Here is a 144,179-nt window from a genome sequence, read left to right on the forward strand (position 1 = left end):
CCGGAGACCCTCTCTGAAAAAGAACACCAGTATCCCGAAGCTGGTAGAGTTTTGCCCAGCCTAATAAACACTGACTGAGATCAACTCAAGCATTCCACCCATCACTTTTTTGTTGCTCTCTGTGTGATGCCCTAGGTGTGACAGGAATTCACAGAGATGGGTCCGCAGCGTACTGTACCTAAAAAGTCAAGCAGCACCTGCCCGGTAATGCCCAGCAATTATAAAAATGTGTCTGCGATTGCTTACTATACCCTTCAGCAGGCAGGAGGTGTTTCACTTCAGAGCAAGACCAAAAGTGAATTGCTATTATTGTTTCCTGTCTGAAGTGGGCACTAAATGATTGACTGGATTGTGGCCTGGAGTAATTACCAATGGCTGCGATTGAAGCAATCCACCCATCACCTTTTTTGTTTCGCTCATGGTAATGTTTTTGATGCGACAGGTAAGACCAAGTATCACACCTATAGCTTATTTCATCAAATGATTTAACAACACCTTACAGATGACAACCCAACATGCTGAAGACGAGCTGGTGGTGATTGTGTTTTTGTTTAAAGGGGACGTGACGTAGAAATTCTAACGTAACAGGGTCAAAACTGATATACTTATGGTTGTCCCTGTCTGAGGCGACAAAAAAAGTCATACTGCCCATCCCATTAATAAGTGACTGGTAATTAAAGTATTCCACACATCGCTAGTTTCTGTATTAAAAACAAAAAAACACAAAATGAAATCCTTTCAAAGACACCATTGTTTGCTTTCCTCTATATTACCCAAAACATTATTATAGTTCACACCTCTAAGAAATTAAAATGACATTTAAAAAAAAGACATGTTCGGGCATAAATTCTCCGTTTTCCCAGGGCAGAAAGCCCCATTGGGCAGGGACGCTGTGCAAACATTGCCTCTCTGTTTCATAACCCCAAACATTCCCGTAATGTCATCCCCCCCCCCCACCCACCCACCTTACCTGAGTAAGAGTAATGCCAGGCGCCAACCTGCAGCACCCACTACTGAAACAAAATCAAATTCTGCGCACTACGGAAGCCGAGCGGGGACAGGTGTCAGAGGCTCAGAGAACGCGAAATCAAAAGCCGGGTATGACGCCACGACATGGAAATTAAAGTAGGACTACAGCTTCTGAAAAGAGATCTCAGAAAGAACTTTTGCGTGAAGTAGAGACAAATAGGAGCCATGTTAGAGCGTGTTTTTGGATTCCTCCTCCTCCCCCCGCCGAGTTTTATATAGCGCGAAGTAGACCCCAAGTTATCAGAGCGCTTTACATAAACAGCAGTTTCGTTAGAGATGGACACCTTCATTTTTGTCAGGCACGGGGGGGATTAACTGATTTGCCCAGAATCACAGGATGTTGAGCGTCGTAGCCGAGTCTCGAACCTGGTTCGCCCTTTGCGATCGACCGCTCTAGCGGGTAGGCTACATCCTCCACCGGTTTTGGGAGATAATACGCTTAAAGTAAGATTAAAGGAAATCCATAACCATTAAAGTACGATTGTACTTTAATGGTTATGGATTTGTATTACAATTGTCTGGGACACATGCATTGCTCTTACATTATGCATAGCTGTTAAGTTTCCAAGTTCCATTCGTTATTTTTTCGACCAGTCCTGGTTTTTCATAGAATTCTGGAAATTGCAGTCTTATTTAACTCACGGTAAAACCAGTACAAGTTCCAGAATTCTAAGGGGAAAAAAAGCATTGGCATAGCCAATAGGTCTCGCTTTTGGGACCTTATAAGCAGGGCTTTAATGGGGGCGATCTGTGGGGGTCTGAGCGCCCCTAGTTTTTTTTGGGGGGGGGGGCTCGAAATGGTTCTCTAGGGGGCTCTATTTTCGGGCCTCAAAGTTCAAAGGTAGGGTGACCAGACATCCTGGTTTTTGTTGGTGTTTCAGGTGAGCATGCTGCGCGCGTACTGCTTAAGCAAATCAAGCTAATGCGCTCCCAGTACCTATGGCATCCCCACACAAGCTTGATCAGAGGCGCAACTAGAGTGCCCACAACTCCTTGGTAGTGTGCTTTTATTGCACCATTGTGTTGATCAATGGTAACTCAAGTGGGATAATTTAGCAGCTTAAACCACTTTGTATGAGAAACTGCCTACATTTTGATAACACTGCTTTACTTCTGATCATTGAAAACTTGCTTGTAAAAGTCCAGTCAAACAAAAGTTAGACGTGAAATAATACAACGTGTTTGCACGGAAGGATATTTTGTGACTGCATCACAACGAAGATGTGACAGCCCTATTTTGCAAGTGTGAGAACAGTAGGCTGATTTTGTGCGCTGCGACGCTGGCCTGCAGCATCACCCAGTTGTTTGGAACACCACAAGCCTCTCGTCGTGTTTACTCCCAGTGTTAACGTCACAGAGGGGCCTATTCAGTGTCCTGACGACAAGCACCCACTGGCATACCCACAGGGAGACAAAGGGGAGGAGGGAGCATTTGCACTGTTGAACAAAACGCCCGTGGGCACAGTAGTAGGAAGTGTGGAGATGCAGGGACTCTAAGAAGGGACCTGTCTCAGCCTGGGCTGCCACACAGAGGGGGCGGTGGGGGCTCTGAGGAGTGCTAGAGCTGATGGCTTGTCAGAACAGGGGGTACTGCTACACTAGTTATCTTTATTTAGATCACGCCCCTACTTAGACAGGCCACACCCCTTCAAGGTTTGCCCCACTCCTTTTAGAGCACCCCCAGTTTTTTCCCCACTTAAAGCCCTTCGTATATGTATTTAGTTATGCCGCACAATATCCTTGGTGCAACAACATCAGCTGTTGCATGGCTAAACACTTATAAGGTACAAGGTTTAGCCATGCAACAGCTTATGTTGTTGCACCAAGGATATTGTGCTGCAAAACTAAATACTTATAAGGTCCCAAAAGCGACACCTATTGGCTATGCCAATGCTTGTTTATAGTGTGCCCGGGCCGATTTTTAATCCCAATTCAAACCTGATCCAGGGGTAGAAGTTTATTTGGGGGGTGTGGCTTACTGGGTGGAAGTTTGGGCTTGAGTGCAGGGAGGGACCTGTCAGGTCTCTCAGTGGGCACTTTGTAGCTGGCTGCATGCCCAATGGATGATAATAGAAGAGACAGCAGCCTGTTTTCCCCTGCCAAATCAGTTTTTCTGTCCCTCAGAGATGATTTGATGGGACGGAGTCTGTAGTTTTACTTAAACTCACTGCTGACTCCATACCGAAACACAGACACATATTTCACACAAGCAAAATGTGTGTGCCAGTTATGAAACTGCTCGTTGCAAAATGTTATTCTTCTTGCATTCTATAAAGTCAGGGGTAGCAATCCTGCGACTACAACTTGGAGCGTCTGAGGGGCGAGAATGGGGCTGGTTAGATAAAAGCGGCAGTGGGCGGTGCGAGCGACGCAGCGTCGAGGCGCCGTCGGGCAGTGACATTGAGCACCAATAACAGATGGAGAGGGAGGGGGCAGTCCTGTTGGTAGGGGGAAATAGGGGCACCCAAGGAGAGTTGTTGTGATCAGTCACTGAAAACAAATTATTTGTTGTGGGATAGCTTCCTCGTGAGGTGCAGTTACAGGATTTTTACATTTTTACTGCACTATTACACATACATGATCTGGAAAACTGCAGGTTGTTGTAATAGGTAAACAACGTTTACCACAAGTCTTTCTCCCCGCAGGAAATCAAAACGCAGTCGTTACAACTACCACGTTGTGATTCCGCATACCATTACTCCACAAGTCGGAACAATGATTTGCGGATAGTGGGGAAGGTTCCCTATTGTCCGCACAGACTGGAGTTGGAATAGTAAATTATACTATTCCAACATCCAGCGCCCCCCCTCCGCAAATCGTTGTTCCAACTTGCGGAGTAATGGTATTCGGAATCACCACGTGGTCGCTGTAACAACCGCATTGTGATTCCCTGCGGGGAGAAATACAGCGCGATAGCATCATACATTCGTTGTAATATCGCTACGGACATTTCCGGAGCTGTTGTGTTTTGTCAGATGTGAATATCCAACCACAAAAGTAGTAGAGCACAATGCCTAAAGTATAAAAAAAAGATATAACAAGCATTGGCCGCGCTGCCGTGAAAGTAACGCTCCGTGAAAGCGAAAGTTATTGCAGGGACGCACTCTGTGTTGGGGAGGGGCAGAGCGACACGCTGGCTCAGACGAAACCTAAAAACGGGACTGAATTGAAAAGTCAAGCAGGGAAACTTGGCAGCTATCATACACGCCAACGTTCTGAGATTAGAAATAAGGAGATTTTGGGAGGAAAAAATCAGGGGACTGTATTTTCCACATGGACTTTCTTAGCAGCAGAGGCAATTTTAGACAAAACTCCAAAAATAAAGACGTTTTTGGCTTAAAAAATCGAGAGTCTATCCCCTGAATTATATCTTCGGTATGTATAAGCTAACTATGATTAAAAAAAAACAAAACCACATAACCTATTGCTATGTGTGACATTTTCATAATTTTAGTGTAGTTATGAGTGACATTTCAACAACTATGAGTGACACTTTCTTGGGAGCAAAATCAAGCAGTGAAGACGAGGGAAACATATGAATATCAGAAATTACTTCCATTTGAGCAAAGAGAAACTCTAAGAACACCTTAAAACTGCTGAAAGCACCAGAAATGGAAGCTCAACAGTCAACTGACTTGCAGATTCGATAGCCGGCCCACTGCAGACAACACAGCATTGGGCAATTACATGCACGGGTGGGTGGCGTCAGACATCTCAGCAGACCCTGAGTAAAAACTAGAAGGCAATGCATTTCAAAGACACAAAGGTGAAGGATTGTATCCCAGATGGAATCACTGCAAAGAAACTTAATGATAACTACTGTTTAGAGGTTGTCAGCAGCTCCCCCCTTTATTACAACCATCACTCCCTGTTATACTCAAGTCTGGGAACGAAGGATAAGCAGATTAGTGAGTGATGTGTGTTGCTGCTGATGTATGTTTCTCCTTTATTTGTGATTTTTGTATTTCTTATATATTTCATATATGTACGCATCTGCCAAAGCGATCAAATGCAAAATTCACAAAAATAATTAAAACAACCCCCAATCTGTATTGCTATACTGGATGCCTTCCATTAGTCACCATCTCAATCTACCTTTGGCTGCTTTTCACATTAATCTAAACACTCCTGGATCACTTCCGGGTCATCCATCCAAGTCTTTATATAGATTTCACACTCTACGATCCCTCATGATATCAATGACATAAAATGTAACACAATGGGGACCCAGGGGGACCTTGGCGCGAGCCGGTGTTCCCCTGGGGTGATTCGCGTGGTGGAACAATCCACCCTAGCCCGATAGGTCCGAGACAGGAGAGGGGGCAGGATTAGTGGGAGGCTATTTGGGGAGGCGCTTGAGCGGGAACGCTTCACTCTGAGGAGATTTGTGGTGGCCAACGTTTTGATTGACCCACCCACCCACCCACCCTTCATTTATTTATTTATTTTATTTTTTTATTTTATACATAATTTTTTTTTTAAATCACGTCACGTTAGGACAGGTAACAGTTTTATCCTTTCGCTAGTTGTTCTTCATTTAGGCGCTTTTTGGGGGGTCTGGATAGTCTGGAGCGGGCTTATCCTTTCCCTTTGGGGTGGAGGGAGAGTAGACGGAAAGCTTGTTATGAAAATATAAAGAGGGAAAAAAGAAATGATGGGATTGTACAGTATGTGGGGTAATTTTTATGAAGTATTGTTGAGAATGTTTTGAATCTATTTATGATAAAATGTTTGAAAATATTGACAATGTGGAATTTTCTATCATAACGAAATTTTTGTTTTAAGAAGGATTTTATCTGTTTGCCTGTCTTAATAAAGTGACCTTTTTTGCTAAGTTTATAAGGTGTTGATTGTTGTTGTTGCGCGACATAGTACTTATCTTATAATTGATTCTTGGCATGTTTGTCATTGGTTAATTTCTACAATAACACATTTGTAAACGTAAATACAATATGGAAATCAGTTTTCATGTAAATGCCCTTTCATTATCGTGCGGCGAATTAAGCAATGTGTTCCACAGGCAACCTGTCAAGACAAGAATGAAATAAATAAGTAACGGATTGGAATAATACTTGCATTGCTATGAAATACTACCCCCTTGGGGGAAATGAAGAAATTGTAATTGGCAAAATCCCAGAAGCAGATAAACTTTATGGCACACAATGAAAACATCCACAACATAAATGACCGTTCACTGCTGTGAAGCCTTTTCTGGGCATCCTAAATATATTAGCTGACTAGACAGCTCAGAGAGACCAGCCCCCAAGAAGTCTGTCGAGCAGCACGCACTTGTGCTGCCTGCCTGCGCTACTAATGTTATTATATGAATTCATTTATTTATAGGTTTTATATAGCGCAAGTTAGATGGTATCAGAGCGCTTTACATAATGTGAAAAACACAATACAATCAAGTCGTTGAGCATATGATGCAAGACACATTAGCTTCTAGTACAAACAAATATATACAAAGAAAACTGTTAGGCAATGAGGGTGGTTACCGTATGCGGGCAATTAGAACAGTATGAGTTAAGGGAGAGAAAGACCTAATAGACAGTAGAAGCAAACAAACAACTGACTGTCACAGAGGGCTAGTCCTAGAAACAGAGATATTTGAACAGATATAATTGTAATAACAGCCAGTAGCGCTCGTGCCACAACACTTAACAGGCTTAGGCACCTATAAATAAGGATCCCTGTTTTCCGTTTTTACCGCTTTTTACAGATAAATACAGACAGAAAACATTTATTTTTTTGTCGTTTTTATTTTTAAATGTGGATAAAAACGGAATTTGTTTGCTTTTTGAGTAATTCTAAATACTTTCTGCCATGACTGCCAGGCCAATAGATGTGTGGATTGATAGATAAGGGGGTTAAAAAAGAAAGGAACTTTAGTATAGAGGTTTTAACAAGTTCAAGTTCAAGAATTTATATAGCGCGCTACTCACCCAGAGGGTCTCAAGGCGCTTGAGGGAGAGAGGGTGTATTACTTATCGAAAAGCCAGGTTTTTAGCTGCTTTCTGAAGGAAAGGTGGTTCTGTGTAAGGCGGAGGTGAGAGGGGAGAGAATTCCAGGTTTTGGCCGCTAGGTAGGAGAAGGATCTTCCTCCCATGGTGGATCTGTGGATGCGTGGAATTGTGGCGAGGGCTTGATTGGGTGATCGTAGTTGGTGGGTGGGTGTGTAGAAGGACAGTCTTGTGTTGAGGCATTCGGGTCCTAAGTCGTAGAAGGCCTTGTGTGCGTGGGTGAGGAGACGGAACGTTATTCTCTTGTTGACGGGGTGCCAGTGGAGGTCTTTCAGGTGACCGGAAATGTGAGCTTGACGAGGGATGTCCAGTATGAGTCTGGCTGAGGCGTTTTGGTTGCGTTGGAGTTTTTTCTGTAGTTTGTCAGTGGTTCCGGCGTAAAGCGTATTTCCATAATCCAGTCGGCTTGTGACCAGTGCGTGGGTGACTGTCTTTCTTGTTTCGGCAGGGATCCAACGGAAGATTTTTTTTGAGCATGCGTAGGATGTTGAAGCATGAAGATGAGACGGCGTTGACTTGTCTGGTCATCGAGAGGGAGGAGTCCAGGATGAAGCCCAGGTTACGTGCCTGATCTGTAGGTATGGGTGCTGTACCCAGGGCTGGTGGCCACCATGAGTCGTCCCAGGATGAGGGGGACGATCCTAAGATGAGGACTTCAGCTTTGTCTGAGTTTAGTTTTAAACGGCTGTTCTTCATCCATTCGGCTACTTCTTTCATTCCATCGTGTAGATTGGTTTTGGCGGTGTTTGGGTCTTTGGTGAGGGAGAGGATCAACTGGGTGTCGTCTGCGTAGGAGATGATGTTGAGGTTGTGTTGTCGCGCGATGGATGCGAGGGGACTCATGTAAACGTTGAAGAGGGTGGGACTGAGTGATGATCCTTGTGGTACACCGCAGATGACTTCGGTGGCCTCTGATTTGAATGGGGGGAGGCGAACTCTCTGGGTTCTTCCGGCGAGGAACGAGATGATCCAGTCCAAAGCTTTTTCTTGTATTATGACATTGCTGAGGCGTTGTATGAGGGTGCTATGACAGACTGTGTCGAAGGCGGCGGAGAGGTCGAGTAGGATGAGGGCGACTGTTTCTCCGTTGTCCAGTAGCGTTTGGATGTCGTCTGTAGCTGCGATGAGGGCGGTTTCGGTGCTGTGTTTGGCTCGAAAGCCGGACTGTGATGGGTTGAGGGAATTGTTGGATTCAAGGAAGGCGGCGATCTGACTATTGACGGCTTTCTCAATGACTTTGGCAGGGAATGGGAAGAGTGAGATGGGGCGGTAGTTCTTAAGTTCAGAGGGGTCTGCTGTGGGTTTCTTCAGAAGGGCGCTGAGTTCGGCATGTTTCCAGCATTCCGGGAAGGTAGCGGAGTTAAAGGAACAGTTGATGACATCGCGGAGATAGGGTGCTATGATGGAGTCTGCTTTGTTGAAAATGTGGTGGGGACATGGGTCGGTTGGTGAACCTGAATGGATGGAGTTCATCAGGCGTATGGTGTTTTTAGTGGTGATGGGGTTCCAGGCACAAAGGTTGTGAGAGAGCTGTTTTGGTTCGGAGGTGGGTGGCGTGGACTTTTCTTCGGATTGGATAAAGAGTCACAGAGGTCTTGAGAGGGAGTGATGTCGTTGGTGCCGGCGGTGGGGTTGGTAAATTCTTTGACGATGTTGAATAGTTCCTTGCTGTTGTGGGCGTTGTTGTCGAGTCGATCCTTGAATGCTGATTTCTTGGTGGATCGGATTAATTGGTGGTGTTTGCGGGTGGCGTCCTTGAAGGTGGTCAGGTTGTCGGTGGTTGGGTTTTTTCTCCAGGTTTTCTCGAGAGTACGACATAACTTCTTGGATTTCTTAAGGTCATCGTTGAACCAGGGGGCCTTTTTGTTGCGTAATTTGATCTGGTGGTTTTTCAAGGGTGCTAATTCGTCAGCGTTTTGGGTGATCCATTGTGTGAGGTTGGTGGCAGCATGGTTTGGGTTGGATGATAATGCAGGAGGGTTTTGGTTAAGCGATGTGAAGAGTTGGTCGGTGGTGATTTTGTTCCAGTTTCTTCGTGGAAGAGGATGTGGGGGGTTGTGGGTCGTGGTCTTTTTGTAGCTGAAGTGAACGCAGCTGTGGTCTGTCCAATGGAGAGCTGTGGTGTGATCGAAGGAGATGTGTTTGCTGGAGGAGAAGATAGGGTCGAGCGTGTGTCTGGCCAGGTGGGTGGGTGTGTCAACAAGTTGTTTGAGTCCGAGATTGGCCAGGTTGTCCAGAAGGGTGGTGGTGTTGCTGTCGTTTTTCTTTTCCAGGTGGAAGTTGAGGTCACCCAGTAGAATGTAGTTCTCGGAGGTGAGGGCATGTGGGCTGATGAAGTCAGTGATGTCTTCGTTGAATTGTGTGCGGGTTCCTGGTGGTCTGTAGATGAGGGTGCCTCTAAGTGTGGTCCTGGGTTCGGTGTGGATCTGGAAGTGAAGGTGTTCGGCGGTTGTGAGGTTATCGTCGGAGCTGGTCGTGATTCGGATGGTGTTCTTATGGACGATGGCGATGCCTCCTCCTGTTTGGTTGGTGCGGTCTTTTCGGATGATCTTGTAAGCGTCCGGGATGGCTATGGCGATGTCGGGGGCTGATGATGCGTTCATCCAGGTTTCTGTAAGGAATGTGACGTCCGGCGATGCAGTGTCGAGTAGGTCCCAGAGTTCAGTGGCGTGTCTGTGGACCGAGCGGATATTCAGCAGGATGCATTTCAGGTGGTTAGAGTGGGAGCTGTGTTTGGAGGTAGTGGATTTGGTGTGGTTCTTGATGCAGGCGAATTTGCAGGATTGGCAGGCAAAGGGTCCATGGGTGTGTCCTAGGGCGGCTTCGCAGCATTGTGGTGTGCGTCCAGAGTTAAGGGCAAGGAGGGTAGCGGCGTCATATGAAATGCGGGTGGAGTGGGTTTTGCGAGGACCAGTAGATATGCACAAGGTTGCTACTGAAATGTGCATATTTTCATATAAGTGCATTGATTTATCTTCTGCGGGTGTTCATATCACTGAAATCTGGCAGGCATTTAAGCATGTCTGCATATTTATTGGTTAAATAAACGTGGAAATATACTAAGTTCAGCTTCATTTTTCCACAAAACCCAAAATAAATATGGATAAATACAGATAAAATTAGCAAACAATAAATATGGATAAATACAGATGGAAATGTCAAAATAATAAATACCATGAAACCGGGAGTCCTATCTATAATGTGTTACGTCGCATTTCAGTGCGGTAATGCGGACCACCACTCTGAAATGCATTAGTCTAATGCCTGATGCTTAGTACTTGGTAGGGCTAACTGGGACTTCTTCATACACAGCTCACGGCTGTTTCATAATGCAAGCCATTAAAAGTTGCTGGTAGCCGGTTGCAATGGTACGATAGCATGAGGGCAGTAGGACCCTGTACGTGAAAGGAATCCATGCAAGGGGTGGTAAAAAGAAATCAGAAAGGGAGGAGTTGGGCAGATAGATGCAGGGAGGAACAGTGAATGTTGGATCAGCGCTTCCTCCTATGAATGTGATACAATAAAAGAAGTTACAGCACATTAGAGTGTCCTCCATCATTTGAAACTGTCACAACAGTACAACTGGCGATGAGAGTAAATGAAACACCCTGCTGCAGGTTGCATCCTTGTACCCAGAGGCCTTTACTGACTGAAGCATGAAATCGGGGCCCCACTCACGCTCAAGACATTCAGTACAGCACGCAATCTAAAGCCCAACATGGTCGAGCGGACCAACTGTGTATCTACTTCCACTGCAAATTCCATCACAACGCGCATTCAGGAGCCTACCTGGGTCGAGCGCACCAACTGTGCACCTGCTTCCACTGCAAAAATCCAGCACAACTTGCATTCAAGAGCCCACCCCGATTGGGAACCAATTCTCTGCGACATAGCCTGGTCCTGCTCTACCACAATAATTCTATCTGGGGTAAGCTGGACATTTTCTTGCCAGATGCTTCCATCTAAATCTCCTGCGCCGACTATCTGCATCCAGCGAGATTTCTGCTCCTCTCCGTGGCCATCTTTACATCAGGCGGCTCACCCAATAAATCTTGAGAAATTTGTGGCAGCCATATTGGAGTCAGGCACCACTGTAATTCTGCATTTCCCACAGCTGGTGTGGCTGCTGTCACTGTCCTCTGCGGTCTTGCTTCTCTCACAGCTCGTGTGGCTACAATCACTTTCATACCCTGCTACATAGTATTTTTTTTTTAAAGGAAAAGACATACACTTCTACCTGTGCACCTGAACTGCAGTCCTCATTAGCTCCTATTAATTTAATTAAATACTGCGCATCCTAGTTCGCCTCCGCTCTTCAACTTTACGAGGACACTTTTACTAATCTTGCACCCTGATACTACAGCGAAGACACTCTTTCCAGTCAGGAACATGTCAACATCATCAAACTCTGAGCAAAAACACCATGTCCCGAATGGCCATGCATGGAGTATTGTTTCTAAGCCCGCCAGAACCACTGGCCCTCACGTCTGACAGTGGTATGGGATTTCGCTGGCAAGAATGGCTGGAAGATTTTGAAGCCTTCATGAAGAGGTTACTGTTCACTGACCCATGCAAAAATAACAATCGATGGACAGAATGCATAATAATGTCATACATTCACACCAGTACAGAGATCTGGGCCTAAATCCGTTGTTTTTTTGCTAACTATGCCATTTCAGTTTGGACCCAGCAATATGCAAATCAGTCTTGACCCTGTGTCCAATGGGAACAGTCCAGCCCGAACTGCCAGGCCGGGTCCTCCCTGGACATGAAACAAGCATCCTAGGACCGTTTTGGGGCTTTCAGCCTTCATCAGCCATGATTGTTTGACTCCAGTGGCATGGAGAGCACAGGGTCTGGGCATACCCGTCCCACTCGGCGTGACAAACGCAAAAAGAACAATTGATGGACATAACGCAGAATAATGTCATACATTCACCCCATTACAGAGATCTGGGCCTAAATCCCTCGTTTTTTGGCTCACCATGCCATTCCAGTTTGGACCCAGCCATATGCAAATCAGTCTTGACCCTGCACCCAATGGGAACAGTCCAGCCAGGCCAGGTCCTCCCTGGACTGGAAACAAGCATCCTAGGACTGGTTTCTGGCTTTAGGCCCTCATCAACCAGGATAGCTTGACTCCAGTGGCATGGAGATCACGGGACCCACGCCTGGGCATACCCGCCCCACTTGGAGTGACAAATGCAAAAAGAACAATTGATGGACAGAATCCAGAACAATGTCGTACATTCACCTCAGTACAGAGATCTGGTCCCTTACTCACTTTTCCACTGGATTCAAGCTAGCCTGGCTGATGAAGGGTGTTACCCAGAAACCAGTCCCAGGACGCTTGTTTCCGGTTCTGGGAAGAACTGGCTTGGCAGTTCGGGCTGGACTGTTCCCATGAGGCGCAGGGTCAAGACTGATTTGCATATAGCTGTGTCTGAACTGAGGTGGTGAAGTGAGCTCAAGAATGATGATGGATTTAACCAGATCTGTGACTGGGGGTGAGTGTCTGAAAAGTTTCAGCGCTCCTTCCATCATCTTGTGTTTGCACAGTTCACTGACCTTGTGCAACTTAATAGGCAAAAATGTTGGACAAATCGCCATGGAACATCCGACAGATGCAATGACATCTTATCAAGACGTACCTAAGTATCAACAGAAAATTCCTCCACAAAATAAACATTGGCTATGAACAATACACCTTCAATCTAGCATCCCTGAAAAAGGACGAATCCAAGAGGGAGTTTATCACGTGTCTCAAACGACTAGCATTCTACTCTACTTTTGACACCTTCACGACTAAATATACTCTTTGTCTTCGGATCATAGAGTAAAGCCAATCAGAGTCCCTGCGTCACCGTCTCCTAAAGAAAAGCTATTCTCTGGATGAAACAGAACAAATAACCAGTGTTAACAATCAAGCTGAAGAACATGCAAAGAAAATGGAGGCGGGAAAGTCAGAAAAACAAGAACAGGCTTTCCACCTTCAAACTCATCACAATGAACATCGTCTGCCTGAACGCCGGCAGGCACTCAAATCAACAGATCGTCCCCAATTTATAGATCATCGTCGCAGTCCCAAACAGCTCAAAAACAGAGTGCAATCTCTGTGGACAAAAATACCCACACGCAGATTCATACCCTACCATGGGTAAATGATGTTGATGTTGCGGGAAGAATAATCACTTTGAGAAAGCGTCCTGGGCATCCCAAAAGGACATACAAAGAAATTCAGGGGAATCCAGATCTCACCACCATGCGTTACATACAGATCTCAATGTCCCGTGAGTCAAGCTCTCTCAAGCCAATTTTCCAAGAAAGCGAGGAATATGTCTGCATGGTCATCGATCATGATAGACTAAAGAAATACCCGAGACTGAACATCCAAATGGGATGCAAAAATTGCGTTAGATAGTGGGGCGTTACTCAATTACATCTGTGTCACAGAGTATAACAAAAGGAATCCTAACCCTAAATTGCACAAAGCTGCAGTGTGAGTATACACCTGGATGTCTAAAGAACCACTACCATGCCTAGGACAATTTCAAATGTCCCTCACCTACAAGAACAGAACTGTACAAGCTCAAATTTACATTGTTGATGGGCCTGAAGCAGCAGATTGTCTCCATAGTTTGCCCACTGCGGAATGCCTGGAATTAGTGCAAATACTTTATCGGGTAGATGGCGAACAAGACATTCTAAACAAGTTTCCGAAACTGTTCATGGAATGTGGAAAAATGCCAAAATTTCAAGTTTGCCTATACATCAAGTAACACCTGTGGCTCAACATCACTGGAAAGTGCCATTTCAACTCCAAAAGGCAGTGGAGAATGAATTATGGGATCTACTCAGGGTGGCTATCATTGAGAAATCATCCAGATCTACTCCGTGGGTGTTCCCAGTGGTTGTAGTGCCCATACAAGGATGAGAAGGAAAAATGCGTCTATGTGTGGGCATCAGAACTCAAAATACCGCCATTGAACTAAAGAGGCACCTGGACCCCAAATCAGTGGTGTGATCATGCTGTTAGATGGGGCGAAAATCTTTGGGCCTTAACAAGGGCTATCACCTGCTTGAATTCCATGAGTGTTCATGTTATATCACCACATTCTCAACACATCAAGGCCTATTCAGATATAAACGTCTCAGCTTTGGCATTTCATCAGTAGCTGAGATCTTCCAAGAAGCAATAAGAAAAGTCATTCGCCACATTCCCAACACCCTCAACTACAGTGATGACATCCTCTTGTTTGGTGCCACTGTAAAGAACACAACACAGCATTGGATTGTGTGTGCCATGTGCTCCTGGAAGCAACCCTGACTCTTAATAAAGGCAAGTGTGAATTTTAAAGTTTTATGGACACATCTTTTTGGGTGTAGGGATGAGGCCTGACCCTGAAAAGGTCACCACACTGAGCGACACTCCCTGCCCACAAAATGCCGGCGACATTCAGTCTTTCCGCAGAATGGCCAACTACTGTGCCTGATATATCAAGGACTATGCCGCCATTAGTTATCCTCTTCATGAGCTAACAAAGCAAGTCCAACCATTTATATGGTCCTTGAGGTGTGATCAAGCATGTAACATAATCAAACCCACTGTGGAGACAGCCATCAATCACTGTGGATGCCAGTCCTGTGGGACTTGGAGCCATATTAGCTCAATATGACAAAGAAGGTGATCAACGACACATAGTGGCATACGCTAGCCGCAGCCTGACTGACACTGAAAGGGCATACTCAGAGCCAGAGAAGGAAAGCCTGACGGATGTCTGGGTCTGTGAGATCTTTTAAATCTTTATCTGTGGGGAACACTTCACACTCATTAAATTTGGATTTCACCAGTCTCTCGTGACCTCAAGTATGCTTTTGACCGCTAGTGACTTCTAAGCACTGTTTCTGCATTTAATCTGTAAAAATGTATATCTCAACTTCTACTGATTGGAGTTTTGTCTATTCGGTCTTGTTTTCAATCAGTAGAAGTTGAGATATTATTTTTTTTTATATAGAGTTCTCTATTTTTCTAAACATGTGTGGAGGTTTTTTGTGGTGTATTCATTGTGTTACTGTGTGTGGCACAAATACTTTACACATTGCCTCTTTATAAGGGCTTGACTGCTCTGTGCCAAGCTACCAGATCATGGGCACAGGTTTTATTTTAGTGTTTATCTATCAGGCTTTACTAACCATGGGCCATACCTTCATTTTGTGAGTCGCAAATTGGCCAAATCTGATTTGCGAATGCAAAATGAACTGTACGCTATTTACGGCAGGTATTCGCAAATCAGAAATAATAATTGTGTCTGGATTTTGTGAGTCTCAAATAGCAGGTCGCAAAACAGCATATACAAACATGTCACAATTTGCGAGTAGTTGCAAAGTAGCCCAATTTCTCATTCAATTTACCCAAATGGCCCAACCTATAAAAACAGGTCCAGAAGGCATCAGAGACCTTTCAACAATGGCTGGCCTGTAGGCGATAGCATGGAGGATGCAGATCTTGGCTGCCTATCTGAGGAGGTGGAGTAAGGAGAGGATTTTCACAGCCAGATGAGCATGTTTGAAAAGACAGAGGAATAAATTTATGAGCAATACAGACTGAGTAGCAATGTGATCCTGGAGCAAAAAGACACCTTAAAGCCACACTTGAGAGCAGTACAGTACTCAGCAATGCAATCCCCATCCATGTCCAGGTGTTGTGCTTCCTCCACCCAATGGCCAGTGGTAGCTACCGAAATGTCATTGCAGAGGTCAGATGGGTGTCTCGGAGTACGCTATTGCGTTTTTTCCATAACTTTCTAGACGCCAACATTCACCACATACACCAACACATCTACCTGCCCAGGTATGATGTTGAAATCCAAAATACAATAATTTTACCAGATAGCCAGATTTCTACAGGTAATTGGGTGCATAGACGAGACCCATGTGCCCATATTTCCCCCATCCTACCTAGAATACACCAGCAAAAAGACCCATTTCCTAAATATTCAGGTTGTCTGCAATGCAGACATCGTCATCACGGCTAAGTTTCCAGGGAGCACCTATAACTCTTACATCTTTCAGCACAGTGGATTCACCAGCAACTAGAAAGGGGAGACTTTGATGAAGGATAGCTACTTGGAACACCCTCATATGTGTCTCACCAAGTGACAGTGCATATGCCCTGCAGCCATGGATCCTCACACCCTACCTGTCTCCCAACAATCCACAGGAAAGGCGTTACAGCACATAGACGCACCAGGACTGCAATAGAGCTCACATTTGGCATCCTGAAATCATTCATACAGTGCCTTCATAAAAGTGGCAGAGCATTACTGCATGACCCTGTGACTGCGTGCACAATCATGGCAACATGTGCAATACTTCACAACATTGCCTGCTCGAGGGGCTTACCCATGGAGGTGTCTGATTCTCACTCAAAGGATGAGGACCCAGGCCCACCTGCCCGGCACCCACCTGAGCAAAGCAGAGCAGCAGAGGGGAGAAGGTTCAGGGACCACATAGCCAGACAATTCTTTTCACAGTAAGATGCATCCATTTACGCAATACCCTCCACAAATGACAAGACTAGTAGTAGATTTCACAAATTGGTAAACCCTTTAATGTCAGGGTACTAAAAATCCTTGCAGGAGAACGTGTCCATCATGGGCAACATCACAAATATGTGAGAACAAATGGTGGTTACTCCACCGCCAACAATGGTAACATGGGGGCAACTGCATGTTTCTCTGTCAATGTAAGTCACTTCCTGCCTCTAAATGCAGCAAGGGAGGATATTCCCTGTGGCGATGTGGGGTGAGTGCTGCTCCTCCTGGGCAGCATGTGTGTGTCCACTCATGATGCTGTAGGTTTGTATTGCCTCAACAGCAGCAGTAATCTGCTGCTGGCCTCTGGACACGTCCCTACTGTAGTGGCCCATTTTGGCCTGCAGGGGCAGTGTACAACATGAGTGGAGGGTGGTTGCCTCGGCCAACCTGCCAATCTACCAGGTCATTACCCTATCATGTTTGCCCTGATTCGTTCATTGAGCCTCTGCTGACTTCTCTCCTCCATCAGCTCTGTGCAGAGTTGGCCAATTGCCCCAGTTAGACTATCAGATTTGGCCTCCAGCCACGCCTGGTTGTCTGCCAATTGGAGAGATAGGTTGGTGAAGCCCTAGGCCAGCTTGGTATTTATTACCCTCAATTGTCCTTGTTGCAGACGCTGAATTTGCAGTATGACCTGTTCTATGCCAATAAACTCTGCCTGGTTGACCGTGCTTGCCTGTGAGTGGGTGTAAGGCCTTGCACATTGCTGCCTCAGTGAGTACTGCATTAGACACAGCTGCCGAACCCTGGTGGCAGGTCTGTGTGTCGCTGTGGCTGGCTGCTGGAATGCGGTGGACTGGACATCAGATTGACTTGGCTGCAACTCTGCCTGCACATCCTGCCCCTACTCCATCGGCTCAAGGTCCTGGTCTTCCCTGGCATCCTCTTGTGTCTCCTGGCCTCCCACAATTGTATCTATGTGGCATATGGGGAGATAAATAAAATGCACGTCTGAGACACTATCTTATCTGTCGTACCTCATTATTCTGCACATGTCAGACAGTTACTCCACTGTTTATGTACCTGACTACATATCCCATAATGCACCACCTTTGACTTTTGGTGCTTGTGAACGGAGCTTCTAGGGTTATCTGTGTTGCATGCTTGTGGACTGCAGGGTTCTGGTAGGTATGTTGGAATAGTATGAATATTGTACTTAATGGGATATAGAGAGGTGTGGAGGTCCTGAGGCGTGTGCTGGCTCTGTGTCCAGTCTCAGCTCCTGCAGTGGTTCTGCAGATGTTAGGGGGACATCAGATGGTCCGGCTCCAGAACCAGGGGAGTTTCACAGACATGCAGCAATCCTCTCCTTGTCACGAGAGCGCAGGTCGTTCCATCCTCAATGGACCTGTCTGTAAGACCCAGGGGATTTATTTGTTGCTGCATTTCCTTCCATATTTTACGCTTCTCAGACTCTGGAACGGTCTGGGAAGCATGCCCGAAAAGCTGCTCTTGGTTTTTGCAGCAACTATCGGTGTGAATTTCTAGTTCCATTTCTGAGAACTTGATCTTATGCCTGCGCTCACTTCCATTCCGAGCACCCATCAGAATTTATCAGCATTCTGATGGGTCTTCCTGGGCAGGGAGGAATGGGAGGGGCTGACACTTACACTTCAATAGGTAGTGACCTGTCCACACCCAAAGCACTGATTTACCCCCCAAGGTTGGCCTGGCAGACAGAACTGGGCTGGAAGGGATTGTGTGCACTTCCGAGATCAGCTTTTGATGTCACCTCCACTTCAAAGGCACTTTTGGGTATAAGTACTGGGTCTCTGACCCCCTAAAATCAGACACTTCTGGATCTTGAACTGAACCTCTGTCAGAAGGACTGCTGTGCTGCTTAAAGGACTCAACTGGACTGCTTTTCTGAAAGGACTGCATTTCTGTGTTTGCCCTGCTGCTCCCTGACTCTGCTGGAAGGAGAGCTGGACTCTGCCTTCCCTCCAAGTGATCTCCAGGGGCTTTCTGGCTTGCCTCCTGTTTTCTGAAGTCTCAGGGAAACAAACGACTTCCTACAATTCTGCTGTTGCTGCTGGACTCTGCTGTCTGTGAGTCGTGCCCTTGCCTGAGGTGCCCTCTCCAAGTTCTGCAAAAAGTACATCATTTGTTGCCCAGTACATTTCGCCCTGACTGGGATGGGTATACCCAGACGTGACTACCCTGCTTGCTGTGCCACTAGATTTAAGGTAGCCTGGCTGATGAGGGTCCCAGGATGCTTGTTTCCAGTCCAGGGAGGACCAGGCTTGACAGCTCAGGTTGGACTGTTCCCATGAGGAACAGGGTCAAGACTGATTTGCATATGGCTGGGTCCAGACTCGGATGGCATATTGAGCAAAAGAACAACAGATTTAACCCAGATCTCTTGATTGGGGGTAAATGTCTGATTCAGCATTCCATCCATCATTTGTTGCTGCAGCACTCTCCAAGTTCTGGACTTCAGAAGTGGGTCCTGCAGCTGTTTTGTAAAGAAACAGACGCATCTTCACCACTGGGCCAATCTGTACCTTCACATGCAGAGGCTGGTCGATGACAGCGGTTCTAAAGTCTGCGTGGCCTGATGATGACACTCTGCGCGACTCAACTACGAAGCATTGCCTTCACTTCAGCGAAGCTCAATGACGATGCAGCATCCTGACTGCTTGGAAAAGATCGACATATCAAGCCCTCATCGACGCATTGCTCCATCCAAGGTACTTTTTTGAGGGGCTCTGCATGGATCCTGTAGCCGGCCTGCACTCCATCAAGGCCATCCAAGGTACTTTTTCGGTGGGCTTTGCGTGGGTCCTGTAGTCGGCCTACACTCCATTAAGGTCGGCCTGAAATTTGGATTTCACCAGTCTCTCGTGACCTCAAGTATGCTTTTGACCGCTAGTGACTTCTAAGCACTGTTTTTGCATTTAACCTGTAAAAATGTATATCTCAACTTCTACTGATTGGAGTTTTGTCTATTCGGTCTTGTTTTCAATCAGTAGAAGTTGAGATATTATTATTTTTTTTATATAGAGTTCTCTATTTTTCTAAACATGTGTGGAGGCTTTTTGTGGTGTATTCATTGTGTTACTGTGTGTGGCACAAATACTTTACACATTGCCTCTTTATAAGGGCTTGACTGCTCTGTGCCAAGCTACCAGATCATGGGCACAGGTTTTATTTTAGTGTGTATCTAGCTGGCCCTGACTACAGCGGTGGTTCCTGCGTGGCCTGCGTGCATACCTCAGCCAACCAGGGATCCCATTTCAACATTCCCATTTCTAACAAATGCCAAAATTGAAAGCCTTGCCCACCACAGTTGGGCACCAAAGATAGCCTGGCATTCCCAGCATTCCTTCTGTTTCTTTTCTATCTCTAAAACTAGAGGAGGAACTTAAGTACATATAAGCAGCTTCTTCTGGGCTTGGCCTCCGACCTTTGCCGCCTTTGTGCCAGGCTTGGGTGTAATTGGTCACACGCAGGGTCGAATTGGGACAGATAATAGACCAGTGCACCAAACTAATAGTGGCTCCCCATTAACGAATCAAATAGCTAAAAAAGCAGTCTACATTTGCACATCAGGGTAGTTTTGAACTTGTTTTTTGCAAGATATGGGCAACTGCATGCATTTGTATGTGGTTCAAGACAATGTTTGTGGTAATATAAGGGAAGAAAATGGCCACTAGACTAATAAACAGACAGATAAATAGCTAAAAACAACAGTCCACATACTGACCTGTCAGATGAGCCCTTTGGACACTGCCAGATTGCCCTATTGGCCAGTCTGTCCCTGGTCGCATTCAGTGAGTGTTACTGGTCTCTGAGCGTGGATTTGATTGATCTATGTCTACACGGTGGTTGATGGTGGAAATGTTTCAGTGCTGGGGGCTCTGAACTGGACAATGATTCTTTTTCTGGTGTCCCTTTGGTGCAGGGTTTACATCCCACTTTGTGGTTTTTGACTTTTTCGCTATATGAGGCTGCAGTCTTTTAGCTTCATTCTGCAGATTTTGCCCTTTCATTCTGCTCTCTGTCTAGGGCCTGTCAGTGAGAACAGACTTGCTTAAGGTGGAATTTCTCTGTGATGTTATGTGTGATTAGGGTTCCTGCAAGCGGTGTCTTGCCTGTAGTTGTTGGCCCCTGATCTTGAGGTGTTTTCAGGTGAGGCTGCTTCTGACGAAATCAGGTTGTATAACATGGAGTGTGTTTCTTGGGGTATAAGCTACTTTGGATTTGTTGCACTCCGCTTCAGGTTTACTTTTCCTTTGCCTGAAACATGTTCTTTACTCCATAACAAAAGGCACACACATTCAAAGTAAGTAGAACTATTTTAAGCTAAAACTTGTAATTAAAAATAAAATTGGAAATTAGCAAATAATTAACGAAACACTCTTCAACTTCTATCTCCTGACATGTACTTACTAAAAGAAAATACTACAACCTCGAGAACGTTATAAAACTGAGAAGAACAACACTAATCATGAACCAGGAAAAAAGCTATAAAAGGTAAATATATGTAAGTGAAACAGATGCTTCTTTTTCGTCCAACAGAAAAGAAAGCAGCTGCTCCACATTACAACAACCCCAACGGTTTACTCCAAAACAGTGTGAAACATTGAAGAAGAACATACATGAAAATATAAATAATACAAATATTAACTTAATCGTATATGTGAATAGCAAATGTATAAAAGTGCAACAGGTACCTCATGGTACCTGCCACACAGTGCAGGGATCTGCAGGGGGGCACTTTAGGTGCCCCCCAATCCCCCTACTGGAGGTCCTAGGGGCCCCAAAAGGCACTTTCCAACAGCAAATCCATGTGTGAAAGGCCGACATGTATTTGCCTTGGAAAGTGCCATCATAATCCCGAAGGGGAAACGCCCTCCTCACGGGAATATGCGGCACTTCCGACTGGTCGACGGGCTCCTAGAGTCAGTCGGAAGTCAGTCGTAGTGACCAGCCAGTTTGAATTCCGACCGCCATAATTGTAATACGGCAGTCAGAAGTCAAACCAGGGATGTCGGTTGGGAAGCCTCCGACCACTGGTGTTTCTCCAAAACAATTGATTCATCCGGCTTTGAAATGTAGCAGGGGCACAACGGTAAGTAAAAGGCAGGACTGTAAATTGATGTACCCAGTAGGAGTGTAAAAAGTTGTTTTTTTTTATCTCTGGAATTTAGAGGATTTGCCAATACCCCTTAGTGAAGGCTAATGTGGTATTATATCTTGCTTCCCCTCCTTCTTCTATTCATTTGTCAATACGAAGACAGCACTTGCTGCCCATGGCCAAAGGCTATGCACAGTGAAAGTAGGCTCTCAGGTGGGTGTTGGGTAGACGGCCTGGTCACAGACTAGGTCCTGGGTGTAGGAAGGTGGATATCTGACTATGGTTGCCCCCAACTTTTTGCCTGGTGTTTAGCTGGTTTTTCGACTTAGTTGACCTGGGGCCCTGCTATTCAGGACCTCAGGCCCACTGCTCTCTCTGTAAAATGGATTCCATGTACCTTAGGTGCATTTACCAATTGATATTGGGTCACTCTTGTAAGTCCTTGGACAGTGTACCATAGGTACCCAGGGCATTAGTGAACCCAAGGCCTACCAGGGGCTGCAGCATGTATTATGCCACCCCTGGCTGGCCATCCAAATCTGACACAACTGGCTGATCAATCAGCTGGGGCAAGGTGGTGTAATCACCCTTTGCTTTAGATATAGTATACCTATATCTAAACCTAAAATGGACACATATACTCCTATAAGTCACTCCTATGGCAGGCATTAACAATCCTGGAGGCAGAGTGCTTGGAATTATGTGAGATAGTGCTCTGGCATGAGCTGAGCCTGTCTACAGCTTTCGTAACCAAGTCCTTTAGCTGTTTCCATGATAACGCTATAGCATATACTCTTAAGTGCATTATAATCCTCGCGGTTATTGCTAACTTTGGCATAGCATTATCAAAACATGTCGAGTAAGGTGTCATACGAATTGAAATACTACCCCCTCACCAATTCTGGCGACGGGGGTAGCATTCCACCCTTCTAGAGGGACACGACATGTACCTAACTGTGAACCCCGGTTAAAGTTAACCCGAGCCTCAGCATCACAAAATGGATGCTGCCACCACAGACACAAGTCTGCCCTCCTGCTGCTGGGAGTCCTTCCAGCGAAGGAGGCTTGGACAAAGGGTTTCCTGCCTTGGGAGGTGCTAGCACCACCCTAGACAGGATTTTGTGTATTGGGTAGGACAGGGCTGAAAGGAATGAGACATGCCTGGGGCACACAAGGTGTCCCCGTGCATACACCGGTCTAAACCAGTTCCTGGGGCTCTCCAGCCCCAGCTCTGGCGCAAGACCGGACAAAGGATAGGGGGTGTAACCACCCCCCTTCCTGGTCCCACCCATAGGAGGGACCTAGTCGTAGTACAGCCCCCTTTAGCAGGATAAAGGTAGGAGCTGGTCCCATTCCGAGTTAGATTAATCCTGAACTGAAACTCTACAAGAAGAAACTCTGGACTTCGACTTTCTGCCAAGAAGACTGAAGAAATCTCCCTTGTGGGCAATGAGTGTCCACCCTGCACCAGCAGGCACCATCAGCGCCCAGCGGCTTCCCTTTGTCGTCTTCCCTCGAGGATCCAGACTTCAGAGCCCGACGAGACCCGGATTCCCAGACCTCCCTGACCTCTACCTACATCTGCAGCACAGCTGAGATCCGTGGGTGCGACGAGACACGTGGGACCGGCCATCTTGGAAGAAGCAGCACTTCGCTCCAGCACGACTTCTGAGGTAACCTCGACCAAGTGCTTTGGGGACTGAGAAGCCCCGACCCTGAGCAGCTCCTGCACCGAAGACCAGCCCTCCAGCATCCACGAGATCTCCATGGGGCCCTTCTGCCTGTTTGCTGCTTGACGCGTTGTCTGGTCACTTGCCGGCTGGCTAGTGGCCTCCTAGACGACGAACCTTGAAATACGATCTGCTGGTCTGGTTGCTCCAGACTGGCCCCTGCTTCCCTGCGAAGGAGAAGCATCCCAGACCCTCCTGGTCCACTCCAGACGCCGTTTCCACTCACCGCGTGGGTTGCCTTTGCCAAGGCCTGTTGACTCCAAATCCGGATCCGACACCGCCGACAGCGAGAGCCTGCGTGGGACAGCTCGTGCCTCCATCCTGGTTGTCGAAGACACTACCTGGTCCACGTGGCTGCAGAGACAAGCGTCCACTCTTCACCTGATCGCGACAACGACATCTGGTTCCACTCCTAGTTCCACTCCAGTCACTGGCTAGTGACTTTGAACATTGTCCCCTCTGCTTTCAGGTTCTCCTCTTCACTGATCCCCCCTTGGATCACACCGGACATCTTCCTCCTGGCCGCCTGCAGCATCTTTTCATCCAGGCTCCATAGACTTCAACGCCGGAACCCGACACGACTTCGCACCTATGCACCCGCAGCCTGTGGGTGAGGTAACAAGAGCATTTCGGTGCTCAAGGGTAGATTGACTCTCCTAGTGTCCAGTTCCACAGTCGTTTTAGTCCTAACTAGTCAGGATTGTTCGTACTCAACTTTTACTTGAACTGTACTGTCCATAGACGTTGTTACGCATCTCGCGTGTGAGTTCACACTCTGCACACGCGTTCCGTGGGCCTCCTATTACTTACCTAAGGTTAGGGTAGTGTAGTCCCAGCGATCCTACAGCCTCTGGACAGCTCCATTCCTTCTATCGACTTTCACATTCCACTTACTTAGTATATGGTTTGTTGTGCCCCTAGGGCAACATTGTAACTGTGCAACATATTTTTTTTAAGAGTCTTGTCATGTGCTTAGCCCTCTGATCTCATAAACAGTTCAGAAGTGTTTGTTAGTTAATAAATATCTTGTTTATTTTCATAACTACCTGTGTGGTGTCCTTTCATTTGGTATTCAAGGGGTTATATGTGGTAAAACAGCTGGCTTCACATGCCAAAAGAGTTTAGCCTAAGACTGCTTTGTCCATGCTACCATTAGGATAGCTGGTCTATAAGGTTGACTTACAACCAATCACCATAAGGGTTGTTTGGACTGATACAAGGTGATCACTAGAACTAGTGAGCATCATATATCAGGCCAACGTCTCACACTGGGCCCAAGCCTCGCTGCAGGTTTGGCTGAGGGCACGGGCTTGGGTGCTGGTTCTGCTTACCATCTGCACTATACACTTCTAAATACTATACTCAGAAGGGAAAACCAATGTAATATAAAAACCCAAAGGAATTCCTTGAAAAACACACAGTAAAAAAGTGAGTTATGAAAAACCATTGAAATTCTTCAGTTATGCTCTACAACGCATACAACACACACACAGCTTTACGACACTTCCCATGCACAAAACAGTTGTTTGCAAATGGCAATGGAGAGAAGGTAATCAAGCAAGTGTTACACATAATAAGCATCATGAGTAGGATTTCCAGTGCTCATTGAGGGCCTATCTCATCATGAGTGTGATCTAAAGAGCTTCTCAGTAGTCTGCTGTAAATCCATGGCATATGAATGAAAAAACGGAGTCTGGTCCTGGGACGGGGGGCAGCTGGACCCAAATTATCAGTGAACACAAAAGATTGCTGGCCCTCCCACTTGTTTAGTCTCTATGCTTATGAGACAACAAACAAAAACAAGTCAATTTGTTTGTATGGGTAATTTTATTTAACCCTTTTACTCATTATTTTTGGTAGGATTTATCTTTTTCATGGGCAAGGAGAACACTTTATATACACCTATGTACAATACAAAAACATTTATACATATTTACAACTACTGTACAAATAACACATAAACAATGAATCAAACAGTAATCCAGGGGCGTGGCCAAGATGGCGGGGTGAGCGGACGCTTCCTCCCGTAGCTCCTCCGGCCCGGCTCAGCTCGAGCACCGATTTCTGCGCTTCTCTCCCCCCGCGGACGCACTGCGGGCGAGGGAGCTGTGCCGGAGTTCTTGGGGCACGTTTTGACGCCACTTTGACTTCTGTTGCCCCGGGGGAAGTCCCTGAAAATTCTGTTCAACGATCGACCCGAGGAGAGGAGCCTGGGTCGCCCCGAGGAGAAGGGCCTGGAGGCGGAGCGTACTGCGGCGCTGTCCGCGCGCCTCAGCGGAGTCGAGTGCTGAAAGCTGGAGATCCCGGGGGACGGCCTAGACGGACTCCGCGGAGTGTGGGAGCTTCCCGGCCGGCGCCCTGGTGGCCGGGACCATCACTGGACGACAGACCCCTGCTCTGCGACGACGATCTACCCCCCTGTCACGGGGGTCGGAGTGTGACGCCTTGCGGACCCCGAGCCTGGCGGAGTGGATCGGTGGAGCCTGACGGTGCCCGGACCGGGCGTATTGGCCGATAGTACTGGGACACACTGGGTCCGCACTTCCCCGACCCGTTGCCATTTGGGGGTCGCCCATAGACTAGCTGGCCTGGGCTGGCATCCTGGGTTCCGCCCTCCCGCCATCTTGTCTTTGCGGAACTGATGCTGGTGACCCTCGCCCGCACCCTGGTTATGCGAGCGCCTCGGTTTCTCCTGGTGCCTATACATCTGCTGCCCTCCCTGGGAGCACACAGCTGAAAGCCTCCGACATTGCTGACCGCCCTGCCTGGCCCGGTGGTCGTCTCGCCCTGACCCGGGCCGCCATTTTGCCGCCGGTGACGCACTATCCTTGTCCTCGCCGAGGACTTCACACCTGGTGCCCACGAGCGGCTGGACGCGTCTGCAACGGCCGGCTCTAGGCTTCGACCACCGTGGAGACCAGGATGGCCGGAAGACGAGGCGCCGCCCGGGGAGATCGCACTTTGCCGGACATGCTCGGCAGGGCCCAGCAGCTGCGCGACAGGGCGCAACCATCCCCGGGGTCCTCCCGGGCCTCAACGGACGCAACCGGGGGCGAACCACCTGTCACGAGGTCCTTCATGGAGGACTTATTCAGCTCCCTCAAGGAGGAATTTCAGACTCTCAAGACCGAGGTGGCGGGTGAGGTCCGTGAGGTGCGAAGAGAAATCGAAGGCCTGGGCGAGCAAGTCGACTCTGTGGAAACGGCGGCCCAGCGCCGCGACGAGGAGATAGCTCATCTCCAGCAGGACGTCCTCCGCCTACGGGAGCAATGTGTCGAGCTCCAGGCCCACTCGGAGGACCTTGAGAACAGATCCAGGCGGAATAATATCCGGGTGCGGGGAGTTCCGTCCGCGGATGAGGGCACGGACCTAGTGGCCTATTTGCAGGACCTGTTCCGCGACATCTTGGGAGAAGGAGCGGACTTCCCGATCCGCATAGACAGAGCACACAGGGTGGGCCGACAGCGCCAATCTTCGACACCCCCGCCTGATATCCTGGCGTTCTTGCCGGATTTCCCCCTAAAGGAGCGCATTATGACAGAGGCCCGCAGGAAACAGCCGCTGTCCTTTAGAGAACGTCCCGTGGCGCTCTATCAGGACTTGTCCGCCATCACGCTGCAGAAACGCAGGTCTTTCCGCATCGCCACGGACTTCCTGAGAGAGCATGAGACGGCCTACTCCTGGGGTCACCCCTTCCGTCTTATTTTTCGATGGAATGGGGTGTTGCATCAGCTGCGCTCCTTACAAGATGTCTGCGGGGTGCTGGGACTCACGGCTACGGAGGAAGAAGGAGCCACACCCGCATGGCGGCGCCCCGAGCGGCGGGGCCGACGGAGATCGAGGAGGCGCCAATCGTCGGCGGCGGCGAGTCGCCCTGACTCCCCTACCATCAGGGCGGATATGGCGGAAGCCCTGAGGACTGCGGCACAAAACTTGCCCGATCCCAATGGCGTGGCTCAGACGGCCTAACTTTACTCCGGGGGGAGAACTCTTAGCTTCTTCGATGCTGGGTTGGGGCTGGGGGTTGGGGGGAAGTGGTTGGAGGTGTGTGGCTGGACGTCCACTTGACTGTTTCTGCAGACTCGCCCATCTGGGCTAGACTGAGACTATGGGGTGTTTTTTCTTGTTTTTGGTTTTGGCTGGTTGCCATGGGTTGGTTTTGGGGGGGTTTCACAGTTGGTTTGATGTTGGGGGGGTCCCGTCCGATGCTGTCCGAACATGTGCGGAGCCGATTCTGGCCTTCCCTGCACCCCTGCCCCGCGCGCCCCTTCCACTGATCCCGAGCTTGCTGCGCGGCGCTTTGCTTCCCTGGGAATGATGCCGCCCCTGAAAGTGGTGACCCTTAATGTTAAGGGTCTGAACAACCCTGTGAAGCGTAGGGCGATTCTTTCCCTGCTAGAAGGGTCGCAGGCGGATATCTGCCTCCTGCAGGAAACCTATCTACTTTCTAAAGATTGCCATAGGCTGCGCTCTGCCAAATTCCCCACGCAACTTTTTTCCTCGGCTACGACTAAGACTGCAGGGGTAGCCATTCTTCTAGCCAGCACCTTCCGAGGTGAGGTGCTGTATAAACATGCCGAGCAGAAGGGGAGACTCCTAGTGTATCGCATGCGCCTAGGGGGAGTAGCCTTTACGGTTGGTTCCGTATACAGCCCAAATGACCACCAGGATCGCTTCCTGGAATCTGTGTTGGTCGACGTTACTGCCTCGCCCGACCGCCACGTCATCTTGGGGGGAGACCTGAACGTGGTCTTCGACTCCACCTTGGATAGGTCGGCCCAGCGCTTTCCGCAGACGGGGGAGCTTTCTAGAGCGGTACAGGACCGGATCGCAGAGATGGATCTACATGACCTCTGGCGCATAATGCACCCCGCCGATAGGGACTACTCATACTTCTCCCACGCACACCGCACTTACTCGCGGCTGGATTACCTCTTGGTGAGTGGACCGCTCCGTGCAGCCGCCACGGCGGCTGACATCGGAGTTTTGTCCCTGTCCGATCATGCGCCGGTTTCCGGAGTTTTTGCTTGGCCGGTGGCCCCCCCCTCCAGAGGGATGTGGCGGCTTCGGGACACTCTTCTCCATAAAAAGTCGGTGGTGAAGCGAGTGGAGGAGGTCATTCAGGAGTACCTGACTTACAATAGCAACCCCGATACGTCCCTGGCAACGCAATGGGCAGCTTTGAAAGCGGTCATCAGAGGGGAGTTTATCTCCATCTCCTCGGCGGAGAACAAGGAGCGTCAACGCAAAAGGGAGGAATTAACGGCGCAGGTCAGGGAACTTGAGCAGGTTCACCGCCGGACAGGGGCGCCTCGTGTTTGGAGGCAGCTGAAGGCGGCGCGGAAACTTCTCTCTGCGTTGGACCTGGACCGGGCGGAGTATGCGGCGTTGCGCCTGAAACATGCCTTTTACACCGGCGGGGATAGATGCGGTAAGCTCCTGGCCCACCGGCTCAGGGCTGCGCAGCAACGCAACGTCGTAAAGGAGCTAGTGGGAGCAGATGGAGTCCCGGTTTCCGGTGACGCGGAGGTGGCGGACTCCTTCCGTGCCTTTTACGAGGCGCTGTACGCGGCAGAGCCCTCCCCATCGGGAGAGGCTGAGGCCTATCTGGAATCAGTAACCCTCCCGGCCTTGGACCCCGCCCAGGCGGCCCACCTGGAGAGGGACATACACGTGGAGGAAGTCATCTCCGCTATTGCACGGCTGAAACACGGCAAGGCCCCGGGCCCAGATGGCTATACGGCCTTGTTTTACAAGACCTTCTGTCCCACTGTCGCGCCTCTCCTGGCTCGCTTATTCAATTCCTTCTCCGAGCCGGGAGCTATCCCGCCGGACCTTCTTTCGGCGACCGTGTCGGTTATCCCGAAACCGGGAAAGGACCGGACTCAGTGCGGCTCGTATCGGCCCATCTCGCTTCTGAATGTGGACCTCAAGCTGTACACGGGGATCTTGGCGGCCAGACTGGGTCTACATCTGCCAGGTTTGGTGGAGGCGGATCAGGCCGGCTTTGTACCCGGTAGGCAGACGGTCGACAACACCAAGAGGGTGACACACGTGCTAGAAAAGGCCTCACGCGTCCCCGGGGAGCGGATGCTGCTATCGGTAGACGCGGAAAAGGCCTTTGATAGGGTTCATTGGCCGTACCTCGAGCTGGTTCTTGGGAAACTGGGGATCGGCGAGAGGTTCCGCACTATGATCTTTAATTGCTATAAGAGGCCGTCAGCATCGGTGCGTGTCAACGGACACAGCTCTGGCAGCTTTGCCATTGAGCGCGGCACGAGACAGGGTTGCCCCCTTTCACCGCTCCTGTTTGCCCTCTATATGGAGCCGTTTGCCCAGAGGATCCGTGATAACCCGGACGCCATCGGAGTGAAGATGGGGCAATACACGCATACTGTTAGCTTGTATGCGGACGATGTCTTGCTGACCCTGGATGACCCTAGGCGGTCGCTCCCTGCCTGCGTCCGGGAACTGAATACCTTTGCCCGCGTGGCAGGCTTCAAGATGAATATGTCTAAGTCGGCCGCCCTGGACGTGTCCCTCTCTGTTGACACCAGGCGGGACCTCCAGCGTCTTTTTCCTATGCAATGGTCCTCCTCCACGGTGCCTTACCTGGGGATCTTGCTTGCGCCTTCCCTGCCTGCAATGGTCGCTGCTAACTATTCCTCTCTGGGCAAAAAGATCAAAGAGGAACTCGGCCGATGGAACAAGGGCCTGCTCTCGTGGCTGGACCGTATCGCAGCGGTGAAGATGACCATCCTGCCTCAGATCCTGTATCTTTTTCGCGCCCTACCTCTCCAGCCCCCTGTAGGTTGGATACGACAGGCGCAGGCAGACATCTCCCGCTTTGTGTGGCAGGGCCGTAAACCTCGGATGAAGCGGGTCCTTTCCATGCTCGCCCCGGAGGCGGGGGGTCTCGGGGTCCCGGACCTCCGGAAGTACTTCCAGGCGGCACAACTTCGGTATCTGGTGGAGTGGAGCCGGTGGGAATCAGACAAGCACTGGCTCTTTCAAGACCAGGCAGTTGCGGGCCGTACACTCCAGGAAGTCCCGTTCCTGCGGCGCGCTCACCGCCCGCCGAACCTCTACGCCTCTTTTATCACCCGGGTTCCGCTGAGAGTGTGGGACGCGGTGTGCGAGCTTCGCGAGCTCACCACTTTTCCATCGCCGTTCACTCCCATTGCTGGCAATCCAGACTTCACTCCGGGCCTGGAACCGGGGGCCTTTTCCCACTGGGTTAGCGCCGGCTGCAGGGCGCTTTTCCAGATCTACGGACCGGAGGGCGTACTCCCCTTCCAGCAGCTCCGACAGGAGTTTGGCCTGACGGAGGGGGACAGACTGCGTTATATGCAAGTCCGCCACTGGGCTCTTCAACCCCCGGTGCGCGACGTCGCTGCCCGTCCGATTACGCCCTATGAGCGATGGCTGGTAACCCGGACCTCGGATGCCAAGCTTATCACCGACTTGTACAAGTTTCTCCAGCCCCCGCCGTTCCATTACCATAACCCAGGGAGGGAGCGCTGGCACAGGGAATTGGGCAGGACCTTGAGTCACAAAGAGTGGGACAGGATTGCGTATCGGGCGAGGCACTCTGCGTACCACACTGGGCTAACGGAGACCTTTACTAAGGTGTCCACCTATTGGTATTACACCCCGGAACGGCTCTACGAGATGCGCAAAATCGGCGATAAAGGTTGCTGGCGCGGCTGCGGACAGGAGGGTACCCTCACGCATATTCTCTGGGAGTGCCCGGTGCTGTCGGCCTATTGGAAAGAGGTCTTGGATGAGGTGGACAGGCATTTTGAGATTGAGCTCCCGCGCTTCCCTGCGTATGTCTTGCTAGGCCTCCCCAATGACCTGATGTACCCGCTGAAGTCCCGCAGGGGTAGGCAGATTGCGATTGCGCTGGGCTCCGCAGTTCAAAACGTCCTGGTGCTTTGGCGTACCCCCACTGCCCCCTCTATCACTGGGTGGTTACACAGGCTCTGGCAGGTACTGGGTATGGAAAAGATGTCGCTGACGGTGGCTGGGAATGTTGACCAGTTTGAAGAACTCTGGCATCCCTTTTTGGCACTGCTATCCACGGAATTTCGCGAGCTCACATGCCCACGGTACCTGCGACTTCTTAGGCTGACGCCGCCGGCAGCTCCAACGGAATGAATGTGCGGGATTAGGGGTTTGGGGCTGGGGGCGGGGGGCGGGGTTATATGCTTCTAAGGCTGACCTTCGGACGGGGATGTTGGGGTATTGTTTTCCTCCTTTTCTTTCTTTGCTTCTCTTTCTCCTAACTTTCCGGGGTTGGGGGGCTGGAGGGATGGGGTGTTTTTTGCTGTGTTGCGGGACGCTATTTCAGCTCGGCCTTGCTGAGGGAGTGGGGGTCTACTGGGGGTCATTCACAATGCCTTATTGCCTTAAGACTTATGCCTTGTTACCCTCTGGGGCTTCCTGTCTCCCTAATTTCTTTCTGAACCGCTGCAAACCTCGCTTATTGTACTGTATGTTCGTTTGACCTCCTATCCCCTTCCCCATGTTTTTTATACCTTAATAAAATACTTTAAACCAAACAGTAATCCACAAACTTCTTTTCTGAAAAATATGTATAGCAATTCTATATCCACAAATAATTGATCTTTGCGAGATAATCAAACCACTATTAGACCCATAAGGTGAGAAAAAAGGGCGACAGAAATCAAATTTAATTCACAATCAATTCCAACGAAATAAATGCACCCATCAAGGGCAGATATTTTGTAGTGTCTGTCTGCCGTTTGCCGACGCGTTTCGAATCTGTTACGAATCACAGATTCTCCTCAGGGCTCTTTTATTGTGTTCAATCTATACAAGATAAAAAACGAAGTTTGTTTTAGTGCTTGAGACTTAAGATGTTTAAACCCCCTAGGGTGGCTGAACTAAGCTGGACTAGTTACCTTTGTAAAGAATGCGGTGGGCTCTCGTGGTCCAATTAAACACGAGGGGCTGGACGCCGCAGAAAGTCAGTAAAACAGAAGATTTATTCTGAAAAAAACAATTTATATGCTTACTATGCCATCAGAGGAAGTACCGTGTGACTACTGACAGACCTGAAAGTGCAGAATCATACCTCTGTCGAGTGTGGCAGTGGATGCTGTGTTAGTTCCTCTAGTTTCTCAATCAAACATTTCCATGCGACCTGCAAAGCATAAGGGTCGCGCTCAGTATTGATATTAATTTAGACGTTATTTTTGGCACAAAACCTCGTGGAGTATTGCGGAAAATTATGATACCTATCGTTCTGATAAAGGGCGCGAGGCGCCGGTCATCATGCCGTTTGCTCCTAATCTTAGTCAGAACCCAGATTCAATCGGTGCCGGGGACTCGAGTTCTTCCCCGATGTTTGCAGTCGCGCAGTTCACTCGCGCTGTAAAGCAGGAAAGGAAACCCTTAGTTACTGACTGGAAACAATTCCGGTGCGCTAAAGTATGACGCGTTCGGAGCATCGCAGTCACTCACCTCTCTACTCAGTTGGCAAACCAGGAAATGCAAAACGTTTGGACAGCCGAGTGGCTGTAAAGGGCTCCTACATCACAGTGAGCCTGGAGCTGGGCATTGTGGATGTTGTAGTTTGTCGGTGGGGAATGCGTCTACTCATTGCAGGCGTGAAATTTCTGAAAGTGTGTTCAACCCAGTTTGGGTGCTGTTGAACTTGAGTATTAGATAAGCTTCCCTTTTCAATAGAATCTGTTCAATGTTGATGCCTGTTTTTGGTTGGTTAATGCTAAATAGCACGGTCCATTTAAAATCATTTTCTCTGTGTTGTTTGTCAGAGAAATGTTGGACTAAGGGCGCAGTTAAAACTTTATTTTTAATATGCGACCTGTGTTGTGTCATGCGCGTGTTGACCTGCTGATTGGTCTTACCAATATAAACTTTGCAGCAGGGACAAATAATGGCATAGACAACATTTTTCGTTCTGCAGTTGGTGAAACTTGTGTGAGACCATGTTGTGTTAGAATGTTGAAAGATGGTACCCTCAATGGTTGTGTCGCACGCGATACAATTCCCACACCTATGGTGCCCCTCGATGGGTTTGAGGCCCCATTTCGACAACAAGTCGCTTTTAGGTTTGGTTGTTTTTATGTCCGCACGGACTATTTGTTGGCCAATATTCTGATTTCTTTTGAAAGCGAATATTGGGCGGGGAATAGGTGTTTCCAATTGTTCCAGTAAATGCCAGTGTTTTAGTACCATTTGGCGTATGTTGTGAGTTTCAGCGCAGAATGTCGTCACACAGACTAGTTTTTCAAGGTCACGTTTAACTTTTGTTTCAAGGAGACACTCCCTTGGTGTACATCGTGCTCTCTTAAAAGAATGTTTGAGTAGCTTTTTGGGGTAACCCCGTTGCGTTAGTTCTTCACAAAAATTGTGCCCATGTTGGTCAAATTGTGCCAGCTCCGAACAATTTCTCCTGATTCGCAGGAGTTGTCCATATGGCAAGTTTGCCCTCAGGTTTCTAGGATGCGAGCTCCCGTAGTGGAGTATAGTATTCCTATCAGTAGCTTTCTTAAAAAGTGAGGACTTCAAGGAACCGTCAACGTCTCTTAGCTCCACATCAAGGAATGTCATTTTGACATTGCTCGAGTCAACCGAGAATTTTATGTCATTATGTCTGTTGTTGAGCCACCGGTGAAAGTCACTCAACTCTGTGTGGCTCCCCTGCCACAGGAGCCACACGTCGTCGATGTAACGATACCAGTGTACAATGTGGTGTGTGTAAGGGTTATTTTCCTCCACATATTTTTTCTCATATTCGGCCATGTATAAAACGGCCATTTCTGGGGCATAAGGGCACCCCATGGCGGTGCCCTTGATTTGCATGAAAAAGTCGTTGTTAAAGCGGAAGTAGTTCCTTTTGAGGGTTATTTCGGCCAGTCGCAAAATGAAGGATGTTGGGACTCTATGTGGTCTTTCCCTTAAATCTAGATAGAGTTCCAAGACCTCCAGTGCTTCGTCTTGTGGTATCTGGGTGTAAAGGGACGTCCCGTCCATGGTTACCATGAGTTGTGACGTCTGGTCGAACGGGGTACAAAGGTAACTAGTCCAGCTTAGTTCAGCCACCCTAGGGGGTTTAAACATCTTAAGTCTCAAGCACTAAAACAAACTTCGTTTTTTATCTTGTATAGATTGAACACAATAAAAGAGCCCTGAGGAGAATCTGTGATTCGTAACAGATTCGAAACGCGTCGGCAAACGGCAGACAGACACTACAAAATATCTGCCCTTGATGGGTGCATTTATTTTGTTGGAATTGATTGTGAATTAAATTTGATTTCTGTCGCCCTTTTTTCTCACCTTATGGGTCTAATAGTGGTTTGATTATCTCGCAAAGATCAATTATTTGTGGATATAGAATTGCTATACATATTTTTCAGAAAAGAAGTTTGTGGATTACTGTTTGATTCATTGTTTATGTGTTATTTGTACAGTAGTTGTAAATATGTATAAATGTTTTTGTATTGTACATAGGTGTATATAAAGTGTTCTCCTTGCCCATGAAAAAGATAAATCCTACCAAAAATAATGAGTAAAAGGGTTAAATAAAATTACCCATACAAACAAATTGACTTGTTTTTGTTTGTTGTCTCATAAGCATAGAGAGACTAAACAAGTGGGAGGGCCAGCAATCTTTTCTGTTCACTGGTAAATCCATGGCATGCCACCTGCCTAGTGGTCACTCAATTGTGTCCCTTTTAAATAATTAAGCCAATCATAAAAATATATGAAAGCAGCAAAGGATCAAGAGAAAGTCCTATTCTGTTGATCATTAAAGAGTTCTTGAGTTTTAATATTTATCCCCATAGTTGTTACTGTGCATGCTTGGTTATTTCAATTTCATATTTTTATGAAGTTTCAGTGGAGTTATAAAGTGGCTGTTGTGTCTTACCTCATGTCATGTATTTAAGGAGTCGAAGAAACCCACATATGGGTCTGGGATACTCTTATTCTGATATTGGGTCATTTTGTATTGCTCCAAAGGGCATGATTACTGGTATACACTACTCAGGGAATAATTAACAATTGTCTTTTTGTTTATTGCAGCACTTGGCTCCTCAGGCGGAGGATGTTCATGATGATTGTGCAATTGCCCTCATTAATGGCAAATGTTGGTGTGCTCCAGTGTAGTTAACATAAATCTGTCCCTAGGAATGTTGTTGAGAGCTGAGAATTTCCAGGTGCTGTAAATTTAAGTACATGTATTGATCCTCACCATTGTGAACAAGTGTATCTACTGATCCCATTGTATAGGAATGGAACTGATTCTCAGTTGTCAGTATTATACTTCTGTCTAGTTGGTATGGGATCCTGTGATGTAGACCATTTGTAGGTAGATTATAAATGCCCACGTAGCTCTGCATCCAGGTTGCATCCCTATGGTACCGAAGTTCACAGAAGTAAGATGAACCTGGACTCAGTTCTTCAAAATCCAAGTTCTTAATCCTCTCCACTCTTGTATTTTCTGATATATCTAATAATATCCATAATATGTCAGCTTTAGTATGTTTTCATTATGTTTCTCCCAGATGTGTTGAGCAGAAGGTTAAATGTAACCTTTATTGTTAATGTGACAGATGCCACAAATTTCCCAACTTCACTTTGTAGTCTTACTTATTATTGCATGTACGCTCTAGTACATTTAACACCTGATCGGTCTCACATGGGATCCAGTCATTCATATGTTTTTTTCTGACATTTATTTATTATTTAGAAGTTTGTTAAGCGCACAGCTACCCCCAAAGGGGGTGTCCCGGCGCTGAAGACAACATCTAGTGAGGTTCAGTGATGTCCAGGGGGATAAAGAATGGGCTAGATCAAAGAGAAGAGCCAGGTCTTAAGTTTCTTTCGGAACAGAGGTTCTGAAGTCAGAAATCTCAGTTCCAATGGAAGATGATTCCATAGTCTGGAGGTGGCCACTGCAAAGGCCCTTCCTCCCGTACGCGCTAGACGAAAACGGGGGCAGAGCATTAAGCGAAGATGGTTAGACCTGAGATTCCGAGATGCTTGAGAGATCTTCAGTCTATGTCTCAGGTAGGCGGGGCCTTGACCATTAAGAGCTCTAAAAGCAAGGGTCAGGGATTTGAACTGAATACGTAGTCTCACTGGGAGCCAATGCAGTTTGATCAGGTGAGGTGAAATGGAATGACGGTAGGGAACATTACAGATCAACCTGGCCGCAGAATTCTGTACTGTCTGCAATCGATTAATGAGGTACGCCGGGGCTCCAACGTACAAACTATTTGCGTAGTCCAAATGGGATGTTATGAGGGCGTGGACTACTGTCTTGCTTGAATCAAATGGTAGGAAAGGGATGATTTTTTTGATCATACGGAGCTTTCCGAAACAGGACGCCGTGACTTTATTAATTTGAGTTTTGCAAGAGAGGTATGTGTCAAATTGGAAGCCCAGGTTGCGGGCAGCTTGGACAGGTACAGGGGGAGGATCTAATTCAGCCGGCCACCAGAGGCTAGTGGAAATAGGGGATTTCTGATTAAAAAATAAGACTTCCGTCTTATCCGTATTCAGTTTTAAATTATTTGAGGACATCCAAGAGGCGATATTCACCATGCAGTGGCGAAAATTTAGCAGAGAGCTTTCAGAGTGATCTTTGAAGGAAAACACCAGCTGAGTATCGTCAGCATAAAAGATCACTCTGACGCCCCATGATTCCACCACTTTTGCCAAGGCTTCAGGTATACGTTGAACAGGAGAGGGCTGAGGGCAGATCCCTGTGGAACCCCCCATGTCATCGGTTTCTTTGTGGAAAAGAAAGAGCCCAGCATCTCTTGCTGAAATCGATCCGTCAGGAATGATTTGACCCAGGCGAGTGGGATCCCACCAACTCCCACCTCGGAAGGCGTTTTAGCAGAGTTTCATGGGAGATGGTGTCAAATGCTGCGGATAGGTCGAGGAGGACCAGCATGGCCTCCTCTCCCCTATCCGTGCACTCACGAATCGACTCGGACACTTCTAGTAGAGCTGATTCGGTACTGAAGTACGGCCTGAATCCTGACTGAGAGTCATGGTGTCAGGTCGACTCCACGGGATCCAGTCGCTGCAACAATGGTTCCACCTCCAAATGTCACTAACACCCTGAATGTATATACACAGGGTGTTCGAGTCATTAGGCGAGGGAGAAAAATAACAAACTAAAATAAAAAACGAGGGAAGGGAAAAGGCTAGGGTCAGCAGGGAAGGGATGCCTGTAACAGAAAACAAGACATGTATCAAATAAGTGCTTAATGCCACACAGTTCTACTCTCATGAAGTCTCGCTAATTATACTTAAGTATTTATACCTGAATGATAAGAAAAACCAAGCCTTTGATAGTAAACCAACACAGCCCTTCAGTCACAGCCTGTAAGAATATCCTAGGAACATAGAAACAGAGGGTGAATGAAGGCTCTCACCTAACAGACGCATTCACACTCTACTGGGAACTCGTAAACAATCATATCCCACATACCACAGACTGTTAGAAGGACACAATGTATCAATGGGGGTCCAAGAATTCCAGAAGTAATGTATATCTGATCCAGACAACGTACGAGGGAAACGGCAGTGTGTAGGAAGCAAGAACTACAGCACTCAGCTCCCTTCTCTTCAGAGGAACCACAATAAGGACCCAAAAGTGTATAAGACTTATAACAGAAAAACGTTGTTGCGACCACCACTGAATTCTGTTAAGGTGCTCCAAACAATAACAAGAACAAAGGTCCCAGGAACGTGTAGTTAGCTTCACTACAACGCCCCCGCTCTGTATTACTTCCCCTCAATTGCCAGGAGAGTAACGGTGACACGTAGTAACCTCACTACAGTGCCCCGCTACTAATACAAACAGGAAAGTACAAGGGTGTACGGTAACACGTGGTTTCGACCGCCACCGTGTTCCGCAACACCCAATTCCAAGAAGCCTCTTGAAAGTAAGACACTCGCTTACAGATTACATATGCTCGAAGTGATAAGCGTAGGCAGAATGCTGGCCGCTAGAGGCGGCGGAAGATTAGGTTCAACAATACCTGCGGCTCTGCCCAGACCAAGAGCTTGGCGAAGAAGTTTGAGACCGCACGGAGGGCGGTCCACACAGCTGAACACCGGAGGTCCCGCTTCGTCGCGCTCCGACAGGCGGCTTCAGGAACAAAGTACTAGCGTGCAGAGCATCCGCTCTCACGCTGAAGACGAACAGGGAACTGAATAACGCGCAAACGGAAGCGCGTCCTTTCCCCAGATGTACTTCCTGAGTGGAGCCTCAAGGCTCATGGGACATGTAGTTTCTAGCGTGGCAGGCGCGATAGTCTGTGGATTCTGACACATGGAGCAGCAAGTTTGACTCTAGATAGTCAGACAGTTGTTCTTGTACCGCCTTCTCGAGCACTTTGGCTGGCTTGGGTAGGAGTGAAATCGGTCGGTAGTTGCTCAAACACATTGGGTCGGCACCAGCTTTTTTTGAATAGGGATTAGCAACACTTGTTTCCATAAAGAGGGACAACACCCGATTGTAAGGAGGAGTTCCAGATTTCAAGCAGGGGGTTAATTACTAGCGGGGCAATCTCATTCAGGATCAGTGCCGGGGCTGGATCAAGCGGTGAGCCTGATTTACATTTTAAAAATAGAGTCAGAGCATACTCTTTAGTAAGTGGTTTAAAAGAAGTAAATACTTTGGTACAGGTGGTGTCAAGATCTGAGGTTACTTCTGTACGATTCTCAAGGATTGTTGCCGTGATATTAGCAATTTTTTCAGAAAAGAAGTCAGATAGGCTTTCACTAAGTGCTTGGCTGGGGGTAACGGGAACGGACAGAGCAGTAGGATTAGTGAACTCTTTAACAATGTTGAAGAGGGTCTTAGTGGAGTTTTTTGCGCTAACAATAGTTTCTGCAAAGTATTGACTCATGATATTGCGTTTGAGTTTATGAAACTCTTTGAGGGCCTGTCTGTAAAGAGATTTGGCTGCCGGGTCATAGGTCCGGCGCCATAGGCGCTCCAGTTTTTTGCAACTGCTTCTGTTTTCCCTTAATTCCTGGGTGAACCAGGGAGCTGACGGTTTTGATCTACGGGAGGTGAGGGTCTGTAAGGGCACGACTTTCTCAATGGCGGCCGTGAGATCTTTATTAAATGTAGATACCGCTGCATTGAGATCGTCAGGGTGTGAGTCTGAACTACTATTGTACGTTTGCTCCAGGGCAGTACATGAGACCTTATGCCATTTTCTGCCTTGTTCTCTGATGGCAGATTCCTTCTTAAGGGGTTGGGATAGGGACACCTCGAACGGGATCAGGAAATGATCAGACCAAGTCAGAGGTGTGGAGGGAAGAATCTTAAGCTCCGTCCAATTAGAGAAGATTAGATCAAGGGTGTGTCCAGCAACATGTGTGGGGCCACTAACCCCTTGAGTCAAATTCAAACTTTGCATGGAATCTAGAAGATGGGTGGCACGACTACAGTCACTTACATCTACGTGATGGTTAAAGTCTCCCAATACCGTGAAGTGAGGGTGTTTAAGAGACAGATCTGCAATAACTGCTAACAGTGCAGAAATGGCAGGCTGTGAGGTATTCGGAGGACTGTATACCAGAGAAGATGGCTGTAAAGGCATCCAAGATGGAAAAATATAGTGCCTCTATGGGCCCTATATTCTGGATTTTCCTGGACGTGATCGTCAAGTGAGTCTGTAGAATAACCGCGATTCCGCCTCCGGTCTTGGAGCCTTCGCGGCTTACACCTGTGAGGCGGTAACCCGGGGGCAAGGCAAGAGAGATGTCTGGGTTGGAAGAGTCTTTAATCCATGTCTCAGTAAGGAAGAGTAGGTCCCAGGACATGGATGAGAGCAGCAGCCAAATGTCACTAGCGTGGCATGGCAGAGAGCGACAATTCAGTAATCCCATGGAATATGTTCGTATGGGTGTGGGATGGATAATTGATGAATCATGGGGGCATTTTGTATAAGGACTAAAGGAGAAAGGGCAGCTGTTACATTTAAAAAGGAGAGGGCTAGTCAGTGAGAGGTTGCACTGTGTTGAGGAGTGCAAATTAACTTTCTTAAATCCAGAAGCTGCGATCTAGACCAGACCTGCTTCTGTGCAAGATGGGAACCTTGGCCCGGAGTGCGCGTCCGACGCGCAGATAGCGCGCCCGCTGCGCTCGTCCGGAAAATACACAATTTATAGGAGAGAGGAGACGAAGGGGGGGGGCGTGGCCTCACGATAGGGGCGTGGCCTGAGGGTTCTCCGGTAATGGCGGCAATAATGTTTGTTTTAATTCCCGCGGCAGCGCTAAGATCCGCTGCGCGGGGATGCCAAGTGCGTGCTAAGCCCAGAATCAATGCCCAGGGAGAGGAGATCAGGTAGATAAAAACACAATAATGACACTCAAATTTTTAAAAAATAGTAGCGATCGTTCTCCCGGCTTCCGCCTCAGGAGATGGTTGTCTCTGGTTGTGTCTGACATGTTTTGTTTCATATTCTATTTTGTTCACACTGTATTATTATGCCTTATATTTCCCACATTTACAGAATCTCTCTTTTTGGTTTTGAACCAGCCTTTAGTTTTAAGATACTTATTTGGGTCTTATATAGCTTCTCGTTTGTAAGTCACCCAGGGATGAACCTTTCAGTATGTTACTTGTGGATGTAGGTCCAGGTGTTCCCATATGTGGGCACCCATCAGGAGCAAGTACCAGCTCGTATGTACTATCCGCTTGATCTCCTGGTGTTAGCTGTTGAAATCCATGACAAATCTTCAGGTTATTCCATTATATGCTCCCAGATTCCTTCTTTCTGTGGTGGATCTTATGAGCAAATATTCTCTGTCTTTCAATTGTGCCCAAATAAGGGTATCTTGCAATACTGTCTTTGGTGTCCCCTAATGTGAAACCTGTTGATAAAACGGGTGGCATTATTTGCAAAATCCTTAATTCTGCAGCATTTCCTCTGGGCTCTTAATAATTTCCTATGCATAATGCTCCACGTCAGTGCCTTCCTGTGACCATTGTTGGAGTTCAATATGTTGTAATTTGGTATGGGTTCTCTGTGTATCTTAGCACAGATCAAGTCACCTTGCGTATATACTGTGATATAAATAAAGTTTGGTTCACTGGCACAGATGTGGTGTGTTAGTTTCAAATTATAGTCTTTCTTGTTCAGCTTCTGCATGAATTTTTCCAGCACTTCTTCCGCACCATGCCAGATTATGAACAGGTCGTTTATAAATCTGGTCCATAATAAAATGTGTGATGTCATGTATTGATTTTCTTTTGACCAGGCTTTCTCCTTTTCAAACTATCAGGAGGAAGAGGTTTGCATATGTGAGGGCAAATGAAGTGCCATAGCAGTTTTATGTTTAGTAGATGGAAGATGCCATTAAATATACATACATTATGCTTCATGCAGTGCTTCATTATTATGAGTCTATCACACAACAAGGGTCAAAAAGGATATCTGTAAATCTAAAGATTTACTGCTACCCTACACATATCCACTACTATCTAACTCACACTGTGTGTAGGACAACTATAAACACCATATAAAGGTGGGCATATCTTTTATATGGACTAAAACCCTTACTCACCCAAGGGTGACATGCTTACCCTCAATGAGTGTCCGTGAGGGGCAGAGTGCAAATTTTTTTGTATATAAAGAAAAAACACGCAGAAATCTAAAATTCCCTCAGTAGGAATAACTAACTTTAATTACCATTTCCTATTGGGGAAATTCAAATAGCAATGTGAAACAGAGTTATTGATGTTAAAATAACAAACGTGCTTATCAAAAATCCTACTCCTTCCCGGCTAGGAAGTTGTAGCCCACATTGGGTACCTTGCGGTCCCTTTGTGCTTGGAGGAACCCTATGATGAAGCATGTGTAATGATTTAAACACTAGGAATGTCAGACAAAGAGACCCTCTCGTATTGTGAGGATTATATTGAAAAATTATTACAAGAGGAAGGAGGGGTACATTCCTGGTGGATAATATCTCCATTGGCAATCTGACTTTGAATGAAAAAGTCTCCAAACTAGAACGCTTGGAGAAGAAGCTTATAAGAACGAGGCTTCATGGCCATACATTAGCCAAATACCTGAGGTCCAACGTAATACCGGTCGGATTACAGGTTTGGAACGAACCTGCGATCTTCCTTGAGAACCCTAAATTTAAGGATAACTTCAGCTTCATATCCAACACTTGTTCCAGACACTGGATGGTGTTGGGTATTGAGACTGCGGTGGAAGAGGTCGAACGATTGACCAGGGAGATCGCTGAACTCAGGAAAGAGATCATTGAGGATAAAGCTCTATCCAATGCCAAAGAGGCGTTGGATAGACTTGAAAAAACCATAAGGGAATTTGATCTCTATACACGAGGTACCAAACTGGACAAAGTTGCGAAGGATATTAAAACCTTTGATAAAAAAGCTACATATCCTTACCTCCAAGAAGGGTATTACACAAGAGATCAATGTGGTGGTATAACCAGTAGAGGGAGGGGTGGATATAAGAGATTTAACACCTTTTCAGGTTCTTCATATACCAGAAGTTCGGACAGTGACTCGGAACGCCCTGGAACTAGCACAGGTGGTGCCACAAGTAACCCTGAGCATAATCCCCTAGACCAACAGACTTTTTTAGTGGAGGACCAATGGTGGGGCCCGCGAGGGAGGGGACGCCCCTGGGGCAGACCCAGGGGCCAACGCTCTGCCCGTTGGAATCGAGGCTCAGGCGGGGGAACAAATAAGTACAGTTCTAATAGGACTCCCATGGTGAGATTCAAACAGGACGCCAGGTCTACAGGTGGTAAGACATGCCCCTGAAAATCCCATCATCAACATATCCGATTATGAACTGAACACGAGTGAACAGCAAATCCTGTGTAAGGGGTTATCTTTTGTCCCTATCTCCATGCCTGATAACTTTACCCTTAGGATGGAACTCCAACAGTTCTTCAGGAAAGTGAGATTAAAACATTACTTCCTTAGGACTCCATTTAAACCTGTGTTTTCGGGAAGTGGTCTGAGACCACCTTCCAAATTCAACCCTCCCACACACCTGATTGACCACAAAATTAGAACTTACGAACAGATGGTACTACGTGACGTAAATAAAATCCTTGCAGAAAGACGCTACGTCACCTACAATATCTCTAAATCGGAGAGAGAAGCGTTGGGCACTTTAAAGAACAATATCAATATTGTGATTAGACCCGCGGACAAGGGTGGCGCCATCGTTGCCCAGAGTTTTGATAAATATAAGAACGAAATATTGTCTCAACTATCTGTGGTGGGAAACTATACTCTTTTAAAATCTGATCCCACTAAAAATATCAGTTTAGCAATTGATCGAATCACTACTCGGGCACTTGAGGATGGTATAATTACCAAACAAGAATATGAATTTTTGAACAATAAGCACCCTCGTATGCCCACAATCTACACTTTGCCCAAAGTCCATAAACGGATGGAAGACCCCCCCTGGTAGACCGATCATTTCAGGGTGTGGCTCACTATTGGAGCCTCTCTGTAAATATATAGATATATTTTTAAAACCTATTGCCATATCAACTCCAACATACGTGAGGGACACAATGAATGTGATCCAATTAGTGGATGGGCGCACCTATGATCCTGGAACAAGTATACTTGCCACTATGGACATCATGACTCTCTACACAAACATTCCGCAGCAGGCTGCACTGATGTGTATGGAGAATGTTTTGAATGAGAGACCAAGACCCAATCAAGTATCGACAGAATTTATTATCCAACTGCTCACAGTAGCGATGACACAAAACTTTTTTATGTTCTTGGGCCAATTTTACATCCAGACAAAAGGTGTAGCGATGGGGGCAAGCTTTGCCCCCAATCTAGCTATAATATACATGAGTGAGTTTGAACATCGGTTTGTCCTCAACCAGCAAAATCTGTATTACAATCAAATTGCCCTATGGGCACGGTACATTGATGATGTGCTGTTAATTTGGCAAGGAAGTAGTGAACAACTGATGGAATTTCACAAGGGGCTTAACACCTGCTCAGACGATATTCAGTTCACTTTGGAATACGATAGGGCCTCAATTAGCTTCCTGGATATTCAGATCAAATCGGATGAAGGCCAACTGTACACCACCCTTTATTGAAAGAGTAGTGAGCGAAACACTCTATTAAGGTACACGAGTCACCATCCCCGCAATCTCAGAGATAATTTGCCGTTTGGCCAATTTCTGAGGTTGCGGAGGAACTGCACCAAAAAGGAGGATTATTTTGAGGAGTCATCCTTGCTCGTTGTAAGACTTTAGGAACGAGGTTATCCAATGCGGCTTTTAAAAAAAGCGCGTAAGAGGGCATGGAATAACCAACGTGAAGATCTATTGGTTTCAAACCAGAAAAAGCAAGGTGAGGATCGCCTTGTATGTGTCACTACTTTTAATACTAAGAGTAGTGCCATAAAGAAATCAATTAATCAACATTGGCATTTGGTGAGCGAGGAATTGGGGGGCTTGCCCCCACCTTTACACGCATTCCGTAAGGGAATGAATGTGAGGGACCATTTGGCTCGATCATTGTTACCCACGAATCGAGTCATGGGCCAGACAACACTGTGGGACCTTCCCCCTATTAAAGGACATACGAAGTGTGGTTCATGTCGTGAATGTCCCCTAACAAATGAGTGCACCACATTTAACTACAACAACAAAACACACACTCTTACACAACATAGGAACTTTAATACCACAGGGGTTATATATGCCATCTTATGCCCCTGTGGTTTTTTGTATGTGGGCCAAATGACACAAAGAGTTAAATGTAGACTCCTACAGCACTGTAGTCGCATTAGATGCAAAACACCAGGAGCACCCTTGGTCGAACATTTTACCACCTTTGGTCAAGACTGCGATAGCCTCCGATGGTGGGTAATAGAAAAAGTGGCCACGAATGTTCGGAGGGGGGTGACTTTGGAAATGTACTCAATTTAAGAGAGTGTAAGTGGATATACTCCCTTAACACGGTGAATCAAGGACTAAACGAACAGGAGGAGATAAACAGACAGGTGTCTCTCCTGAGAGTCTAGTAATATGAATGTGAAGTTACCATGTAACTGTACCACTGTAATAAAATATGATTCATGAACCCTCGATCATATAAATATATATGGAAATGTGCCTTGCCAGGACCTACACTACCAACCTGCAATGATCTTTTGAATTTGGTGTTTTGTATGCAATGTACATCGTAGTAAAGATAGGCATTAAGTAATGGAGTTTTTTGATGCACATGTATAAATGTTCTACTGGGAATAAATGTCAAATCCATTTCTATTAATATAGACACATGTATAAATGGTGTGCCGTAATATCATGAATATGTACCAATTTGTTTTTAATGAACATGGACCGTTATAATAGGAACTCTACTGCTGCATCATTCTCGATCTTGTTCCCAATTTAAAATGGCCGACACACGTCCTCAATCAACAATGCCTTGAACGATATCCACCAATAATATAACTCTGCTTGAAGCCCCCCTTTCTTTCTTTTTTTGTTTCCATTCACAGGCACCGAGCGCTCCCGATTCACGGCATGCCGGGTATACAGTCCCTTTTCTATATTGATGCCTCTGGAGTTGAGCATGTAGGCGCCGCTTTGAGCTAAACGCCGAACGCTCGGGAGACGATACGGACTAATTGGGTGAGTGCATTTCTGACGATCGAATCATTTCCTCTTGTACTCTATTTTAAGTATGTGCCGGGTAGTGACCCCTATTCTGCTTAATTTGCAGGGAGTCACGTACTTTTGAGATTGAATGGGCTGGATCAGTATGGACTAACTCGGTGAGTGCAACCGAGAAAATTCCCTCTGTACTCCGTTTTTTAAGTATGCGCTGGGTAGTGACTCATTTTCCACTTAACTTGTAGGGAGTCACACACCCTTGTAACTGACTGGATTGAAGCAAGTGTATGCCATTGAACCACGCTAAAGCCCTACATCGGATTGACCTAAGGGCTGGCTTGCCTTTATACTATTGGTAAGATGTATCCCGGAGATGTACATTGGTACATTGAGTATTGAGAACTCGTTTTTGGTAGTAAAACATCACTGGTCCCCCCCCCCCTTTTTTCAAAATAATAGAACAACTCGAATTCGAATATGCAGAGAATTCAAGTCTGAAAAAACTGGAAGACTAAAAACACCAGCCCCGCTTTATCCAAAAGGTAATGACACAGACATCCTAGGTGAGAGCAGTGATTGGAAGTTGTCATAGAATCGGTCTAATGACCCCTTCGTTATGTTTCTAGGTATTAATTTATTTATCCGAGGAACAAGAGCAAAGACATTACTGTCCTTTTCTCCACTACCATTGGGTAAGCCTAATTCCTTACCATGGATGCGTGCGATACTTGAATGATCGCAATTTTAATGCAACAGCTTGATATACATATTCATTCTGTTTCAGGGCTTGTGCTACTCTTTTGGTTGTCCAAATTCGTGGTCCTGATGAAGACTCGCATGGCCACGGTCTAATTTACCTAAAGGCCCCAAGACGAGTCGAAACGTCGACGCTTTATTTTGTACTGGATGGTGTTACACATTTTTTAGTGCAATACAAGTTTGGAAGCAATGTCTCCATTTAATATAAACTGTGTTTAGATCTCATAATACACGCCAGGACATTGAGTAATTGTATATTGTACAAACTCATTGCTTGTATATATAAAATTGTAAATATTATTCTATGCTCCTTTTCAGTCTTTTCTATTAAGCACTCTACATTTCAATCTTTTTGCAAATTTCTCTTTGGGCAACTATAAATGCTTTTATATTGAGATAGTCATGAATGCAATGAATTAAAATTGCCCCATAATTTCGAATTATTGCTGTTGCTGTTTTGTTTTGGTTTTTTGTGGATAACATTAACATTGAATGGACTGGGCTAATCTGTTGGACATGCCCCATGAATAAGAGAAAGCTTGAATAATTACTTGATTCATTCGGTTTTAGTAAAATAATAGTTTGAGAAGATTGTTTTTGAATAACAAAAACATAAATAGGCAGCACTACATTGCAAGTGCACAAGCATATTTTACGGCACTTAAGGACTCAGGATGAAAGCTAGTCCACTGCGCAACACTTTAAGAAGGTCCATAATGGAGACCCTAGCATAATAAGATATAATGCTATAGACTGTATACCCAAAACAGCCAGGGGAAGAGGCAGAGAGAAATCATTCAGGAAGTTAGAATCGAGGTACATGTTGAGAATAGATACAACCTAATGGACTGAACATAGACAAGGAAATGTATACTTACCTATAATGCTGCCTTTTGATATTTGCAATGTTTTAAAATGAGATTCACTTCACACTAGCAAACTTCAAAATATATGTTTTCAATTTTAATTCTAGGAAAGCAGACAGCACTATATAGAGATGAGAAGTGGCATGACAGCATGTCATTCAGTAGAATGAACTGTTTTTCAAGTATTGTGCTGTTCCCCTGCCAGCACACGCAAACTTGCTTTTGAATATATATATATATATATATATATATGAAGAAAACCACTCCTACAGCAAGGAAGAAGAGGGCCGTACACGAGCCGTGTGTGGATCAGGCTTATTTATTATTGTTCAGGTCACCCACGACCCTGCAGAAAAAGAGAGACACGTTTCGCCTGCGCAGCAGGCTTTGTCAATCTATTTTGGCACCATGACATTGTAGAAATATATATCCCTACTCCCTCCTTCAGGCACACATAAACATAGAAGCTAGACTACAAGTTTAGGCATTTTGAATAGAAGAAGTATGAACCTGCAGCATGTGCCTCCTTAGCAAAGTGCAGGGTATTCGAAGTTGTAAATAACTACATAAAACGAAAATGCCAATAAAAACCTGAGCTAATTCATAATGTATGCATCAAAACAATTATAAGCTGTAACCAGTTTTAGCCAGAGGTATAGACAATTTGAATTAGCCTATTGAGGTACTGTCATTATGAAACATCGTGTTGGCGCCAAATGCTCTCAACATGTGCTGCCTTTCTGATAAAAAGTCTATTTTATACAGGAGGATTTTAAAAAACTGCTTGAATGCAGATTGCGCTGCCGAAAAGGCATACAAGCTCCCACTTCATAGTCTCTTAGTTCAGCCATAAAAAGTCAATCCGGTATAGTCTGAACACAAACACATGCTGTGTAATCATTAGTGAAAACAAGTGTATATATATATATATATATATATATATATATATATATATATATATATATATATATATATATATATATATATATATATATATATATATATATATATATATATGTATGTATATGTATATATATGTATATATATGTATATATATATATATATATATATATATGTATATATATATATGTATATATATATATATATATATATATATATATATATATTATATATATGTATATATATATATATATATATATATATATATATATATATATATATATATATATATATATGAGAGAAGAACCACTTTACTGGAAAGTAAGTTGCGAGGACACAGCGGGGATCATTTCAGGAGACAGCTTTATTCACAAGTACAGCTTGGCATGATGCATTTCGGCGTATCCGCCTTCTTCAGACGCCGCTGTTACTGCATCCTATCCTTCTCCCTCCTTTGTATTTCCTCAAGCGCTCCCATTGGCGGGGAGATCAGGTGACCCAGCTGTGAGAGGAACCTGTAGTCAATTGTGAGCCTACAGTTCCCAGTGTGCATCTGTTCAAGTGAATGCGCCAGCTGGAACATTGCTGAAGTGTGCTTCGCAAAGGAGGAGCCGTGTAGCAGCAGGTAAGGACGTTTTGAAAGTGTAGAAGTTGCTCCCTCCAGTCCCCTACGCCCGCGCCTCAAAGTAAAATCAAACCGGGCTGTGAGGTGAACTGTAATCATGCTCACCTCCCGTGAAGTCACAGACTGCCATTGACAGCAGCTTCTAGCGTGGTTGATTTTCGAGGCGGCCCTGGGACTATCAATCCCTTGATACACTCAGTCCAATTGCCAGACTTAGCCCAGGACGCTTGCAGGACGGGCCCTCGTTTCGCGCTGCTGGCAAGCGCGACAAACGTGAGAGAAGAACCACTTTACTGGAAAGTAAGTTGCGAGGACACAGCGGGGATCATTTCAGGAGACAGCTTTATTCACAAGTACAGCTTGGCATGATGCATTTCGGCGTATCCGCCTTCTTCAGACGCCGCTGTTACTGCATCCTATCCTTCTCCCTCCTTTGTATTTCCTCAAGCGCTCCCATTGGCGGGGAGATCAGGTGACCCAGCTGTGAGAGGAACCTGTAGTCAATTGTGAGCCTACAGTTCCCAGTGTGCATCTGTTCAAGTGAATGCGCCAGCTGGAACATTGCTGAAGTGTGCTTCGCAAAGGAGGAGCCGTGTAGCAGCAGGTAAGGACGTTTTGAAAGTGTAGAAGTTGCTCCCTCCAGTCCCCTACGCCCGCGCCTCAAAGTAAAATCAAACCGGGCTGTGAGGTGAACTGTAATCATGCTCACCTCCCGTGAAGTCACAGACTGCCATTGACAGCAGCTTCTAGCGTGGTTGATTTTCGAGGCGGCCCTGGGACTATCAATCCCTTGATACACTCAGTCCAATTGCCAGACTTAGCCCAGGACGCTTGCAGGACGGGCCCTCGTTTCGCGCTGCTGGCAAGCGCGACAAACGTGAGAGAAGAACCACTTTACTGGAAAGTAAGTTGCGAGGACACAGCGGGGATCATTTCAGGAGACAGCTTTATTCACAAGTACAGCTTGGCATGATGCATTTCGGCGTATCCGCCTTCTTCAGACGCCGCTGTTACTGCATCCTATCCTTCTCCCTCCTTTGTATTTCCTCAAGCGCTCCCATTGGCGGGGAGATCAGGTGACCCAGCTGTGAGAGGAACCTGTAGTCAATTGTGAGCCTACAGTTCCCAGTGTGCATCTGTTCAAGTGAATGCGCCAGCTGGAACATTGCTGAAGTGTGCTTCGCAAAGGAGGAGCCGTGTAGCAGCAGGTAAGGACGTTTTGAAAGTGTAGAAGTTGCTCCCTCCAGTCCCCTACGCCCGCGCCTCAAAGTAAAATCAATATATATATATATTGTTCTGTAAATCGGCGGTTTGTGTCATCGTGCCTGCCAGCACTGGGGTACCGCAGTAATCAACTGACCATCTCTCCCCGCAAATTTTTACCTACCTGCATTGCTGCTACAAGGCATTATGGGTGTTGCAGTTTAGAGAGGTGAACAAACTGCAACAGGTGAACGCCATCGTCATCGGGGGAGGAGCGGACCTGTTTTGAATTACTCAAATAGCGGCAGGAAAGACTTCACGGTGTCACATGGGTCTGGTGTTGGGCGCTGAAGAAGGTTATTACCGAAATGCATTCGCCGCCACTGGAGCAGCATCTTGAACATTAAAGCCTCTCCAACCTGTCCCCCTGGGTTCCTGCCTTTTCTTTTTCGAGGGAGAAGTTGCTTTGATATTTTATGCGCTGGCCAGCAGCGCATTACAGGACACCCCTGCCACGCTTTTGGGACCAGATCACAACTGGCAAGCCTCACGGCCAATACTCCTGTTCCGTTACGGAATGAATCTGGTACCCGCCCTATTGGAAGGAGAAGGCGAGCAGTTGAGGTATTGCACCTCTTTCGGACTAATTGCTGTCCGCACTCAAGCCCCTGCACAATTGACTCCTGACATCTGGGGCTGTGGCAGTGTTAAAGGGGGACCCGAGGGGAGACCGAGTGTTCTGGAAATCGGCGGTTTGTGTCATCGTGCCTGCCAGCACTGGGGTACCGCAGTAATCAACTGACCCTCCCTCCCCACAAATTTTCACCTACCTGCATTGTTGCTATAAGGCATTATGGGAGTTGCAGTTTTGAGAGGTGAACAAACTGCAACACGTGAACGCCATCGTCATCGGGGGAGGAGCGGACCTATTTTGATTTACTCAAATAGCGGCAGGAAAGACTTGTGTCGCATGGGTCTGGTGTTGGGCGCTGAAGAAGGTTATTACCGAAATGCATTTGCCGCCACTGGGGCAGAATCTTGAACATTAAAGCCTCTCCAACCTGTCCCCCTGGGTTCCTGCCTTTTCTTTTTTGAGGGAGAAGTTACTTTGATATATATATATATATATATATATATATATATATATATATATATATACACACAAACACACATCTTCAAAACCTGCCCCTCCCGAGGAAACAGGACCGGAACAGCTCGGATACCCATCACAGTTCTTTATTCAAGTGACATGAGTTGCAGGCAACATGTTTCAGCCGCAAGATCTGCCTAGTTCATATGGATATTATATACACACACACATATATATTTATAAAAATACATACACATTCATACCCCATAATCATATAATTACGCATATCTACCTTTACCATTGGCCAACCCTAAACCCTAAAATTATCTTCTTTCCTTTGCCAATTCCCACACCTACACCTCAAACTTACCCTTGCCTCCCTTTAACACTAACCAACCCTAAAAGGACCCTTTCTTCCTTTACCTCTACCCACCCCTCTATCTTATAATTTCCACTGCCCCCTTTACCTCTACTCACCCCTACGCTCTAAAATTACTCTTACCACCCTTTAGCATTGAACAATCCTATGCCCTGAAATTAGCCCTACTTCACTTTACTACTAACCACTCCTAAACCCTAAAATTTCCCTGACCGGCATTTACTACTACCCACCCTAAACGTATTTGCCCTAAATGTATTTTCACCTCCCTTTGCCAATAACCACACACATTATCCTAACCTCCTTTTACCACAAGCCAACCCCAAACCCTAAAATTACCCTTACCTTCCTTTACCTCCACCCACCCATTCATCTTAAAATTACTGTGGCCTCCTTTTACCACTATCCACCCCTAAACAACAAAATTATCTTTACTTTTATTTACACCCTATCCAGCCCTAAACCCAAAAATTAACATTACCTGCCTTTACCATTGTCAACTCTAAATACAAAAATTACCCTTACCTTTCTTTACTTCTGCCGAACCTCAACCCCTAAAATTACCCTTACCTCCCTTTACCACTACCCACCCCTTTATCCTAAAATTACCCTTACCTCTCTTTACCTCTACCCACCACTAACCCCTAAAATCAACATTACCCCTCTTAACTACTGCCCACCCCATAACCTTAAATTTGCTCTTACCTCCCTTTACCACTATCCACCCCTAAACTCTAAAATTATCCTTACCTGCATGGTAAAATCATTGTGTAGTAAATATGTCATGATAAAGGCTGTATAGACAAGTTTATATCTTTGTATTTACTCTTGCCCATGTGATCTGTTAGTGGTTTAATAAACAGAGCAAATTGTGATTCTTCATCTGTGCAATTAAGGAACCATTCACCTGAAAGTGTGTGTCTGGGAGCATGCTCAACTGAATATGTGTCACTTTGAACAAACCAACCTTATGTCTATCTGTATGTGCTGTAGGTTATTTGCACCTCATGGGAACCTGGCATTGAGAATGGAGACACTTCTGCCACTGTGTATATTTAGGCAGATGGATAAGAACTCTGTGATTGTGTTTCTGTGAAAAGACTGTTGTGTGTCTTTCCGTATCCCAGCACAGCTGCAGTCCCCCGCATTACACCACTATGGGCTTGTGTCATTGAGTATTGATAGTTACAGCAAGCTGGGTCCTTCCTTTGTCATCACTGTAAAATGTCCAATTTGTTTTGCTGGAGAAGTATATGTGCCCTAGTGAATGTGCACTATTTCAGTGAAAATAAACAACTCTGTACTGATGTATATTCCAACCCAGGTTAATTCTTGTGTCGTTGTGTTGCTTTTAATAGAAAGGTTTGTGTAAATATGCACTTATGTGGCACTCAATAGGGATTAGTCATTCTAAAGAGAATTGATAAGGTCACAGTGCAACACTGTGTATACCACAGCAGGTGCTCTTTTCTGTAGATGTGCTAGTCAACAGAGAATCACCTTTCAGGATCTCTTCCCGTAGGCACCATGTGCTTGATGGTTGGTTCAGTTAGCTTGTCAACGTTACCAGAAGGTGGAACCATGTCAAACATCCTGGTCTTCTTGGACTTCGTGATCATCCTCAAGTCACTGGCAGGTTTGGTTATCTGAGCGTATATTTAACAAGGACCCCCTGTGTTCATAGAAATAAGATTCCTAGACCAGGGAAGGAGTAAATATTTGATATTTAACAATCTAGGCAACCAGTGAAAATCAATCAAGAAGGGTTTAAATAAGTGGAAGGGAAATAAGCTACAAAATTGATTATTAAATTCGACACTTTATTACAGATTAAAAAAAGCAATATCGCATTACAAATTTCATATATATATTAAAAGGTGTAGTTTTGACAATCTAGGTATAAACAAAATTGCATAAATCACATTACATAAATCACATTATATATACAAACAAAGTTAAAAAAAAAAAGACAAGGGGTGGCAGATTGGTACTCAAATATATGAAATTTGTAATGCGATATTGCTTTTTTTAATCTGTAATAAAGTGTCGAATTTAATAATCAATTTTGTAGCTTATTTCCCTTCCACTTATTTAAACCCTTCTTGATTGTTTTTTTCACTGGTTGCCTAGATTGTTAAATATCAAATAGGTTTGGTTATCTGTACACCCTTCGTTTTCCTCACCGTGACCGATACGAACATTGGGATTGCTGCTATTCTCTTGGGTGCAGTCAAGGATATGGAGGACTTGAGCAGCTCATAGATCTCCTTCCAGATCTTCTCTTTTAGAGCCTTGCTGTTGATGACATCTGAAACCACAGCATGAGCCTTAATGTTGGTATCTGACTCAGACTTTGGCTTTTCTTTGGCTTTACCTGGCTTGAGATCACTGGCTTCCTTCCATCCTGTACGATGGCCAGAGGTTTGGAATCTGACTCCTGACCTGAAACTAAGAGGGAATCTTAGCATAAGTCCTTGACATCAGGCACTGGTGACCCTGCTCTAAAGATATTCCATTTCAGGTGTGAGTAATTTATCCAGTTCTTAGTTTTTGAATATTGTACTGACGTTTGAGTTTTGCATTACAAGTCCTGGACCAGAATGCTAAGAATGAGGCTTGGCTGAATAATTTACTCACACCTGACCTGATGTAACTTGAGATCTGGAGGCAACAAAAAATTAGATTGGCAACTCAAGCCTCATATGGTGTAACTGTAGAAATCAGAATTGAATAGACATCTCTCAAATTACACTGAGATACAGAAACAAAAGAGTTTGCTACTCTCACATGATATGAGAAGATCTGACAGCTCTAATGGGCACATACAGAAAGTGATCATGCAGAAAGGATAGAACATGTGTATGTACTCGAGTCAAGCACAGAGGCACATGAGCAAGAAGAATATGACTAAGAAAGAAAAATGCTCACAAATAAGCTAAGGCCTGGAAAAATAGGGCCGCAAGCAACTACTTAGTCATGTAAAACAAAGATCCACAAGCATAAATTCAAATGCACAAAAAGAAATTTCAGCCCCTGTGGGAACATAGGTGAGTAGAAATAGAGCATGCATCGATCAAGTACAAGAGTCACATAAATGTTCATTCCAAGATGAGAAGCATACAAATAACATCTCAATCATGCATGAATCTGCACCAAAAAAATAATTCAGCCATGAACAAACAAAGATACACAAGTGGAATCCGAGTAAGGCAGAAAAAATACACTTGTACAGAAAGACAGACAAAGACACTACAGCAAGGAACATTATGTGCAGTTCCAGGGTAAGACACATGCAGGAACACTGGTATGCAGAAGGAGTCTTCTATAATGACAAAAGCCGTAAGCATAATAGAGAGTATGGGCGCCTTTCGTCAATCTCAAACGGGACAGATGGTCGTGCCCACTTCCTGTTTAAGCGCTTTTCTGGCCTTACTCTTTCTAAACTAAAATTAGCCAAGTGTCTAAAGGGGGTAACTTGGTTATCCAAGTAGGATGTGCCAGAAGTATCAGAATCCCTGGCACACTACTGGTAAATAAATGTACACATCATTGGAGGGTTAACTGTGCCATGCGCAAATTCACTGACCAACGGGGTTTTGGTTTTATAAGACATGGGGAATTACATGCCAAATCCACAGGCTGCTTTGACAATGAGGGGGTTCACCTTTCCCAGGTGGGGATGGACCTGTTCCTACTAGACCTAGAGGAAGCTCTTGGAATAGCAGGCTGTAAGTAATGAAGTGAGCACAGATGGGGGGCCCTGGTTGTGGCGGTCGCCTCACCCAGGGCTGTGGCGGAGTTACAGGATGATCCAGAGGCGAAAGGGACGCAGGAGTACCCTATTCAGGAGCACAAAGGGTGCTGAGGCCTAATATCCCAGGAGATCTGTGCGGTGGACCCTGGGATGCGATGGCGCCCCGTTATCCTACGGGAGGTTTGAAACCATGACAACAGGGGGTCGTTTGAACGCTCCGCCCCTCGTAGGGCGGGGTGTGAGCAAGATGGTGGACAAACAGTTAACCGGAATTGGGTGGGGCTAGTCCTCTCACCACAACCGCGAAGCACCGTCTGGCCAAGGCAACGGTGCTACAAGGCCCATCAGCTGGTAAGCTGCGAGGGGCAGCTTGCCTTTGGATCATCTGTAAGATAACCCACCTTGTTGGCATTGTTTATTCTAATAAACCTACAGACCGTTTTCCCATCAACAATTTGTCTGGTCTATTTATTTCAGGTTATGATGTGTCTGGGTGGCTGGTGTGCGGGCCGATATGGGCACTATGCGGGCGGACCGACTCGTCCCGGCAGGGGACCCTCATAAGAGGGCGGCCCCTTAGTGCCCCAAGATGGCACACGATCCAGCCCAGGGCCACCCCTTCCGGGGGGGCGCGTCACTTCCGGCCGGAGAAGGGGGAGGGAGGAAGTATATATCCCCTTATCCCCCCCCCCCCGTTTTGCGGTCTCTTTGGCCGCTTCCCTCCTAGATGTTTCCCTCCCTCCCACTTACTCGACATCTCAGGGTGACGGTGTATTTTTTTAATGTATTAACGATAATCATTTGTGTTACAGGCAGAGTTACAGGATGATCCAGAGGCGAAAGGGACGCAGGAGTACCCTATTCAGCAGCACAAAGGGTGCTGAGGCCTAATATCCCGGGAGATCTGTGCGGTGGACCCTGGGGTGCGACGGCGCCCCGTTATCCTACGGACGGTTGGAAACCTGGACAACCGGGGGTCGCTTGAACGCTCCGACCCTCTTAGGGGGGGGGGGTGTAGAGTGGGGGAAGAGGGGTTGTGTTGTTTCAACGTTCTTTTTGCGTGTTCAGAAAATGGTTTTACTGTATTTTACAGTTTAAGGATTTCACTCCACCACTTCACTTGTTTTTAAATCTATTGAATATACAAATGTTCTTAATTATATTTTTATATTTGCTTAGTACTTTGTATAGTAACATCTTATAATTATATTGTGAAGTGTCATCTTTTCTTTGTTAAGAAGGGAGAAGATGTAGAGTGCTGCTCAGCCTGTGCGCGTGTGTATGAATGTTGATTGCATGAATGTTCAAATGGTGTGTTGAATGTCAGTTGATGTTCGGGCTGAGCAGAGGTCATACTGCTCCTGGTGGGGTTCTCTAATTTATATCTTAAAACTAAAATAAAGATCTACTTTCAACTTCTTACCTCGGCTACATGATTACTTCCATTCTTTACAGGGGGTGAGCAAGATGGTGGACAAAGAGTTCACCGGAATTGGGAGGGGCTAGTCCTCTCACCACAACCGCGAAGCACCGTCTGGCCAAGGCTGCGGTGCTACAAGGCCCATCAGGTGGTAAGCTGCGAGGGGCAGCTTGCCTTTGGATCATCGGTAAGATAACCCACCCTGTTGGCATTGTTTATGCTAATAAACCTGCAGACCGTTTTCCCATCAACAATTTGTCTGGTCTATTTATTTCAGGTGATGATGTTTCTGGCTGGTGTACGGGCCGATATGGGCACTATAATCCCGTGACCAGGACACCCAAGATGGCTGCGGTGGCGTACCTGGGAGACAAGTCGGTTGTCTCTCCAGGGGAGCAGGACGTCGACCAAGTGACCGGTGCTTCGCCAGAAACGCAGCGGACACGGAAAACGCAGAGGGGGATACTCGGCGCCAGGAGAGAAGGAGACACCTGGAAAGAACAATGACGCGGAGGCTGAGAGTGAGGAGCCCGAGAGGAGGAACCAGGAGAGGAAGGCAGGAGGGGACTACGGGGAACAGCCTAGAGGGAACACCTGACAGTCCAACAATCCTGAGAAAAAAGAGGACATCTGGACTCCTTCTGCCACGACCCAAGAGGGCCGTGGCTTAAGGCAAGTACTACTCCTCCATTTTTTCGCCGTGGGGAGGTGGTGGGGTGTGATGTGGTGGAGAAGCAGACCAGGAGTCAAGGTATCTAGTTCAGTGGGTTTATTAGCAAACAAGGGTTTCAAGGGGAAACAGTTTGTATATAACGTCTTTACAGTCTTATTCAACCAAGATACAGCACTTTCCGGTGCAAAGCCTTCTGGGACTTGTAGTCGGTTTCGACCTCCTCTCTGTTGCGGTTTCTTGTGTCAGGATGGATGGCCGTCGGTCACCGATAACCAAAAGGAAAGAAAAACAAAAGAATCCTGTAAGGGGATGGTTCGGAGAACATAGGGGTTGACGCGGGACGAGGGAAGTGTGGGAAGCTGTCACCTTAACCGTCACCAGTGAGTCACGCGTGCGCTCCTATTAAAGACTGGTCCGTTACTCTGAAGCTTCCCCTCCCTTCACTCCCTCCACTGCACGGCCCCAGACAGAGGAAATGCGCCCCCGTACCTTGTGGAGCCACGTCCCTCCAGGGCCGTGGCTCGAGTTGTCGCATTGCCAGTTAGGGTCTGGCTGCCAGTCTGTTCCGTCCTCGGGTTCTTCACCGCTCCGGCTCTCTTCCTCCCTTGCGTTCGCTTCGTCCGGTTGTAAGCTTCCTGCGTTGTCCTGCGGTAACACCGAGTAGGTTCTGGCAAGCGTCCTCTCCTGGCGTTCTTCGTCCGTTGGTCCTGCAGAACGACTTCCTGCTTCGGCGGCACTCCATTTGAAGGACTTGTACGACTCCTCCGGGAAGCCTGACTCCTTAAAGGGCCAGCGGTCCCCGGTCCAGCTCTGAAAGAACATGAGAGAAGACGGGGAAAGGTAATGGGGAAAATGTTCCAATGTGTCATGTTCCAATGTGTCCAATGTAGGTGCACCTGACTGTACATCCAACTCCTCCAGCTCCTCCTCCTCACATGGGGGCTGTAGACTTCCACCAGAGCACTGCATGTACTGAAGCAAGCACCACAACCACCACGGTGTTTCAATGGGGGTCTACACAGGAGTCCCAAAGCATTTCTTCCGATGTTCTATTGTTCTTTTTTTTATTTTATTTTTTAGGGCAAAATATACCTCCATCCCCCTGTGGCTGCTCGTTGTGTGAAGGAGAAGAAAAGCAAGCCCCGCTACATTCTGAGGGGAACATCCTATCATGACGGTACAAACCGCTGTGGAGCTAGCATGTGCCTACCATAGACCTCCAGAGTTTGAAGCCCTACCAACGAAAAGTCCTTTTTCTTCCCAAAAACCTGCTGTACGAATCGGAGGGGATGCTAGAATACCTAGAGTGTCCAAATCCCTACCCAAGGCTCCGGCACAAACCCCACCGCCACAAGCAGAATCCCAGTGCTTCTGTTGTGCGGAATGGGGCCACGTTGCCTGGAACTGCCCACTAAAAACTGAGGTAATAGAACCTATGAATATAGGAGAATCACAGAGTCGGGTTCTGACCACAGGAGGGACTCAAGGGTGGTATAAAATGCCCGTACGCCTGAACGGAAGGCCAGTAGAGGCCTTGTTAGATACTGCTTGTCATCATAGTTTTATCTGTAGGGATCTTATCCCTCCTAAACAGATTCTGGGCGAAGAAGAGATACAGGTTTCTTGTATGCATTGGGGACGTATGTTCGTACCTCCCTAGCGGAAGTCATTATAGAAATTAATGGAGACTCTTAGGTAAGGAGGGTAGGAGTGGTTCCTGTATTAGTGAAAAAAGTTCTACTAGGCACTGACCTCCCGAACTTTGATGAATATGTGGCCAAACTACCAAAGGAAGCTTCTGACCTGGACTGCTTGAGAGAGGCCCCTTTCTGTACATCGGACATACTAAGTACCCAAATAAAAACTTTAAAAACCAGGGCTGAGAAAAGGAAAGAAAGATAACTGTGTAGACGATCTTCCCAACCCGCTGTCACATGTTTTCTTTCCTCCACAGAGAGCGAACATATGTCAACCCAGAGTTTCAGGGCAGACCAGAGAGAAGACAGCACATTAGTGTATGCCTGGAAACAAGCAGAAGAAAACAAATACCACAAAAAGGTAGGCCCCCTATTTCTGTATCCAAAAGGGTCTTCTCTACAGGATTTGCGGGACCCCCAACAAGCACAAAGACCATTTAGTTGTCCCCATAGCCTTTAGGGAACAAGTTATGCACCTCGCCCATAGTCAGGCCGGGGGTGGGCACTATGGGCAAGAACACACTCTCAAATACTTGTTAGAGAGGTTTTACTGGCCATGGGTTTATAAGGAGGTGGCAAGGTTCTGTGCCTCCTGTCCCAGATGCCAATAGGTATATCCTTCAACCAAAAAGAAAGTCACTCTTTACCTTTCAAAAGAGTAGGGATGGAACTGGTAGGCCCCCTTCCACTCTCCGCACGAGGCCACCAATATATCTTAGTCCTAGTGGACTACGTCACCAGGTACCCTGAGGATATTCCTCTCTCCAGTATCACTACCCTTTCAGTAGCCAAGCTGTGGTATCCTTCTTTTCTCAGGTGGGTTTTCCCTGTGATTTGCTGAACGATCAAGGAACACCAGTTATGTCCCGTCTCATGAAGGAAATATGTAAGTTACTGGGTGTCCGTCAAATTAGAACCGCTTTATACCATCCACAAACAGATGGTCTTGATGAACGTTATAACAGGACCATAAAAACTATTCTTAAAAAAGTATCAGTGAGACCGGGAAGGACTGGGACCGCAAACTTCCCCTTGTCCTCTTTGCTAATAGAAGCCATGAACAGGCGTCAACCGGGTTTAGTCCTTTCGAACTTCTGTTTTGACGAAAACCCCGCACACTCCTAGAGATGGCTGTTTGGCCGAAAACCCTGCACACTCCTAGAGATGGCTGCTGAACAATGGGCTGAGGAAGAGGACGAATGTAAGCCTCTTCTTGGGTACACTGCATCATTAAAAGAAACTCTTTCCACCCTCTGGGAAAAGGTACACCTTAACATGGAGCAGCTCAGCAGAAACAAAAGACCTATTACGACAAAGGGACCAAGACAAGACACCTAAATGTTGGAGACAATGTATTGATTCTCCAATCATCCTGTGAGAAAAAACGGTTAGCGACCTGGCAAGGACCCGATGTAATAAAATAGAAAGTAACCCCCGTCACATATAGGGTATCCATGCCCCATAAAGGGAGTAATGACCAAATCTACCACATTAACCTACCAAAGAAATGGGAAGACCCTACTGAGCAGGTTGGAGTCGCGATCAAACAAGTCACCCTTACAAAACCCCTAGAAATCACGTTCCTATCTGTTTTGAAGACCACACCAGAGAGGCCCTGTGTTGGCAAGAAACTAACGTCCTAACAGCGGCATCAGCTTTACAACAGGGCATGGCATGAAGCTGAGGTGAACGGATGCAAGCTGCAGAGCACCTTCAGCCCTATCCCCTAATCACACCCATCCTGAGCCCCGGGCACGGATATTTGCCCCGAACTGGGAGCCGGGGGCCCGGGCTCTCCGGGACAGCATCTGGCGGACACGAACTGCCCTGGAAAAGGGGGAACCACCGAAAAAGAACTGACGGGTGTGGCGCAACCAACATGGCACCCAAGAACTGCTGCGCCGGAGGGAGCTGAGATACTGCGCCGAAAACAATCAACAAGCAGACCCTGAAGTATTCCTGAGGTGTGGAGAGACTCCCGATGGGCCAGACAGCGAGGAATCGAGGAAGCGACTGCAGTTAAGGGCATGGCAGACTGAGAAAGGGAGACCAGCAGACGGCTGGAATACCACGGGTGAGCTGATCTGGAAGGCGGTGACAAATTCTGCAGGCGGAGCGTCCTCCACTTGACGGGAGTCACACTGGAGGAAAGGGTGACTCATAGGGGGATCAATCCATGCTTGGAGACCGACGCGCAGTGAGAGAATAGAGAGCTGGGGGCTCTCCTTGACACGTAGCCGTGCCAGAGGAGGAGCCTGGTGTAGGGCCTGCAGAGATCGGATCAGAGAGGCAAAAGAGGGCTGAAAACTACTCTGAGACTGGGTAAGTGACTACTGCCCCGGTGCATTGAAAACGAGCAGGATTGGCGCGGCAGACAAGTGACATGCCCGGGCTAGAGATTATATGGGGCCAAGCAGCCATAACTTTTAATGTCCTGATCCGGTTGGACCCTTTGCACTCCAGCACAAAGGAGGCTGCACGCACAACAGCTACCATAACTGCTGCTTACTCGGTGGAAGTTGCACCGCAAGCTCCAGCAGCAAGGGGGTGAGGAACTACACCCACTTGAGGTTAGTGAAGCCTTGCGGGGGGGCTTCACTAACCTCCAGTGAGTGATCACCCTATCACAGGGAGCAGTGCTATCCCTTGCTACTACCACGGTACGCAGCACGAGATCGGTGCCCGCAAGTGATTGCACGTCTAAATGTGGGGAAAATATCGAGGAAGAAGGGAAGTGTTGCCCAGGGTGCAGGGGGCACAGGGAATCAGACAGACAAGGAAGAGGAGCTGAATGAGACAGGAGGAGGCCCGACTATCTCTAAGCCAACTCTAGTGGACATAATGCAAGCTATTACGTCCTCTAGGGAAATGTTGGAGGGGAAAATAGATGCCAATGGCACGGACTTGGGCCTGTTGAAAGACGGCCATCGTAAATTAAAGGAACAAGTCATAGTCTCTGAGAAGATATTGGTCGTCCTCCCGGCAACAGTGTCTGTGTTACAGAAATCACTCGAAGAGCTTGAGGCCAAGGTTAAAACACTAGAAGTCAGGGCCGAGGACAGTGAAGGAAGGTCAAGCAGAAATAATATAATGGTCGTTGGAGTGACGGAGAGGGAGGAAGGAGGGAACATAGTGGCTTTTCTGGGGGACTGGCTCCGGGCGAAAGTGACCCCGGAGGGACTATCATCCTTTTATGCTCTGGAGAGAGGTCACAGAGTCCCGGCCCAACGGCCCAGACCGGGGGTGCCCCCCCGGCAGATAGTAGCGTGCCTATTGCACTTCAGAGAGAGTGACCATATTCTGCTACGGGCCGGTAAAAATCAAAACCTACAGATTGACAATACCAAAGTACTGATATTTCCGGACTTTACCAGGGAAGTCCAACGCAACAGGGCATCGTTCCTGGCTGTAAAAAAATGACTTCGCCAATTGCAACCCTCGTACGCCATGCTGTTCCCAGCGCTGCTCCGAGTGGCTGATCCAAAAGGGGCAAAGTTTTTCAACACACCGCAAGAGGCTTGGGACTGGTTAGATACTAGAGGGCCCGCGAACTACGGAACTCAATGACAGAGAATTCCCAACAGGACACCAGCAATAATAAAGTCGGGTCCAGAGCCCACTCCCCAAGAGAGCTCAGCTGGGAGCGACGCAGAGCATTGCAGGCTGTGGTGGAACATAGTCAAAATGTTCGCAGCCCTGAATCAAGCAAAAGTGGACCAGAGACAGGAAGAGCAGAAGAATCATCAATACATAGTGATAATGATGACTCAGACACGAAATTGACGATAGTTACACCACAAACAGCGGATCACATTGTCTGAGAAAAAATGTGGTGGAATAAAGACCAGAAGAGTGTACCTGCTTTATGAATCAGCAGCCTGGGTTGAGGAACTAGGGAAGCTGCACGGACGTTGGTTAATTGCGGATAACATGTTTGGGGCTCAGTATCCAGGCTGAATGTCAGGGGGGCGGGGAGACGGGGCTCAGGACTTCGAAGGTTGAGCCGCGCACCCAAAACATACAAGAGGACTCTAAAAGTTTCAATTAACTTTGGATGGGGACTAGTTTTAGAGTGCCTATCCTGGGGAGGGGAGTTGGGGAGTTTCCATGGTTGAAGGGTTGTTAGTGGGAACCAGGGGTGTCACAATGGAGGACTTAGCAGAGAAAGAGAACCATAACATGCAATGGCTAGCCCCTAGAGTAACATTTTATATCCTGGAATATTCGGGGAATGCATTCGATGCTGAGACGCCACAAAATTCATGCATACTTGGCTCGGAGTGGGGTTCAAATTGCACTTCTCCAGGAGACTCACATAATGGAGAAGGAAAGGATGGCGTTGCAGCATCGAGCGAGAGGGAAAGTATTTTACACTAATTACTCAGCATTTGCCCAGGGATTATTGATCTGGGTGAGAGCGGGTGTGCCATTTCAATGTACGGGCCAGGTCACAGACCCGAAAGGGAGGTATGTACTGGTGACTGGGCAGTTAGATGGTAGAGACCTAGTGATCGGGAGCCTGTACGCTCCCAACTCAGACAAAAAGGCCTTCCTGATGCAGCTATCTGGGAAATTAGTACCAATATTGACTGGTTCCGTGATATTCGGGGGTAGGGATTTTAATTCTATCACTGATGTAGATCTTGATCGCTCACATCCACCACTTCCTGATACGCTGAAACACAAGATAGCAGAAGAAAAGTGACATTGGCAGCAGAGGTGGGGGTTGGTGGACACATGGAGGACTCAGCAGCCGGCCACTAGAGATTACTCAATTTTCTTCCCTTTGCACGACTTGCATGTCCGACTGGACACTATCTTGTATTCCCCGGTACACACCAGTGAATACCTCACTAGAACAATCTCGGACCACAATCCAATATTGCTCGAAATTAAGTGGTCCCGGGCAAGGTCCAAAATACCCACATAGCACTTGAAACCCAACGTGCTGGACAATCAGGTTTTCCGCGAGGCGGTGGGCAATGCTATCGAACAGTATTTTCAGATCAATGCTAATACTGCAACAAACTCGCTAGGTGAGTGGGAGGCGTTTAAGGCAGTCATTCGGGGGCAGTACATATCAGAGACGATGGGGGTGCATAGGGACATACAAAGGGTGGATCAATAATTCAGAGACTTAGAGCCGGAAAGACCTGAGAAACTGGACAAGCAAGAGGAGCTTCAGCGGCCAGGGAAGCAGTTGCAGCACAAGTTGAGCGGCTATGCTGCTTCGATTACAAGCAATAAATCACTAGAGTTCACACTGAGAGAGAAGTCTGGGGCCTGGTTGGCTTGGCTGTCTAATCCAGCTAGATGAGGATCGATGATTCTCGAATTAAGGGAACAGAACGGGGAAGTATGTTATGGGCAACAAGGAATTAACAACCTGTTCCATGATTTTTACACGGAACTATATAGAAGTAGGATAGAGTTAGAGGATGAAGCCCTAGATGCGTTCCTGGGGTGTGCAGAATTGCCAGCATTGGAGGAGGACATAGCGGGTCTCCTAATTCCACTCCTAAAACCTGGGAAATCGGCCTGGGACATCTCGGCCTACCGGCCCCTATCCATGGTTAACTTGGACTACAAGATTCTAAGTCGTATTTTGGCCACTCGGCTCCTCCCCTATATGACAACCTTAATCCACAGCAATCAGGCAGGGTTTATCCCCACTAGTAACACAGCTCTAAATGTTCGGCGGGTCCTCCAGGTGCTGGAAGCAGACTTTTACCAGAAAGTGGAAGCGGCTGTCTTCTCGTGGACATCGAAAAAGCATTTGATCGCCTTGAATGGCCCTATCTGTTCCGAGTGATGCAAAATAAGGAATATGGGAGGAGTTTGTGAAATGAACGGCTCTTTTGTACACTGACTCTACTGCCAGGGATAGAACCGGGGGGCTCATTTCAGATGCTTGCAGAGTTGGCTGAGGGACGAGACAGGGGTGCCCGCTTTAACCCAATTGTTTGCCCTGCCCATGGACCCACTTGCAGCTTGAGCCAGAACGGGACAGCATTATCAAGGTATAAACGTAGATGGGCGAATTTATTACATCGCACTCTATGCAGATGATTTACTAATGTTCCTGGCGGACCCGCGAGAAGCACTATCGGGAGAAAAGGAGCTGCTGCGAGAGCTAGGTGAGATGGTGGGGGCTCAAAGTAAACTGGGCTAAGTCCTGCCTTTTCCCTACAATAGGGAATAGAGCTGGCCTGCAGGAAACGGATGTGGTGAGATGGGAAAACCGTTACTTGATGTACCTTGGTACACAAATTCATCACACCCCAGAAGACCTATTGGAGGCTAACATCAGGAGAGCGATAAGAGGAGTGAAAAGCAGCTATGATGTTTGGGGAACTCTCCCACTCTCGGTGATTGCTCCTCTTAAAATTATTACACTACCGAGACAGCTGTATTATTTTGAGGTTTTGCCGGTCTGGATCCCAGAATTTCTTTTCGCTCAGCTCAAGTCACTGATCTCGGGCTTTTTGTGGGGGACTGGGAAGGCGCAGGGTAGCTCTTGGAGTGCTCATGAGGCCAAGGTCGCAGGTGGGACTGTCTGTCCCTGATTTTTCAACCTATTATCTAGCAGCACAGTTGCAATGGTTCACCAGATGGATAGCAGGCAGACTCATGGGCATAGAAGAGTCGTGCAACGAGCTCCAGCCACTGAGACAGCTATCCCAAATCGTGCTAAAGCTCCTCATGCGACTTAACACTTTGCCCATGGAAGTACGAACTGCGCATATGTACTGGAATCGGAGTTTGAGGTGTGCGCGGATTAAGCGTCCACACGCCCGAGAAATCCTGTTGCTGCTTTGTGAGGCATTGTCTCATGGAGGAACCTGGCGGGGTCAGAAACATGGTGAGACCTAGGGCCTCAAACACTAGGGGACTTATTTGATGAAGGCACCATGCTTCCATTCAAGGACCTTCAGACGAGATATGGATTACCCGAGGGTGACTTCTTCCTACACTCAGCGCTCACTGCAGCCATACCAAAGCACTGGGGGAGTGGCTGTCTGAACCGCAGTTGTCATTGGGGTGCCAATACGTGGTGAAGGTGACGGGGACTTTTAGGGCGGTCACATGTTTATAAAGGCGATTGACCCAAGAAACGATACTCCCGTTGACGGCACTGAGACAAAAATGAGAGGCAGACTTAGGAGAAGACATCCCAAACAAACTTTAGGGGGAGCTAGTGGAAAGGACATGGAAAGGTGCCAGGAATGCCAGATTCCAGCTAGTAAACTTCAATGTCCTACACAGAGCGTATATTACCCCAGCAAAGATTAACAAATATTTTGAGACTTAATCGGCGGCCTATTCGCGTTGTGGTATGGGAGGAGTGGACTTTGGCCATATGTTCTGGAGCTGCCCACAGATGGGGAATTTCTGGGAGGGGATCACTGCAGTACTGACTGATGTGACTGATAGGGACATAGAGGTAACCACAAAAACCTGTCCGTTACATAGGTTCCCCCATACAGCAAAGAACAAAGTAACAAGCAAGTTCTTGGACCTGAGGCTCTCATTAGCTAAGAGGGACATTGCTATGCACTGGAAGGCAAAAAAGGGCCAGAGTATAACTAGATGGCAGACAAAACTTGTTAAATGGGCAGATTGCGAGGGAGAGCCAGAACGCAGGAAGAGAAAAGAGCTAGGAATGAGAAAGCAGAGTAGAGAGCGAGAGTGTTGGAGGCACTGGTGGTATCGCTAAAGAACCTACAGGGTATGGGAACAGACGACCGAGTAGAGGAGGTCCCTTAGAATCCAGGATGAAAAGGGAACGCTAAAGTATAAGATGGAGTTGGATTTAAAGCTACTTAATGTGGGACATGAGTAAACTGGATGTGGATCTATGCTAGATGCACAGGGCCCATGACCTACGACATGCATACTTGACTGTACGGAACGGTCGCACAATGGGAAGTGGCATGCTTGAGGGGAAGGATGGGAATGGGTGAGCAGAGTGGGGTAACATGGGTTATTAAGCTCGTGAATTTCGAAGTCCAAAATGCGGGAGGATTGACCTGTTTAGCTCAAAGAGGCATGCAGGGCATGGCGGACTATACCTGCTGAGATAATGTTTTCAAAATTGATTTGTGATAAGTGGATATGTTTGTAAAACCCAATAAAGTTTGCTTACAAAAATGCTGGGGGGGCATGCCTGACTGCTCGGAGCAGTTGCGCCATGGGGAAGTGGCACGCCTGGAGTGAGGGGAGGGTGGGTCCTGGTAGAATGGGGTAGCATAGGGTATTAAGTTTACGAGCTAAATAGTTCCAGGCATGGAAGATTAGACCTGTGTGTCATGGGGTAAATGCAGGAGCTGGAGGAATGGGGGGCCCTGGCTAGCGGGGCTCTTTTTAGTCAATCAATCAGTCAACTTTATTCGGTTTCAGCATATAAAACCATAAAAGTTATAAAAACGTTTACATTTCCATAAAAGTAATACCACAATTCATCACAAACAAGTTAGAATCCACAATAGTACAAATTGATTTAGAGCCAAAAATACAAGATTAGGTGCATGACCCCTTCACCCTCAGATAAAAGTTTTTTAAACGGTTAAAAGAATGAATCTCAAAACCTTCTCTGGAATATGTATATTATAAGTGTAAATATGGAACCGGGCCATTGCTAATATTTAATCTAGGCAATCCATGGCCTTCACAGCAGAGTTGAGATAGCTGAGAACAAAGAAAATACATTCTTCATGCAACATTTGTAAGTAAATAAGGGCAGGACGAGCCCGAGTAAAATTCCTCCCCTTTAAAATCGGAACAATAAAAGTTTTTCGTTGGACTTCATAAAATTTACAAAATAGTATAAAACATAGCAGATCCTTTGAAGACTCCCCGTCGCAGCCACAGGGTGCTAACAACTGCCCTCTCCTACAACCCCTTGGTATAGCCAACAATAAATGAAAGGGGTCAAGACGAATAGTAACCGTTTGTAAATGCTTAAAGACCCCAAGAGATAAGGCTCAGCTGATGGGGTTTTGTTTTCAGCATTAAGAATTTAAAGATAGGGGGAGGAGCCAAGCCAGCGACCGAGATGGCCGCATAGACGCTCGGCTCCGTGAGCCCTCTCACCCCGCGCATACATCCTGGCAACTATCCTGAGCCGGAACGGCATATTTATGTAGGCGGAGGGAAACTTTCACTGACCGTTTGCTCCTGAGGCTTCTACGTGCGGCAGACCCGGAGAAATGTCCCCGACTGTTTTGCGGCCCTCACGGAGCTGGGACCGGGGTGTCGAGTGAGAAGAACAGCCGGCCGCGACTGCGACAACAGCGGGCATTGGTGGAGGTGAGGAGTCGGCCGGAGGGCGCCGGAGGTCTGATGGGCCGATGGCGACAGTGACGACCCAGTCCATCTAGCGGAGTGTCTCGTGGGGATGCGTGGCAAAGCAGTGTTGTGTCCGGGCATAACTAAGGACTTCCCCCGGAATCGGCAGGCGGCTCCCGGGGAGCGGCAGAGATTTTGTTTAGCCCTTTGGTGACTCTTCTCCGGGAAGCCTGCCTTGACTTTTTGGGTCCTCGCTGTGAATCCTGCTGCACCCTGGTGTGGGGCCTGGTCCCGAGGTGAGGTGAAGCAGGACGAGGCCGGATCAGCTAAGATGGCGGCTGGCACCCTCTTACGCAGACCACATCCGGATAGAAAAGCTGCCGTGCGGGAGAGTTCAGGGGTCTGGCGGCACGAGAAAGAGCCCACGTCCAAAGATATATTGGCTGCTCTGACGACCCTGCATGTGACCCTGATCCATAACGCCCGGGACTTGGGAAGAAGGATGGCCGCCACTGTTGTCCCACCGTTCCACACGGGCACAGTTCGATCTCAAGGTAGTGCCGACGTGCCCGCCTCTATGTCGGTGAAGAATGCTCCAGCTACGCCTAGGCTCATGGAGACGCTGGAAGACCCGGCTCACGAGATCGCCTTGGACAGATCTGTAGTACATGTGAGTGACTCGTCGGGGCACATATCTAATCAGCGGCTGGAGAAACAACGCCGATCTATGTCTTGGGCTGCCCCGGCGACGTCTCAGCGCTTGCCGGATGGTGTGACTCTCTCTCCTTGGATGGTGAGACTGTGTTCGGACTTGAGGATGTTTTCGGGGTCGATACCGACACAGACGGATTTCCGCCACACATATTCGGCTGGGTTTTGGTTGCTGAAGTCCCATGGAGTAATAACACGGCCCGGTCCGCCCGGATCACTTGGACCCTCCACGCCGCTCTGTATGCCGATTGATAAGTGGACGTATGTTGGTACTACTGTTAGAAAAGGCCAGGGGTGATACCGTCTAGGATCCAGTGGACTTATTGATGGCTGACGGTGATTTGGGGGACACTCGACGGGGGTTTTATTGACGGTGCTATCGGTGATTAATGTTTTCCATGGCTATTCTGATCTTGCTTTTGGGATGTTTACTGGGCGCGGGGGTGGGGGGGGGGGGAGGGGGCCGGGTGGCAAGATCGAGGGCCCTCCTCCACTTTTTTCTTCTTCTCTTCTTTCACCTCTTTTTCTATATTTCGGGTCTCTTATTTAGGGCGACAGGCACGCTGCTGGGGGGGGGGGGGTAGGCCGTGGCCTTCTGCAGGGGTGCAGGGTGGGGGGTAGGGGGAGGGGGAGGGGGTTTGTTAATTTGTCCGTTATTTGTTTCTATGGCCCTTTAGTCTTTTTTCCTTTTTGGTGTCGTCGTTTTTCATGTTTCCTACAGTATGATTCGTTTTGAGGGGTGGGGTGCAGCTTTGCTATGGAACGGGTTTGTGTTCACATTTATCCTGACTCGTATACCTTACCCCCAATACTTCAATTGTATTTGCTCTATTTGCGGATTTCCTGATTCATGCTTGGTATTGTAGGACCATGTATGACCGTATGGCATTGACTCTTATTTTTTCTTTATTGTAAAATGAACCTTCATGAATCCTAATTTCGGCCAGTACGCTTGAAGACAAGTCATATCCTGGACACTTGTTAGACCAAGATTTTCGGGCTGCTATATTTTCCCACATTGATTTGCTGTACTTATGACTTGACTAGCGGCCGGCCGGGGTGGTTGTAGGCCCATGCTTGTGTTTGCTTGACGTAATAATAAAGGTTCCCCAAAAATTTAAAAAAAAAAAAAAGAATTTACAGATAGTAGGTTTCCTCAACTTCAACTCTTCCCTCTCAATTTTCCTTAAACTACTAAAGGACTGCCTTATTAGTCTCACATCCTTTCTAGTTACAGACTCAGGGTTGGAGTACAAATTAGCGCTACCCAACCTTTCAAAGTTGGTTTTGATATATCTGAGCCATGGTACAAGGAGGGCACGGTCGAGAGTCATATACTCTTTTAAAATCAGTTGACTAGCGGTGCTCCCACACTCAACAAGGTTTTCATCCAAAAATTAAGGGGCACTTAGGTATGGGGCAGAGGGCCAATGTATCACTTAGGTAAGGTACCCCCAATTCTTTATGTACCACTATGTTGGACAGGCCCCGAGGAACGCCCAATAAGCTTTTCAAGAATGCAGTCTCTGCAGTTTGAAGATCATCTGTGGTAACATGCCCCCATATTTCACTGCCATTAGAAGCCGTTGCAACGCTCCTAGCCTGGTAAATCTTTAAGAGGGCTGCGATAGGTTTCTTTCCTAACTTCGAGGCAAAATTAAAGAAAGCTGTATTTACCCGCACCAGGTTTCCCCTCTTTCTTTGCTTTTAAGAGCCCAATTTCAACTTCTCGTCCATTACGACCCCCAAATACGAGAAGGCATCAGTGCGGGGTACTTTAGCAGAGCCTAACCTAAATTGAAAGGATTTTTTCGGGCGAATGCCGACCAGCATGACATAGGATTTAGAGTCATTAATAGAAAGATCACGGGCCGACATTAAGGCTGAAAATGCGTCAAGCATGGTTTGTAGTCCTCTAGCGGTTCTTGAATAAGGACAGCGTTGTCCGCGTATAGAAGGACTGGGAGACCACGACGTCCGACAAACGGAAAATCTACCCCGTTGACAATAAGGCTTTATCTAAACTGTTGATATATGAATTGAACAAAAAGGGTGCTAGAATGCACCCCTGGCGCACGCCCCGCTTTATGTCGAAATTACGTGAGACTCTTAGATCCTGCAAAAATCGAACATGGGCCTTTGTAGCACTATGGAGATATTCCAAAAAAGAAACAATATTCCTGTCTACCCCAATGTCTATCATGGACTACCACAACTTGGTCATGTTCCCGCGGTCGAGCGCGGAAGACAGATCCATGATTGCTCGAAAAATGGTGCCAGAGCAGGAGACCGTGTATTTGTTGAGAATCATGGTTAGATTAAGGCACTGGGCCGCAGTCGATGGGCCTGGGCAAAACCCTACTGAACGTCTGATAACGAGGAGAGTTCCACTGCCCAGCTATTCAACTTTTCTAGGAGCACTCGACCCACCACCTTAACCACCGAGTCCAACAGCGCGATTGGCCTATACATTGTGTGCTATCACGGTCACCCTTTTTAAAAACTGGCACTATGGTTGAGGTAGCCCAGGATGCAGGGCATCCTGACCTGGCCGCAGTGTTAGCTACTGCAGCGAGGACTGGAGCCCAAAAGGTTGAGTATGATTTAAAAAGATCCGGGGGAATGCCATCAGGTCCAGGGGCTTTGTTGCTTGTCAGCCAGACTATACCCACCTCAATCTCTTCTATGCTAAAAACCAGGTCCGGAGGAGCTACCTCCTGAGTTGACAGGCCTCTAAACTGAACAGGACTCTCGAACATCATTTCGAAATGGTGCACACACTCGTCTTATGTGATATGTGTACCTACACTACTGCCTTCATCATGGTCTTTAACAGGGCTATGAATAAAGCTCCAAAACATAGAACTATTCCTCAATGTACTGGCATCCATTAGCCCTCTCCATGCTTCTTCCTTCAGAGCGGCTTACGTTTAGCCAATGCCATTTTATAGTCTCTTCGACATGATTTAACCAGCGTCTGATGTCTAGGGCTGCTAATCAAAGCTTTCCTCAACCTCCTTGCTGCCGAGGAACAGGAGGAATCAAACCATCTAGGGGTCTGAATTACTGGGTGGCAGGCCGGGATACTTAAAAGATTGCCTACTGTGCAAGAGATGATATTGAAAGCACTAATGACCTCCCCGGAGATGTTCTCAGTGAAGTGCAGAGGGTTAGCTCCCTAGCACATGCATGTTTCATGGACTTGTAGAATACGTCTGGGACGATCTGAGACCACTTCAGCGTTCTTATACCATCTGTGGCTCGTAGTGACCCATTCGGCCTAGCACCCTTTTTGAGCAACAGTAGGGGACCAAGAAGTTCTACACACGGAGTGTTATGGTCGCTATAGGCACTTGCTTGGATCTTGAATCCCCTAAATAATGCTTGTGCAGATGATGAGATTAGTATGAAGTTTATTAGTGAACCCCAACCTCTCCCTTTAAATGAAGGGACAACAACCTTGCTATGGGGATCACAGAGACAAGAGTGACATTAAATCAAATTTGTTAAGGATATCGTTCAACAGGTCCCCCTGAGTGGTGTGTTCAAAATTAATTCCCCCTCACCCGGGGACAGCCTAGATCGGCTAATGTTGCTACCCTGTGATATCCACATGTGTGAATATTAAAATCCCCAGCAATCATAACATTTTGGAGAGCAGCATTACAGTGTTGCCCAATAAAAGAGCCTAGCATGGTGATGTTACACCCACTCTTGGAGCATGAAGGTGTATTGTAAAAGTTAATAAGACCCAGTTTATTCGACCCCTTACCAAGTACCAAAGACTGTATGCATGAGCTCAATGTGGTCAAGACCTTTATCTTGCATTCCACAGCTAAGGAGATGTAGATTGCAAGACCACCCCTTGGCCTGCCTGTAGATGCTGGAACAAAAAAGGACTTCTATCCCACTAAAAATAAACTACAGTCTGTCAACCATGTTTCCTGCAAACAAATTACACAGAATTTCTTGACAAATGGACCCACAAGGGGTCCGTAAACTTATTCGCTAGACCTGCAACGTTCCAGGATATCAAGTTGTTAACATGTTCACCCAAACACCCCTGACTTTGCCATAGTAAAACCTGCTGAACATTAGGGTTCTCTATAGCCAATGCAGAGGAGCCACCAAGTCAGTCACAAGCATTTGTCGCGGCCAATGGGGTAAATCGATTTGACAATTCCAGAGCGGGTGGACCAAAATCCTGTGATCTTAAAGGCATCTTTTCAGTCAATTGGAAGCATGCAGAGAATAGCGGGCGGTACCGCCTGAGATATTTCTGATGTTGAAATGTGATACATAATTATGTATGCAAAATTAAATGTTTGTTTAAAAAAAAAAAAAAACAGCTGTACAACCGATTAGACCGCTATCCCGGATTTTGTTCTAGCATGCCTGGCCATACCTGCCTAGTAAAACATGATATCAAAACAGAAAGTAGGAAGATAATAAAACTAAGACCCTATAGAATTCCTGCGGCCCAGCGACAGGCCGTACAGCAAGAGGTAGAAACAATGCTACAAGCCGGTATCATTGAACCTTCTCAGAGTGAATGGTGCTCCCGGTAGTACTTGTACCCAAACCCAAGACAGCAGTCTTCCCTTCTGAATAGATTTTCGTCAACTAAACACCCACTCCAAGTTCGATAGTTACCCGATGGACTAGGTAGACAAGCTAGTAGAACGACTAGGGGGAGCAAGGGTAATGTCTACTATTGATTTAAATAAAGGGTACTGGCAGATACCTTTCAGCCCTACTGCCAAAGAAAATACTACCTTCTCATCACCTTCTGGGTTATATAATTTTAATGTCATGTTCTTTGGTCTTCACAGTGCCCCTGGCACCTTTCAAAGGCTAATGGACGTCCTTTTAACTGACCATCAGCCACATGCTGTGCCATACCTCGATGACATAGTTGTTTACAGTCCAGTTCGGGACACCCATATGTGTCATTTGAACTAGGTTCTCTCCACTTTGTACCAAGCAGGACTTACCCTGAACCCCAATGAAACCACATTAGCAATCGATCAAATCGAATACCTAGTATATACTGTCCAAGCAGGCACAATACGTCCACAGCACAACAAACTAGAAGCGGTGCAAAACATACCATACCCTAAAACCAAGACAGAGATACAGGGATTCCTTGGATTGGTAGGATATTACCGACGGTTTATACCCCGATTTGCAGATATTGCTATACCTCTAACAGACTTGTTAGCTCAACAACACCCAGATAACAATTTAGAATGGACAGAATCACAAGAAAGCAGTATGCAAACACTGAAATTCCTTTTGTGTACCACACCGATTTTAATGTGTCCAGATTTCAAAAAGCCTTTTGTTCTACAAACCGATGCGTCAAATTGGGAAATAGGGGCCATATTATCCCAGTCAGACAGCCAAGGGTATCTCAAACCCATTCTGTACTTAAGTGGAAAACTATTTCCCTGGGAGACATTACGCAACTGTAGAAAAAGAATACTTAGCCATCAAGTGGGCCATGGAGGCACTCCAGTATAATCTTTTGGATCGTACCTTCTTTCTGGTGACGGACCACGCCTCCATAACTTAGCTATTTTAAGAACAAATTGGTTCTGTCTGGGTTTCAATTACTTTGAACAAGTAGCAACAGCTTACTTATAACAAATATGAATGATACAACACACACCAATTTTTTTTAAATAAGAATGTATTTAGAGAAAATCAAATAATAAAGGCTGTCGCAATTTACAATTTCAATTGCAATATGCAGTACGTGACTGTGGTGAAACAGTGACATGTGGTGATTCGTGATAAAGATAGTCCACTATATACAGAAACAAATTGTGTAAGAAAAAGGGGGGGGGGAATCATAGATGTCCTTATTATTGGCGCATATGTTTAATGATCCAATGACGAATGGGGCTGTGATCATAAGCGTTGTCTAGACATTTGCAATACGTCGACGTTTCGACCCTGTGTATAGCGCAAAAGTGGAATTGCGTCCAGGCAGGTCTTCCTCAGGGCAGGGGGGGAGATGGCAGCCTAAGGGTTAATCTAAATGGAAGAGTCAGGTGTGTGTTATGGAACAAGAGTGGGATTTTACTGTATGGCTTTCAAGGGATGAAGCTTACCCAAAAGCAGAATTCTAGGTACCCATGCGAATGATAATTTCTGGTCAGGTAAGGAGAGTAGATCATAAGGATATTTGTTATAAGTTCTGAAGCAAGCACCACAACCACCAGGGTGTTTCGGTGGGGGTATACACAAGAGTCCTTAAGCATTTCTTCTGATGTTCTATTGTTCTTTTTGCTCGTTGTGTGAAGGAGAAGAAAAGCAAGCCCTGCTACATTCTGAGGCGAAAAAGAAGCACACAGAGGAAGACTACTTCCCATGTCTGTGGATTGTCCTATAGAACCTCAGTTTACTTTTGTTTTGACTGTTTGGTGAAACATACCACTGAATAAAATCCCTACTAGTACAACAGAATTTCTTTCTCTTTGTGTGCGTAAACTTTCTTAACCCACTGATTACAATAAGAAAACAAAGGAACAAGTTAATAGTGGTGCTAAGACACAATGGGACACGTTTACAAGGGGATTACGCCACTGGAACATCACTTTTACCGACATTCCAGTGGCACAATGCCCTGCACCATTGACAGAAAAACACCAATCTTTGTAGTTTTTATTTAGCTTAACTAAGTCATTAAAAGACCCATTAGATCCCATGATCATCAACTATGTATTCTGGAACTCCATACAATTAGTTCTGAGCTTTTCATCTTTTGAGGGCCTTATTGTGATCATTTACATGTATCGAGTACCGTTTTACATTACCTGAAACTGAGCAAGGTGTGTAGATTTGAATACCTTACAGCATAATTTACATGCAACCTGCGCACTCCATTTGCCCAGGGCAGGTAATGTTTTGCATGTGTTAGACCTGCTAACTTTGGAATAATTTCCACTATGTGATGCTAAAGTCGAGGTGGATTTTGTGTCTTGGAAGATATAGGGACCTGGAAAGGAAGCTGTGGTTTTGGAGCACTGCTACTGTATGAGAAGCCACATTAATCCTCCCCAACAGCACAGGCAATGGAATCTGATGCCACGTGCCATGTCTGGGGAGATTACAAAACCTGCAATGAACTACAACAGGGCAATGCCTGCACACTCAAGTTGGAAACGTAGCCTGTGCAAGGGTTTCCAGCTCAGTCTAGTGTTATGTTGCTATGGTAAACTCTTTTCACTAGAGCACAATGTAAATTGATAAGTTCGGGAATAGGTGCTGGTCCTGTTTTACAGTGAAATCTATTTTGTGCAGAAGGATCTAAACAATTGTGTCCAAAATGCCACTACCTCAATCAGCCAATCTAATATAATTGCAAGGACACATGCAACAGTAATAACAGTGATGCAGCCCTCTGTCCGTGACCATCAGGCGCTTGTCCTCACATCAAGCAACACATACTTAGCACTGTGAAGACAGTTTGAACGTCACCCAAAAAGATTATGAGTTTCTAGGTGACTGGCTAATTGTTTGGAAAAAAGATTCAATGGTCGTTTCCAGCAATGGATCAATCCAATCCTGTTTAAACATTTGGGAACAGAAATGTGATCAATTGATTCATTCATTTGCTTTGCAAGTATTCTGGCCAGGGCTTGAGCACTTCCCTTACTGAATGATGCTGAGAAACTCCTGGGCTTTGAGTGTTTTCTTCTGTGATCCTACCCACTTTCTCAAGAGTAGCCTCTAAAAACCACATTTGAGATGGGCCAACTAACTTGTATGCGATTGAAGGCCTGCTATATTGCTGACTATCTGCGATAAGACTCTGGCTCATTGCTAATCCAATTAGCACATGAATTCTTTCAGGATGGTCATCTGATACTCTTAATCTTGTTTACACAAAACACTTTTATAATATTAGGAGTGGAGGCAGTAATTTGATTAGCCTCTTTAAGTATTTTGACAAGTTCTTCTGACTAGGTTCTTCACAGTCGTTTTTGTTGTGACCTTAATGTATTTCTTATTAGTATTTACATTTGTCAGCCATCTTATTTTCAGGATTCTGTTTCTGCCATTTTATAGTGGTTGTTCTGAGCATACCTTTCACAGTATGTTCAGAGCATGGTACAAGTTATGGCATGCGTTGTGCTCTCTGTTAACCACCATTGGTGAACTTCAATTGTTTGTTGTGTTTAGATTGTTTTTTTCAGTGAATTTCATTGCTCTTTTAGGATGCACTTATTTCCCAACCCTGTGGCTTTCAGCCAAGTACTTCGTCCAATCCCCTGCTAGCCGGGCCAGAACTTCTCATCCCCTGCCAGCAGGGCCAGAACTTCTCATTCCCTGCCAGCAGGGCCAGAACTTCTAGTAGTCTATCAGCATTAGCGTAGATAAACATTAGCTGGTAAATTTATTTGGTTTTATGTGTTTGAGCCAGAACCATAACACCGTTTTTTCCAGTGCAATTCTTTTTTTCTCATTTTTGTTTAAATCTCTTTTATTCGTTTTTTTCAGGTTAACAAATGACATATCATATGCAGTTACAATTGTCATATGCAACCTGGGTTACATTATTGATTCAATAGTATTGCAGTCCGTAATAGTCTATAGTTGTGACGTGCCCCGGTTTGGTGTAATGACAGAATTACGGCCATTGTTTAGGACCTCTGCGCATACAATGGTTGAGTGTGATTGCATGTAATGGCGATCTTAGTATTCATTTACTGAGCACGTGGGACGGATGGGATTGAGAAATTCATTTTTTTAATGATGTACTTAATTATTCATATGTGCTGTGCACGCCCTTTGCTTCCCAAGCTCGCCAATTAGTTGCGAGTGACAGACGATAATCATACAGGTAAAAAACTTGACACACAGACAAAGCCCGACAATGTAGAAACCAGAGAACATAAGGCAGTAGTCATACAGACACCAACTCCCCCAGCCAAACAACCACTTCAAATTGTCTATGCTTTTAGACTTGAGTTCCTCCATCCACTTCATTCTCTTTCAGCTGCCCATGTTGCAACATACCACATGAAATGAATCACTAATCGGCCTTCTTTATGGTCTTGCTGTGATCATGAGCTTCTTTTTGTTCTGTTTCTAATGACACTACATTCTCAGTGTTCATTGGCACTTTCGCTGGCATTACTGCCTTCTCTTTATTCTTCTTTGTGTCCAGAGAAGACTCCTGCTCTGCTCCTTCCTTCATCTTCCTTTTCATGTGCTGCCTTCTCCTCTTTCCACTCTCTGTTGTTGACACTAATCTAGGTGCCACTGCTGGGTACTTTTCAGGTTTCACCTTTTGTCCAAGCTCCTTCATTAATTCTTTCTCCTGAGGGGGTTTTGTATTTGCCCTTTTGCACCAGACCCTTCGCTTTCTCCAGTTTGTCTGTGCCTGCCACCTGGTTCTGTCCATTTTTCGCCGCCTTACTTTCATGGCGCCTTGTTCCATTCCCTTTCCCCTTCATCTGTTTTTTTGTGCATGCCCCACATCTTCCTCTCCTGCCTCGATCTTTTTTGTTTCTCCTGTATTATTCTCCAGGCAGAAGAAATATTACAGCGATGAGTACATTTAAATGATGGAGATGTGCTCGAATAATTCAATCGGAGGAACAGATACTGTGCGGCACGATTATGAAGACCACTATCATCACTTTCAGACAGTGCGAGGTTATGTAGATAAATGGGGCATGTTCCTTGTGCACACAGCCGAGCAAGTCCACAGACAGAACCAGGCAGAGAACGAGGCAGGGTGAAGGTCTTCCCAGTTCAATGTCTTCTAAACTCAGTAGCTGAGGGTAGAGAATTTCTGCAGGAGCTGTTTGCTGCAGCATCAATAACATAACATATTATTTGTAAATCACATGTTCACCCTAAAGGGGTCCCTTGGCGCTGAATAACAGATGTATACTGTTACCCAACTCAATGGTACTCATTTTATCTACCTCAGATGGATGAAAGGCTGAGTGGACCCGCCGGGATTTGAATCTGTGAGCATGAGGTCGAACACAGTCCCCTGCAGTGGACGCACCACTGAGCCACCAGACCCGGAGGATGATGGATGCAAGACTGTAATGATGAAAGGGTTGATGTATTGAATGGTGAAGGGGTGGGTGGAAACATGAAAAGATGGAAGAGCTTGAAAGGCTTAAAGGATGGAGAGATAGATGGATGGAAGGCGGTATGAAGGGACCTCATCCAGAGTGATTAGAGTCTGATCGTTTCACTCACTTGCTTCAGAGGAATGGATCAAAGTGGGGAGGGAGTATTTTAATTTTCTGGCTACTTCCCTGTGCACGTCGCATGGATAGTAACCAAAGTATGTTTAATGTTTACGTTTTAGTATCGATTTTCACCAAACATACATTCATTAGTTGTGCATGTACCCGAATTGTACCTAAATTTTGACGCCGTTTAAGGTGTTTTTTACTAAAAAAAAAAAAAATCACCAATTTTCACCATATTGACAGCCTGCAGCAATTTCTATTTGCATGTGAAGTTTGGGGCGATTTGATGCAGATAATTTTGAGAAATGGATCTTCGGAGGAATTTTATGGAAACCTCATCCTACCAAAAGTCAACAAAAAGTGATAAAGTGTGTTTAAAAGTATTTTAATCACTTCCACTGTTCGCCAAGCTTTGTATGCGTGAGCATATGCAGCAAGCTGAAGTCTATGAACAAGCTAGGGAAATGTACTGCACCTTTTAGAAAGGTTAATTGTCAAAATGGAGTTCAGATTTTCTGAGAAAGTGTAATAATGCTCTATCCACGGTTGTACTTGCCTGACATTATAGCATTATCGCTTTAATAGCACTATTTTCTAATCACACAATTCATGGAAATTGTGCCATTCTTGTGAATTGTTTCCTAGAAATATTAGAACTGACGTTATTGTCGAGAATTATAGATTCTAACCAACAAGTCAATCCCAGTTTTAAAAAAGTACACGTTCGCCACTGAAATAAACCGCCCTCCGTTGGCATGGGCAGCTGGCAAGGGCCTCGCGCTCAGGGGGGCCCGCCGCCGGCCCCGCAGAGTAGACTGCAGAGCAGGGGGCCCGGCTCGACACGAAATTCGGAAAGCGCTGCGCGCTCTCGCGCAGGCAACGGCAGTTTGTGGAACTAATGCACCGTCACCGTGCACGCACGCACCCCACCACCTAGCTTAGTGGTGGTGGTGCCGTGTGAGGCGCGCGGGCAGCAGGCGTTTACTGATGTGGGTCCCAGGGCCGTCAATCTGGAAAGCGTTACCAATGACGGCCCTGGACATCATTTTGGCCAGCCCCCGCCCTGCAGTGACGCAGCAACGCACGCCACACGCGCTCCCTGGCCTACAGTCTACTCTCTTCAGCCAGGAGCAGGGTCGAGTCGGGAGTCGGTTCGGGCCGCGTTGGTGTGACGTCTTTGATGAAGGTAAGATCACAGTCCGTTTACTATCTGGAAATGTCACTGAACTACTTGAAACTGCCAAGGAAAGCTTACAATTACATCATTGACAAAGCAGATGTGAGTGGGGAGCGAGCGTCTCACTCGGAGTCGGCCTGGCACCTGCCCGTGATTCCAGTGTTAAGAAACCGCTGATATTAAAGCCACAAATGTATGGTCTTCGAAATTGATGTTTCCAACAGAAATGTACACAGCGGTATGCTACTGCCTGTCCCGCGCCACATAAGGTGCATTTATTTGACTGCCACCACCCAACCATAAAGAGGTGATCTTCAGTACAGGAGTGCACTGACTGACCGCCTGCGTGCTGGTGCACCAAGGAACAAATGTTCTGCTGTTGGTGTTTGCTGGGTTGCTGTTTTACAGCTCTCCCCCATCCGACCAGACTGGCAGCCCAATGGGAGGACTGGAAATATAGAACACACTGAATTACCACATCAATGTGTGGCGACATCGTGATTGCAGGGAATGTCATTTTCTTTAACGTGTAGGTTTGCGTTGTTTTTTATGTCATGCCATGTTATGTAAGAGACATTGTGTCAGCCCAGATTTACAGTTCTTTCAGGCCGAGAGAGTTTCCACAGTAAGAAGGAGAGCATGAGGCTATCTGGACATGGGAGGCTGTCAGTGGAGAAGTGGAACCAGAACATTTGAATGCGTGGGAGATTGCTGAACATTTGGATCGCTTAAGGCTTAGTGCCTCACCCCTATCATTGCCTAGATTAATGTGCATCACCCACCTAACTTTATCCTTCTTGTTCCCCTCACACACTACTCGACGATCCTTACCCCTCCTACTTCTCACAAGAACCTATGTATCGCTCACATGCCTTTGTTTGTGGCTACTACTTTATTTCTCCTGTATTGGCACTGTGTCTACTATGACTATGTATAATGAGAGCACATTTTCAGATTAACCCCCAGATTCATAAAAGTCATGTTTTGCAAGTCCTTAATAGCAAATTTTAAGGATTTGCTATTAAAGACTCGCAAAACGGGATGCATGTAGGAATCGCAATATTATTTGAGATTCCTACTGATTCCTAATTTGTGATTAGCTAATAGCTAATCGCGAATAAGGAATGGCTTTCCCATTCAATCCTATGGGCCTAAAAGCCCATAGGAAAGAATGGTGAGTCATTCCTTATTTGCGATTAGCAATTAGCTAATCACAAATGTGCCGCAATTTCAAGTGTGCCAGGGTGTCCAAAGGACACCCTGTTGCACCCATGAAATGGTAATGTTCACTGGTGTTGCGCACACACATGTCTCAAGGACATGTGTGTGCGCAACATACAACTTCGAAAAATGCACTAAAGTGCATATTTCTAAGTTTTTGCTATTTACCACGTAGTTTGACTTCACGGTAAATAGCGGCCCCAGATTGCGAATTCGCAATCTAGGAATGGTTCATGCATTGCATTTAAGGAATCGCACATTGCGATTCCTTAAATGCATTCGCAATTTGAGAACTCGCAACTACTCGCGAATTCTTAAATTGCGAGTGCATGAACCCTTGATGCATCTCAAATGCCATTTTTGCGGGCGCAAACAGCCGAATTTTGCGGTTCGCACCGTTTGCGCTCGCAAAAATGCTTGATGCATCTACCTGTAAGTGCCGTGTCTGTGGCTTCACTGGTGTTGTTTTTGTGAAATAATAATAATAACAATATTAAAAATAAACATTGTTTGAGCTCCTAAGTGGCCTAATCGAAGCTGCAATGTGTATGGCCTAAATCTGACTGCTGCCCAGGATGGTTGCCTCATGTCCTAAACCCCAGAAGTATGTAGAGTATGTCATGATGCATAGATGAGCATGATATACCAACTGGATGTTTCGAATGGTGTATCCTTTGCAGATGAAGTAGAATAAGAGTTGACTGTGAAACATGATGAGTGCTAAGCAGGTGTCCCAAGGCCACTAATGTCGTAAATACACCTCTTTGCTTGTAGCTTTTGGTGCATGAGGAAAAAGATGAGTGTGTGCCACATGATGCTTGAGTATGTTGGTGATTTGCCGTACATTCTCACCAATTAATTTGTTGGGAAAATATTTCCTAGGCAAATCACTGCAGAAACCCAATATCATAGTAACCTAGTGTGCCTAGGAGCTTTAGTTTGGGGGTTATGGTGTGAGGTGTGTTTTTCTCCAGTATGAAGTGGTACATTATTTATGAACAAGATGAGTCAAATGTGGGATACTTCTAAATGTGGGATACTTGTAAAGCGCACTGTTACTCTACCCGAGTGTCCTGGCGCTATAGACCGCTGGGGAACCCGTCCTGGTTTTCCCTGTGGGATGGTCCCTTACTGGGTATCTCCAGGGTGAAACCAGACATCCCCGGCGTCTGTGGGGGGCCGTTGTGGAGATGAGGTAAGCTTAATGCCCAGAGTTGCCGAGTGTGTTCCCTGGTTAGAGTAGGCACTGAGGCGAGAATTATCGAGTCCGTTGACCCTGGTCCAAGACCCTGCCGCGTCGGGAATTGAACCCTGGTCCGGGGCCGTTCTCTGCTTACAGGTCTGCCGCCTCTAACCAGTGAGCCACACCACTCCACCAAGTCACCAAGAGACGTGTTCCTAGTCAGATACGTCCTGTAGTGTTACTTTTTTCTTCACCTCCTTTTCATGTGTGCTCACCTTCTCCTCCAGTGAGGTCTTCTCACAGTTTGTCTGCATTAGTATGAGTTGAAGTATGGTGGTGGTGGTGTCTGTTCATTGATCCTGTGACTTTATGGTGCTTATGCCATTCGATCACCTATTGCGCAATGATTATTATACTGAAGGTGTCTCTATTTTGTAGCTCTTGTCCTACTTGATTTATGCTCTTCCATTCTTTCAATATGTGTTTATTTGGCACTTTTGCTATTTGTGTTTTCTTTGCCCTTAATGAAATTTACAAACAAGTCTTTGTGTTTACTGCCTTTTTTGTTGTCACTTCCATTGTGGGAGTTTGTAGTGGAAATTTCTGGTAAATTAGCTTTTTATGTAGCTTACATTTTGAAGTGGGCCAATATGATTAAGGTATTAATGTCTTTTGTGGCCACTGAAAGACAAACTATTCAGGGCTGAGAAAGTATGTCGGAAAGGACCAATCTCACTTATCTCACAATAGTGACCTTTTATGACTTATAAGAAGATTAGTCACAGGAAAGCCAAAGATCGGAGCACAAGCTTGCAAAAAAGGTAAAAAGGGCCCACGAACATATCACACAGAAAGGTTGCAGTGCACTTCCAATTATTTTTCAATGTGATTATAAGATTTGTCAGCTGAGGTTCACTCCAAATTCTCCATTTAATTTTCTTCAGAGGTGATAAGTGTTTTGAATACTACCTATGGTGTTGTGTAGTTTGAACAATGGTGCATTCTTGCATTAAATATTTAAATTTGTTTCTTTTGCTGTAGAACTCATTTTACATTTTTTTCTGCAGGGTCAAGCTTTTTAACATGAGGAAAAGTGGCAAGCCGTCAACGCGGCAATGGACAGAAACATGCCTCTGGTGCATTCAAGAGGAAAAGGAAGCGGGAACAGATTGAAGAAGATAAAAGTCAGCGGGAAGCACTAACATTTATGAGAAGAGGGATGCACAATGAGGAGGAAAGTACCCCCAACACAGCAGTCTTCCAGTCCCAAAATCAGGATCCAGAGAACCCGCAGGACCAGCACCAAGCATCAACTGCCACTAGTGTACTCATTCAGTACAACATTAAAGTGATGAAGAGCGTCCTGGGCCAAGATCCTAAACACATGACTACTACCAGAGCCAGTAGTCTCCAGTTTCGAGGAACGTGATCAGGAACATGAGCACCAAGTTACAGAAGTACCAGTATCTCAGCTGCAAGAACAGGAATCAGAGGACCAGCAGCAAGAAAATGCCAGTGACAATTCCAAGTTCCAAGGAGAGGACCAAAAGAACTCGGATGCGCAACAGCAAGTTAAGATCACAATTAATATGCCATCTGAAAATTATGATTGTGGAGTAAAGAACCAGTATAGTCAGCGGCTGGACATTGTAAAAGTGGCAGAGACTTGTAGCGATGAAACTACTAGCAAAACTGCTGAAAGGTTTTTCCACCACAGTGATGATGACCCAGGAAAATGGCCTACTACTCAAGGTGATAGAATCCGTTGCTACCTAGTAGAAAGAGGACTTACCCTGCTGGACGTAATGCATGTGATTATTTCCACATGACTCCCAAAATCGATCCTTCAAACCTACTCATTTCAAAAGGCAAATGAGTAACGGTCAACAAATGAACTGTCAGTGGCTGGTGTATTCAACATACAAAAATGCTGGGTTTTTTTCTGCTGCAAATTGTTTACCACTTCTTTCACTAACACTCAGCTTGTGAGCAGTGGTTTGTCTGATTGGCACCATCTTGGTTAGCGTTTCCATGATCATGAAAATTCTCCGGAACACCTAAAAAATATTAGAGAGTGGAAGGAGCTTGCACTTCGAATGCGGAAGGAATGCACTATTGATAAGCAAAACCTTGCTCAAATCCAGCAGGAGAAGATGCATTGGCGAAATGTCCTGGAGAGGCTCCTAGCAATTACACAGTACCTAGCAATACATAATTTGGCATTCCGCTGCAGTGTTGACCAGCTGAACCAACCCCACAATGACAACTTCCTAGGGCTTGTACAACTTTTAGGTCAATTTGACTCTGTTATGATGGAACATGTTCGCAGAGTTACCACGAAGGAGATTCATACACATTATGTTGGCAAACCCATTCAGAATGAATTGATTGAGCTGATGTCTGAGATGATTCTCATAGAAATCCTACAGCGTGTCTGAAGAGCCAAATATTACTGATTACTCCTGGCCACTCCAGTCCTTTTCTATGGCCCGTCGTTAACTGAGTCAACACAATGTCTTGTATCACCACTATGTTTATTGTAATAATAATCCACATAATAATCCACATTTGTAAAGCACGAACAATCACCCGTAAGGGTCTCTAAGGCGCTGGGGACCTTCGGGAAGATTAAGCAAGCTATTGCCCAGAGTCACATGGTGCTGGGCTAATCTGGTGCCGGGGATCGGACCATGATTAGCTCCATTTTGAGAGATTGCCTCAGTTGCCTCCATCTCTAGTTCTTCAATTAATTTTTCTGCAGTCACCGGTGCAACAGTATTGGCTAATGCCTTTTGATTTCTTCAGGAGGCCCCGTAAGGATCCCTCTCTTATTGCCTCTTGCTGTGCTGTTGCTACTATCTCTACTCCTCCATATTAGTGTCGCCCTCTGTGGTGGCACTTCCAAGGGGTCCATCGGCACTAAGGGGGGAGCCCTCATAGGAGGGTCCCTTGCGTGTACCGTGGGCAGCCACATTGCCTTGTGCCCAACTGTGTTTGCTGGTAGCGCCTCTTTTTTTGGTGCAGCGTCGGCCACAGCTAAGTTTGATGTCTTCCTAGCTTGCTTAGGCCTGGGCTGCATTTTTATCCTGTGGTCTGCTTTTGTTGCAGCCATCAACTCTCCCTTTGGGGTGGCCAGTGTAAGCATCACGTGTATGATGTTCACTCCTAGGAGCGGCTTTGTTGTCTTTGGTGTGGTACGTGCAGGTGTTTTGTGCTTCACCACCCGACCTGGAACCAAATCCGCTTTGCTCCTAAACTGTATTGGTAAGCCATGTTTTCTTTCTCAGTTGGTGTCATTTGTCTGGCCCATATTCCCGCCACCATATCTTTAACCAGGGTTACCGGCAACCCTGTCTCATTTGATGATACTTTGTCTCCGGCCAGATCTCTGGGGTCGACTCAGGCTCTGCCAATGGTGGTGTTCGGGGGTCTTCTCCCTCTGGTGTTCGGGGGTCTTCTCCTTCTGCAAATAGCCCCCTCGGAAGCGCACTTTCCCGTGGAGCGTTCTGTGGACTCAGTGACGGCGTTATCAGCTGGATCTCGGCCTCTTCCCCCTGGGACACGCGCAGGTCTGTCTTCAATGTTATTTCCTGGCCGTTGTCCATCTTCGATGTTAGTACCGGGCCAACGGCCACCGTAACCTGCGTCACCATCAGCACGCTGAGGGGGGTGGTTTTTCCAACAGCTGTAGATGTCCGTCGTTCCCAGGGGGTCGGTCGAGCGGGCAAGTAACCGTTGCTGATGTTTTTTTCCAACATCGTCACTAGCCCAATGTCACCTCCACGGGTACCCTTCCTTTGACAAGTGGTCTGCCACCAGGTGCGCTGCCAGTTCCATATTCCTGGTGGCAGTGTCCATGTTCGCGGCTAGGGCAATCTCATTGGCCAGTTCCCGGACCGATGAGGAGGGTGCGAGGGGTCGCTCCCTCTCAAAAGGCGGCATTTGGATGTTGTCAGGCTCCATCGCCTCTTCCGCCGCCTTTTGAACGAGATCCTCAAGACCCCTGTCCTGGTCGGTGGGGCACGCAACCCTCTAGGAAAACAGGAAACGTCTGAAGGTGGTCAGGCAAGATAAAGGAAGACAGAACAGTGGTAGGAAGAGATGACAGGAAGTGGGAGAAAGAGTAAAAAATGGGTCTTTGTCACAGAGGAGAGGAAGAAAATTGAGTCAGGCAATGGTGGCTTAGAGATAAAGAGAAGGAAAAGAGAAAGAAAAAAAGTGAGTCAAAAGAAGGTCAGAGAGTCAAAGGAAGGTCAGACATAGATGTGGTATAATGTGCCAAGACAGAGTTAATGAGAATCACTGCTGCTGCTTTTGTTACAGGGGGTCTATATTGTAGCACTGTTGAAAAAAGGAATGCAGGGTGGGTGCATTGTTGTAATTTGTGCGTAGGAAGTAGACGTACTGGGCCACATGGCGGGCATATTGGTGGATCACATGGAGTTAGAGGCGGGTGGTACCCATGGGGTGGTCCTAAAGGGCTTACCTTGATGTAATCTTGCCCACTGGAACACCGGTACTCGGCGAACTTGCAGAAGGTCTCAAACCATGGAGGCGACTTCATCTCGCTGCAGATTCGGCCTGGAGCACGAAGCAAGCCAATGGAAAACACCAAGAACAGAGCAGAAATTATTAAAGACCAGTACAGCTGAATGAGACGAAGAAGAACAAATGTAAATGGATTTGATGCGACAGAGAAAAGATCCACATGTAAAACAGTAAGTCCATTCTGGAGTTAATAGTAGGTGCCACTGGCACATCAAGTATACAGTCAACATTTTGCACTTTTAATACAGTAGCTACAACCTTAATAGAAAATGCACAATTCACATTTGATAGAATAACCACACTCCTAAATTTAGGAAAAAGCATGTAAAATTATTCAGAGTCCGCTTTAATTCGTTCAGAAGTAGAGAGGTCAAAATAAAGCACTTATAATCCTGATTGGAGATGATGAATTTGAAGCAGAAACATCCTGCAGCAAGATACGTGATTGAATGATATTATTATAACAAAGAAAGGATCAATAGAAATACAACAAACAAAGCTCTCCCAAGGGAAACGGGCATTACAATTGGCAAGTGTGACTGCAATGGCTTACTCTTTGGAGAAAGGTTTATTAAAACACTAGGAAAGTACTATGGACCAGAATTATCAACGCCTCTCTTATGCAAGGCACCATGCCGGACTGTCTAAAAAGTGGACAAGTCACACCTATACTAAAAAAGCCAGATTCAAACCTCTCTGATCCCAACAATTTTCACCCCATTTAGAGCACCCCAACCTTAGCCAAGCTCCTGTAAAATGTGTTCATCAGCAACTCTGCACTCACATTGACCAGCACCAACTCCTCGACCACTACCAAACTGGTTTCAGACCAGGTCACAGTACTGAAACCACCATGGTCCCCATTGTCGACCATGCTTTACGCTTTCTCAATCATAATGAATCCTGTCTTTTAATCCTTCTTGACCTATCATCAGTATTTGGCACAGTCAAACATGAAACCCTCCTGAACCTCTTAGAACTTGGGATGGGTCCCTAGGGTACTGTCTTAAAATGGTTGTGCTCATTCTTACAAAACAGATCTCAACGAGACCTACTCAATCATGACTTATCCGATCAGACACCGGTTACTATCGCCGTTTCCCAAGGTTCTTCACTTTCGCCCACCCTGTTTAATATTTCATGGAACCCCTGACTGAAATCCTCCAACATCTCCTACCATATGTACGCTGATGATAAGCAAATGTACATGAAGATTACCACTCCTAACGACATCAGCACTCTCAATAACATCTTGAAAACAAATCAATACTGGTTAACACTTAACCACCTCAAACTTAACGTCCTTGTTAGATCTGGGGGTCTCTAGTTGGCAGAGGTAAGTACCTTAGACCAAGTAGGGACCCTTGCTTCTAGTCAGGGTGAAGGAATAACCCTCTGAGATAACCCCCGCTCACCCTCTAGGTAGCATGGCGCGAGCAGTCTAGGCTAAACAGAGGCAATGTGGATAACATTTGCACTTAACACAACAGTAATTCCCAATCCACCACAAACTGAGACCACACAGGTAAGTATATTTTATAAAAATATGTAACTTTATCTAGTTTCAGCAAGGTAAATAAAGCGTTTGCATGATAATCACTTCTTTAGAAAAATGTTGTATTTAATCTTAAGGGTTGCACTTAATCCTTATGATGGTACTTGTAAATAGGAAGTTCTTATGTAAAAAAAAAACAACGATAGTCTCAAGTCTCCTGTAAATCAGTATCCCAAAAAAATAATGCCACTGATTTATATTCCCTTAGCTCTAAAAGCGAGCAGTACACGCAATGCCCACGTGTAACTCTACCTCTGGGCTCCAAGCGCTGTCAATGCGCTTATCTGCGAGGCTCGGGGACTCCTCTCTCCTTCCTGAGCCTCAGGCGCCCCAGGCCGTGCAGATCGCACGCGTCCCCGCCCCGGCCGGTCCCCTGTCCTCTCCCGCCCGCTCTCGACAATCCAACGAGCGGCGGGGGAGGCGGTGAGGCTCACCTTGTGGGGGGACGGCTGGCCAGGGGTGCGGGACGCCACAGAGTCCCTCGGCGGGGTCAGGTCACTTCTTCCCGGGCCCGACGGTGATCGCGGTGATTCTTCGGCTCTTCCAGCCACCTCCGCCCAGGCAGCCAATCCCGTCGCGGCTCTCCAGGCGAGCCCCTCTTACACCCGGGAGTCAGCCACTGGCAGTGCGGCTCCCGGGACGGCTTGTCGTGACGCTTCCGCTTCCCAGCCAATCACGGCACAAGAACGCTGATGACGCCGCACGGGCCAATCCCGTCGCGGCGTTGGTGAGGGGGCTCGGCTCCTTCGACCAATGGGAGCGCGGCGGCTTCGATCTTCGGCCCCGCAACTCCTGGTCACGAACGGCAACTTCTAGGGGTGATCCTGGCCCCGGGCCGCGAGGGTGACTTGGCGGCAAAGGGTTTTCAAGGGTGCTGGTCACGAATAGACCCCCCTCTCGACCTCCCCACCACGTTGGAGCGGGTTTCACGAGGGGAGGCGCCACAAGCCTCCAACCCTCACTGGTAATGTGCCGATGAGCACACCGATCCCTTCCTCACGCTCCGCAGTCGAGTACCACGCGTCTCGGGTCACAACAGCACGATTTTGCAGCTGTTTTTCTGACAAAGCTTTAGGAACCTTTAGCCCTGGGTTCCCAACAGGAGGCCAGCTCTTCTCAGGCCCTTGGAGATTCAGTTGTAGACACAGCACACAGCAGAGTCTTGGCAGTTTCAAGTAGGCAGGGTCACAGCACACAGCAAAGTCCCTTTCTCCTCCTCAGCTTCCAGTTAGACAGCAGAACAGGTCAGCCCTTAGAGCACACAGCAAGGCAATCTTCCTTCAGTTCTCCAGCAGTCTTTCTTCCAGCAGAGGTTCCTTCTTGCTTGTAGAATTTTAGAATCTAATCTTCTGTAGTCAGGGGTCCTTCCCTTATACCCCTGAACGCCTTTGAAGTCCTTTGAAGCCTTGGTGCAAGGGGGCCCTTAGCGCTGGAATGTTTCTGGTGTTCTTCTTCCTGTCAGCTTCAGGGCCAGAGGTGACAGTGGGCCGGCAGGGGAGTTAGCCAGCACGGTGGTCAGGCAGACACAGCCCAGCACTATCAGGCGCTTCTTCCTCCCCTTCCCCGGGCAATAGATGTCGCCTTTCACCCCTGGGCTGACTCCAACCCCCTCCGGGGCCCTGCAGCTCCTGTCACGCAGGCATTCCACACACAGGCCCAGGCACACAGAAAGGTTTATACAAAAGAACAGCCACTTTCTAAAAGTGCTATTCTCAACCCCAGGATCCAAAAACAACCTTCACTAAAAGATGTGTCATTTAATTCTGAGTTCAGGGATATCTTTCATTGATGTTCCATCTTGTTCCTATAGGAAGATAGGCTGGGATCCAATGGGACCAGCCTCCCCATGTTACCCTAGGGAGCCATACAGCCCTACAGCAGTGAGCACACAAAGTGGCTGCTGCTCTCTACCAGAGCATGTTACCTGCACTAGTACATGCTCCACCCCATCCATACACTGCACCCTGCCCAGGGGGGTACCTGGAGCCTTCCATAGGGGTAGCTGATGTGCACAGACAGGGGAGGGTTAAGCCCAGCCAGTGGGGACACTGGCCAGGCGGACATGGCAGTCCACTGACTGCACACAGGCCCTGCGCTGGCAGGCCTGAGACACCATTTTAGAGCTACTCATGTGGGTGGCGCAATCTGCGCTGCAGGCTCACTAGTAGCATCTGTCATCACCAGCCCTGGCACACACAGTGCACTTTACTAGGGACTTCCTGGTGATACAAATATGCCAATCAGGTATACCCAATCAATATGACAATTTACAGAGGGAGCACTTACCCTCTGACACTGATCAGCAGTGGCAGAGGGTCCAAAGCATCTAAACCAGCAAAAACGAAATCCAGCACAGCATCAAAAATACATGAGTCAGAGGCAAAAAGATGGGGGAAAAGCCACGCCAAGGATGTCAGGTCTAACAGTCCTCAAAAAGGAATTCCTATTAATCTCGCCTCCCAAACCCACCTCTAACATCAAAGACTGGCTCCCACTACTCACCGCCTTGAACTGTACCCCACGTATTGTTGATTCAGCAAAATCCCTAGGAATAACACTAGACAAAAACCTCTCCATGATGAATCACATCAGCTCCACAACCAGCGGGGCCAATTTCCATCTCCACATCTTAAGAAAACTAAAGCCTTTCCTGCCCAATGCAGATCTAAAGATGGCGGTTTAGGCTCTTGTGATCTCCAAACTTGACTATGGGAATGCTACCCTTGTTTGCCTACTGAAAATAAAACTAGCACTGTTGAGGGCTACCCTTCATGCTGCTGCACGGCTCATCACAGGCGTAAAGAAAAATGATCACATCACCCCAGGCCTCCACTCTCTGAACTAGCTACCTTATGAATCTAGGATCCACCTAAAAATAGCATGCATGACATACAAAGCCACACACCACAGCACTCCTCCCTACCTGGCTCAGAAACTGGTTCTATCCGGAAGGAATAGAGCTTCCCGTAGTACATGCTCCCTACTGCTGAAACCCCCAAAATTTCACCCCAAAAAACATAAGAGATCTTTCTCTGGACTTGCCCCAAGAATTTGGAACTCTCTTCCCCCAGAGATCAGGACCATCCCTTCATTCGTTCTTTTAAAAAACAAAGTAAAAATGAGACTACTGAATAACCTCTGTCTTATCTCAGGCGACTTTCCATGCCAATTTGATTTCTTTGCTGGTGTTTTCACTATGTCTCTTTGTATTATCTTTTCATGCTGTATATTCTATATTTTTCTCCTTGTCTATTTGATGCTATTAATTAGGTTGTACAGCGCTCGGACACCAACATTTTGGTCATATTCGCGCTTCATAAAACTTCATAAATAAAAAAAAATAACATATATTTCAATTTTCTCAGCCTTCAGCAGGGCTCAATCCAACATGAGGCGCATGTTTGGTTGTAGAGTTTTCGTCCGGGATGGCCGGATGGGGCCGGCTGCCAGTCGAGGACAACAGCGGTTCCAATACCTTCTTCCCATAAACAGGCCGAAGTACACGTTCACGTAGCGGCAGAGGCAGATTCCAGACAGGTGGAAACCAAGGTAAGAGTTCCTATTCCTCTTGTTTCTTCCACTGTAAAGGTCCGGGGAAGATTACAGCTTTTCAGCCAAAACTGGCGTTTAATAACAAACAACCCATGGATACTCAATACCGTAAGTGGTTTCAAGATAGTTATAACCCTCACACCTGATCAAACACACCCACCCAGAGAGTAGATCCTAGATCAAGAACAATCAGAATTAGTAGAACTGGAGGTGATCCAAATGTTACAGAAAGGTGCCATTCACCAAGTCAGAAACACAAAGGACGGTTTCACGAGTACAATCTTTTTAGTAAAGAAAAAGGACAAGGGGTGGAGACCAGTCATACACCTAAGACAGCTGAACGCTTTTTAAGTATATAGACACTTCAAGATGGAGGGTATCCATCTTTTGAGAGACACCCTACAAGAGAAAGATAGGCTTGTGAGATTGGATCTCAAGGATGCATTTTTCACAATACCAATGTACTACAACTCAGAAATATTTAAGGTTCTCATGGAAGGGCACAACTTCCCAGTTCTGCTTACTACCCTTTGGCCTATCATCAGCTCCTTGGTGCTTCACCAAAGTTCTAAGACCTGTAGTAGCCTTTCTAAGGAAAAGGGGTGTCCGGATTATAATCTACCTAGACAATATGCTGATAATGTCACAGAGTCAGGAAAAATTACTAATACACATGAAATGGACAGTTAGACCTCTTAGACGGCCTATGTTTCATTGTCAACACAGAAAAGTCTGTAACAACTCCTACTCAGAATCTAGAGTTCCTAGGTTTTAAGGTGAATACCATTACCAGCCAATTACAATTACCCTTAAAATATTGACAAAAATAAAGAAAGAAGTAGCCTATGTCCTTTCAAAGGCTACAGTGAGCCTAAGATCCTTAGCAAGAGTGGTTGGCCTTGTGTTCTCTTCTATCCAAGCTGTTTCACTAGGCCCTTTACACTATAGGGCCCTGCAGAGATTAAAATCCTTGGGTTTAAGGAAGGGTCTATCGGACAAGATCCCCTTGTCTCCAGAAGCACACGAGGATCTTCTGTAGTGGTGGAACAATCTGGACAGTTGGAATGGCAAGGCAATCTTCGGGAATGTCCCAGATTTCATAGTAGAATCAGACACAAGCAACCTAGGTTGGGGTGAGAGAATAGGTTTGACAGAGACAGGAGGGAAATGGTCACAGGAGGAACATCTACTTCACATAAATTGTCTAGAGATGATGGCTGATTTAAACACACTGATGAGCTTCAAGTCAACCATAAAGAACAGGGTAGTTCTCTTGAGACCGGACAACTTCACAGCTGTGTCCTATATCATTCGCCTAGGGGGTGCAAGGTCCAGAAAACTCCAATAAGGCTAAGGAAATTTGGTATTTTTCCTGGACTCAGAAAATTTTACTAAAAGCAGAGTTCATTCCTGGTCACCAGAATATAAGAGCAGGTTGGAACTCGAGGTTTCTAAGGGACTCGAGCGACTGGAAACTGAATCTGAAGGTTTTTCAAAAGATTCAGAACCTATGGGGCCTCATCCAAGTGGATCTGTTCGCTAGCAGATTAACATATCAAGTAGAAGACTACTTCAGTTGGCGACCAGACCCCAAAGCGTTGGGGGTAGATGCTCTACTTCAAACATCGGACATGGGAAACTTATGTTTTTCCCCCTTTCCCTCTAATTAAGAGGGTATTATTGAAAATAAGGAGAGAGAATTACAAGATAATTTTGGTGACTCCCTTTTGGGATATACAGGTATGGTTTCCCGGGGTTCTGGAACTAGCAATAGATTTCCCATGTTTAATTCCAGCTAACTTAGACCTTCCTCTAGGACAAGAGGAGGAACATATTCATGAAGGGGTCCTCCTGGAGCTCGGGGCCCCCGCACCGCGGGGGCCTTTGTTACGCTCCTGTCTCTTACTAGAAGGAAACATGAACCTTCTGTTTGGAGGTTTTCAGGCGATTAAGCCAATACTCAGGCCTTTCACTAGAGGCTAAAAGCCTACTGGATGAGTCATGGGCACCAGGTACAAGAAAAAGATATACTGGTGTATGGTAAAATGGTCTAGTTGGTGCATGTAACAAGATTTTGGTGCAGTGGATGCCCCTATAATGTATATAGCCACTTAATTAGTGAAGTTATTTAGATTAGGCCTTTGCTATTGAACTGTTAACTGTTATAGCCCAGGAATTTCGGCTGGACACTCACTGATTAATGAATTTTCAGTTGGTAGCGATCCTGTAATCTGAAGATTAATTAAAGGGATAAGACTTAAATGCCCTCCTATGGCTAGATATCAATCCTTATGGAACGTCAATCTTATTTATGTATTGGCGTAACAACCCTTTATTATCTAGAAAACAGTTGTCTATGAAATTAGCTACTCTTCTCTGCCTTATATCCTTCAGAAGAGTATCTGATGTTAGAGGATTAGAAATATACAACAGTTTTTTTTCCCCAGACAGGGGTCCATTTTGACTTATGTAGATGAACCAAAACAGTGTCTGAGAGTATTGTTTACCCTTATTTTAATGATGTTAAAAAACTCTGCGTTGTTAATTGGTTGAATGCTTACGAAAGTGTTAAGTCTGTTGTTAGACCAGTTGGGGAAAATCAGTAGTGGATTTCTTTTGTCAAGCCTTTTAAAGCTATATCTGCAGCTACTATCTCCAGATGGGTAAGAACCATTATTTCTGAAGCTGGAGTGGATTGAACTACATTTGGAGCACACTCTTCCAGAGGTGCAATGGCCAGCAAAGTCATTTGGGCTGGTGGTACGGTTTCAGATATACTTAAAGCGGCAGACTGGTCTAGTGCTACTACCTTTGTAAGTTTTTATCTTAAACCGATGGAGCACGTGGAGTTAAATAGCTTTAAGCTTGCATAATGTTAGCCTCCAGTCTTGTAATGAAATGGAGATTCTCCAATTAACGTACAGGGAGAATCTTGATTTCATTAAAGACAACAGAGGCTAACATTATCCTACCCTCCTCGCCCATGTGGAGAGATGTTATATTGTTTTAAGCAAATAAGTAGATTCTATATTCGATTTGATATTTTATATGTATGTTAAGAATGTTTTGTTGCCTTTGCTATGCTTATTTTACTTGAATTTTTAAATTTGAATATTGTTTGTGGTTATCACCCTTTTCTATTTTTTCCAGACAATTCTTTGTTATGAAGTTTCTGTCTTCATCAAGCAATACCATCAATTCAACAAGTTTATTCGAATGAGTTTAACTTTTTGTAAGCTATACTGTTACTATATTGTTTGGAATGTTTTATTTGTGAAATAATACATATTTTTGAAAGTTATTGCATAATGTGTGCCTCCGTTGTCTTTAAAGAAATCAAGATTCTCTCTGTATGTTAATTGGAGAATCTCCATTCTCCTTGAAAAATGTCAACAAGAAGTAGTCAATCAAGCAAGAAAACAGTCAACAAGAAATGGCATGAACCCATCAGAAAAACAACTAGAAAGGTACTCATTTCAGCAGGGAAAGGGTGTACAACAACTAAAATGACCAGATCTGGAACAAAATTAATAGAAGTATGACCAATCATGCAAGCATTAACGGGAGGTACCCTCACTCAAGAGGGGAAAAGGTCAATAGAAAATACACTTGTTTGGGCAGGAAAAGGGTGGGTAGGTGTTTCAATCAATTCTGCGGGGAAAGAGTTAACAGGAATTACAATTAATTCAATAGATAGGATCACGAAGCAGAACAACCAACCCAGCAGGCAAAGTGTCTCAGGTTATCATGATGTCTTTCTAATCTATCACCATAAGGAGGTGAGGCTTAAAATGCACAATAACCTTGATCAGAGAGGGGTTTTTGTTGTTAGCCAGCATCAGGTACCAGATCAGAGTTTATACCAGCAGGTTTTCTTTCATTTGCTAACAGTACCACAAAGCTGCTCTCTCCTCTTTTTTCACTTGTCATTGGATTTGGGCAGCACATTTTTCATGACGGGCACCGGGTTGGCACCGTAGAACAGTTGCCTACATCCACCCACTTGAGGAATAAGGGTGTTCTGGTATTCTCTGAGAAGCCACAATACGGCACATTCCATGGCAAACATTTTCACTTCTGCAATATGGGCAGCTTTCTTTAACATAAAACATTGCACTTTGCCATTTGACTACAGTCACAATGGCATGGCATTGCGATAACCCTAGAAATCTCTTTCTTGGAAAAATGGCCTATTATCCATGTTGATCCATTTCTGGAAACCAACACTTGGGCAGGATCTTTGAGAGTTTTGGAAGAATAGCAATATCCATTATTTGAGTGTATCAAGTTCACCTTGAAAAGCGGGAAACTTAATTAACCATAACGAGGAGCTGTCTAGACCAACGCACTGCCATGGTTAGATGCTTTTTTAAAATTCTGTGACAGTTGGTGCTGGTTCCCTTATCGGTTATCTTAACACGCAAAATACCTGGTCACTACTACATCATGGCACCCACTTCAGGGAATCAGATTTTATCTTAGATTATTAAATTTGTTTTTTCTTTCCCTTCGTAACTGACATACTCTGTGTTAGCAATCCTCCACCCTGTGACTGCCTCTGAGGAGTTCCTCTTCATAAACTGAAAGTTCCTCTGTGATGTACACAGGAGCCTCTTGTTCTTCATGGCCTCAGTCGTACAATGGTAATTCTTCAGGTTCTGTGAGTGAGAGGCCATCCCTTGCTGGATACACTCTTCCTCGATGGTTGCTTTACTCGCCTGGTCTAGCCAGATTGATTTAACAACATCAAAAGAACCTGATGCCATTATATCCCTTGCTCGCTGTGCCACTGGATTAAAGATAACCTGGCTGATATGGGGTGATACCACAAAACCAGTCACAGGATGCTTGTTTCTGGTCCAGGGGGGACCTGGCCTGGCAGTTCAGGCTGGACTATTCCCATGGGGAGCAAGGGTCAAGACTGATTTGCATATGACTGGGTCCAAACTGGGAATGGCACGGTGAGCAAAAGAACGATAGATTTAATCTAGATTTCTTGAATTGGGGGTAAGTGTTTGACAAGTTTCAGCACTCCAGTTTCATCTTGTTGTGTTTACTATTATGACAATCTCTGCCCTCAACTGATCCTACTAAAAGCTTAGCAGGTAGCGCATATTTTTCACTCCTTGAAACAGTTTATCATTACTGCTAGCAAAGAACATCATTGGTGAAGGTATCACAACTCTGTTCAAAATCATCAATACGTCCCTTACCAAAGGTGTCCTCTCAGACTCTCTCAAGGCTTGACACATTTTATCCCCCTTGGAGTAGTCCAACATGGGCTCTGAGGACCTTCTATGTTACTGTCCACTAAACCTTTACAACTCTCAGGGAACGTTGTGATAGTCCCTGCGAACCAGCTATTAGTCTTGGCTCAGGCTCCAAGGCAGCATAGGTGAAAGCCAGATCATCAATAACGGTCAGCTCTGTCTCATCTAAATCGACCGCTGTGCAACCCTCGACAACGTTGATCATTCAAAGCTACTCAGTACTCTTGCCTTCAGAAGGGGTTTCAACTGTGCTGTCCTGCAATGGTGTACGCCCTGCATGAAGAAAGAGTTCACTTTTCCCAGATGTGTTCCTGGAGATCCAGATCCAACACTATATCATGTTGAGTTCCTTCAAGGATACAACCTCTTGCCAGTGGTCTTTATCTTGTTTACTGACCACTTGGTGTCTTTTTGGCTGATAAGGGCAGTGACATTCATTAGGATGCTTAAGGCATGGCGTGCAGCTGTTTGTTCAGGGCTTATAGGGACATTACAGAGTTCAACTAAAATTCAATCTTGTCATATTTCAAGAGTAGATTTCAAAGACCTAACTCAAGCTTAACCACACAAAGGAAGAATTAGTGTTCATCCTCAACAAAAAGCCAGCAACAAGTGCAACACTGGTTCTCAGCAATTACGTTGTATTGCTTTACTCTGTGGTGTGCCAGCAATTGAGCTGGTGAAGGCATTTTGTCCAAGAAATCAAGAATTTACAACTGCTCTGCAATGCTGCTTTTATCATCATCAACGTGGCAGGCTGTTTAGTGTCTTTTTAGTTTTTCAAGCAGAGGGTTGTTTGTAGAGTACAAAACATAAGGTCTTTGGCATGCTAGGAGTACTCTCTCAGCGTCTGCGGAACAAATTGTTGTTTTTGCTGTCAAGTGTCTGTGTTGTGCATGACAGTGGGAAAAGGCTACATGGCGCCTGAAGGCATGCTCCTGTGCCTTGCACAGGACAATCTGGAAACCAAATGACCGCTAGTGGTCCAATGTTGGTGCGAATGTTGAATCTCTGGCTTCTCTATCAGAAACACAGTGCTTCTCCAAACCTCTAAATGAGGTGGGGAACAAAACATATTGTGAGACTGATATCAGCCAATTTTTGATGGGTGTACTGTTACTACCCACCATTGAATGAGACCCTAAGTAGACATCAACCTCCGCTTCAGATGCGCTATCACGCAGAAGATGAACGTTGACTGGCACTAATTGTCTGCCCCCAATGTAATCTGGAAATCCAGAACCATGTAGAGCAATGCTAATTTTAAAACTTTGCCAAGCCCAAAGCCACTTCCACATTACTACTATAGAGTTATTATTGTTTTTAACGTGTAGGTGCTTTTTACCCACACCTGTAGGTTGGGGGTAGTGATACCCAATTCCTATAAAGGCTGTTATGACTTTGGTTGCTCACCCTTTTAGTCACAGGACACAAGACCTTCCAATGGCTAACACCTTTTTCTTGTTCTTACCCCATACTTGGCAGATTCAATATTAAACTGCGTAAGCTGGAGGGGGTATCAATGGCTAAAAGTTCCGATCCATCCATTCCCTAGGGTCTCCGGGCATGAGGGTTTGTAAAAAGATCCAGGGGGGGGGGGTCGGGGGGGCGCATACATTTGTGTACTTAGGGTGTATGTGTGTGGCAATCTTCTTAGCAGGTCCTCTACCACATTACAATCATCAAGGTTGACGACTATACATTTCATATATCTTTATTTCGGCAAATTCAGCCATAAAAGACGTTCCAGACATAGTTAAAATACAATATGCATGGATGACACATAAATTCAAGTAACAAATAGGGTAAGTTAGCAGCAATTTAGGGGCAAGTAGATATAAAAAAAGGCCTAAAATATTATAGCATAAAAGCATAAAATTTACAGTATGACCCTACAGTCCTCTGTGATTATTGTAAAGAAAGTGCTAAAGTAAACCGTTCTATGCAGTAGTAATTAAAAACCTACGCTTATGCCACATAGCTGCGAGAAATTTTGATACAGCAAATACAATGGGTCTGGTTAGCTCTGTTTTAAAATTCTGTATGCTTGCATGCAATGAGTGAAACCCAGATTTTTGCACAGAGGTATGAGCCAGTACCTCCTAGACTTTCTATAAACTGGGCAAAAGAAGAGAATGTGCAAATCATTTTCTAATTTGCAGTTACATCCCGGGCAGTTTTTTGGGAATGTTGCAGACCATCTACTGGTAAAGGCTCTGATCGGTAAGGTGCCATATCTTCATTGTAGGTACAGTTTTCTAGTTAAAATAGGATAAATGTCATCCATGACTGACTCAAAGTGATAAAAATCTTTAACCATTAAGAAGGATTCAGATAGGGTGCCGATGTGGGTGTTGTGAAGAACGGCGGTTAGTTTGCTGTCGTAGAACAGTCTCGCCAGGTGCTTACGTGAAACCGCATTACAGCCGGACACAGGGTCGGACCACAGTGCTGGTACTCCCAAATTCTCACATTTGTTCTTAATGTACATAAGCCATGGGATTTTCCCTGCATTGGGTAGACTTAGGATTTCTTGGAGTTCCTGCCTGTAATTTAAAAGCTCAGGAGTTGTCCAGAGTCTACTCCCAGAATCTTAACTGTTTGAGGCCTAGTTCCTCATCTATCGATCTGAGGCCCAAGTCTAGCCTCAATGGTAGGAGGGGAGTGCTAGATGGTAAGGCCAACAGTTGCCTTAAAAATTTGTTTTCAGTGTTAGTGATCCCGGGCCTACATGAATAGCCTCCAAGTTCCCCGCCGTAGAAAACCGCCCCCCTCGCTTGCATTTTATAACTCTCCAGGGGTGGACCGATGGGTTTAATGGTCGACGTGTTGGAGAGCCTGAGGATTCCTCCTGCAAATTGAGCCAGTTTCAGTTGGGATTTAATTTCCTGGGGTGCCCACATCATGCTCTCATTTAAGGTTACCCCCAAATATTCGAAAGTCTGGACCCTTTACAATCTAGTGGTACCTATGCTAGGATTTGGACGGGTGGTTGCAGGGGGATTAAAGATCATGAATTTGGTTTAAAGGGCGTTGATCTCCAAGCCTCGCTCGCCACAGAGTGCCTCAAATCCATCCAACACACGTTGTATCCCCATTGGAGATTTAGACAGCAAGAGGGTGTCATCTGCGAACATAATCGCAGGTACCCTACTACCTGCAAGCTTAGGTGCATCGTTGTCCGATACTCCATTCGGGATGACAGCATTCCATTCTTCCCACACCTAACCTGGGCGAAGTTCGCCTCGTGGAGCCTCATCAATATATTCAAAAGTTGATGTGGGATACCCAGCTCAAGAAGCACAGACCATAATTTCCCCCGGGGCACCAAATCAAAGGCAGCACGTAGGTCCACAAAGACTGTGTAAAGGCTGCCGCCCTCTATTCTGACGGATTTCCAAAACAATAGGGTCAGGCGAAAAATTTGATCTGTGGTAGAAGTTTTTTTTCTAAACCCTGCCTGATAGGGACTAAGAATTGAATGGTCATCTATCCAGTCCTGTAGGCGGTCTAAAATCAGCCTCGCAAAGATCTTCTGTCGCACGTCAATAAGGCTGATAGGCCTGTAGTTGGCTGGGAGCAGAGGAGAACCCTTCTTAAATATAGGGACTATCTCTGCGCCCAGCCAAGTACAGGGTACCGCCATTCCATTCAGAACTGCATTAAAGATAACGCATAAATAAGGGCCCCATACCTTCGGTTCATGTTTGAAGAGGTCGCCCGGCAGTTTATCCAGACCCGGGGCTTTTCCAGAAGCGAGTTTGGATATCGCAGCACAAACCTCCTCCGTAGTAAAATCAACCTCCTCAAACTGTGGGATAGATGAGAATTGCGTCTATTCCGAGTCCCCAACTGTCCCACCATCGGCCACCGAATACAGGGCACGGCAATGCTTTTCCCACACTTCAGCTGCTATGTTTGGTTCAATAGCTGATAGTGGCTCGCCGGACCCCGTATTCACAATTGACCAAAATTTACGCGAATCCCTGGTGGCAAGGGCAACAGTCAAATTGGCCCACCTGTCATGGTCCCATTCTGCCTTAGCACAGTTAATCAGGCGTTTATATTCTGATCTCCTGGCTTTAATATTTGATTTGTTATTGTTGTGTTTCAGAGCCGTAACTAACTCTGCTTTTGCCCTTCTACAGGCAGCATTGTACCACGAACTTATTTGACGCTTTTTGTTCAGTTGGGTCGCGCAAGGATTAAATATCTCTGCTAAGGTGCCTGTCAGATCCACGTGAAGGGCTTGAAGCTTATTATAAAAGTCTGGGAGATGAGGTTGAGCGAATAGGGCACCAACCTCTTCAAGTGCGGGCATTATCCGTAAGTACAGCTTGCATACATCCTCAGCGTGCGCTGCTAGTTTATCCCACCCGACTCTACGTCTGTCGTTGGATAGAGTCATCCTAATGTCAGTGTCATCATACCCGTTGGAGGTATCTTTACCAATTCCAGGCAGGGACAATTCCAAGATTAGCGCATTATGATCACTCTCGACTCTTGGGGAAACCTTAAAATCTCTAACCCTGGGCCATAGTCTGGTTTCGACTAGTATATAATCCAACCGTGACTCCTGTCCAGGTTTATTGTACGTGCACTTGGGCAGGATTTCCGATTGCACACGACCATTACAGGTCCTGATTGAGTGGTTGAGTGTTAATGCCGTAATTTGAATAGCAAGAGGCGTCCATGACCTAGGCGAAGGCGCCTCGGTTGCTGGTATTGACCAGTAGTCATCTTCTTCCGAGGATACGCCATCCCTCAAGCCTGTTAGGGGCTCGAAGTGGCAATTCAGATTGCCCCCTACCAGAAAAAAGTATCACTTGCGATGGTATTTAAAAAGATGGGCAGTTCCTCAATTGTTTTTGACTCACTAGTTATGCTAACCGGTCGAGAATATACATTGACCAGAGCAAGCTTAAAGGCACTAGGCCATTCTAGAACCACACATTGGACATCCTCAGAGAGGTTATTCACTGACTTGGCCTTACATCCCATGTTGGAACCCACCCAAATGGTGAGGCCACCTGACGGGCGTCCCTTCCCCCCCCCCTCCGCGTGCCGGGACATTAAATGAAGCAAAACCAGCACGTATTTGGTCCTCTCTGGGCCAAGTCTCCTGGAAGAGACATACATCATTTTTATCTATAAACAATCCCCATTCCGGGCAAGCCATTTTGTTGGGAAGGCATGCTAGGTTCCAAGACAGTACCATTGGTACACCCAAGTTACCACTGGTGGGAGGACACCCTTCCCGGGCCTTGGGACCCAATTCATTTGCTCTTACAATAGTAGGGTAGCCTAGTGGAATAGATAGGATATTTGGGCCTGCAGCGGTATTAGGCTGGGTTGTAATAAGGGAAGGTGGGCTGGCTTGTGGCAGTGGGAAAGTAATGGGATCCAAACTCCTGCCTACAGTACTGTCTCCTCGATTACTGGTGAGCCCACTTGTCATAGTAACAAGGTTCTTGAGTCCAGCCGCTAGACTGGGACCCGTAGAGACCGCTTGCTTGTTCTGCAGTCAATCAACCATATCCAGACAGCTATACCGATTATATTCTGAGAAGTGGTTGGACAAGTGTGGCTGTTCAGCCCATTCCCTATTCACCCTGCGCACCCCTCCCGCTTCCACTCTCACCCAGCCTCCGACCCAAAATTGGGGCACAAAGAAGCAGGTGGGTAAAAGTAACATAGGGGGAGTGACTGTATAGTTGTCCCAGAGTCACGATATGGCCAGTCACATACGTGGGTTACAGTCCTTGGGTCCCTGAAGTTAACCAAAATGCAGTCGCCGGTGATGTTTTTTGGCCTGCGGCCCACCCAGGACACCCTTTAAACCATCAGAATCTTACTACAAGTGTGGGCTGGAAGAGGTCTATTTTTATTTAACCAGTCCGCAACTTTATTTTTAAGGGACATGAAGGATTCCCTGGCCGCGTCATTTAACTCGGGAACCCCCCGTTAGGACCACTACATAGGGGCTTGAGTCTAGGGGTAAGTCAATTGTAACTTTCTTTGTTGGAATACACCTCACTTGCGCGTCTGGTATGTCGTTTAGTTTAGGCTTATTAGCCGATTTTGGGGCACTAGCAGGAAGAAGAGAAGAACGGTTCCTATAGGAAGTACATTCCACTACGTGACCCGGAGTCAATAGAGAGTTGGGATTGTGAATTATTGCTCCCCCCTGTGTGTTAAAAGACCCCTCACCTACCAACATGCTCTTATCGGTTTTCAGGCGGTTTGCTGTAGCTGTTGTAGCCTTTTCAATTTTCGTTAACCTCAGCTCTATCTGAGAGAGCATAGCTTCCAAGGGATTGAGTAAAGACCTCAGAAGGGCAATCATGTTCAAATTGGATAGATCCTCCCTTCCGGGTGTTGTGAGACTAGTATTTGTCTCGCCAGGAGTCAGTGTAGGTGAGATGAGTACAGGGGGGGTGGCAGGTGCAGTGATAACTATGGTAGCTTCCTTAGCATTACCCAGGCCCGCAGAGTCAGAATTATTAGAGTGTTTAGCATGCTTTGGCTTCCTCCCACCATAGGTTTGAGCACCTTGTTTCCTCTTGGGTACAGCCCCCTTCCGCTTCCCCGGAACTCCAGAGTATTAGGCCTTTCTGGACTATCAACTACCAAAGTATCAACTGGATTAGATACTAAATTAGTCTCGGGTATGGGTGGTAGCTGAAGATCACCAGATGATGCTGCAATTCCCAAAACCTGTGTAGTCTCAACAGCCTCGGTAGTCAATAAATTATCACGGGGCGCGGAGGCTTCATTAATAGTCAAGTTCGGTCTTCGCTCCGGTGTACATGCATCCGTAATATGTCCCAGCGAGGATCTCTTTGCTTTAGCAATTTCTTGGGAAAGTTATTTCATGCGATAGCAGTGAGCTGGCTCTAATTATAAAATTATCCAATGTCCCTGTCACAGAGCCACCCGAAGTCAGTGTCTTGCTTCTGCTCTCCCGCCCAGCCATTCCCCCAGCTAAATAAATGAAAAGGGTTGGGGACTTACGAGGAGTCCGTTACACCATCGGGAGCGCCAGACGGAATGAAAGAGGGGTGGCCCGGTTCGGTCTCCTCCGGGCTACAACGGGCTTAAACGGCCCGCCCTTGGCCCGGGCTTCGCCAGACGTGCGCCCGCGGGACTGATAATAGACGTGGTTTAAATACAGTGAATAGGAGAGGGGCGGGAAGAGGGCCCAGCTGTGTCAAGTTGGGAGGCTGCTGGTCCTCGCAGTCCCATTCAATGCGTCTCAATGTCCCGGTAAAAGGAGCAAAGCAACACCACACTGCTGCAAGCGGCTCCCGCGGAGCGGGGGCCGCAAGCAGTTTTAATCCGGAGGAGAGGGGCGGGAAGAGGGCCCAGCTGTGTCAAGTTGGGAGGCTGCTGGTCATCGCAACCCCGTTCAATGCGCCTCAATGTCCCGGTAAAAGGAGCAAAGCAACACCACACTGCTGCGAGCGGCGCCCGCAAGCAGTTTTAATCCGCGGGAAGAGGGCCCAGCTGTGTCAAGTTGGGAGGCTGCTGGTCCTCGCAGTCCCGTTCAATGCGCCTCAATGCCCCGGTAAAAGGAGCAAAGCAACACCACACTGCTGCGAGCGGCACCCCATTTGCCGCCTATTGTTTTTGGGGCCCTACCTACTCATGAGACTCCTGGCCATGGTCATATGTCCATGCAGTGCATAATTCACCCTTGCGTTTCTTGTCAACCTGTGCAAGACGTTTGCCATAAGCTGCTCTGTTGTTTCTGACTGTAAAGGCTTTAGTTCAGTCTTTAGTTCAGTGGTATTAACCAATATAAGGACGTATTGGCAGGCCGCAGGGGGTAGATCCAACTTTTCACCCCTGTTGCCTCCTTGATCTCACTGACACCCTGCCATCCCCCTGTCATTACCCTTCGTGTTGCAGAACCAATGCCCCGCCGGTAAGGCATACCAGGCGCCTCATCAGCTTGTACTGGAGGGCCACTTAGAGGGACGTTGGTCTGTCTCTTTGGAATGCGAGTTGGATTCCTGGACCTTTGTGCATCTAGTCTGGTATCAGATTGCAAAGTTTGTGAGGGTATGCCCTCCCCTCGCCCAGTGCCCTCACATTAGTAGGCATAACATTTCCCTCAGGCCGCTCCTTACCTACTCTAATGAGAGATGGCTTTCGGTAAGTTTGATTTCTTTAGTTAAAACATTTGCTGTTCTTGTCAGGAATGAATCCAGAGTGTTAATTATTTCTCCCCTGGGGGGTTGGGTTGTTGGCCTTCCTCTTTCCCATGGCTTACAAGCGGCCTATGGGTGCGGTGCGCAGCTGGATATAGTACCCAGCAGCTTAGAGGGGTGGCCCAGCCTCTTCTGGTGTTTGACAGGCCTGCCCGTAGCCTGGGCTTTGTCTGGGTGCACACACAAGCGTGTCCTGCGCCGCGGGTCAGCGTTGTGCTTTTTTTTTTTTTTTTTTTTTTAATTTTTAAAACCTTAATTTGAAAAAAGTGCACACAGCTATTCAGCCTGACATCCCGGAGGCAAGGCAGCATAACGAATCGGGAGAACAATAGTGCAAGAATCAATGGAGCAGAACAGTGAAGGTTGATTTTATTTTTATAAAGGAACATAGAGTAAAGAAAGAGAAAGAGGAGCGCCAGAACAGGCGCGAAGAGAGTGGCAATGGAGTACAAGAAACCAGTGAGGCGTTGTTAGGGGGGCAAGGGGGGAACATAGGGAACACAAGCATGAAAACAGGATGAAAGGCCAGGAGCGAGGAGGGGAGAAAGGAAAACACAGGATAATATTTACAACGTAGTACAGTTGGTGCCGCAGGCTACGGCGACAGATGTTCCTCCAGCGAGACAGGTTCCGGGGGTATGCAGATGTCTCCCCTGTAAGTATTCCAGGCCCCCCACAATTTCTGCCACTTTTTGGGCTTACCCCTGGCAACATAGACCGTCTTCTCCCTAAACATACACCAATCCATATTGGCTTTCCACTGTACAACCTTGGGAGCTACTGAAGCTCCCCACTTCTGAGCGATATCACGTTTAGCCACCATGTTGCCAAGGGTCACCCACTGCGTCTGAGCCACGTTGTGGTCCGTCGGATCCCACATGTTGAGGAGGCACCTCCTGGCCTCCGCATTCACCGCTACCCCAGTCACCTCGCCCATAATCAGGTGCACCCGTCTCCAGTAAGAGGCTATGGTGGGGCATTCCCAGAGGATGTGCATAAAAGTGGCAAGGGCACCACAGCCGCGGCGACAAAGCCCATCGACCGAGTAGCCCATATGCACAAGTCGGGGGCCAGTTACGTAAACCCTATGCAGGATCTTAAGCTGCACAAGTCTGAGACGGGAAGAGATGGTAACCTCCTTAGGGGAGGACACCGCACTCTGCCAGTCCTCGTCATCGATTTCCAACCCATCACGCACCCACTGATCCCGCACACCCAAGAGGAGGTCGGTGCGAACATTTATAAGTTTCTTATAGGACAGTGAAATGGCGCTGTCCGGCATATGGCCGTCCAGCACCCTATCTTCCAACGGGGAGCTTTCCGGGATCGCCCCCTCCTCCGGCCTAGCAGAGAGCAATGCGTGTCGTAACTGGGCATACCGGAAAAATTCCGATGCACCCAACTGATGTTCATCCTGTAGCTGGGAAAAGGTCTTAATCTCACCTCTCGATAACATATCATCCACCCTGGAGATACCTATAAGGTCCCACTTATCGAAACCTTTGGTGTGCCACAACCTGCCCAGGATGTCTGAATCGTATAGTGGGGTCAGCCTAGTCAGTTTACCCTGCCAGCCCTGCGCCTTGGTAATTGCCCTCCAAATATAGACCGCTGTTTTCGTTGGGCCCGACATCCGCCCATCTAGGGACCTCGAGTAGAGCGCCCTATAGTAATTACCGCCACCCAGGAGCCACCTATCCATGGTGTACCCATGGTTGTTCTCCGGACCATAGAGACCGTGATTGATGGCCGCTAACTGGGAGGCCCAATAGTATCTACGCACATCCGGTAGCGCTATGCCCCCATCGTACCACGGAAGCGTGAGCTTCGCGATAGCGATGCGGGCCGGCCATCCCAAAGCAAGGCACGTTGAAGGCCCTCGATCTCCCGGAAGTACCGGGCGGGAACCGGATCTTGAGTATTCTGCAGGGCGTACAGGAACCTGGTCAAGGACATCATTTTAAATAATGCCGCGCGCCCAAGCAGGGAAAGCGGAAGTTTGCGCCAGCCCTCCACATCTCGCCGGAGGCGGAGAAGAGGGGGAAGCAGATTGTGTTCATAGCGCGCCTTCGCATTGCTGGAGATATAGATCCCCAAGTACCTAAAGCCCTGGCTGGCCACCTGGATGCCGCAGCCTCTAGGGAGGCGCGCTGTTCCCCCTTTTAGTACATACAGATAAGACTTGGCCCAGTTGATAACAAGGCCAGAGTATCGGCCAAAAAGCCTCAGTACATCACATGCCACTATAAGTGACGTGCAGGGGGAAGTGATGTAAAGCAGAATGTTGTCTGCGTAGAGGGAGACTCTGTCCTCGAAACCAGGGGCCCATCTGATACCATGCAGATCCGGGTGAGTCCGCAACAAGGCCGCGAGTGGCTCGAGTGCGAGCGCAAACAGGAGAGGCGACAAAGGACAGCCCTGTCTGGTGCCCCTGTGAAGAGCGAAAGTCGCCGAAACACGGCCATTAACGGCAACGTTAGCCAGCGGGTCAGCGTACAGAAGCTTAACCCATCCCACAAACACCGGGCCAAAACCGAGCTTCGCCAACACCGCCCACAGTTAACTCCACTCGAGGGAGTCAAAATCCATTGTGGCGTCCAAAGACGCCAGGACAGCCGGCTCCTCAAGGGTATGGGCCCTGGCCAGGGCACCGTGAAGCCTACGCAAGTTAAGGGCAGTGTTGCGGTGTGGAATAAAGCCCGACTGGTCCGGATGCACCAAGTCGCCGATAACACCAACCAGACGATTGGCGAGCATCTTGGCGAGAATCTTAGGCTCAGCGTTAAGGAGGGAGATGGGACGGTACGACCGGCACAAATCCCTCGGCTTCCCTTCCTTATGGATGACCACAATGGTGGCCAACCTCTGGTCAAGGGGAAGTAGACCATTCTCCCGTGCCTCCAGGAACATGTTGCGCAGGTGTGGGGATACCACATCCGGCCTGATCTTGTACAACTCAACCGGGATACCAATGGGACCAGGCGCTTTGCCCGATCGCAGTGAGCGGATCGCGAGTGCGACCTCATCTACAGAGACGTCCCTGTCCAGGTCATTGCGTTCTTCGTCCGACAGGCACGGGAGATCAACAGTGGAAAGAAATACTGTTGAATCGGTCTCAGACCGGTCAGTGACAGAGGAGTAAACACCTCGAAAATAATCAGCGAAGGACCCAGCAATGGCACTTGGATCAGTGACCACCACTCCGTCCTCCCCCAATATCTCAGGTACGACACGGCTAGCCCTCTCCCTCCTATCCAGCCAGGCCAGCAACTTCCCGGCCTTGTCGCCGACGTCATAAATCCGACCCTGCTGTTCTTTAGCTAGGACGAGGGCGGCGTTATTAGCGAGATCGCGGTACTCCGACTGTTTAAGGGAGAGATCATGTAAGAGAACAGGATCGGGCTCTGCCTCCAACCGGGAGTCCAGCTCCATGATCTCCGCCTCGATGCGCACCAAATCGGCATCTCTAACTCTACGGGCTTCTGCTATAAGAGCTAAAGCCTCGCCCCTCAAAACTGTCTTAAACGCCTCCCATAAAGTGGCGGCCGACGTGACCGACCCCTCATTTTCGGTGAAATAGAGATCGATGGCCTTTGCCAGGAGATTACGAGTTTTGGGGTTGCGGAAATACCACGGGTTGACAACCACCGGCCGTTCCGACATGACAATATCAAAATCAAAAGAGACCCACAGCGGGGAATGATCAGAAATACCCCGTGCCAGAAAACGAGCCTCAGAAACTGCATGCGCATGGGCCGCCAAAGTAAGGACGTAGTCGATTCTAGAAAGACTACCATGGGCGCCAGAGTGGGAGGAATAGTGACATTGAGTGGGATGAAGGAGTCGCCAACTATCTACCAACCCCAGCGTCTCAAGGAAAGTTGGCAGCCACAATTGGGAGCTACGGAGGTCTCTGGGCGGATGTCGGTCCAAGGAACCGGAGCAAACCGAATTGAAATCGCCCCCCACAATCAACAACCCAGCGGGCAAATTCAAAATGGCGCCACCAAGGTCCTGGAAAGTACTAGTCTGTAGGCCAGGGGGAACGTAAACTGAAAGTAATGTCAGGGCACGCCCTTCCCATCGTCCCGCAATGGCGGCATACCGCCCCCTCTCATCAATCACAGTATTGTCAATCTCAAGCGGAAGGGACGTACGCACAAGAACACCCGCCCCCGAGATCCCGAAGAGAACCCCGAATGGGCCACCATTTTAAACCCTTTACGGTTAAGCGCTTTACATGTATTGCCGACCAGGTGTGTCTCCTGCAAGAGAACAACATCCGGCATATGTCGTTTAAGCAACTGAAGCACTACCCCTCTCTTAATACGGTCACCCAACCCGTTGACATTCCAACTGAGAACTTGCAATTTCCTACCCCCCATCATCATGACCCAGGTCCCGCCCAACCCCGGAAAGCCTCAACAACAAGTGAAACAGAACGGTACACATGACCCATTGCCTGAGAGACAGAAAGAGAGAATAAAGAAAGAACAAACAAACTTCCCCACCACCACCCCCCACCCTGCACCCCTGCAGCAGACTAAAAAGCCCCCCCAACCAGCAGTGTGCCTGTCGCCCCATAAACTAATCTACAAGAAAGACCCTGGAGGAGTGAGGAATCTCCGCAACCCCCTCCCGCCACCCTCCATGTAAAAACAGAAGAAACAAAAAAACATGGAAAAGCTTTGGCATTAGTGTGAGAAGTTGGCCTGATATATAATGTTCACTATTCTAGTGAGCACTCTGTATCAGTCCAAACAACCCTTATGGTGATTGGTTGTAAGTCAACCTTATAGACCAGCTATCCTAGTAGCGTGGATACGAGCAGTCTTCGGGCTAAACTCTAGAGGGCGTGTTAAGCCAGCTGTTATACCATCACATATACCCCTTGAACACCAAGTGAAAGGACACCACACAAGTGTTATGAAAATAAACAGTGTATTTATTAGAATCACAACAGCCCTGTACTCTTTATGAGGACAGGGTACTAAGCACAAAACAAAGCTCTTGCGAAAATACTTGAGTTCGCTCAATTTACACAAATGCCCGAGGGGCACGGAAAACCATATACTACAAAAGTGGAATGCGAAATTACTAGCAGGTAAGTACTGTACTAATAGGCTTTGGAATCGCTAGGACTTGACTACTGAACCTTCAGATTACTAATAGGAGGCCTAGGGAACTCGGGTGCAGAGTGTGCACTCTCACGCGAAAGTCTATGGTAGCTAGATTTCACAAAGTTAGTGTTCTCGGGCGAACCCGACCTGGTAGGAGGAAAACGAAAGTGGATTCTGACCCTTGGATAGTGAGGCTATGCTGGGGCACCGAAATGCCGAAGTTACCTAGCCCAGGGGCTGCAGCTCCATAGGTCTCAAAAGACGTTGGGAATCCTCGTAGACGGACCAGGAGCCTGAAGAAAAGAAGTTGCTGGCAGGCGACCAGTGAAGAGAGTTCGAGTGACCCAAGCCTGGATCGAAGATGGAAGACACCTGAAAGCAGAGGGGACCAAGTTCGTGACTACTAGCCAGTAGTCAGGTGGCACCAGGAGGGCACCGGATGGTAGTCACCTCGACTAGGTGAGTGGGTGACGCTGTGCTCTGCAGATCTCACGGACCAGGAGGCGTTGTCGGCGACCAGGATGGAGGTGCGAGCTGTCCCACGATGGATGAAGCTGTCGACGTCGCTGGACCCAGGATTGGGGCAACAAGTCTTGGCTAATTCAAGCCCACGCAGTGGACTCAAAATGGCGTCTGGAGTGGACCAGGAGGGTCCGGGGTGCTCCTCTTTTGGAAAGGAGCAAGGGCCAGTCTGGAGCAACCAGACCAGCAGCAGTGATGTCGTCGGGCGTCGTTAAGAAGGCCACAAGCCAGCGGGCTAGTAGCCAAACAACGCGGTGAGCAGCAAAAAGCAGAAGGGCCCCACGCAGATCGTGGAGATGCTGGGAGGCTGAACTTCGGTGCTGGAGCTGCTCAGGGTCGGGGCTTCTCGGACCCCAAAGCACTCACCAGAGGATCCCTCGGCGGTCGTGCTGGAAAGAAGTCGTGCAGTCTTGAAGATGGCCGGTCCCTCGAGGTCTCGTCGCACCCACGGTTCTCAGCTTAGCTGTAGAGGTGGGTAGAGGTCAGAGGTGCCAGGGAAGCCGGTTCTCGTCGAGCTGGGCAGTCGGATTCCGGAGGAAGGACTTGCAGCAGACCGCAGTGTTCTTAAGATGGTGACTGCGGATGCAGGGTGACTACTCCTTAGTCACAAGGGAGAATCTTGAAGAAGAAATCTTGAAGTCCTTTCGTAGAAAGTCGTGTCTTGATTCCAAAGATCTAATTTGGAAGGGTCCCTGCTCCTGCCTTTATCCTAAAGAAAGGGGTGGGTACGCGACTAGGTCCTGCCCTAGGGGTGGGACCAGGAAGGGGGGTGGTGACACCCCTCTCCCATGCCGGACTTTCCCCAGGCCAGGGGCTGGTGTGCCCCTGGAACTGGTTCTAGCCGGCAGATGCGTAGTGAGCACCGGGGTGCCACTCAGCAGTCACCTTCCTGTAAAGCCCTGCCTACCCAGGATACACAAAACCCTGTCTGGGATGGTGCTAGCACCGCCCCTGACAGGAAACCCTTTGTCCAAGCTCTCCTTGCTGGAAGGACTCCCAGCAGCAGGAGGTCAGACTCGTGTCTGTGGTGGCAGCATCCATTTTGTGGAGCTGAGGCTTCGTTTAACTTTAACCGGGGTTCACAGTTACATACATGTCTTGTCCCTCTAGAAGGGTGGAATGCTAACCCCGTCGCCAGAATTGGCGAGGGGTTAGTATTCCAATTCGTATGACACCTTACTTGACATGTTTTGATAAAGCAATACCAAAGATAGCCTTTAACCGCGAGGATTATAATGCACTTAAGAGTATATGTTATGCGTTATCATGGAACAGCTATTAGGACTTGGTTCCGCAAGCTGCAAACGGGCTCAGCTCATGCCAGAGCACCATTTCACACGATTCCAAGCACTCTGCCTTCAGGATTGTCAAGGCCTGCCATATGAGTGACTGATAGGAATCTGTGTGTCCATTTTTAGGGTTAGATATAGGTATACTATATCTAAAGCAAAGGGTGATTACACCACCTTGCCCCAGCTGTCGTGCAGCCAGTTGTGTCAGATTTAGATGGCCATCCAGGGGTGGCATAATACATGCTTCAGCCCCTGGGAGGCCCTGGGTACACCTATGCCCTGAGTTACAGGGTCTGATAAGGTGGCCCAGTACCAATTGGATAATGCACCTAAGGCACACATGTCAATTTAGTGAGAGAACAGCTAGGCTGTGGGTCTGATTGGCAGGCCCACAGCCAGAGAAAGTTGTAAACCAGTGAAACAAAAGCAAAAAATCTGGGTGATCATAGGATTGCAGACCCTACTCTCCTACAATTAGCAGTCACAGACATCAGGAACACCAACCGCCATAATTGGCGCGACAGAACCTAGTCCTGGAGATCAAGGCCACCAGTTGCGCCTCTGGAGCGCTAGTCATGCTCTTCTCGTCGTTGCGGCAGAGTATCCAGCTAATCGCTCGCATTCTCGGGCATATCGAAGAACAGGGCCCGGCCCTCGTACTCGATCCGTAGCTTAGCAGGGAATATCATAGAGTACTTGTAACCCATGTCTCTAAGGTGCCGTTTCACCCCCGCAAAGCTCTGACGTTGTCTCTGAACGGGCCTAGTGAAGTCTGGGTAGAAGTGTACCTCAGAGTTCTGAAATTTAAGTGGCCCATGTCTCCTGGAGGCTTGAAGGATCACATCCCGGTCTCTAAAGTTGAAGAGCCGGGAGATGATGGGCCTAGGTGCGACACCCGACTTCGGAGGGCCGCCAGGTATCCTATGAGCCCGTTCCACCGAAAAAAAGTTACTCAGTCCGGCTGGTGCGAGATGTGTCTGTATCAAATCCTCCACAAAAAGATCCACCGCCGCCTCCTCCGCTCCCTCCGGTACACCAATGATACGGACGTTCTGTCGTCTTGCACGCCCTTCGAAGTCCTCCAGCCGTCTGGAGAATTGGTCATTAACCGATCGTAGGGTCCGGACCTCCGCTTGCAGGTCCGAGACATCGGTAGTCAGGCTGGAGGTCTTAATATCAAGGGATTTCACCCGATCATTGGTCTTGCCCAAGTCGGCCCTGATCAGGTTGAGATCAATGGCCAGGGTGTCCACCTTATGTGTCAGGACCTCATGTTGTTTCTGCATTTCAGTCCTGATGCCCGCGATGGCCCCCAATATATCACTCAAAGTGGGCTCCGAGCCGTCAGGCGAGCCCGTGCGTTGCGAGTCTTTAGAAGGAGCCACCACAGAAGGCGAGGTCCGTTGCTGGGCATAACGGTCGATTTATTCAACTGTAGCTGAGTCGTCCTCCGAACGCCTCTGTTCGCCGTCCTGTCGGGGTCTCCTCAGGCGGCCATGATGGATTCAAGGAGAACAAAGGGCTACCTAGCCCGGACAAAGTGGGCAGACGTGTAGAACAGAGGCGAAGCCAGCACACAAGCCAGGCCGACAGCAGGCGACTTCGCAGCTACGTGCACTCCGCCAGTAGAGATCGAAGGTCTGCGCTTCGCATTCCAATCATGCGGAGCGTCGGCACGATCATCGGTCACCCATGAGACAATGGCGCATCCCTGGCACAAGGTTCAGCACGACGTAACTTCGTCTAGGAACAACGGATTTGAAGGCGGAAAGCAGCTCCCGCGTCTGCGACCTCTCACCAATAGAAATCCACTACCGTGGAACAGGATAGCCTGCAGGATATTTGCGGAGGGTCGGAGGGTCTGCGGAGCTCCGAGCTTACGCGGCCATCTTGCTCGCCCGCGAGCGTTGTGCTTTTGAGCATGTTTGTAGTCGCAACGGCTGATAGGGAGCGTGGTTCTTTCCTCCAGCGGTGCTGTCACTCGGCTATAGCACAGCTCTCCTCTCTCGTCAGGAAACGTGGCTACAAAGTTGCAGGTCGACATCATGCTTTTGAGCGCTTTGGAAGTTGCAGGGGCTAAGGGGAATGTGGTCCTTTTCCCCCAGCGGTGTTGTCACTACCCTGTCGCACAGCTCTCCACTTTCATCACGAAACCCTGGCTTGACTCATTTCTGACAAGAGCCTGCAGGCAGCCGGCTGGATACTTCCAATAATCTCAAAGCTTCCTAGCCTACTGCCATTGAGTTGCCAACAGTAGCGAGACGGGAACAACAAAGCAGTAAAACAAGTGAGCTTTTTTCGGGACAACTGAATCTTCAGTTGGGAATATCACTGGGACGATGGCCAATAGGTTCGCTTTTCTTTGAAGTAGAGGCTTTCACTCCTCCCCTGAGTGCACTTATTGTCTACCTAAAGTCAGGTTTTGGCTAGAGGCGTTTTTTGGGAAACCTGTGGTTTTTGTGTTGGTTGAGGCGCAAAGCAAACACAAGGAGATGATGGACAGAGCGCTGAAACTTTTCAGACGCTGGACTGTTCCCATTGGGCGCAGGGTCAAGACTGATTTGCATATGGCTGGGTCCAAACTGGAATGGCATGATCAGCAAAAAAATTATGGATTTAGGCTTAGATCTCTGTACTGGGGAGAATGTGTGACATTGTTCTACATTCTGTCCATCAATTTTTCTTTTTGCAGTTGGTTGAGGCACAAGCATTGGGAAGTGCCTAGCCTCTGGTCATAGAAATGGGGTCCCTTCTCACTCACCGTGGTGTATGGCCCTGCATTCCATCTTCAGCTTTCTGGCCTCAAATTAGAAATTGTCTGGAGACACCGTGGACTCTGGCAAATCTGTGTGCCCAACTCTTAGGTTCCTGAAGGTCCTCACTTCTAACCAGGAAAGTCCCCTATATGAGCAGGTCCTGATGAAGGAGGTGTTTTTTCACTGTTCCACATGCTGGACTGCTCTATTGCAGGAGCCTCGATGAACTACCTTAATACCAGTGCACTTGCATGCTCACTTCTTTCAGTGAGAGATCACATACATGTTGACATCCAACCTCACACCGGCAGGCACTGTCACTTATCCAGACTTGACCAAGTCATAACTGTTAACCTCCTCTTTCTTGTCTGATACCCAGCTGCTTGTACACACTAGATGTAGCTCCTCTGCAAAGTGCTTGCTCGGACACTGACATTCACTGTAAACTCATCCAGGCATGAGACCTAATCTCTATGCAGACTCTATTCATACTCTCTAATACCAAACTCAAAGTGATCTCTACACTTCTACAGGTCACCGTAGACACCAGAGAGAACAGTATAACATCTGCTTTCATTTTGTATTTTTATGGGAAACCATCTTCTCATCGTTTGTTTATAAATATGTTATTCTATCAGTTGCTAATGTTTTGGAAATTATAAGAAGTTGTTTATTTCTTTCTTACTGGACCTTGTATATAATGACAGACTGCGTATATTTTTTATCAATTTTTTTTTCTTCATTTGGGAATTCATCAAATAGTAAATTCACAAGTCTTTGCTGTCAGGCTGGTATACGCCAACCTGTTTCACCAACATAGTATAATGCCCTTGTTGTGTATACTTAGCAGCAATCCCTCTCTGGTACAGAAATGTGCATAACATTGAGTCTGGGAGGGCTGCACTGGGAAGCCAGCAATGTCTCCCCTAGGTGTTTTGGTCCTGCAGCCTTACTTTAGTCTTTTATTAATCCTGCAACATCATGATTTTCTAAGATGCTGCCTCATCTTGATCAGACAATTTATAAATGCAATAAGTAAAAAACCTTTAATTTATATTCCTTACTTAAACATTGCCCTTTGCTTAGTCTAGCTTACTAGCACCCCTTCCACTACACAGATAAATACACAGGTTGATCTTTCTACTATATTGTTTCTATATCGTTTAACTGTAACATATTGATGATGATTGGTTGTAGCGATTATGGGCCATATGTATCGAGCCCTTTTCCCGTTTGCAAACAGGTAAATTCTTAGAACCGGCCCGTTTGCGAATTGGAAAAAGCCTACTGGGATGTATCATCCCAAATAGGCCATTGCAAAATAGAGAATTGCAAAATTTGCGAATCTCTATTTTGCGAATGCATTTAAGGAATTGCAAATTGCGATTCCTTAAATGCAATTCTGGAAGCATCAGAAATTTGCTATTTGGCCTTAAGGAATAGCAAATTACCACCAACTTCAAGTTGGTGGCAATTTTCGATTTTCTTTAAAAAGCACTTTTCGATTTTTTTTTAAAGTGCCATATGTCGCACATACATGCCCTCGGGGCATGTATGTGGGCAAAATGTGCACACATGCATATTTCAAGAGTGCAACAGTGTGTCCTTTTGGAAAAACATTTTACCATGACAAGGGCACTTAGTTAAAGGGAATGGTTGGGCTCCTCTGGATGATTGGCTGGGTTAGTTAGACTCGTTCGGTTAATGTGGTGCTACTCTGAAAGGGGTGACCCTAACAACCCATTGACAATGTATTACCGGGCATACATCTTCAACTTGGAAACAAAACCTGTGCACACACAGTATAAATATTCACAATTAATATATTATTAGTGTTCTTTGAAGCAATGAAGAAGGGCAGTCGGTATATGTTGCACTTGTATTTATTGCGCCAGCCGACACGTGTTTCATTGGAGTGGAGTACACTCCAAATCTTCAGGGCTAAATCCTAATGGATAGGGTAGTTAATCACCCACGACTGGTGATAATTCCGACCCAGTCAGGGTGTCGGTAGATTGTTCAGTGATATGGCCAGGAGAGTCCAGGTGCGCTGTGGCGTTAGTCCAAAAGGAATGGTCTTGTGCCATTAGTAGGCCAGGACAGATGAGGGCGGAACTGCTGATTGTTGGTCGAACAAAATGTGAAAAAGCTGTCCAAGTGTCCGATAGTAATTATGTAACTTGATCTCACGAAATTGGTCTTTCGACTTGTCAAAAACGGGAACCGCTGCATCAATGGGAGCTGTGTTCCGGATAGTTCCCTCATAAGCTGTCCCGCTGCTCCTAACGGTGTACTACGTGTGGCGATGGGTGCATCCTTGCAACCTTGAAGTATCATTCTCAATTTGCGATTCTTTAATTGGTAATCGCAAATTGAGAGTGTCTTCCCATTCATTCCAATGGGCCTCTTAGCCTATAGGAATGAATGGGAAGGTATTCCTTATTTGCGAATCTCAATTTGTGATTTGCAAATAAGGAATATGTAGGATTCGCAAACTTTTTAGCAAATCCTACATACATTGCATTTTGCGATTCTCTAATTGCGATTCACGAAAAATCGCAATTTGAGAATCGCAAAACTCTTTTTTGATACATATGGCCCTATGCACTTTAAAGCTAGAGTCCTGGCATTATGAACTATACACAGAAGTTACTTAAACAAAACACACCGTTGTCTGTATTGCTTTAGTCCAGGCATAGCAGAGATGATATACAAGAACTTTGGTCTCAACCTGCCTCCTCACCTTTGGGTATGACACCATGGTTCTCATACTGGTCCAAGCGATGCACTTTCCGGTGGTTGCATCCACTGACCTTCCTTATTCTGCAAGCGAGTTTGGCTCTCCAATCCGGCTTCCGGGCAGAGAAGAATGACGTGTACTCTGGGTCAGAGAGTGGCATGCCGGGTTCAGTCACCGCTTTAGCCGGCATTAGGTTCCAGAGCCGGAGAACTGGATGGACGTTGGGGAAAAAGGAAAAACAGAAAAGAAAGGTAAACCGGTAAAAGGTGGATGCAGTGCTGTTAATAGAGGAAGCTGGTATACTCTACTGAGGAAGGGAGGGATCCAAGATTACACCACTCATTCGCTTTACCTGAGGGTGGAAACTGAATGCTTATTGGTCCAGTCTTATTAGACTAGATGTACTCAGTGATACTTTTTTTGTATCTCTCCCCTGGATGGAGTGCCTTAAGAAATTCTTGAAGCAAAATGTCAACAGTGATTCCTTAGTTGTACATCCCTCTCAATTCAAGCTTTCTTCTATAAATCCAACAATGGTGCTCTAACACTATAACACACCTGTTGCCACAATGTGTAGATCTGCACCTGAGAAACTCCCATGGCCAGTTATCAACAAAGAAAACAAAATGCTCATTATGTAGAAATATCTTCAACCATGTATGTTTAGGTTCATTTAATAGGTGCATTTATACGTCATGAATCATATTGCTTATACAGTATAGAGACGACGCCTTTGAAATCAACTTCAAATATTCAAGTAAGTGAAATTCGATTTGTACTTCAAATCCGTTTCACAAAAAATAACACATCACATCTTCAATCTAAACATAGTTGTTTATCAGTTCCTTGAATGCAAGTACATACAATAGTTTAGTGACAATTTGTAGATATATTATTGTTGTTTCTTGATGGATGGTCTCAGCTGACACATGTTTCATCCCTTTTGGGACTTTCTCAAGGTTTGATTCAGGTAGAATATCTCCAGCCTGTAAAAAATCAATGAAGCTTGTCAGCAATACTCATTTAAGCAGAATGATGTCACTGAAATGTTACAGGCTGTGCCATCCAAAAGCATGTAAGTAGACAATTAGTACCCGCTGCCAAATCAGTAGGAAATGTACTGAGTGTTTGGATGAGTAATCCCCAGTGTTGATAGGAACCATAGTAAGTCCTTGGTGCATCCGTAGTGACCACCGGCGTTCCGCATAAACTGTCCTTCGTATGACAAATGTGAACTCGATGTGATTACATGGTTTTGGATCATACTGCCAGTAACATTTAAGTTACATCATTATACTTGAATTAGTATTGTTGACAGGCTTAATTGAGACTGGATATCTTATTGCCCTGCTCTGAATAAGCGTGAGTAACAATTTTTGATTGGCTGGAGATATTCTACCTGAATCTAGCCTTGAGAAAGTTACAAAAGGGACAAAACGCAGGTCAGCTGAGACCATCCATCACGAAACAACAATAATATATCTACAAATTGTCGCTAAACTGTTGTACTTGCAATCAAGGGACTGATAAATATATTTAGAATAAAGATGATGTGTTATTATTTGTGATACGGATTTGAAGTAAAAAGAACATTTGACCTACTTGAATGTTTGAAGTTGCTAATGATTTCAGATGGGTTGTCCCTACACTATATATGCAATATGAGCGTTGTATATATCATGACGTATTAATGCACATATGAAATGGACCTAAACAGATATGGTTGAAGATATTTATACATAAGTGCTCCACTATTTTGTATACTCCTTAAAGAATTCAGCTAACCACCATTACTGTACTGCATCTATTTGTCTTCAATGTTTTAGCATGACTTATTCTTCCTGCAAAAGCAGCTCTCTTGCAGGGAGCTGGAGCCACTTTAATGAGATTCTCCGTGCTTAGTATGTTTGTTCATTTACAGTGATGTATAGGAGGGTGAATAGAGGTCGATTCAGGGTGCAGATATTCTGCTGGTTGGAGATGGCTCCTGTTTGCAAAGCAAATGAGATGATTGTACCAAACACCCCATGTGGTATTCACCATGTGTAAGGGGTTGGTCCTTCGGCTAGAGTGGCCAGCGCGGATAAAACTGATTTGTTTAGTAGGACACTATAGTATCAGGGTTGATACAAGTTATTTGTTGTGTAGGGCACTACATTGGTAGGATTACAACAAGTGATTTGTTTGGGTAGGACACTACATTGGCTAGATGGATAACACGTCATTTGATTGGTTGTAAACTTCAGTGGCATTTGCTGGGTAGGGCACAACATTGACAGGCCAGGTACAAGTGATTTGTTGGGTAGGACATTGGAGTGGCAGGCCTTCTACAAGTGATTTGCTGGGTAGGACATTGGAGTGTGAGGCTGGATACAAGTGATGTGTTGGGTAGGACACCGGAGTGGCATGCCGGATACAAGTGATTTGTTGGATAGGACACTGGAGGAAGCAGCTGGATACAAGTGATTTGTTGGGTAGGACATTGGAGTGACTGGGCAGATACAAGTGATTTATTGGGTAGGACATTGGAGTGGCAGGCTGAATGCAAGTGATTTGTTGAGGGGGAAATTGGAGTGGGAGGTCTTATACAAGTGAGTTGTTGGGTAGGACATAGGAGTGCCAGCTGGATGCAAGTGATTTGGTGGGGAGGACATTGAAGTGGCCGGATGGATACAAGTGATTTGTTGGGTATGACATTGCAGTGGCGGGCCAGATAAAAGTGATTTGATGGGTAGAACACTACATTTGCAGGCTTGATACCAAATGATTTGTTTAGTAGGACGCAACAATGGCAGGCTGTATACAAGTGATTTGTTGGATAGGAATCTACATTCGCAGTCTTGATAACAAAATAATTGTTTAGCAGGATGTTACAATGGCAGGCCAGATGCAAGTGATCTGATGGGTAGGGCATTAGAGCGGCAGGCCGGATACCAGTGATTTATTGGGTAGTACATTGGAGTGACCGGGCAGATACAAGTGATTTGTTGGGTAGGACATTGGAGTGACCGGGCAGATACAAGTGATTTGTTGAGGAGGAAATTGGTGTGGCAGGCCTTATACAAGTGAGTTGTTGGGTAGGACATAGGAGTGCCGGCTGGATGCAAGTGATTTGGAGGGGAGGACATTGAAGTGCTACTGCTCGAACAGCCAGGTCTTGAGAAGTTTCCTGAAGGTCAGCAGGTCCTGGGTCTGTCGCAGGCGGATTGGGAGGGTGTTCCAGGTCTTGGCGGCGAGGTGGGAGAATGATCTGCCGCTGGCGGACGCTCATCAGATGTGGGTGGCGAGGGCGAGGTCAGCGGAGCGAAGCTGGTGATTCGGGGTGTAGAAGGTGAGTCGTTCATGGAGATACGCTGGTCTGGTGTTGTGGAGTGCTTTGTGAACGTGGGTGAGGAGCTTGAAGGTGATCCTCTTGTTGACGGGGAGCCAGTGCAGGTCTCTCAGGTGGGCTGTGATGTGGCGGGGAATGTCGAGGAAGAGGCGTGCAGAGGCGGTCTGTATGCGTTGTAGTCGTTTCTGGAGTTTGGCCGAGGTTCCCACATAGCGAGCGTTTGCCGTAATCCAGTTTGCTGCTGACGAGGGCCTGGGTGACCGTCCTTCTGGTTCCTGTGGGGATCCATCTGTAGATCTTGCGGGGCATGCGGAGGGTGTTGAAGCAGGAGGAGGAGACGGCGTTGACTTGCTGGGTCATTTACTGCGATGAGTCCAGGATGACCCCCAGGTTGTGTGCGTGGTCAGTGGGGTTCGGAGCATTTCCCAGCACAGCTGGCCACCATGAGTCATCCCAGGTGAAGGGGGTGGATCCGATCATGAGGACTTCCGTCTTGTCTGAGTTCAGTTTCAGGCGGTTGTTTTTCATCCATAACCTTCATTATTTTGTTGAGGTTGGTTTAGGTGGTGGTGTGGGCCTTGGTGAGGGAGAGGATCAGCTGGGTGTCGGTGTATGAGATAATGTTGAGGTTGTGCGATCGGATGATGTTGGCGAGTGGTGCCATGTAGACGTTGAAGAGTGTCAGACTGAGGGACGAGCCTTGGGGTACACTGCAGATGAGCTTGGTGTCTTCAGATCGGAATGGAGGGAGGCAGACACTCTGGTTCGGTGAGGAAGGAGGTGGTCTAGTCCAGGGCTTTGTTCCGGATCCCTGCGTTGCAGAGGCGTGTGCGTAGGGTGTGGTGGCAGACGGTGTCGAAGGCCGCTGAAAGGTCCAGGAGGATGAAGGCCGCGATTTCTCTGTTGTCCAGCAGGGCCCTGATGTCGTCGGTGGTGGCGACAAGGGCTGTTTCGGTGCTGAGGTTGCTGCGGAATCCAGATTGGGACGGGTCCAGGATGTTGTTCTCTTCGAGGAAGGAGGTCAGTTGCATGTTGACAATCTTCTCGATGACTTTCGCCGGAAATGGGAGTAGGGAGATGCGCCGGAAGTTCCTGAGGTCCTTGGCGTCCACCTTCAGTTTCTTGAGTAAGGTGTTGATCTCAGCGAGCTTTCAGCTCTCTGGGAAGGTGGCGTCTTGAAGGAGTTGTTGATGATCCTGCGGAGATGGGGTGCGATGGTGGAGCTTGCTTTGTTGAAGACGTGGTGCAGGCAGGAGTCTGATGGTGAGCCAGAGTGGATGGTGTTCATGATTTTGATGGTGTTGTCATGGTTGACGTGGGTCCAGGAAAGCAGGGGGTCGGTGTGGCGGAGGGCGGTGAGTCTGAGGTGTCGGGGTCTGGTTGTTGAAGCTGTTGTGGGTGTCTGTGATCTTGTGGTGGAAGAAGGTGGCTAGGGAGTCGCAGAGGTCTTGCGATGGCAGGATGGCTTTGGAGTCAGAGCTGGGGTTGGAGAGTTCCTTCACAATGTTGAAGAGTTCTTTGCTGTTGTGTGCATTATTGTTGATGCAATCTTTGAAGGAGGTCCTTTTGGCGGTTCGGATGAGTTGGTGGTGTCTGCGGATGGCGCTCTTGTAGGCTGCATTGCTGTCCGGTGTCTGTTCGTGGTGCCACTTCTTCTCAAGCCTACGGCAGGCCTGCTTGGATTTATTTATTTATTTATTTGAAAGTTTTATATAGCGCGAACCAGACCCTTGTGGGTATCGGTGCGCTTTACAGGGTAGGTGTCAGCTGCATAAATATAAAGAAAATAACATAAGGATCAATGCTGTTCAATGATAGTATAAACTTCCTAACATAGATAAATGGGTATAAGGTACATAAAAAAACATTCAATGTATATCAAGCAAAATATAGATACAGTATCCAGGAAACCTGGCTGGACAATAGACAATAACAGGTTCTATGTAGAAGATACGTTGGGTAGCAATATAACAGTAGTCCATGCTCAAGTGAATTTAGCCATGAGCAGCGATTTCACTTCTTTTTGAAAGATGCCATGGCCAATCAATTGATTATCATTCTTTTTTTGTGATGTTGTGTAGCCTTTGTACAAAAGGATTATTATAATATATTAGATCATAATATTATGATTGAATGATAACTTTTGAAGAGTATGGTATGGTAGTGTATGGCCTATCATTGTACATTATGATATGGTACGTACGGTATGGCCTGTCATGGTATGGTATGGTGTGCCTGGAGGTCGGAGGTGAACCAGGTGGCTTTTCTGTCGGTGCTTCTGTTTGAGGGTTTCTTGATCGGGGCGAGTGTGTTGGCGCAGTAGTCGATTCATTGCCTGAGGTTGCGGGCGGCAGTGTCGGTGGGTTTCGGGCGAGGGTGGTATTTAGCTGGTCTTCGGTGACTTTGCTCCAGCTGCGGCGGGGGGCCCATTGTGTCTGTGGTGGTGTGTGGTGGGCTTCTTGAAGTTGAAGTGGATGCAGCCGTGGTCGGTCCAGTGGAGTTCGTGGGTGTGGCTGAAGGTGACATGGTTGATGGTGGAGAAGATTGGGTCGAGCGTGTGTCCAGCGGAGTGGTTGGGAGTTGTGACGAGCTGTTTGAGTCCGAGGTTGTCCAGCAGGGTGGTGGAGTTGCTGTCATTGGTGTTCTCGAGGTGGAAGTTCAGGTCTCCGAGGAGGATGTAGTCTGTGGATGCAAAGGCGTGCGTGCTGACGAAGTTGGCGATGGAGTCGCTGAAGTGTGGCCGGGGGTCTGTAGATGAGGTTTCCTCTGAGGGTGGTATTGGGGTCGATGTGGATCTGGAAATGCAGGTGTTCGGCGGCGCTGAGGGTGTCGTCGGTGCTGGTCGAGATTCTGAGGGTGTTTCTGTGGAAGATGGCGATTCCTCCTCCTGCTACGTTGATGCGGTCCCTGCGGGTGATCTTGTAGCCGTCAGGAATGGCTTTGGCGGGTGCATCAGAGGTTTATGCGTCCTACCCCAGTGAGCGTGGTGGTGGCTTGGAGGCTGGTGTAGCTGCAGTTCCAGCAGGAGAAGGGTTCTTGGGTGCGCTTCGGGGTGGCCCCAAAGCAGGTGTGTAGTATACCAAATGATGTGTTTAGTAGGATGCTGCAATGGCAGACTGGATACAAGTGAATAGATGGGTAGAACACTGCATTAGGCTGGATTCAAGGGACTTTTTGCGTATGACAGTAAAGTGGCAGAAAGTTACAAGTTATTTGGGGGTAGCACTGTTAGAAGTAGAAAAAAATAACCCTGGGGACCCCTAATAGGAAGACTACAGAGGCAGGATAAAAGAGAGAAGTGCATGGGCAGGGCAGCAAACGGGCAGAGTTAGAAAGGGTGCACTCAAGGACAGTCAGCATAATGTTTAAGGGACATAAACAAGTATAAATGCAGTATTAAAGCTGCACTGCCATATTTTATTTGTCTCATATGGACCACATTTTACAAACTCCATACAGCTCCATGTTGCCACCAATGTGAATAAGAATCAGGGGCAAATTTACAAAGAAACATTTGCATGAAAGAGGGAGAACAGTACAGCACTATATCTATTAAGTTATGGCATTGCTTTTCGTTCTCCCTGCAATGGCACACTATTGTATCATATCATAATACAAAGAAGTGTACTTGATGTCAAACATAGGTTTTGATTGGAATGGGACACTTCCAGTATAAAATAATATGTTTTGACATAGTTTACATTTGAATACAGCTATGACCGTAGAGTGTTTGTGGATGTGGAATAGGAGATGATCGAATACAAAGTAGAATGAGTAGGTAAAAGACATTATGTGATCACTTAATGCATGCTTCGAGTTCCAGCCCCAGGTTACGGATAATTGCCATCCCATATGGAGAGATGGTGAGATCACGCTGTACTTATATTAAGGAATCTGAGTTTTTGAACAACATTTTTGATCAGAGGCTATGACAGGTAAGTAATTATGAAGGCTAGTAAAAGAGCACGTAAATTGTATCGTAGATCCATGCTCTTAAAAAAAGAAAAGGGATACCAACTGAAAGTTGGGACTGATAAGAATAGTGACAGTTTTTAATCTCTTTTCTGGTAAAATTAACAATATATTATGAGTACACTGGTATTTACTCACGATGACTAGGACATTGTAACCCGTTCTGACAAGATGCCCTAATGTTAGTTATCATAAAGGTAGGTCTTTAGGTACCATTATTAGTTCTAGTTACCCTATGACTGGTACTTAACTCATGGCTTTCTAACATGATTCAGGGTTTCCATTAATGTGGACATTGTAACGTGTAAGTGGGCTGATGACGCACAGAAGAAATTGTGTTACCCAGTATTGGGGTATCTTTCATAGATTTATATGCCTGAATCATTCCCCTTCGCCGAGGTAGGAGTCCCACGGTAAATACAAAAGTAGTGCCAAGAGTAAATAATAGTAGTATGCTAAAAGGAAAAGCCTAAGGCCTAAGTCTTAGTAGCCTATCTACATCATTATAGTAAAAAGAACCAAAGATTGGTCCCAGCCAATCAGCTGCTTGCACCCTCTAGAACCTTCCCAGCAGAGGCAGTTCTCAGATTTTCACCGCACGTCGTGTGTGAAGGGATGCTCCCTGAGCTCCGCTTTTTTTTTCTTTCAACTATTACTTCTTTTTGGATCATCCAAGATTATACTTCATTTCTCTGACCCTGGCACTAATGCGGCAGTAATATGGCAGAGTGGCAGAAAACAAGGTAATAGACTACGAAATATGTCTAACCTTTTTCCTCAAAAACTCTTGCTTTCTGAGAGATGAGGCTTTTATTGGGGCTACAGAGACTTAAATCTATCACTTCTGATGAGGACAACGAGGATTCCTTCACCTCATGGTAGAGGTTGCGCCAGGAGTCTCCAGAGGGCGCGCAAAAAAGCCAAAAAAAGACTGACCTTGAGTCTTGATAAGGCACTTCTCACAGAGAGAGGCAATTGGAAAAAACTTCCTCAGAGGCAAATCCTACAATTCCCTTTTCATCCCTGACACTACATCAGGGAAATCCTCATAACCAGTGACATGATCATGAGTACCATCAATGTAAAGTCATTGTACACCTCGATCCCCCATAATTTGGAACTAGAAGCTATGGAAAACCTGTTAATAAACAGTGACAAGGACGAAGATGTAAAAATATTACTCATGGAGTTGATGCATGTCACCTTATTTCACAGCTATTTCCAATGGAATAACCAATTTTACGTACAGTGCTCCGGCACCTCGATGGGAAATTGCGCCACACCATCATATGCGAATATTTTTATGCACCACTTTGAATCAAAACACATACTTATCAACGTGGAATGGAATGAAAATCTCATCCTTTACAAACGATATATCGATGAGATTTTCATTTTATGGAAAGAAACATCATCTACATTAAAACATGTCATCCAAAACCTCAACCAAGTCAATGACAGAATTCAATTTACCTTGAACATCAGCAAAACTCAAATATCATTCTTGGATGTCATGATCACTAATCATGACGGTACACTACAAACCAGCGTATACCAGAAATCAACAGACAGGAACAACCTTCTTCATTTCTACAGTTTTCACCCGCCGTCCCTTAAAAGACACCTGCCATTCTCGCAATTATTGCGAATGAAACGCATCGCTTCAACTTGCAAAACCTATGAACAACAAAAAACCATCTTCATTGCAAAATTTGAAACAGAGTGTACCCTGAACCCATACTGGAACAGGCTGTTAATCGTGTACAGAAATTAAATAGGGAACAATTACTAAAATCCACTCAAAAAGGACGAGCCAAGAGCAGTATTTGTCTCAAAATATTCCACAAGGAGTCACAGTATCAAAAAAGTCATCCTAAAACATTGGCCTTTACTCGCTTTGGAGGAAGGTTTCAGAGGCATATTCTCAGTGTTAGACCTGTCTGCTTCTGGGGAGACTCTAACCATTATTATTTATTTTTGTCCCCCTTAGCCTCCCAGAGTTTCTATTTTTATTTTTACATATGTCCATCAGGATTCTTCAATGCTGTCAGGGGGCTAGGTGTTCCTTGGCGATGACGTCATTTTTCCCTCATAACCTGTGAGGCCTAGTCAGTCCCCTTGAAAATCTAGGGATCTCCAGAAACCTAAAATGGTGTCCACCAACTGCCATAACGGACACTACTGGAGGACAGGTCCATAGGCTAACATTAGGGAACTTTCCAGAATCCACTAGAGACTTCTGCAGGTCTCAGGCCACCCTATATAAGGCCAGTGACCAGCAGCCATTTTGTGCTGACCCAAGAGTGGAGGAGTGAGGCAGTGGTGAGAGGAGGTGGACACACTGAGAGCAGCTAGTTTGTTTCTGAGGCAGACAGTTTCTTCAGAGGGTTGTTCTCCCTTCAGCCTCTGACCAATCCCTCCCCATACAACAATTATCAAGGAGAAAAGAAGCCTGCGTGTGAAGGGAGATCTCTCTTAACCTGAGCCCCAGCGAACCCTGTCAGGGAGCTCTTAATAGAGGATTTCCCGCATTTCCAACTCCACTTACCAGTGTGGGAGAACAGCTGCGAGCCCTGTGACGTGGCTGGAGTTCCTGGCCGTGGCCTGGTGAAGCTGTGGGTCTGTGAGGCCTTAGCAGACCTAAGGAGCGTGGGCGCTGCTTACAGACATCCTGCCTGTGAAGCCGGTGAGGGAAGTGACTGGGGAAGAGCAGCGGCGCTGCTCCGATCGGCTGTGGGACCCCGGGGGCACCAGCCGCGTTAAACAGAGAAGAAAGCGCTTCCGCGCATGTCCTGAGCGTGGACGCTTCTGTGGAGGCAGGAGGGGCCTAGGGTCGGGCAGGCCCAGAAGAGCAGCGTCTCCGCGGAGAACAGCGTCCTTCCTGTGAGCGGCCGTGCAGAGGCGGGAGAAGAGCGAGCGCTTCCGCGCATGCCCGGCGGAGTAGTGCCGCCTGAGGAAAAGCCGGTCGCGTCAGCAGAGGAGCGCCGCGTCGGAGCTCCGGTGATTGATCCCCTCGGAGGAGGCAGAAGCGCCACAGCGGACGTCGCGGTAGGGAGCCTTGGGCCGGGAAAGCCTTCCCTGTCTTCCGCCATCAGCCCGTCTGCTGCCAGGCTCCATCGTGCAAAGAGGACTCCCGCTGACATGTCTACAAGCCCCCCAAGTAAGCCGGGTAGTGTGGGAGCGGGAGGCGGCAGCACCGAGTGCCGAGAAAGCGGGACAGTGGGGCTACGCCCAAATAAATAACTGAACAGACAAGGAGAGCCTGACGCGAGGAAGTAGGCTAGTGAACTGCTCAGCCCATATTAAGAATATCCAATAATTGGCTGAGAGGAGAAAGGTGTGCAGGGAACCACAGGGTTCCTGAGTAGAAACCCTTACAGTCTGTTGTTAACTGAGGGAGTAAGTCTTCCACCAGAAAGGTGTAGCCTGGAAATTAACTAGAGGGAAGTCTTGGTAATACTACTGTGTCTTCCTTTTAGCTACATAACTGGTGGGATATGCTGTGAAGATCTACATCCAGTAGAGGTCTGTTGAGTTGAGCAGATATCTAAGAGCTGTGGGGTAATGTACTTGCTTATGAGTTGTTTAAAAACGTATTGAACTGTCAGACTGCATTTTCCTTTCTGTAATCATATAGTAGTGAAGTGTATTGTGACCTGAACAGCAACTGACCCCAAATGTACCCTTGATTCTTATAATCTGACCGGGAAAAGTATTGAAGTGTGATCTGAGTTTCATGAACTAGGTGTAAATTAATTGTGTATCATACCTGTCTAAAAGCATAACCAGAAAAGAACTCTATTTTTATAAAAGGTACTGGTATTTTCCCAACATTGGTGTTGTGTCTTTTATTTTAGTGGTTCATCACTGAGTTACTGTGAGTGAGACTTGTAAGCACTTAACCAACGCCTTGAGTTAGCTGTAGCCACTACTGTGCCAAGCTACCTTATGTAGACTTGGGTGAACTAGGTCCAACATAATTGGTGTTTCAGCGGTGGGATAACGGATTTGTGCTTATACTCACTTATTAGTAACGCAGTGCCAACCACGAGACCTCCCCTGGAGTTTTCTCCCCGCGGCCCTCCTAATTTAAATTTTGCTTTTTCTAAATTGACTTCTGGCGGTGGGTGGAGGTTGACCCCAGGTCACTGTGTGGATTTCTCCTGGGTAAAAATTTATACTCCAAATAGAAATGGAGATAAATGTGGAAGAGCTGGAAAATTGTACCGTGACCCAATTGAAGGAATGGTGTCAGCAGCAGGGGGTGTTTTTTAAGAAAGGCGCCAGGAAAGTTGAGCTGCTGACCAGTATCCGGGCATGGGTGGAGGCTCATTCCGGGGAGGAGGTAGATCCTGAGGGGAGTGACAAGGACACTGTCCTGGAGACCTCAACACTGTACCAGGCGGGAGGGGGGAACCTTTTAACAGGCCCTAGGACACCTTCTAGAGTGGGCAGTAGTGTCTCAGAGAGGGGTTTGACCGACGCCGAGTTAGAGGATAGGAGGGAGGAGAGGAGGATGAAAATAGAACTAGCCAGGATGGACATGGAAAGGGAGGAGAAGAGGTTGGCGCATGAGCGGACCATCAAAGAGATGGATTTGCAAGCCCTAAATCTACGAACCCCCAAACCAGAGAATGGTGGCAGCGATATCCAAACCAACATCAGGGAACCCAGACCTTACCTACCAAAAGATATTATGGCATGCTATGTACCCAGTGATGACATTGCCAAATGGCTAGCCGCCTACGAGGTCTCACTGAGGGCCCATGGGATTTTGGAAGTCCACTGGGGGGGTGGGTTATATAAATACATGCCCCCCACTGGCAGGGATACTTTGTTGGCCCTAGATCAGAGTGAACAGACCTACTACCCGGCTATGAAGTCAGCGCTGCTCAGAAAGTTTGGGTTGACCCCAGAGAAGTATAGGCAAAAGTTCCGGGGCAGCCACAAGCTGGGCACGCAGAACTGGGTAGACTTTTTGGATTACTCCAGGAAGGCCCTGGAGGGTTGGGTGAGAGGCAGCGAGGTAGGGGACTATGAGGGACTATATGACCTCATACTCAAGGAACACCTACTCGAGAAATGTCTTCCCGAACTACGACAGCATCTGGTGGACAGCAAGCTGACCAGCCCCAGGAAGCTTGCTGAGGAGGCGGACATCTGGGTTAGTACCCGGGTGTCGACTAAGGGGACTGGAGGGGATTCCCAGAAGCATGGACAGGGCGCCCCCCAGAAGAAAGAGGGAGGGGAAACTAAGAGGGAGTTCTCAAAAGGGCCACAAAATACTTCGCAAGGAAGGGGCAGAGGATTCATCCCCAAGAGTAACCCCCCTCGCAACCCTACCCCTGGCCAAAGCCAGCAGCCAAGGGTTGTTCATTGTTTTGAGTGTGGTGGTGTGGGACACTATAAAGGAGATGTGAGATGCCCAAAAAGACCACCCCCTCCCACTGGAGGAAAAGCCCCGGGAATAACTAGTGTAGTGCTCGGGGAGGAGATGCCTTTGGGTAACGGAGGGGAGTGGGCGGGTGTCACTTTAGTGTCCCTGGGAGATAAGGAGATGGTTCCAAAGACCCAACTGCCCTCTAATACTACTAAGTATGAGCAGTGGGTCACCATCAATGGCCGTAGAGGGGAGGCTCTGAGAGACACAGGAGCCAGCATGACTATGGTAAGGAGTCAGCTGGTGTCTCCAGAGCAGGTCATCCCAGATGTACTCCATCCCGCCGTAATGGCTGACGGCAGATTGGGCCACTACCCGGTGGCTGAGGTTCCCTTTGAGTGGGGAGGGGTTGCAGGTCCACTTCGAGTTGCCGTAAGCCCTGCCGTGCCTGTTTGCCTGTTAGGGAATGATATGGAGCACAATGCTTGGAGGAGGGTGGAGTACCAGACTCACTCTGAGATGCTGGGACCCCCTGACTGGACTTGTGTCAGCACAAGGTCAGCGACTGCCCGAAGGGGGAGTTCATTTACGCTGGAGCCTGGAACAATGGCCCAGCCGGCTGCCAGAGAGGAGAAGGACAGGAGGCCGGAGGACCCTGCCTCGACATCTCCACCTCGTGAGACAGATGGGCCACCTGCGGAGGTGGATCTGGAGTCCACAGGGGAGAATGTTGCTTCCCTGGAAAACCTACCCATCCCTACTGAATGGCATGTGGAGGGAGGTCCTTCTAGGGAAGAGTTCTGTGAAGCTCAGAAAGAGTGTCCTACTCTCGAGGGGCTGCGGCAACAGGCCAACGCCCAGGCAGCAGGAAACATTGTAGGGAGCTACCGGATTTACTGGGAGGATGGACTCCTCTACAGTGAGCCCAAGGCACCTGGCCATGGTTCATCCAGAGCCTTGGTGGTCCCTCAATGCTTTAGAGCCTTTCTACTGGAACTGGCTCATGAGATACCCTTGGCAGGACACCTAGGACAGGACAAGACCTTTGCCCGGCTTGTCCCCCACTTCTACTGGCCTCGAATGAAAGTGGCGTCTGATACATATTGTCGGACGTGTGTGTCTTGCCAAGCCAGTGGGAAAACAGGGGTGAAGCTAAAAGCTCCCCTGGAACCACTACCTGTCGTTAGCACCCCCTTTGAGAGGGTGGGCATCGACATTGTAGGGCCATTGGATCCACCAACTTCAGCTGGTCACCGGTTCATACTGGTTTTGGTGGATCATGCCACACGGTACCCAGAGGCAATACCTCTGAGGACCATCACTGCACCTGCAGTGGCAAGGGCCCTGATGGGGATCTTCACCCGAGTGGGTTTCCCCAAGGAGGTTGTGTCCGACAGGGGGACTAACTTCCTTTCAGCGTACATGCGGGCTATGTGGAAGGAGTGCGGTGTTACCTATCGGTTTACCACTCCTTATCACCCACAAACCAATGGTCTTGTGGAAAGGTTTAACAAAACCTTGAAAGGTATGATACGGAGTCTACCTGAGAGCCTGCGGAGGAAATGGGACGTCCTCCTACCCTGTCTCTTGTTTTCCTACAGGGAAGTGCCACAGAAGGGAGTGGGCTTCAGCCCCTTCGAACTTTTGTACGGGCACCCTGTACGGGGACCTCTCAGCCTGGTGAAAGACGGATGGGAACGGACTCCCAGGAAGCTTCCCCAGGACGTGGTGAGCTACATGCTGGCCTTCCGGAGCCAAATGGCTAAGTTGTGGAAGCAAGCTTCAGACAACTTGGAGGCCAGCCAAGCAGTTATGAAAGAGTGGTATGACCACAACGCTCACCCAGTGGAACTGGAGCCTGGACAGAAAGTGTGGGTGATGGAACCTGGAGAGCTAAACGCCCTCCAGGACCGTTGGACAGGCCCCTTTGAGGTTTTGGAGAAAAAGTGGAAGTCCACTTATTTGGTGGATCTTAGGACCCCGAGGCAGCCCCACAGGGTGCTGCATGCCAATCGCCTCAAGCCACATCATGAGAGGCCCGAGGTTGTCTTAATGATGGTAACCGATGGAGCAGAGGAAGAAGAAAGTGAACCTCTCCCTGATCTTCTCTCGTCCCAAGAAAAGGATGGGTCGGTGGAGGGAGTAATTCTCTCGCCATCCCTGACTCCTGAACAGCAGAGTGATTGCCGCCAGATCCTGGAGCAATTTTCTTCTCTGTTCTCCCTTGTCCCAGGTAGGACCCACCTGTGTACCCATGACGTGGACACAGGAGACAGCCCACCTGTGAAGTCTAAAATCTACCGACTGTCGGACAAGGTGAAGGCCAGCATCAAGAGTGAAGTCGCCAAGATGCTGGAGCTGGGAGTGATTGAACCTTCTGGTAGCCCTTGGTCTAGCCCGGTGGTTTTGGTACCAAAAGCTGCCCCACCAGGCACCACACCTGAATTGAGATTCTGTGTGGACTACCGAGGCTTGAATTCAGTAACCAAAACTGATGCACATCCCATCCCACGGGCGGATGAGCTCATTGACCGGCTGGGAGCTGCTCAATACTTAAGTACCTTTGACCTAACTTCAGGGTACTGGCAGATTTCCCTTACCGAGGAGGCGAAGGAAAGGTCAGCCTTCTCTACACCTCAGGGACACTACCAATTTCGTGTGATGCCCTTTGGGCTCAAGAATGCCCCTGCAACTTTTCAGCGGCTGGTGAACAGGGTCCTTTCTGGAATGGAAGTTTTTTCTGCTGCTTACCTGGACGACATTGCTGTCTTCAGTAGCAGCTGGGAGGACCATTTGCAGCACCTGCAAGCTGTTCTTCATGCCCTGCAACAGGCTGGCTTGACAATCAAGGCCAGCAAGTGTCAGATCGGACAGGGGTCAGTGGTGTACCTAGGTCACTTGGTGGGCAGAGGGACGGTGCAGCCCCTCCAGGCAAAGATTGAGGCTATCATCGCCTGGGAGCCCCCCAAGACTCAAACAGAGGTCCGAGCCTTCCTGGGCCTCACTGGATACTACCGTCGCTTCGTGAAGGGGTATGGCACTATCGTGGCACCCCTCACTGAACTTACTTCCAAGAAGCAACCCCGACGGGTAGTCTGGACGGAGGCTTGCCAGCGAGCCTTCATGACCTTGAAACAAGCATTGTGTTCCGCTCCCATTCTCAAGGCCCCTGATTTTGCTAGAGAATTCATTGTCCAAACAGATGCGTCAGAACATGGCATTGGGGCAGTGTTATCGCAGCTAAATGATGAGGGCTTGGATCAACCTGTGGTCTTCCTGTCAAGGAGAATACTCCCCAGGGAAAGGAGGTGGAGTACAATTGAGAGAGAAGCCTTTGCGGTGGTTTGGGCTCTGAAGAAGCTGCGGCCATACTTGTTTGGCTCGCACTTCCTAGTTCAGACTGACCATCGCCCCCTTCGTTGGCTGATGCAAATGAAGGGGGAGAATCCCAAGTTGCTGAGGTGGTCCATCTCCCTACAGGGAATGGACTTTAGGGTGGAGCACCGACCTGGGACAGACCATGCCAATGCAGACGGTCTATCCAGGTATTTCCGCCTTAGTGATGAGGACTCCCAAGGGGTTGGGTAGTTCTCCCCACTTTCAGCTGGGGGGGACGCGTGTTAGACCTGTCTGCTTCTGGGGAGACTCTAACCATTATTATTTATTTTTGTCCCCCTTAGCCTCCCAGAGTTTCTATTTTTATTTTTACATATGTCCATCAGGATTCTTCAATGCTGTCAGGGGGCTAGGTGTTCCTTGGCGATGACGTCATTTTTCCCTCATAACCTGTGAGGCCTAGTCAGTCCCCTTGAAAATCTAGGGATCTCCAGAAACCTAAAATGGTGTCCACCAACTGCCATAACGGACACTACTGGAGGACAGGTCCATAGGCTAACATTAGGGAACTTTCCAGAATCCACTAGAGACTTCTGCAGGTCTCAGGCCACCCTATATAAGGCCAGTGACCAGCAGCCATTTTGTGCTGACCCAAGAGTGGAGGAGTGAGGCAGTGGTGAGAGGAGGTGGACACACTGAGAGCAGCTAGTTTGTTTCTGAGGCAGACAGTTTCTTCAGAGGGTTGTTCTCCCTTCAGCCTCTGACCAATCCCTCCCCATACAACAATTATCAAGGAGAAAAGAAGCCTGCGTGTGAAGGGAGATCTCTCTTAACCTGAGCCCCAGCGAACCCTGTCAGGGAGCTCTTAATAGAGGATTTCCCGCATTTCCAACTCCACTTACCAGTGTGGGAGAACAGCTGCGAGCCCTGTGACGTGGCTGGAGTTCCTGGCCGTGGCCTGGTGAAGCTGTGGGTCTGTGAGGCCTTAGCAGACCTAAGGAGCGTGGGCGCTGCTTACAGACATCCTGCCTGTGAAGCCGGTGAGGGAAGTGACTGGGGAAGAGCAGCGGCGCTGCTCCGATCGGCTGTGGGACCCCGGGGGCACCAGCCGCGTTAAACAGAGAAGAAAGCGCTTCCGCGCATGTCCTGAGCGTGGACGCTTCTGTGGAGGCAGGAGGGGCCTAGGGTCGGGCAGGCCCAGAAGAGCAGCGTCTCCGCGGAGAACAGCGTCCTTCCTGTGAGCGGCCGTGCAGAGGCGGGAGAAGAGCGAGCGCTTCCGCGCATGCCCGGCGGAGTAGTGCCGCCTGAGGAAAAGCCGGTCGCGTCAGCAGAGGAGCGCCGCGTCGGAGCTCCGGTGATTGATCCCCTCGGAGGAGGCAGAAGCGCCACAGCGGACGTCGCGGTAGGGAGCCTTGGGCCGGGAAAGCCTTCCCTGTCTTCCGCCATCAGCCCGTCTGCTGCCAGGCTCCATCGTGCAAAGAGGACTCCCGCTGACATGTCTACAAGCCCCCCAAGTAAGCCGGGTAGTGTGGGAGCGGGAGGCGGCAGCACCGAGTGCCGAGAAAGCGGGACAGTGGGGCTACGCCCAAATAAATAACTGAACAGACAAGGAGAGCCTGACGCGAGGAAGTAGGCTAGTGAACTGCTCAGCCCATATTAAGAATATCCAATAATTGGCTGAGAGGAGAAAGGTGTGCAGGGAACCACAGGGTTCCTGAGTAGAAACCCTTACAGTCTGTTGTTAACTGAGGGAGTAAGTCTTCCACCAGAAAGGTGTAGCCTGGAAATTAACTAGAGGGAAGTCTTGGTAATACTACTGTGTCTTCCTTTTAGCTACATAACTGGTGGGATATGCTGTGAAGATCTACATCCAGTAGAGGTCTGTTGAGTTGAGCAGATATCTAAGAGCTGTGGGGTAATGTACTTGCTTATGAGTTGTTTAAAAACGTATTGAACTGTCAGACTGCATTTTCCTTTCTGTAATCATATAGTAGTGAAGTGTATTGTGACCTGAACAGCAACTGACCCCAAATGTACCCTTGATTCTTATAATCTGACCGGGAAAAGTATTGAAGTGTGATCTGAGTTTCATGAACTAGGTGTAAATTAATTGTGTATCATACCTGTCTAAAAGCATAACCAGAAAAGAACTCTATTTTTATAAAAGGTACTGGTATTTTCCCAACATTGGTGTTGTGTCTTTTATTTTAGTGGTTCATCACTGAGTTACTGTGAGTGAGACTTGTAAGCACTTAACCAACGCCTTGAGTTAGCTGTAGCCACTACTGTGCCAAGCTACCTTATGTAGACTTGGGTGAACTAGGTCCAACATAATTGGTGTTTCAGCGGTGGGATAACGGATTTGTGCTTATACTCACTTATTAGTAACGCAGTGCCAACCACGAGACCTCCCCTGGAGTTTTCTCCCCGCGGCCCTCCTAATTTAAATTTTGCTTTTTCTAAATTGACTTCTGGCGGTGGGTGGAGGTTGACCCCAGGTCACTGTGTGGATTTCTCCTGGGTAAAAATTTATACTCCAAATAGAAATGGAGATAAATGTGGAAGAGCTGGAAAATTGTACCGTGACCCAATTGAAGGAATGGTGTCAGCAGCAGGGGGTGTTTTTTAAGAAAGGCGCCAGGAAAGTTGAGCTGCTGACCAGTATCCGGGCATGGGTGGAGGCTCATTCCGGGGAGGAGGTAGATCCTGAGGGGAGTGACAAGGACACTGTCCTGGAGACCTCAACACTGTACCAGGCGGGAGGGGGGAACCTTTTAACAGGCCCTAGGACACCTTCTAGAGTGGGCAGTAGTGTCTCAGAGAGGGGTTTGACCGACGCCGAGTTAGAGGATAGGAGGGAGGAGAGGAGGATGAAAATAGAACTAGCCAGGATGGACATGGAAAGGGAGGAGAAGAGGTTGGCGCATGAGCGGACCATCAAAGAGATGGATTTGCAAGCCCTAAATCTACGAACCCCCAAACCAGAGAATGGTGGCAGCGATATCCAAACCAACATCAGGGAACCCAGACCTTACCTACCAAAAGATATTATGGCATGCTATGTACCCAGTGATGACATTGCCAAATGGCTAGCCGCCTACGAGGTCTCACTGAGGGCCCATGGGATTTTGGAAGTCCACTGGGGGGGTGGGTTATATAAATACATGCCCCCCACTGGCAGGGATACTTTGTTGGCCCTAGATCAGAGTGAACAGACCTACTACCCGGCTATGAAGTCAGCGCTGCTCAGAAAGTTTGGGTTGACCCCAGAGAAGTATAGGCAAAAGTTCCGGGGCAGCCACAAGCTGGGCACGCAGAACTGGGTAGACTTTTTGGATTACTCCAGGAAGGCCCTGGAGGGTTGGGTGAGAGGCAGCGAGGTAGGGGACTATGAGGGACTATATGACCTCATACTCAAGGAACACCTACTCGAGAAATGTCTTCCCGAACTACGACAGCATCTGGTGGACAGCAAGCTGACCAGCCCCAGGAAGCTTGCTGAGGAGGCGGACATCTGGGTTAGTACCCGGGTGTCGACTAAGGGGACTGGAGGGGATTCCCAGAAGCATGGACAGGGCGCCCCCCAGAAGAAAGAGGGAGGGGAAACTAAGAGGGAGTTCTCAAAAGGGCCACAAAATACTTCGCAAGGAAGGGGCAGAGGATTCATCCCCAAGAGTAACCCCCCTCGCAACCCTACCCCTGGCCAAAGCCAGCAGCCAAGGGTTGTTCATTGTTTTGAGTGTGGTGGTGTGGGACACTATAAAGGAGATGTGAGATGCCCAAAAAGACCACCCCCTCCCACTGGAGGAAAAGCCCCGGGAATAACTAGTGTAGTGCTCGGGGAGGAGATGCCTTTGGGTAACGGAGGGGAGTGGGCGGGTGTCACTTTAGTGTCCCTGGGAGATAAGGAGATGGTTCCAAAGACCCAACTGCCCTCTAATACTACTAAGTATGAGCAGTGGGTCACCATCAATGGCCGTAGAGGGGAGGCTCTGAGAGACACAGGAGCCAGCATGACTATGGTAAGGAGTCAGCTGGTGTCTCCAGAGCAGGTCATCCCAGATGTACTCCATCCCGCCGTAATGGCTGACGGCAGATTGGGCCACTACCCGGTGGCTGAGGTTCCCTTTGAGTGGGGAGGGGTTGCAGGTCCACTTCGAGTTGCCGTAAGCCCTGCCGTGCCTGTTTGCCTGTTAGGGAATGATATGGAGCACAATGCTTGGAGGAGGGTGGAGTACCAGACTCACTCTGAGATGCTGGGACCCCCTGACTGGACTTGTGTCAGCACAAGGTCAGCGACTGCCCGAAGGGGGAGTTCATTTACGCTGGAGCCTGGAACAATGGCCCAGCCGGCTGCCAGAGAGGAGAAGGACAGGAGGCCGGAGGACCCTGCCTCGACATCTCCACCTCGTGAGACAGATGGGCCACCTGCGGAGGTGGATCTGGAGTCCACAGGGGAGAATGTTGCTTCCCTGGAAAACCTACCCATCCCTACTGAATGGCATGTGGAGGGAGGTCCTTCTAGGGAAGAGTTCTGTGAAGCTCAGAAAGAGTGTCCTACTCTCGAGGGGCTGCGGCAACAGGCCAACGCCCAGGCAGCAGGAAACATTGTAGGGAGCTACCGGATTTACTGGGAGGATGGACTCCTCTACAGTGAGCCCAAGGCACCTGGCCATGGTTCATCCAGAGCCTTGGTGGTCCCTCAATGCTTTAGAGCCTTTCTACTGGAACTGGCTCATGAGATACCCTTGGCAGGACACCTAGGACAGGACAAGACCTTTGCCCGGCTTGTCCCCCACTTCTACTGGCCTCGAATGAAAGTGGCGTCTGATACATATTGTCGGACGTGTGTGTCTTGCCAAGCCAGTGGGAAAACAGGGGTGAAGCTAAAAGCTCCCCTGGAACCACTACCTGTCGTTAGCACCCCCTTTGAGAGGGTGGGCATCGACATTGTAGGGCCATTGGATCCACCAACTTCAGCTGGTCACCGGTTCATACTGGTTTTGGTGGATCATGCCACACGGTACCCAGAGGCAATACCTCTGAGGACCATCACTGCACCTGCAGTGGCAAGGGCCCTGATGGGGATCTTCACCCGAGTGGGTTTCCCCAAGGAGGTTGTGTCCGACAGGGGGACTAACTTCCTTTCAGCGTACATGCGGGCTATGTGGAAGGAGTGCGGTGTTACCTATCGGTTTACCACTCCTTATCACCCACAAACCAATGGTCTTGTGGAAAGGTTTAACAAAACCTTGAAAGGTATGATACGGAGTCTACCTGAGAGCCTGCGGAGGAAATGGGACGTCCTCCTACCCTGTCTCTTGTTTTCCTACAGGGAAGTGCCACAGAAGGGAGTGGGCTTCAGCCCCTTCGAACTTTTGTACGGGCACCCTGTACGGGGACCTCTCAGCCTGGTGAAAGACGGATGGGAACGGACTCCCAGGAAGCTTCCCCAGGACGTGGTGAGCTACATGCTGGCCTTCCGGAGCCAAATGGCTAAGTTGTGGAAGCAAGCTTCAGACAACTTGGAGGCCAGCCAAGCAGTTATGAAAGAGTGGTATGACCACAACGCTCACCCAGTGGAACTGGAGCCTGGACAGAAAGTGTGGGTGATGGAACCTGGAGAGCTAAACGCCCTCCAGGACCGTTGGACAGGCCCCTTTGAGGTTTTGGAGAAAAAGTGGAAGTCCACTTATTTGGTGGATCTTAGGACCCCGAGGCAGCCCCACAGGGTGCTGCATGCCAATCGCCTCAAGCCACATCATGAGAGGCCCGAGGTTGTCTTAATGATGGTAACCGATGGAGCAGAGGAAGAAGAAAGTGAACCTCTCCCTGATCTTCTCTCGTCCCAAGAAAAGGATGGGTCGGTGGAGGGAGTAATTCTCTCGCCATCCCTGACTCCTGAACAGCAGAGTGATTGCCGCCAGATCCTGGAGCAATTTTCTTCTCTGTTCTCCCTTGTCCCAGGTAGGACCCACCTGTGTACCCATGACGTGGACACAGGAGACAGCCCACCTGTGAAGTCTAAAATCTACCGACTGTCGGACAAGGTGAAGGCCAGCATCAAGAGTGAAGTCGCCAAGATGCTGGAGCTGGGAGTGATTGAACCTTCTGGTAGCCCTTGGTCTAGCCCGGTGGTTTTGGTACCAAAAGCTGCCCCACCAGGCACCACACCTGAATTGAGATTCTGTGTGGACTACCGAGGCTTGAATTCAGTAACCAAAACTGATGCACATCCCATCCCACGGGCGGATGAGCTCATTGACCGGCTGGGAGCTGCTCAATACTTAAGTACCTTTGACCTAACTTCAGGGTACTGGCAGATTTCCCTTACCGAGGAGGCGAAGGAAAGGTCAGCCTTCTCTACACCTCAGGGACACTACCAATTTCGTGTGATGCCCTTTGGGCTCAAGAATGCCCCTGCAACTTTTCAGCGGCTGGTGAACAGGGTCCTTTCTGGAATGGAAGTTTTTTCTGCTGCTTACCTGGACGACATTGCTGTCTTCAGTAGCAGCTGGGAGGACCATTTGCAGCACCTGCAAGCTGTTCTTCATGCCCTGCAACAGGCTGGCTTGACAATCAAGGCCAGCAAGTGTCAGATCGGACAGGGGTCAGTGGTGTACCTAGGTCACTTGGTGGGCAGAGGGACGGTGCAGCCCCTCCAGGCAAAGATTGAGGCTATCATCGCCTGGGAGCCCCCCAAGACTCAAACAGAGGTCCGAGCCTTCCTGGGCCTCACTGGATACTACCGTCGCTTCGTGAAGGGGTATGGCACTATCGTGGCACCCCTCACTGAACTTACTTCCAAGAAGCAACCCCGACGGGTAGTCTGGACGGAGGCTTGCCAGCGAGCCTTCATGACCTTGAAACAAGCATTGTGTTCCGCTCCCATTCTCAAGGCCCCTGATTTTGCTAGAGAATTCATTGTCCAAACAGATGCGTCAGAACATGGCATTGGGGCAGTGTTATCGCAGCTAAATGATGAGGGCTTGGATCAACCTGTGGTCTTCCTGTCAAGGAGAATACTCCCCAGGGAAAGGAGGTGGAGTACAATTGAGAGAGAAGCCTTTGCGGTGGTTTGGGCTCTGAAGAAGCTGCGGCCATACTTGTTTGGCTCGCACTTCCTAGTTCAGACTGACCATCGCCCCCTTCGTTGGCTGATGCAAATGAAGGGGGAGAATCCCAAGTTGCTGAGGTGGTCCATCTCCCTACAGGGAATGGACTTTAGGGTGGAGCACCGACCTGGGACAGACCATGCCAATGCAGACGGTCTATCCAGGTATTTCCGCCTTAGTGATGAGGACTCCCAAGGGGTTGGGTAGTTCTCCCCACTTTCAGCTGGGGGGGACGCGTGTTAGACCTGTCTGCTTCTGGGGAGACTCTAACCATTATTATTTATTTTTGTCCCCCTTAGCCTCCCAGAGTTTCTATTTTTATTTTTACATATGTCCATCAGGATTCTTCAATGCTGTCAGGGGGCTAGGTGTTCCTTGGCGATGACGTCATTTTTCCCTCATAACCTGTGAGGCCTAGTCAGTCCCCTTGAAAATCTAGGGATCTCCAGAAACCTAAAATGGTGTCCACCAACTGCCATAACGGACACTACTGGAGGACAGGTCCATAGGCTAACATTAGGGAACTTTCCAGAATCCACTAGAGACTTCTGCAGGTCTCAGGCCACCCTATATAAGGCCAGTGACCAGCAGCCATTTTGTGCTGACCCAAGAGTGGAGGAGTGAGGCAGTGGTGAGAGGAGGTGGACACACTGAGAGCAGCTAGTTTGTTTCTGAGGCAGACAGTTTCTTCAGAGGGTTGTTCCCCCTTCAGCCTCTGACCAATCCCTCCCCATACAACAATTATCAAGGAGAAAAGAAGCCTGCGTGTGAAGGGAGATCTCTCTTAACCTGAGCCCCAGCGAACCCTGTCAGGGAGCTCTTAATAGAGGATTTCCCGCATTTCCAACTCCACTTACCAGTGTGGGAGAACAGCTGCGAGCCCTGTGACGTGGCTGGAGTTCCTGGCCGTGGCCTGGTGAAGCTGTGGGTCTGTGAGGCCTTAGCAGACCTAAGGAGCGTGGGCGCTGCTTACAGACATCCTGCCTGTGAAGCCGGTGAGGGAAGTGACTGGGGAAGAGCAGCGGCGCTGCTCCGATCGGCTGTGGGACCCCGGGGGCACCAGCCGCGTTAAACAGAGAAGAAAGCGCTTCCGCGCATGTCCTGAGCGTGGACGCTTCTGTGGAGGCAGGAGGGGCCTAGGGTCGGGCAGGCCCAGAAGAGCAGCGTCTCCGTGGAGAACAGCGTCCTTCCTGTGAGCGGCCGTGCAGAGGCGGGAGAAGAGCGAGCGCTTCCGCGCATGCCCGGCGGAGTAGTGCCGCCTGAGGAAAAGCCGGTCGCGTCAGCAGAGGAGCGCCGCGTCGGAGCTCCGGTGATTGATCCCCTCGGAGGAGGCAGAAGCGCCACAGCGGACGTCGCGGTAGGGAGCCTTGGGCCGGGAAAGCCTTCCCTGTCTTCCGCCATCAGCCCGTCTGCTGCCAGGCTCCATCGTGCAAAGAGGACTCCCGCTGACATGTCTACAAGCCCCCCAAGTAAGCCGGGTAGTGTGGGAGCGGGAGGCGGCAGCACCGAGTGCCGAGAAAGCGGGACAGTGGGGCTACGCCCAAATAAATAACTGAACAGACAAGGAGAGCCTGACGCGAGGAAGTAGGCTAGTGAACTGCTCAGCCCATATTAAGAATATCCAATAATTGGCTGAGAGGAGAAAGGTGTGCAGGGAACCACAGGGTTCCTGAGTAGAAACCCTTACAGTCTGTTGTTAACTGAGGGAGTAAGTCTTCCACCAGAAAGGTGTAGCCTGGAAATTAACTAGAGGGAAGTCTTGGTAATACTACTGTGTCTTCCTTTTAGCTACATAACTGGTGGGATATGCTGTGAAGATCTACATCCAGTAGAGGTCTGTTGAGTTGAGCAGATATCTAAGAGCTGTGGGGTAATGTACTTGCTTATGAGTTGTTTAAAAACGTATTGAACTGTCAGACTGCATTTTCCTTTCTGTAATCATATAGTAGTGAAGTGTATTGTGACCTGAACAGCAACTGACCCCAAATGTACCCTTGATTCTTATAATCTGACCGGGAAAAGTATTGAAGTGTGATCTGAGTTTCATGAACTAGGTGTAAATTAATTGTGTATCATACCTGTCTAAAAGCATAACCAGAAAAGAACTCTATTTTTATAAAAGGTACTGGTATTTTCCCAACATTGGTGTTGTGTCTTTTATTT

At 47.4% G+C, this 144,179-nt stretch overlaps 3 long non-coding RNA genes across 3 annotated transcripts; all 3 read left to right on the forward strand.

The window, feature by feature from the left end:
- Positions 1–46,030: 46,030 nt before the first annotated feature.
- On the forward strand, positions 46,031–46,498 carry LOC147706222 (uncharacterized). The gene is made up of 3 exons (XR_015297348.1): positions 46,031–46,160; positions 46,252–46,303; positions 46,388–46,498. It is a non-coding gene; the product is annotated as an uncharacterized LOC147706222 (long non-coding RNA).
- Positions 46,499–46,595: 97 nt separating this feature from the next.
- Positions 46,596–85,444, forward strand: LOC147706223 (uncharacterized). Its single transcript, XR_015297349.1, has 3 exons — positions 46,596–46,684; positions 46,769–46,834; positions 84,382–85,444. It is a non-coding gene; the product is annotated as an uncharacterized LOC147706223 (long non-coding RNA).
- A 356-nt stretch (positions 85,445–85,800) lies between these two features.
- Positions 85,801–96,270, forward strand: LOC147706224 (uncharacterized). Its single transcript, XR_015297379.1, has 4 exons — positions 85,801–88,032; positions 92,783–92,966; positions 95,629–95,632; positions 96,120–96,270. It is a non-coding gene; the product is annotated as an uncharacterized LOC147706224 (long non-coding RNA).
- Positions 96,271–144,179: the final 47,909 nt, after the last annotated feature.

The sequence above is a fragment of the Lissotriton vulgaris genome, chromosome 7 (genome assembly GCF_964263255.1).
Source record: "Lissotriton vulgaris chromosome 7, aLisVul1.2, whole genome shotgun sequence".
Classification (NCBI taxonomy): Eukaryota; Metazoa; Chordata; class Amphibia; order Caudata; family Salamandridae; genus Lissotriton; species Lissotriton vulgaris.